This window comes from Macaca thibetana, chromosome 5 (assembly GCF_024542745.1).
Source record: "Macaca thibetana thibetana isolate TM-01 chromosome 5, ASM2454274v1, whole genome shotgun sequence".
NCBI classification, from domain to species: domain Eukaryota; kingdom Metazoa; phylum Chordata; class Mammalia; order Primates; family Cercopithecidae; genus Macaca; species Macaca thibetana.
Window position 1 is genome coordinate 162,025,080 of NC_065582.1, and position 144,179 is coordinate 162,169,258.

Sequence of the window (144,179 nt, forward strand, 5' to 3'; positions counted from 1 at the left end):
CTGGAGGGGAGCAGCTCGCGCTGATTGTTTGCCGCTGGGCAGGGAGGGCTTGGCAGGGGTGGCCGTGAGAGGACCTGGGAGCTCAGGGGTCTAAGACACACAGAGGATTCCCTGAGACAGGAACCCGGCCAGAATCCCCCATCTGCCCCTTTGGTGTCTGGCTGCTGGCCTCTGTAGGGAAATGATGGATGAGGTCCCTCCCAGAGAACCTCTAGGTAGGGGGAGGAGAGAGAGGCTTATCTTCTACAGAATTGAGGCCAGTGTTTCAGGGGCCCTCAGGTCTCAGGCCTCTGCAGGAGGCCTGGCTGTGGCACTCACCAGGACCTGCAGTCTCCTGACCCTGGTTAAAACCAAGAGGAAATGAAGTAGTTTAGCAGCCAGGCTATAGGGGCTCCTGGCAGGACCTGTCAAAATGGCCCGCCTGGCTCATATAGAGCTAATTAATGTATGTATGTACACACATACACACACACACCCCCACACCCCATTATAAAAAACAGTCATTATGAATTGTTTTCTGCCCAGATTGAGTTTCTTAACTGAGGCTGGAGAAAAGTCACTGGGGAAAAAAGTGGCCATGAATATTGCCCCAACTATACAGTTCAGAGAGAAGCCCGGCCAAAATCTCTACTGGAGATTTGCTTAGTTTCTTTTAATGAGAACTCCAACAGCCAGAATTTTGCTTGGGCAGCCAGAATTTGAACTGAAATACTGTCTGGAGAAGTCACATCAAAAGCTTTAGGGCTTTCCCGCGTGTCTGGAGCTGCTGAGACCTGGCCAGAGTCTTCGTGCAAGTCAGTATAGAACCCATAATGAAAGCTTAGGTTGCTAACAATAAGTTCAAATCATCCTTTCTTTCCCAATATTTCCAGAGATTTTTTTTTGTTGTTGTTTTCATCAGTCTGTGCTGGCTCAAGTGTTTAGATTAAGTTATTTTGGAGTTTCCACATCTAAAATCCTCTCAAACTTTTAAAAGTGAAAAGCATTACTCAAAGGCATCTAAGTACTTTCTTCTAACACTATAGGTGCACATAAATAAATCAATAAAACTGGTCCTGGGGCTATGAATTTATATGGAAAAATTAGGTCCCTAGAGATGAGTTTTCAGAAAGCTAAGGGGATGTGAAAATAGAGGCTAAAGCAAACGTTTCAATACTTTGTAACAGGGTGGCACATTTAAGACAAGGGCACCAGGTTTTAAAGTGGTCCCGTGCAAATGGACAGTCGGATGGGACATTTAATGTAATGCTTTTATCAGGGATAAAGATAGTTGGTGTATAGGTTTATTTTTTCTTTGAAAAAAGCTAACCACAATATAGTTAGCTCTCTTTTTTGTCAGTCTGGGCTGCTGTTGATGAGGTATCTAGAGGCCTTCTGGTATAGGTGCCTAAAACGTTAAACTGCATTTAATTATTATTACTCAATGTCAGGCTACATAAATGAAAAGAGATAAAAAAGAATCGCTTGCAGCTACATTGCCTTGGTTTGTGATTTCATCGCATCTCACAAGCGAAGCAGGTTTGAGCTGGCACTTGGGGCATGAAACCTCCAAGGAAAACCCAGGCAGCTAGAGATGCTGTTTCAACTGAGTTGAAATCTCTTCACATTCTGGGGAGGGTAGAGGCTTGTCACGCTTTGATTTTCCTCCCCAACTTTATTTTTAAGTACCGTAATAACTGTCTGACTTATTTCAGAGAAGGAAAGCAAATAGGGGAAATGGAGTCACAGGGACAGTGGTCTTAAAGGCACATAGTCTGGAATGCGAAGATTTCTTGGCTCCCAACGCTCATTGATTGTCTGTCTTGCTGCCTGAAATACCAGTGAGGGCGCCAAAGGAGCAGTGGTATATCATGAAGGGCTCAGCTAACTGTGGAAACTGGAATGGGCTTTCCCACCTGAATGCAGGCAGAGAGCAAAGTGCAGACAAGGAGGCTCAAAAGGCAGATGGACCAAGTTCTGCCCACTTTTCCTACAGTCTATTTCATCCACAGGTCAGGATGAAAACAGATGGTTTGCCAGAGGGCAATATATTGGCGAACAGTACCTTGCTTTTTAGGCATGAGACGTCAAGCTTAGGAACAAATGCTTGGCACTGAGTTAATTAACTCTAGACATTCAGCTCAAGGATGACCTTCTTTCTACCTCCTTAGATTAAAAAGATAATGAGTTAGGCAGCCCAGAATGGTCAGAAGACCAGAAGAAACTTTAGTTGCATTCTAGCTCCCACTTTTTTTCTGTTGTTCTCTAGCACATTAGTTTGCAAGCCCCCTAGGACAGGGACCATGGTGTGCAATGTTATTGAACTTCCCCAGGATGACTGCTGCAGTTGTATACAACAGGCAGAAAACCAATGTGCTGACTAATATGCCGGTTCCTTTTCTTAGCTCCTGGCCAGTCAGTCTGTTTAGATGATGCCAGCCAGTTCTTTAGATTATGATGCCAGAGACTGTTGCTTTTTGAAGGGCTGCCAGGGAGAGTTCGAGCCGTTCAGGCCCTTCATCAGTTGTGTCACAATCCATTTCAGTTACCTGTTGATACCTAGCAAATAGCCCTAAAACTTAGTGGCTTAAACTCAACTATTTATTTAGTATGTGATGCTGTGAGTCAGCTGGTTGAACAAGGCTCAGCTGGGTGATTCTTCTGCTGGTCTCAGCTGGGCTCACTCATGTGCTTGTCATCAGCTGGGGTGGCGGAGGGGAGGTAGTCAGTGGCCTCACTCACACATCTGGTGATGGTTGGCTGTTGGTTGGGAATCCTATCTTAACCAGCAAGCTATTCTGAGCTTATTTACAAGGTGGTGATCACAGGTTTCCAAGAGCAGAAGCAAGAGTAAGTCCCGATGCACAATTGATTTAAAAGCCTTTATTTATTTATTTTTTTGTTCCAGTAACACATGTACAAATGTTGCTTTGGCCAAAGCAAGTTACATGACTGAGCACAGAGTGAAAGTTAGAGACTGTGGCAGGGCAAGGGACAAAGAAGGGGAATGATTGCAGCCATTTTGCAATCTACCATGTGCAAAACAAGGCCAAGAACAAACTTTCAAGGTGATACTTCATTCCTAGATTTTCAAGATGCTGGAGCGAGAAGTCCTAGTTGAGTCCCTGTTTCTCTACGTTTCAGGCCTCAGTTTCCCCATCTGACAGATGGGGATAACATCCATTTCACAGGATTGATCCAGGATCAACAGGGGCTAAAAAATTATAAATAAATGTTGGCGATGATGCTTCCACAACTGTACAATGGGTTCACAACTTCTCAACCTACTTGCTCATCTCCACACACAGCGTTTCTGCGAGTACAGAGGGCTCACTATTGATGCTGGTCCAAGAGGGGATTTTAGGTGTCATAAGAACACCACACTGAATACAATTGACTTATGTGTGAGATACACCTTCCCTCTGTCATTCTGTTTCAGTCGTTCCTCTTAGGAGAAATCTCAGCTTCATGCCAATGTCTTCCCTTTTTGCTAATTATTTTATTGTTTTAAAGAGGGGGTGTCTCGCTTTGTTGCCCAGGTGGTCTTGAACTCCTGCCCTCAAGGGATCCTCCTGCCTCAACCTCCCAAGGTGCTGGGATTAAGGCACGAGCCATAGAATGCCACCAGTGCCAATTTGTCTTTGACTCCTCTCCCAACCCATGCTAACCATCTCCCTCAGAGTTTTTGGCCCTATTCACAATTGAACAATGCTTTATTTTCAATTTTTACATTTGCTTTCTATTTATGACAGCTGAACCGTTAAAAAAGTAAATATAAGCAAACATTAATAGTTTAAAAAACAATGCTAAGTATATAATAAAACGTGGTTCATTCATTCTCGCATTCAACAAACATTCGTTCAACAAATATTTGTAGAGCATCTCCTATGGGCCAGGATTGCCAAAGGCGCATCTACGAACCTAGAAAACCCCTGCCCTCGGGGAGCTTTCATTCTACGGGTGGGAGTCGTGATGGTGGTCGGAGGAGGACTGGATTTGGGGATTTGTTTCTTGCGGGGGACACAGGACTGCCCGTGGGGCCCGCCTTCCGCGCAGAGCGCTGACGGGTCCGATGTGACCTGTAGGCTGAGACCCCGGCTTCCCCTTGCCTAGAGGCCGGGCAGGGGGCGCGGAGCCCGGGGTCGCGGGGCTGAGGGAGCGGGGCTCGTGGGCGGAGGACGCAGGGCGGGCCCGGCGGGGCTCGGCTGCGGCCCGGGCTGTGTCTGCTGCCCCAGCGGCCGCGCCCCTCCTCCCTTTCCTCCCGCGGAGGCTGACGTGGAGTCAACAGCGCGGGCGGCCGCGGGAGGCGGCGGCGCAGCGGCTCAGAGGCGCCGGGCCCTCTCGGGGCCGCGCGGGGCCCGGGCAGCGGAGGCGGCGGCGGTGACGCCGCGAGGAGGCGGAGGAGGAGGAGAAGGAGGAGGAGGCGGGGGTCCAGGAGGCCGGCCCGCGCATGGAGGAGGAGACCATGAACGGCGACCGGACCGAGAGCGACTGGCAGGGGCTGGTGAGCGAGGTGAGGCCTCGGCGCCGGCCAGGCGGGATGGGCCGGGCCGAGCGGCCGCCGTTCCGGGCCAGCGCCCCGAGAGAGACAGAGAGGGGAGGGACTAGCGGGGGGCGCGCACCCCAAGCGGCCGCGGCTGCCGCCCCCGCGCGACCCCGCCAGGTGCGCCGCTCCTCCCGCACTTTCGGGTCTGCGCGGGCGCCACTTTCTTCCGCGCCATCTGGTGTCAGCCTTTGGGGAGGGGCCTTCCCCCCAGGCAGGGGTTGGCCCTGGATTGGAGGCTGAAGCCCTGGGATCCGGGAGGAGAAGGTGCCAAGCCCCACCTGCCTGCCTGCTCGCGACTGTTGTGGAGCCAAACCATTGGACGCCTGGGACTGAAACGGGAAGGTGGTGCCTTGGGGTAGAATCCGAGCCCTGGGGTGGCACCTGGGCCAGGTGGAATTCGGTGGTTCGAGTTGGGGGAGTTCGGGGGTCCGTCGCAGCCGTTCACTCATTCACTTGCTCAATTCAGTCAACACGTGTTTACTGCAGGCCTACCATGTGTAAGGTGGGGAGGGGCATTTATCAAAAAAGTGAAACACAGGTGCAGAAGTGATTCGATTTGTGGAAGCACAGAACAACGTGTCCCCCTGCCCTGAGACTCTTTTGTCATAAACATACCCTGGGGGTCCGCTTTCAGCCTCCTATGCTATGTGCTCTTCAGTCCCCGCTAAGAGAAGCTGCTGGCCTCTCCAGGTGAGAGGGAACGCGGATGTCTTCCTCTCGCAGGTAAGTTGCCCTGATTTGCCACCATTTGTGGGGGCAGTTCCTGGTGTTACTTACCCATGCCAGGGAATTTCTCCCTTCTGAAAACCAAGCTCCAGCCCAAGGCCAACTTGGGGCTTCCTTTTCTTTAATCCTGTGCACACAATGCGGAGTGTATCAGTTTGCTCTTATCTTTCCCTTGTAGGGTATGGGAAGGGAAACCCTCTACTGTCTCACTCCTTTCATCGTTTTCTGGGTCTCCAGGTCAGTCTGATAATAGTGCTTCATGCCCAGTGTGTGCAGAGCGTTGTGTTTCTGAAGAGGAATGACATGCGGTAGCTTCTGCCCTAGTTTAGTTTGCTCGGCGTTGGTCTAGTAGATGAAAGCTCTCCTGTCTGGTGTTATGATCCATTGTATTGCAGCCTGGCTCCATCTTCTCAAACTGACAGGCTTTATGTCAAGGGACAGATCCTCTGGGGACCTTGTTTCTGGTCCCATCAAGAATCATACTTAGTAGTCAAGGAGCTGGAGGTAGTTCTTCTTAGAAGTCCGGTGTTAGGCCCTTAAATAGCAGCAGAATCTTCACTACTGCAACAATTGCATATCAGGTGCCTGTTAGGAGTCAGGTACATTGTGAGGTGCTTGGGATTCAGTGGTGGATAAGACAACTCCCCTACCCTCAAAGAACTCCTGGGGATTTCATGATATAGTCTGTGAGGAAGGTCACACCATAGACAGTAAGAGTGAACTAAAGGATGGAATGACTTCAAGTGCTAAATGGCAGGGGTGCCCCTCAGTGGGTTGGGCTTACCTCCACCTTGCACTGACTGCATTATTGTAACAATAATGGGTTTCCTCACTAGACTGTGTGCTTTGTTTGGCTCTTTATTTCCAGGGCCTATACACTGAGCTCTGTATGCATCAGGTGCTCAAAAAATGCTTGTTGAATAAGTCAGTGAATCCTGAAGTAGGTCCTTCAGGAGTTTGCCTGCGCATCCCAGCAGAGTTTCTCCAGAGTAACGCCTCCTTAACTTCACAAACATGAGGTGAACACATAGCCAGGGGCCATGGGGGAGGTGAAAATGGGTCTTACTTCCCACCTTAATAATAACTAATGACTATTTCTTGAGTGCATCCTTCATATTAAGCATTTTACATGGCCTCATACTCATAATGACATAAGGTAGGAATTCTTTCTTATTTTACAGATAAGGAAACAGTGGCTCAGACAGGCTAAGGAACTTGCTCAGAGCCTCACCTCTGGTAAGTGGAAGAGGCAGGATTTGAATCCTGGTCTGTTGGACTCCTTGCTTGAGCCTTGGCTTGTCTGAGCCTCGCTAGGCCACACTTTCTATTTTAATCATTATTCATCTGTCTGTATCTTCTGCTAGATGGTAGGCTCCTCAAGGAAGGAGACCATGTCTGATTCAACTTTGAGTCCCCAGCAACTGGATCGCTGTTTCTTAGAGTATGGCCTACAGATCAGCTGCATCAGAGTCATTTTGGGTGCCTGTGAAAAATTCAAGTTTATGGGTCTCTCCCAAATTTATTGTAGTGAATTGAATTATGTACCCCGCCTGCCCCCCACCCCCTGCCTGCCATAGATGCATCTGGGAACTAACCCCAGTAGGTGCGAATGTGACTTTATTTGGAAATAGGGAAGATATGATCAAGTTAAGGATCTTTGGATGAGATCACCCTGGATTTAGGGTAGGTCCTAAATCTAATGACTGGTATGTTAGAAGAGAAAGGACAGAGATTTAAGCTGCAGACACACAAGGGAGCAGGCTATGGGAAGATGGAGATACATGAAAGGAAGACCATGTGAAGACAGAGGTAGAGATTGGAGTGATGCAGCCACATGGCAAGGCATGCCAAAGATCGCTGGCAGCCCCCAGAAGCTGGAAGAGGCAGATTATCCCTCAAAGTCCCCAGAAAAAGACAACAGCTGACACCTTGATTTTGGATTTCTGGTCTCTGTAACTGTGAGTGACTATGCTTCTGTTGTTTTAAGCCACCCCATTTGTGATCATTTGTTACAGCAATGTATTAGTCCGTTTTCATGCTGCTTATAAAGACATACCCGAGACTGGGTGATTTACAAAAGAAAGAGAGGTTTCATGGGCTTACCGTTCCAGATGGCTGGGGAGGCCCCAGAATCATGCTGGAAGGCAAGGAGGAGCAAGTCACATCTTACATGGATGGCAGCAGGCAAAGAGAGCGAGCTTGCGCAGGAGAACTCCTCTTTATAAAACCATCAGATCTCATGAGACTTATTCACTATCAGGAGAACATTATGGAGGAAACTAGCCCCATGATTCAATTATCTCCCACCAGGTCCCTCCCACAACACGTGGGAGTTATGGGAATACAATTCAAGATGAGATTTGGGTGGGGACACAGAGCCAAACCATATCAAGCAGCCACAGGAAACTAATACACCTACTGCTCAAAAGTGCCTGGGGGAAGAGCCCCCGATCTGCCTTTCTTACAAGCTGAGCTGCCCAGGTGATTCCCCTGCCCAGTCAGGTTTGGCTGGCGGGGGTTCCATGGGTGTGACTGGGTCTGGTACCAGCCAGGTGAGATTCAGGGAAGAGTGTGCTCAGCAGCTGTGGTGTTACAAAGTGATTTGGGGACCTGGCAGAAGGACCTAAGGAAGACATCACTGCACAACTAATCTACACTACATGGGATTTTCGTGGACTTGCATTTATTTCTGCAGAAGTCCTGGGTGCTGCCTCCCACCCTGGATCCTCTCTCCATCACCTCTGTTTCACCTCATCATCACCTGCCCAGAGCCCTGTCCTCTCTTTCAATCAGTTTGCTTCCTCCACTTGCCTCGAGGAAGCAGTTTTCATTTAAAACGATCCTACAGAGATCAGTTTTATTTTCATATATTTGGTATAATAAGCTGAAATTACAGCCTTTTCTCAGGCCCTGAAGTAAACACACCCATGCATGTGAAAGAAGCATGGCCGGGTTCTGTTTTGGAAATTAAATGTCTGGGGAGGGGCAGATATTCTTATTGCCACCTGAGGTAAGCTTTCAAAATTGGAGACATCTTGAAGTACAGCTGTGCAGGCAATCAATAACTTTTTATTTCCAAGATAAAAATCCTGGTCATTGCTCAGCCCACCACTCTATGATAAACTATACATAATTCCATTTCACTGTTTGAATTTTGGTTAGATAGCAATCAATCTCCTATTCCTTGAGCATGTTGTGTACAGGAGCCAGGAGGCAGAAGACAGTTAACCGTGGGCCTCCACCCAAAGTAGAGACTGATTTTTGGTTTTTGTTGTTGTTGCTTTAGAGATGAGGTCTCACTCTGTTGCCCAGGCTGGAGTGCAGTGGTGCGATCATGGCTCACTTCAGCTCCATCTCCTGGGCCCGAGGGATTCTCCTGCTTCAGCCTTCTGAGTAGCTGGGGTTACAGGCACGTGCCACCATGCCCAGCCAATTTTTTTTTTTTTTATAGAGATAGGGTCTCACTATGTTGCCCAGGCTGATCAGGAGCTCCTGGCTTCAAGGAATCCTCCTGCCTCAGCCTCCCAAAGTGCAGGGATTATAGGCATGAGCCACTGTGCCTGGCCTAGCCACTGATATTTGGAAAGGAGAGGTTGAATAGGTATAGAGACCAGCTCTGTGGTTAATTAAGGTAAAGATCCAGCTTTGGGTTTCAGTTGTTGACTTTGACTCTGAAGATAATAAGAGACCTGGGGGTAAGTCCTGGCCCTGCCTTTTTCTTGGTATGAAAGATCAAAAACCCAAACCAAAGTGGATAAGCTTAGAGGCAATTTATTGGCTGATATTGTAGGTTGTATTGTGTCCCCAAAAGAATGTGTTCAAGTCCTAACACCCTCCCCTCAACTGCCACTACACAAACACCTGTGAATATGACCTTATTTGGAAGTAGGGTCTTTGCAGATGTAATCAAGTTATGATGAGGTCATCTTGGGTGGGCTCTAATCCAATGACCTGGTGTTCTTATCAGAAGAGGCAAATTTGGCCACAGAGATGCACAAAGAGAAGAAAATGTGAAGACACAGACGGAAGAAGGCATGTGACAACAGAGGCAGAAACTGGAGTCATGCAGCTGCAAGCCAAGGAAAGCCAAAGATTGCTGGCGACCACCAGAAACTAGGACGAGGCAAGGAAGAATCCTCCCCGAGAGCCTCACTGGGGAACACGGTCCTGCCAACACCTTCATTTTGGACTCTAACCCCCAGGACTGTGCAACAGTTGAATTCTGTTGTTTTAAGTCCCCCGGTTTGTGATAATTTGTTATGGCAGCCCTTGGAAGTGAATATAACTAATATGACTAATAATTCCATGCTAGGGATGGCTTTCGGCTGATTCAACACTAAGACAGTTTCTCTCCATCTTTGAGTCTGCTTGCTGCCTGGCTTTAGTCTCAGCCTCCCTTCCTCTCAAGTTCAAGTCCAGAGGGGAAGACGAGACCCTTCTCCAGCAGATCCTGTGAAACCCTGGGATGCTCCATTTAAACCCACTTAGATCACTCACCTATCCTGCAAGAAATCGCTCAGGTGGTTAGTGATCTGATTGTTTTAGGCCCGGAATTGTGTTTGGAGCCCTGCCCCAGGATACATGGACTGTGAGTGGAGCTAGGGTAGATCCCCAAGTAAAATTGGGGGGCTTCTTTCCAGAAGAGGGAGAATGAGTGTTGAGGGAATGACTGCACCATGTAACTTCTCTGAGCCTCATTTTTCTTGTCTTTAAATAGGGTAAAAAAAGTACCTACCTCATAGGTGATCCTAATTGTGAGGATCAAATGAAATAATGCTTGTGAGTACATAGGCCTCTGCCAGGCAAGGCAGTGGTAGAATAGTGAGCGTGAACCTCACGACAGAAACTCTGGTTTGTGAAAACTATAATTTGCTATAATGCCTTAATTTTGATTACAAGTTTTTGTTGTTTGAGTAGTGAAAATGTAATCTGCATATGAAGCCACACCACTCCCTTTCCCTGAATTTGTATTTTAATTCTAGGGGACTTATGAAATACTAAGACTAAGGCTAAGTCATTGGCTGAGGTGCTGGGGTGGGCTGTTTTTATCTATCCACAGGCTCCTAATTTAGTCTAGTATCTTGCCCTTGGTCACTCTAGGTCACTGTCGTGTCATCTCTCATACCCCTTCAGATGTCCTCTGGTCTTCTGGCTGTCTGCACCACGTCCATGCTACTTTTGGGTGAATGAGGAACAATGATGAACTGCTTTTTAATGTTCTGGGCATGGTGAACTTTGCTGTCTTGCCCAAGGTGGGGCAAGTTTTATTCATTTTTAAAATTTGAATAAATTTTAAAATTTTATTTTAAATTGGGCACGGTGGCTCATGCCTGTAATCCCAGCACTTTGGGAGGTTGAGGCAGGCGTATCACCTGAGATCAGGAGTTCAAGACCAGCCCGGCCAAAACCCCCGTCTCTACTAAAAATGCAAAAATTAGCTGAGTGTAGTGGCACGTGCTTGTAATCCCAGATACTTGGGAGGGTGAGACAGGAGAATTGCTTGAACCCAGGAAGCAGAGGTTGCAGTAAGCCAAGATTGTGCCACTGCACTCCTGCCTGAGCGACAAGGGTGAAACTCTGTCATAAAATAAAATAAAATAAAATAAAAACTTTGTTCTGCTGCCCCTGAGTTACTATAGGGCTAAATTATTATGCTGCCCTCAAATCACCCTGGGGCTATGGGAAACTTTGGGAAACTGTTGTGCACACAGCATGTCACAACACCAAGGCTGAGTCCAGGGAATTGGGGATTAGTTTTCACTTCCTAAGAAATAAGGGTGTATTTGTTAGGGTAAAGTCTAAGCCACTGTAAGAAATATACCTGCCTCCAAAATAGAGTGGTTTAAATAAGGTAAGACAGTTGTGTCTCTTTCATGTGAGTGTGGTGGTTCAGGCATGGAGGGCGGCCCTGCTCCGTGAGTCATCTAAGAATTCAGATTTATCTTGTTGCTCCATGATTAGGATATGGTCCTCATCTGTGTGGCTGAAGCTTGTTGCTGCCACATTTGTGTCCCAGCCCATGGGAAAAGAGAGAAGGGGGAACTCCAGGGCAAGGGGCTTTTCTTTAATTAGGGATGAGTGGAGAATTGTACATATCACATCTGCTCACATCCCATTGGTCTGAGCATAGTCATACGGCCACTCCTAGCTGTAAGAGAGGCTATAAATGTAGTCTTTAGCAGAATGTGCCCATGTTAACTTTTGTGTCCTATTAAGAAATAAGAGTAGGCTAGGCACCGTGGCTCACACCTGTAATGCCAGCACTTTGGGAGGCCAAGGCAGGTGGATCACCTAAGGTCAGGAGCCTGGCCAACATGGCAAAACCCCGTCTCTACTAAAAATACAAAAATTAGCTGGCCGTGGTGGCGCGCGCCTATAGTCCCAGCTACCCAGGAGGCTGAGGCAGGAGAATCACTTGAACCCGGGAGGTGGAGGTTTCAATGAGCAGAGATTGTGCCACTGCGCTCCAGCCTGGGCAACAAAAGCAAAACTTTATCTCACAAAAGAAAGAAAAAAAAAAGAAACAAAGAAGAATATATAGGACATGGAAAAGATAAGTTATCAAAAAAAAAATGAGTAGGTTGACATATCAAAGTTAAAAAGTTATTCTCTTTGGAGGACTCTGTTAAAGCAATAAAGAGTCACAGACTGGGAGAAAATATGTGCAGAACACACATCTTGTATCCAGAATATAAAAGGAACTCTCACTAAATAAGAAGAAAGGCCGGGCACGGTGGCTCGCTCCTGTAATCCCAGCAGTTTGGGAGGCCGAGGCGGGTGGATCATGAGGTCAGGAGTTCGAGACCAGTCTGACCAACATGGTGAAACCCTGTCTCTACTAAAAATACAAAAATTAGCCAGGCGTGGTGGCATGCACCTGTAATCCCAGCTGTTCGGGAGACTGAGGCAGGAGAATCGCTTGAACCTCAGAGGCGGAGGTTGCAGTGAGCTGAGATCACACCAGTGCACTCCAGCCTGGGCAACAGAGTAAGACTCCATTTCAAAACAAACAAACAAACAAACAAACAAATGAACGGAAACAAAGAAACAATCTGAATTTTTTAATGAACAAAAGAATTAAGTAAACCCTGCACCGAAGAAGAGGGATGGCAAATAAGCAATGAGTAGAGGCTCAGCATCCTTAGTCATTAGGGAAATGTAAATGGAAACCACAGTGAGATACCACAACATACCTATTAGAATGGAAAAGCAACAAATTACAAAACTCATCATCTAAGGGCTGACAGGGGCGCAGAGCAACTAGAAGTCTCATATATTGCTGGAGGAAATGTAAAATAGTAAAGTCACTTCTGAAAAGGTTTGCAGTTTCTTTTAAAGTCAAACATACACTTAACCAAACAACCCAGCAATCCTTCTCCTAGGTAGGGTCGAAGAGAAATGAGGACACATGTCCACACCTGTCTGCACATCTATGTATGTAACTCAAACAGTATACAACCAAAAAACTTTGTTTTAAAAAATAATTATTTTAGCAGCAGAGGTACTGCTCCTTGTGGAGCAGGGCTACCCCATAGGCAGTGTGCCCAGAGCAGCCACAACCAAATAACTCATTTGGGGGAAGTGGGTTACAGGGTACATGGTACAGGGTAAAAGCTGATAGTTTTAACATCTGTGATGAGTGACTATTTTGTACTCATGAATTAATGCTGTCTTATATCTTTCTAAAAACACCTTTATTAAGGTATAATTAATATATTAAAATGTGCACATATTTTAGGTGTACAATTTGATGAGTTTGGATGTGTGCATACACTGGTGTAACCATCACCACAATCAAGGTATACATGAAATTTTTGAAAAGTAAAAATTAAGGCCAGGCATGGTGGCTCACACCTGTAATCCCACCACTTTGGGAGGCCAAGGCAGGGGGATCACCAGGGGTCAGAAGTTTGAGACCAGCCTGGCCAACGTGGTGAAACTCATCTCTACTAAAAATACAAAATTAGCCGGGTGTGGTGGCATGCGCCTGTAATCCCAGCTACCCAGGAGGCTGAGGCAGGAGAATCGCTTGAACCTAGGAGGCGGAGGTTGCAGTGAGCCCAGACCGTGCCACTGCACCCCAGCCTGGACAACAAGAGCGAAACTCCATCTCAAAAAAAAAAAAAAAAAAAAAAAAAAAAAAAACCAAAAACCAAAACAAACAAACAAAACTAAAAATTAAAAAGACAGAAAACTAATCGGTGATTGCCAGAGCCTGAAGGTACAGTGAGGAAATTGGCTGCAGAGAAACATGAGGGAATCTTTTGGATTTATGGATGTATTCTGTCTCAATTGTGATGACGGTTATATGACTGTGTAAGCTTGTTGAAGTTCATGGAACCTTACACCTAGAAGGGATGAAATTTTCTCCAAATTATACCTCAGTAAACTCAATATTTTTCGAAAGGAGGTGAATGGATATTTTAAACAGCCATTGCTACAGAGAGCTTTAGTCCTTATCTCTCCAATTCCAGAGCTCATCAGGTTTCCATCAAAACTAGCTGTGCCCCCCAAATTTCAGCCCCGAGTCCTTGCTCTGCCCTCTCGACCCCAGGCTGATTGGGCCAAGCCCAGTGTTCCTCCTTGGAGACTGATAACCAGGCTCTCCTTTGTACTCGGATTCTGCCCTTTTCTCGACTTGGAAGATCCTTTCTAGTCTTTTGAGGAGTTATGGTTGAGGGCACCACTGGAGAGACTCAACTGCACCCTCGTATCTTCAGGAGCAGGCCCTCAACATGGAAAAGCCAGTCAGTTGTTACCTGTGTTCTGCTGGGCTGTGCCTTTCTTAGATGTAAAGACGGAATGTCTGGCTTCTTAAAAAGGGAGAGAGAGATGTGGGGGAGAATTAGGGTAAGGGTTGCAGGAAATGGAAGCAAGGTGGGAAGATAGGCTGTCAGTTAATATTTTAAAATGCTCTTTTTTTTTTTTTTTTTTTTTTTTTTTTGAGATAGGGTCTCACTCTGTCGCCTAGGCTGGAGTGCAATGGCACAGTCTCGGCCCACTGCAACCTCTGCTTCCCAGGCTCAAGTGATTCTCCAGTCTCAGCCTCCTGAGTAGCTAAGACTACAGGCATGAGCCACCAATTCCTGGCTAATTTTTCTATTTTTTGGAGAGACAGGGCTTCACCTTGTCGTCCAGGCCAGGTCTCATATTCCTGAGCTCAAGGCAATCCATCGGTCTCAGCCTCCAACTGCTGGGATTACAGGTGTGAGCCACTGCGCCTGGCTTAAAATACTTGTTCTTATTAGCTGTTATTATTAGATAAAAACACCATGCACAATAGTGAGCAATAGATCTGAGACACTAATGTAGGCAGTTGGCGAGGCTTCATGGAGTGGGGAAAAGCTTCTTAGAAGTTGAGCTTTAACTGAGTCCCTTCCCTTTGGTTGAAGAGGGCAAGGGAGATCATGAGCAGGCATGAGCACTGGGCTGAGTTGGTGGCCTTTGCAGAGATGCTCCAGATAAAGGCAGAAATCTCTGGGTTGAGGTAGAGCAGAAAATGAGATTGGATAACCAGAGAGGACCAGATGGTGAATGACTTCAAAAGCCAGGCTGCAGGATGTGCCCTGATATAGCTGGTAATGGGGAGGCACTGAACGCTTTTGTTAACTGGAGTACAAATTGATGAAAATACTTGGGATAGGTTGGTTTCCACTGAATTCAGTTACTGAGGCTGTACTGTCTGCAAGGTACTATGTCAGGCTGTGATGATATAAAAACTAATTTGGTGACCCTGCCAGGAATCAGGGAAGGACAATTTAGGAAGAGATACCAGTAATCTAGCCTTTTCTGTCACCATCAACGTTCTCAATTATTTCCATTGCACCTAAGTCCTACCACTTATCATGTAGTTTTCAACCTAACCCTTGACTTATCTGTCTCTCCTCTGAACCCAAAAGATCTTGAAATCTTTGAGAGTAGGGACCATATGTAACTTTAGCACTTAGCACTGTACTTTGCCCATTGCAGGTACTCCATACACGTGGAATGTATGAATGCTTGGATGTTTGAATGAATGAGGTGTTAAGGGGTTACAGCATTGGTGGGGATAGAGAAAAAGGGATGGCTATGGGAAACATTCTAAAGGAAGACCCCTACAGCAAATCATGGCTAGCAGAATTGGAGAGATGGAATAGAATGAGTCCAAGATGGCCCTTGCTGCATGGCTGGAGGGTGGTGGTACTGGAAGTCACAGGAGGTTAGGGGATATGAGTCTGGTGAGAAGAGCATGGGTTCTCTTCAGAACTGTGCATCATTCAGAGTTTCCTGGGAGTACTTGAGCTCTTGAGAAGCAAGATTAGTGCTTACTGGGAACATTTTCGATGAGCAGCTATCTTCATAGTGGCAGGCTAATTTCAGAGTAAGTTTATTAAAATTAGTGTGTGGGGGAAAGTGAGCTCAACTGCTATTTTTAACTGATGGGATTCATGTTCTCTCCTGTGCAGGGAAATTCGCATATGTGCTCCTAAAATTGACAATTTCCACTCTCATTATGTTAAAAAAAATTAATATAGTGAGTTTCACATTGAATAAAATACATTGGCTGAAGATGAGAAGAGGACTTTGGCCAGTCCCTGAATGAAAATGACCAGAATGAATGACATTTATTACTCACTGCCTGGTTTTCCACCCATAAAACCATACTGGGGCTTTGGTACCTCCTGGCAGAAAAGTTGCTTAAGTTTGAGAGTCTGCACCTGTCTCTGGCCCATCAGGCAGAATGGTGCCAGTAGTAGGGGAGACCTGGTTCCCAGAGAACACAAACCTTTGGTTGATTTTTACTTTGAAGTCTTTCCACTTTCACCTCTATCTGGTCCACTCTCTTCATTATCTGAAGCTATTTTATTGCAACAAGCACCCTAATACTGTTCAGGGTATCAGATTTTCTTCAAGTCTGCTTATCCTCTGTACAGCTAGCCAATTAAACCACCTTTAAGAAAAAACATTTTTCGCAACGTCCTCTTACTCAGAAAGCTTCAGCGGTAGTTCCCCATCACCTGGTGTTCGAGGCTCTTCATGCTGGCCTTGACCTATCTTTCTGCCTCTGTCTCATTGCTCCCCACATAAGCTGGCTGCTTCAGTCAAAATAATCTGCCATGTATTCTGGCTCCCCCACCTTTGTCTCACACCCTGACCTCTTCCAGGTGGGCCTCCCACTTCTTCTCTGACCACAGCCTTCACCAGTTCTTTAAGGTGGGGTGGAAACCCACATCCCTCCTAAAATCCTCCATGATGCCAATCTTGAAGTGAGCTCTTCGTCCTGTTGCCTTATGTGGCTTGGCTTAAACTGATCCTTTCACACTCACTCGCTACCTAAGAAAGAGAGAAGCCTTGTCTCTGTGTAGATATTAACTCCTGTATAAGTTGACAAGCTCCTTAGAGGAAGGACTGTGGTCATCTATGTTGGGGCAGGAGACAGGAATTCTGGAATGATGTGTATCATGCAGTGGCTCAGGTGTGCAGGTCCTGAGGCAGGGCACTGATACAGAATACAGAACCAACCTGGTTCTGGCCCATTTGCAGAGCCTCTACTTTGATCTCACATCCTCATTTAGGGAAAGTAGCTCATGCATGTGCCTGCCCACCTATAGCTCTGTTAATGGCAGGCACAAAGGTAGAGGTCAGCGATGTCAGGAGAGAGCCACCATTGTAGTGAGTTGGCTGGTTGATGTGAAGGAGGAGTGAAGGACAGCCCTCATATGTCAGTGGGACAGGATGTCTAGCAGAGGAAAAGGTCAGCATTCAATGTGCTGGTTATATAGTGAGCATTACTATGGGCAGAGCCTTCTGCATATGACAGTTGCCTTCAAGGAGTTTACTGTCCAGTGGTGATAGAGAATGGGGATGAGGTCACTACGCTGTGATGTACATTGTGATAAGCATTCTTCAGGTTAAGGGGAGGCTAATTTAGATTGGAGGATTGAGGAGGGTTCTTAATGGAGGTGGCACCTTGGCCAGGAAGGTTGGGCAGAATTTCAGCAAATGGAGATGTAAAGGAAGGGTGTTCTAGACAGAAGGAATGGAGATGGCAATGGTGCAGATGTAGCAAAATGCAAGACTTATTGGGGGAAATCCCAGATCATCTGGTCTCTGGTGGGGACACATAGTGGGGCATCGGGTGTTTGTTAGGCAGGCCTCAAATGCCCTGTTAACTGTATAGAGGGCGCGAGGGTCCTGAGTATGGCATTCATTCTGGAGGTGAACAATGGCACAATAGTCTCCTTTGAGTAGAAGAAGTTGCCTGGATGCATTGGGGAGGGAACTGATCTGCCAGGAGTGTATGTGAGGGACTGGACAGGGATGGGGCTTGGGGAGAGCACAGGAGCCTGTGTCTGTCTGTCCCTTTGCCCTTATCCACTTTCAGCTCACTTAGGTCTCCCGTTCACAGCTTCATTGTCCCTGATAATGCTCTTGCCAGGGTTGCCTAAGACCAGCCTCCTAACTACCACACCCAGTGGTCTTTCTTTAGGACTCGATTGCTGGCTGTGCAGCCTCTGACTCCAGGCAGCCTCCTCTTCTTTTCTTACACGCTGGGCTTCTGCATCCCTCCATGTGGCTACTGGCCATGTCCCCAGGAACTAAACACCTTACTCAGTGTGCCCTCAGTGGAACTCCTGCTCCTTCTATATTACACCTTTCCTGTCTCTCTTTCCTCTTTCTATCCCGCCTCAATGGTATCGCTGTGAAGTCTACCTTGATTCTTCTTCCCAACTTACACCTCCCAACCCGATTCTAATTCTTATTCATTAAGATCCATCTTTCTGGCTTTTGAACAAGTCCTTAAATAGGGCATCCATGTCGCCATTCCCACTCTTTCACTGTGGCCAGATTCTCAACCCCTCTCCCTGGAATATCTTCTAGGACCATCTTTCCTCCATGCAGTTACTAGAGTCATCATCTAAGCATAGAAATGATTTTACCGCTCTACTGCTGAGAGCTCTCTGATGGCTTTCTAGGGACTACAGAGTGAAGGCCGTATCCCTCAGTTGGCCTCCAAGGGCCTTTCCCACTCCCCATCTCTGGTAACTCCTGTATCCCTTATTTCCACCACCTCCCCTACCCTTCATAGTACTCCTGACTCTGGCCAGATCATTCCATGCCCTATAGCATCTCTAAGGCTTGCTTATGTCCAAAGGTGACATCCTACTCATATATTAAAGCCCAGCTCAAATGTCACAGACTCCCTTTGGGTCTCCCACTTCCCTTAGGCCGCAAGAGGTTAGGCAATGAATGGTACATGACATGTGGGAAGATGGTATGGGGGATTGTTGGCAGAGTAACTGGGTTCCTGAGGATGGGGGCTCTCAGAGTGGTGGGTGGTCACCAATGTCTAGCACAATACTAGGCACAGGATAGACACTTAGCAGTAGCTTGTAGAAGGGAGGGAATAAGAAGGAAAGGCAGTTAACCTTGTCATTTCCAGGGTTCTCTTTGAAGCCAACCTTGCTGGTGTGCCCCACTTCCAGTCTCTCCCCCAGACCAGTCATGGCCCTAAGGGAGCTGGGAGTGTCTGAAGTGCCCCAGAGCATGCCCAATGTCCTGGCCAGCTTCCAGGCTCAAGTTGCAATGGGTTTTGTACGTCACCAAGCTCCACCAGTAAGTAGCTACCTGGTTTTGAGCAAATCTCCTGACTTCTCCAATAACTCGTTTTCTCTGGACTTCATACAGTGAGGATGTCTCTTGGTTAAGATGATGATAAAGTGAGATGATATATGTGAAAGTGTGTTTTAAAGCCCCCAGCCCTCTCCAGATGAGGCGATGCTCCTATCCTTGCCTGGGCTTTGGGAAAACCCTTCCCCAGGGCTTCAGAGATGCTCCTGCAGAGAGAGGTGATGTGTCAGCTGCTGGCTGTCAACATGATGCCGTGGAAAAATCATATTGATGGGGCGCAGATTGCTGTGCCTGCTTGCTCTGCCATCTGCAGACCCCATGACCAAGGCAGTATTGGAGATGGCAGGGATGGGACTCTCTCTCACTAGCCAGTTCCAATTTGCTTTTTAATTTGCTCCAACCTGGTGAGTGCTGCTGGGGTCAATCTGTAACCTCTTCTTCCTTCCCAAGAGTCTCTGGCTTTGCCAGACTTTGCAGCGTGCATGCAGGCTGCTCAGTCAAGCCTGGGCAGCTGCCATTTCCACGGCCTCTTCTGAGAACCTCCTAGTTACCTTCTGACTTCATATGCCTCTTATTGTGTCCAAGTCCAAACTCATGCCCAAATTGTTCTTCCCTCTTCATTCATACCCCTCTCTGGCCTTCAGAGCATCTGTTGGCCACTCTCCTTTGCTGATTTGCTGGAGTTTGAATAAGCCTTTTATTAAGCTGATTTCAGTGCTTAGGAAAGAAGACTGCAATTGCTCACAAAGAACTCATAGCAACCTCTCTCTGGGATTTTTGCGGGCCTCCCCAGCAGCCTCCCTACCTCCTGTGTCTCCTTGTACCTTTCCATTGCATTAATTACTGCCTGATCAAGTCCCTGGAAGCAAAACTCTAACCATGACCCTTCCTCACTCACAGACCTCCATAGCTCTCGTCAGCTCTCATGTTGGCCCAAACTCTGCTGTCATTTAAGGCCTTTCTTACTTTCGTCCAAACCAAACTTTCCAGCCTTATTTTTACTTTCTCCTTTCCACACATCCTGCACTCTTGGAAAACAACCACTTCCATTTCTGTCTGAAGCCCATGCTTCCACACACCCAGCCTTTGAGCAGGCCGTGCCCTCTGCCTGGAACTCTTGTTCTCTTCCTTTTTCTTACTTCTCTGTCAAGCTTCAGTCACAACTCTCTTGCCCCCAGACTGAAAGCCCTCCTCCCCTTCTGTGATCTTACAACATCTAGCCATGCCTCTCTGACCGCATGTCTCCCGGGCCGCCGTGGGTTGGAATTACATGTGTTTGTGCTTTGCCTCCAGCTTGGAGTTACTCCAGTGCAGGAACTGACCAATTCATCTTTGAATCTCCCACTGTGACCGGCACAATGTCCTGCATATAGTGGAAAAACCTAAAAGAGATGACAAACCTCACGGTTTCTCAGTTAATACTTAAATTGAAAAACTACTGAATTAACACAAGGATGTTCATTTTTTTTTTGTCCGAACAACATTATCATCTGTTTCTTTCCCCAAAGTCCTTTTGTATTCATTTTTATCCCACAGACATGACTTTCAAAATATAGATTGTGATCTTTTCAAGGTAGTAAGTCAAATCACCTTTTAATAAGCTCTAAGGGATTTATGAACTTATTATAAGTCAACTCCTTCCTCCCTCCTTTCTTTACCTTCCTTCCTTCCAAACTGGAATTTTATTATCTCAGATATATTGCTTGAAAAAAATCTAGGCAGAGGCTGTGGGTGGGAAATCATTTGTTGTAAAGAGCTACTTTCTATAATGGGATCTGACCTGTATTATAGCGTGTCTGAACGTCCACCAGGCTTTAACTCTCTCCTGCTCTAGTATTCAAGCTTGCTCCAACGGTTATTTACCACCTACGGTTGACTCTCATGCAAAGAAGTCACGTAATTTCTTTGGTCCCTATGGTTTTCTTATTAAGAAAAATAATGATAAAAATAATTCTTTACATTTGTCTTTCTTCGACTGGTATTTACAAGGATTTACTGTGTCTCAGGCACTCTGCCAAAAGTTGGGGTACACAGTCCACCAGGATGTCATCACCTTCCTCCCCATTTCCTTGTGGAACCCTCATAACAAGCTTGTGGGTTAGACTGAGCAGGTGGTAGTGACCTCATTATGTAAATAAAGACATGGTAATTCAGAGTGTTCGTGAAATGCTCAGAAATTCAGCGTCCTTCTTTGTGGTCACTCAGCAAGAAGCAAGCAAGAGGAGCTCAGTTTTAACTTCCTGTCAGATGTTTTCCCCGCCGAACCCCGGGTTTGTGCTGGGAACCCTGGATTCAGGCCCCCAGCACACTCACTTCCAGATGAGAGGCGGCAGCCCTTGCATGCTGCAAGACCACTTTCCTCATCTCTGCTTCTGCTCACCTGATCTAAACCCAATGTGAGCTGAAAAGGAGACTTTTGGGGTCTGGTTCTAGATTCCTGCCCAGACTTCAGTATAGGCTGGAAACTGAGCAACAGTGGGCTGAGGAGTCCGCAAGAGTGTGGTCAGGTCATCCTGAAGGGACGGTCTCGTAGCCCCTCTGCTGTGGGAGCCTGAAGGTGGGTGTACCAGGTGACCCAGTCCCGTCTGAGCAGAGGCTCCAAGAAAGTGAGATAATCTAGTAATACCTCGGACTCACCTCCCCAACCCCATGCCTGCTTCATCCCCATTATAGAGAATTTCCTCAGGTAGCCATGAGGGGCCTGCCGCAGACTGCCTGAACCTGTGAATGAGGACACGTTTGAGAAGAAAGTGAATGAGTGAAGGTGTTACCTAGAGATGAGAAATGCCTTAGGTAACTGGATTTTAACTTTAAACACCGAGCAATGTCAATTCACTGCACCCTCCAAATTTAGAAAATATAGATACATATAAAAGAAAAAAAAGCCACCTACAATTTGACTACCCAGAGCTGACTGCTGTAATATTCCATGTTTCCATGCCCTAATTTCTAAAAATGAGTTTATAGTATAGGCTGTTTTACGACTTCATTTGTATCGAGGCTAACATGTAGACAGCAGATGCGCACATTTTAAGTGGACAGCTCAGTGCATTTTTACATGTGCACACACCTGCGTTAACCACCACCCAGAGCAAGTTATAGAGCATTCCCAGCGCCCCAGAAGGCTTCCTATGCTCTTCTGAGCCAAGATGTTGCTCCTACCTCATCCAGAAGCAACCATTATTCAGACTTCCAGTGCCATATGCTGTTTTTATAACTTCTTATTCCTAATCAGCAATAAGTAGTGAATAGTTTCCATGTCATTAACTCACCATCATCACCATCATTGTCGTCGTCGTCATCATCATCATCATCATCATCATCATCGCCAGAGCGGCAGCTTGGGATTCCATGATATTGACAAACCATGCCTGCACTGGACTTTAAGCCTATGTTTTAGAAATGCCTACTCTATTTTTTCCCACTATCAGAAAGCCTAAATGACTGGCATGAGGGGTTCTATTTGGTTCTAGCACAGGCTGCAGGGGTGTCAGCGACTTTGACATTTTTTTTTTCTTCAAGGCCTACTTGTGCCTTCTGTGGCTTGCTTAGTTTTTTTGAATATACGTGTGTTATGCTAAACATTCTAATAACCATTGCTGTGTATGTTCGAAAGAGCATCTCACATCCTAACATGCGTTGTGAGATGCCCTTTCAAACATACATTTGCTCTGGTGTTTACAGGAGAACAAATACGAAGGTGCTTGTTTCTCCCATTCCTCAACTTCTTAAAGAAGAGAGAAAGTCACTGGACAATTTAAGCACCTGGGTTTAGAGAGAGGTTCTTTTAAGATGACATTGGTGAGGAAGGAAAATGACTATTTTGATTACTGGAATTTGTGAAGACACCAACAAGGAGGCGAAAAGCTCTACACATCTCCCAGAAATACCCTCCCACTCAGTGCTGAACAGCTGAGTCTTGATTATGTAGGCATTAACTGTGCACACTTGGAAACCTGCCTCTCTTCAACCTCTCTCAGTTTAGGTTTTGATTATTTTACTACCACTATCACTACAACCACTATGCTGATTGCTACCACTACTCTTATTATTATTACTAATGGCAATAAAATTATATTAAGTTTCCATTTGCGGTGTGCCAGGCACCACATGAAGATTTTTTAATGTAATTTTCAATTCAGGAACTTATATGAAGAAAAAAGGAAACATTCATTGAGCACTTTTTAATGCTTAAGTCCTGTGCTGGATGCTTGACATACGACTTTCAGTGCAGCTAAAAGATGATAAGTAAACATCAGGGAATATGCAAGGAAAGCCAGAGCTGGGATATGAACTCCAGGTTTCTCTGATTCTGAAGTCTGTATTGTTCCTACTCTAACACGGTGTCACCAAATGAATGAATGAAGGAATGAATGAGTGAATGAGTGGACCAACCAACCTGGTATTTTTAAGAAGTCTGTATTTTAGCGTTGGTGTGGTGGCTCACACCTGTAATCTCAGCCCTTTGGGAGGTTGAGGTGGGCAGAGCACCTGAGGTCAGCAGTTTGAGACCAGCCTGGCCAAATGTCTTTACTAAAAATACAAAAATTAGCTGGGCGTGGTGGTGGGTGCCTGTAATCCCAGCTACTAAGGGAGGCTGAGGCAGGGGAATCACTTGGACCCAGGAGGCAGAGGTTGCAGTGAGTTGAGATTGCCCCATTCCCCGCCAGCCTGATCGGCAGAGTGAGACTTCATCTCAAAAAAAAAAAAAAAAAAAAAAAAAGTCCGTATTTTAGATTGTGCTAGAAGGGAAACATTCTCTTATTTAAAACCTTGACTACATAATGCCCTGATGTAGTACTTACATACTTTTGTGTCTCATATAATCGGTGTCATCTGTCAGTGGTGACACAGAGTTCTGATTGTGAAGTGGATTACAAATCTTACAATATTGGGTGCCCAGTTTCCTCATACCAGTTATTTGGGTATGTTGGTATTTTATTTAGGATTAATTTTAATGAAATGCCAGAAATAATAATGGCTTAAATAATATTGAACTTAATTTTTTTCTGAAGTGCAGTAAATGTGGAGGTGGGCAGTTTAGGGCTGGCATGTAGGCTTACGATCTGTGAAGGACCCAGCCACCTTTCATTTTTCTGGTTCATCATTCCATGCGTGAAGCTTTCCACTTTGCAGACCACTATGTGGCAGGAAGGAGGAAGACATAGGCAAGAGTGAACCTGCTCTGGTTTGAATGTCCCCTTCACAACTTACACGGAAACTTAATTGCCATTGTGATCGTGTTACTAAATGGCACATTCAAGAGGTCATTAGGTCAGGAAGGCTCTGCCCTCATGAATGGATTTAATGTCATTATCATGGGAGTAGGTTTGTTATTGAGGGCGATTAGCCCTCTTTTATCTCTGTCTTGAGTTCTTGCTCACCATGGGATGCCTTCCCTCATTTGTGTTATGATGTAGCAAGAAAGTCATTGGCAGATGCTGGTGTCATGCTCCTGGACTTCCCAGTCTACAGAACTGCGAGAAATAAATTTATTTTCTTAATAAATTACCCAGTCTCTGGTATTCTGTAATAGCAATGAAAAAATGGACAAAGACAGTGCCCCTCCCTTAAAGGAAATGTTTCAGAAGTCTAAAACATTGGAAAGGAAATGTTTCAGACACTGTTGCTTCCATCTCACTGGACAGTATTTTATATAGGGGATCCTCATAGTACCTACCTCAGAGGGCCTCCTTGTGAGGATCAAATGGGCTAATGTGAAAAACTGCCCAGAACAGTACCTGCCATCAGTGTTTTGGCTGATGCTTCTATGGTCATACCTGGGATCTGAGCCCATCAGGCTTGGTAGGTCTTTCCCAAGGACTTGTTTTAACTACTATAGTCTTTGTACCCTTCCACGTGAGTGGTCAGCAAGCAGTGCTGATGTTAACCAGGAAGATGATGATTATGGATAATGATGATGAGTATAAGCTCTTAAGTAAATGGCAGCTGCGTGCCAGTTACTGGGCTAAAAGCCTTCTTTTCGTTGTCTCATTTACTCCTTTGGCAAACCCATAGTACCATGAAGTAGGTGCTATCATAGTCCTTATTTTGCAGATAAAAGATCTTAGGCTCAGCAAGCAATGGATTTCCTTGGCCAAGATCATTCAGCTAGAAGGGATAGGGCGGGAGTTGGAATCCAGCGGGAAGTCTGACTCACACCCCGGGTCTTACTTGGGAGTATCCACTGCCTTCTATCTTTTTAAGTCTCTCTGCCTCTGAATTTCATCTCCTTTTGGAATGGTCAGCCTGGACATATATTTAACAATCCATTTTGATGCTACTCTTTATGATGATCCTGATGACTACTGAATTTTCTTTTGACCTTTTTATCTTTTTTGAGACAGGTTCTCACTCTCTCCCCCAGGCTGGAATCCAGTGGCATGATCATGGCTCATTGCAACCTCAACTTCCTGGGCTCAAGGGATCCTCCTGCCTCAGCCTCCCAAGTAGCTGGGACTACAGGTGTGTGCCACCACACCCAGCTAATTAAAAAAAAAAAAAAAATTTCCTAGAGAAGGGGTTTCACTATGCTGCCCGAGCTGGTCTCAAACTCCTGGGCTCAAGCACTCCTCCCACCTTGGCCTCCGAAAGTGCTGGGATTATAGGCATAAGCCACTGTGCCTGGCAAATTTTCTGTATTGAAAGTGAGATTCCCAAACCTTGAGCTTATCTGAATTAGTGATGTCTACATGCACTTCTCCAAAGGAATTTTTTATTTAATATTAGATCTTGTAGATGCACATGCAAGGGAGTAAACGTTCAAACAACCCATTTTTGTTGTCATTTAAATGTCCTCTTGATCAATAGTGATGACAGAGGTGATGATGGTGGTGTTCAAATGGACTGTTAAGAAAAGCAGGTCAAATCATGCCCATCACTGGCTTGCAGTCCACTGGTGATCTGCAGCCAGTGAAGATTTCGCCATTTTCCCAGAAAGCCATAATTAATTTGGGTCACCCATGGGAGCCTTTTGCTAACATAATCAGCCCATCACAGTTATCAGCCAGAGAAACAGACCTGGATGGAGTCCCCACCTTGAGCAATGTTTCCAATTTAGTTTGTCCTCTGAAAACTTCAGTGATTTGAATCACCAGGATTGTACACCCATCCATGTCCCAGAATAAATTTCTGCCCGACTTTTTGCTGGGGGGCTGAGTTCTGAACTGACAGTTCTTGTTGAGGAGAGTTTCTCACTAATCAGTAGTGTCTGGAGTTGATGGAAAGAAAACAAAAATGATGAAGATGAAGTGCAGGAGCAAGTTAACGGCACTCAGGAAAATATGAGCAAGGTGCAGTGAGAGGGAGAAAACAGCTCCCAGCCACAGGGCTCGGCTGGGTAGGCCTGCGTGCTGCAGGCAGAAATTCAGGGCCCAAGTGGCCCTTTAGCGATGACTCTGAGGTTCTCATCCAGAAAGACTGTGTTGATCATGATTGGTTGAAATCTCAGCAGATGGTGGTAAGAGCTCTATTTACTTGGATAATTAAAGTAGTGATGGATTTGCACGGCTGATTTCAAGATCTCAAGTCTGCAGATGACTGCCTTTTGGGGCAGACTGGGATGGAACACCTCCTTGCTTTAGAGTATGTGCACCTGACTCGAGTATCAGCGAGCTGGGAGTGAGGGACTGTTCTCAGACATGGTCCATCTTGGGTTGAAGCTTCATCTTGAACACACTGGCCCTCTTATGGGACTGTTCATCCCAGCAGGGGACTCATATTTTTCAGAAGACAAGATATGTCGACACATTTAGGAATGGAGATTGTTTTCCGTCTTCAAATGGGACAGACTCAGTTCTTTTGATTACTGTGATAATAAGATTGGTGTCTTTAGAGTTTATTGAGTGCTTTTTCTCATGTGAGTAATTTTATAGAATCCTTCCAACTCTCCTGTGAGTGAATGGGGTGCTGTGGCAGAAAGGGCATGGGACAGTCCTGGGTTCAAATCCCGCCTTTGCCTCTTACAAGCTTCATAATTTTTTTTCCCCTAAAAAACTCTTAGAGCCTTAGTTTCCTCACCTGTAAAGGGGGGTAATGGTGTTTACATTTTGGGGTGGCGATGAGGATTAGTGATTAATGTATATGAAATGCTGAATCATCTGTTAGGACTGAGTAGGCTTCCAAATGCTGCTGGCTGTTTGTATCATTATAGAAAAGAAAACTGAAGCACAGAGTGGGGGAGCGGCTTCTTGTGGTCCTCGTGGTAGGAGATAGTGGCAAAACCCACATCATTTCATTGTAAAGTCCAGGTGCCACATTGCTTCTATTAATGATGCCTTCCTGTCTGTATCTCCTAAGTTTCCCTTTTGTTAAAGGACAGTCAAGGAATCAGTTTAGTTCTGCAGATGCCATCCTGTAACCCTCTCAGTACCTCATCTATAAAGTGGAAGCACGATTACAGGTCCCCTTGGCCTGCCAGGGTTCGGGAACAGGTCTAAGAAGTTAAGAGCTGATAATAAGCAAAAGTGCACTGGGCTTCATCAGTAGTAGGGGTGTTAGGGTTTTTTTTTAGAATTTCTCTTGAGATAGATAAAAGGAACCACAGCAGTTTTACAGCTTTTAAAGTCAGTCGGACCAAAATATTGTACCTGCTTTGCTGACTTTCTACTGCTACAAAGCCCACAAGGAAAGCCCTCTGCAACTGAATTGAATTACTATTCTATAATGAAGTAACCAGTGAATCTATCGTTACATTCCATATGTGACAGTTATATGTCATAATGTGTAATTGCAGTATGTGAGGGCGGGTGATGCAAGCCGCCTGTCACCCGTATCCAGCAGATCTCAGGCCCCTGGCAACCTGGATGGCAAAGAGAGGGTTTCAGATGCATGGATAATTTTAGTGCTTCATCCTGAATACATACATGATCTCTGAAACAAACCAGAGCTGCAAGGTGCACTGGCAGCATCTCGGCCTGAGGCAAGGTCGGATCAGCCTAGCACTGGGGACAGAGCAAATTCACTCTAGGCAAGCAGTGATTTTTAGAAACAGATGCTATCTTCAGCAAGTGAGTTTCCTAGTCCGTTTATGGCCAACGAGAAAAAAGCCAATCTTTTTTCCATGTGTTTCCTTCTCATCTTTATAGGCTTGCCAAGGACAGGTGTATAGTCAGTGGAGAATGCAGAGACTGAGAAGATGGTGAGAGGGAGGAAAGGAGAAGTAAGAGAAGTGAAAGAATTGAAATAGATATTCAGGCAAACCTTCGTTATTCAAAACTTCGGTTAGCCAAGACTGTCAGTGAATTTCACATACCCCCCAGCTACCATAGTTCACATCATAAACTCTTTCAATTACCTGAAATCTCACTTAAATTTCAGCACATCCCCTGGGGCATTCAAATAATCAAAGTTTGCCTGTCAAAAGTAATACCGGAGAGGCGAATGGTGAGTCTGAGAAAGATAGATCATAAAAAAAAAAAGAAGTCTTCCTTCTTAGAGAATGGCATTAGAATCATTAAGCTATGGACTTGAAATTGCTGAAATGTTATCTAAAAATTACAGAGGTGAATACAGATTTAGAAAAGGCTGTGGAAATGCCCAGGGAGTCTTACAATTGGAGGACAGAGTATCGGCGTGGGCAGGAAAGGCTCACACCCAAGATGTGAGCGTGTTAATGTTGCAGGGCTTAGGGATTGCCGCAGGCTGGAGGACTTCAGCAAAATGAACATCAGCATGTGACTAGCCCCACAGAGCATTGTACTCCATAGATACCCAAATCCGTGTCTGGAGAGGTTAAATGTACGTGTATCTCCGAGTGGCGGTTCTGAATGCCTATCTGGGGTTGGTGAATCTGCAGGACTTTTAAGAACGAAGGTGCTGAATGGAGTGTATACCCCTGTAATGGCAGGGAAGTGGTCCTTTTAAGCAATAAAAACGAGGTCAACATACAAATGTCGTTTTGATGATTCTATAGGAACTGTCCTGCATCCTCTCCATACACACTCAGTTTGTGTAACTGGATATTCTTTTTTCCCCAAAGCATGATGCTAAATGAGATTTAGACATTTAGGCATCATAATAAATTGATGGCTATCTGACTAAAATATGTAAAATCTATCTATCTTTATATGTATGTATATATTCAGCTTGGTGGGAACTGAAATTTATTTCTCAAATATGTATTCAGCACACATTGCGGGCCAGGAGCTGTACCTGGCTCTGGAGGTGCAAAGATGAATAAGATGGGCCCTGGCTGCAAAGAGGCCTCAGTCAGACAAGTGGTGGGCAGGTGCTGCGATACAGGGTGTGTGAGTGCTACTCTAAGCATACTCACAATGCCGCATGGCTCTCACTCTGCCTGGGGGCATGGCAGAAGCTTCCCAGACAGGGACTCGGGAACAGGGTGCAGGACAGCGTAGAAAAAGAGAGAGGTGAAGAAGCTTGAGCGTGGGGGCAGCCGTAGGTGGGCTGAACAGGAACGTGGAGGGCAGGAATAGAAGAGCTGATGATGAAGTCGGAGAGGTGCGTTGCAGCCAGACACTGAAAGGCTCCTGTTTGCGAATCTCCTTAACATCAGAGTTTTTTTTGTTTTTTTTGTTTTTTAAAGAAGAGTGGCAAGCCCTAATTTACATCCTCCAAAGGACTGGTACCCGGACTAGACAAGTAGGGAAACCAGAAGGCTGTTGTGATGATCCCTGCCAGAGATCACAGGGCAGAGCAAATCAGAGGTTCCAGGCTGGAGGGGTGGCTTGTCGGAGGCTGGGAAAGGAGGTTGATTGTCGAATGCTGTTCACCTGGAGCTGTTTGTTGGGTGGGAAGTGAGGTATTGCTGGATGGGGGATGGAGAAGAGGGGAAGGCGAGTGCAGTTATGAGTAGAGGGTGATCGGGGTGGAGGTACCTCTGCAGAAAGAATGAGTCTGCAGTTGAGAAGTTTCTAAATTATTCCTGAACATGAACCCTTTGGCCGTTGTCTGTTTATCATCTGCTGAGAAGCCTGTCTGGATTCGCAGGCATGCCCTTGCAGTGGCTAATGAGAGCTAGCCTGATCCCATTAGTAAAAATCTCAAAGGAACAGGAGTCTTTGTTTGGTGAGAGGTGACTCCACCCCATCCCCACCTCCTACCCTCCCCCGCCCCCCCGCACTACACCCCAGCTACCTTCATCTCTCATTTTTCTGACTATAAAGCACCCAAATAGTAATGTAGTATGTCAGATAGCCATTTAATTATTATGATCTTTTGATCTTTGTTGTAGCAATTATGATTTGCTTTAATGCAGATAACAGTAAACGGGTAGATAAAAGCCCCTCAATGGCCAATGGTTTGGGCTCTTAGGATGATGAGCACAGGATGATGAGCTTCATGGTGTTTGTGTGTGGGCGTGAATTAACATCGACAAATGAGTTGTGAGCTCTGCTTTAAAAATGTAATGGAAATGCAATTCCAGAGAAATTTATTTTTGAGAGAATAATAAAAATATTTTATGATATCTAGTATTCACACTCAAAACTGGGCATATTTTACTGAGCTTATTCCATTCGCGTGTCACTGATTACCTAGTATATTTGGCGTTAGTATATACCAGGTGGTTTCTTCCTTACTCCAGCTGGTAGGTGTGTACCCAAGGGCAGCCACATGAGCCTCGCCCTGAGTGTTCCTGCAGCTCCTATGCACTCCTGTGTTTCTGTGTATGATTAATAGAGACTTAGAGGTTAATTAAAGTAAAAGGATTATTATTACATGATCACCATTTCTTTTTCAATCTTTATTCAAAAACCACAAGAAGGGGAGCCTTAGCAAGGTTGAGAAGTAAACTCAGTAGCATGGATTCTCCCCAGGTTGGTGTGGTGCACATTTGTTGTTTTCTCACTTCCCAGAATTCATTGCTTTTTCTCAATAGCACTTCCATGTGGAGGGTATTACCATTGGATACAGTCTGTGTACATTAACAACTGTGGACAGGTGCCTAGGCAAAGGCTCCCCATAATCTGCTTTAGGCTATTGGAGACATCCTTGAACAGAGAGACAGAGAGATTGAAATGTAACAGAGTCCAGTTCATCCCATTTGGCAACCTCTGATTCAACCTTTCCTGCAACAAGACCTGGTGGTTGGTGGTTCCTGGTTCCCGTCTCCATTGCCCAGATTTGCCTTGCTGCCCACCTGTGTCTAAGTGTAGTTCTGCATTCTCTTGCCAAGTCTATAAGGGCCAGTATCCTTCCAATATATTCCTTTGTTAGAGTGTCAGTTACTGTTGCTTACACCAAAGAATCCTAATTGATATACCCAGGTAACAGTCTGGCTCTTCCACTTACTACCTTTGTGATGAAGGATAAATTTACCTGTTTGAGGTTCTGTGTCCTTCTCTGTAAAATGGGACTAATCTTACAACCTATTTCATAGTGGCCATGTAGATTAAATACGATGTTTCAAGTAGAACATTTAGCAGTTTGGAAAACAGTAATGCTCACTGGGTAGTGGCTGCTACTGTTACTGTTATAATCAAATGAAGGTCTTCTTCTTACTCCTAAGAGTGCATGGCACATAGTAGATATTCAAAAAAATACTAATTTCATTTCTCTGTCCCCTCTTCTGAAAACAAACTGAAACCTTCCTGAGCTGGGAAGGAGAGAGAATGTCGGTGGTCCCTACTCTACACATGAACTTGACCAGCAGAGTTTCGTCTTGACTGAAGAGGGAAAGTGGAGGCATTAGGAGAATAAAGTGTGTGTCTCTTGGCCCCTCCTAGTGACCAGAAAGTGGGGTATTTCCCTGTTTTTCCCTGCTCAAGTTGGCCCTTTGGAGTGTGTTTGGGCAACCATGTGACCCACTCACCCACTGATGTGATTCTGGCACCAGCTGTCACAGCGGAGGCTGAAACCATGCATGAGTCTGGTTGCCTGGGTAGCACCCTGTGTAACAATACTGCATTAGACACCATGATCACAGACTGCATTAAGAAACAGCAAAGCCAGTGTGTTCTCTGTAGGACTGACAGCTCAGATCAAACTGCAGGATCCAAAGGTGTATCTGTAGAGTGGGTCCTGACCCACAATCACTTTCTCTTCTCTTCTCAAGCTTGGCAACACATTCCACCCACACTGTACTGTCCAGTATAATTAAAGTTTCTTCCTGAGATGATTCTTAATGACACTCCCCCATTCAGAGCCCCTCGGGGCTCCTGATTGCTGGAAGAATACAATCTGAACTCCTCAGCACCACATCCAGGCCCTTTCTGACCTGGCCACCCATCTGTCTTTCTGACTTTATCTCTCACACTTCTACTCCCACCCTCCACCGCAGCCAGCCCAGGGTGTGGCTCACTGTTCTGACCACACATCTTCTGGCCTCTCACCTTTGTGCTTTGCTGTGGCTGTTTCCCAGCCAGGAGTAACATTTTCCCTGTCACTGCCACTTGTCACAACTCCATCTATCCCCAGCCAAGATGTATCCCTCTACCTCTCCCTCCTGATCCATTTCAAATACCACGTTGTCCTCCAACTCCTTGAGCACCTTCTTTGCTAAGCTATGATCACTCTCTCCTCCGTGATAACAATAGTAGTAATGATCATTAACACGCATACAACACACTGTTTTAAATGTTTGACATATACTAACTCTTAATTCTCATACCAACCCTCTGAAGATGCTATAAATATCTTCATTTAAAAATGGAGAAACTGGCCGGGCACGGTGGCTCAAGCCTGTAATCCCAGCACTTTGGGAGGCCGAGACGGGCGGATCACGAGGTCAGGAGATCGAGACCATCCTGGCTAACACAGTGAAACCCCGTTTCTACTAAAAAAAAAATACAAAAAAATAGCCGGGCGAGGTGGCGGGCACCTGTAGTCCCAGCTACTCGGGAGGCTGAGGCAGGAGAATGGCGCAAACCCGGGAGGCGGAGCTTGCAGTGAGCTGAGATCCAGCCACTGCACTCCAGCCTGGGCGACGGAGCCAGACTCCGTCTCAAAAAAAAAAAAAAAAAAAAGGAGAAACCAAGGCACAGAGAGGCTAGGTAATTGGTCATGTCGCTAGTAAGTGACAAAAACCAAGATTTGAACTCAGGCATTTTCGGCTCCTTCTGCCATGTTCCCAACCATTAGTCTAAACTACTTTTCTCTCTTTTCTGGGAGTTTTGTGTCTCTTTTATAGCGTTTAGTGTACTGTAGTTAGCCACTATTAGTGAATGATAATCAGCTACTTATTACCATCTATTATTATCTGTGCCCATGCATTGCTTAATGATAGGGATATGTCCCGAGAAATGCTTTGTTATGCCGTTTCATCATTGTGTGACCATCCTAGAGTGTACTGACACAAACCTAGATGGTATAGTCTGCTACACCCCCAGGCTACATGGTATGGCTTGTTACTTCTGGGCTACAAACCTGTACAGCATGTGCCTGTACTGAATACTCTAGGCAGTTGTAACACAGTGGTAAGTGTTTGTGTGTTTAAAGATATCTAAATATAGAAAAGGTGCAGTAAAAATATGGCCGCATAATCTTACGGGACCACTGTTGTACATGCAGTTTGTTGTTGACACTGTTAAATCTATAGGTGGCCTCTTGGACCTCAGCCATTCCCTGTGGAATTCGACTTAGGGCCCCAGGAGAGCTGCCTCTCGCCCAAACAGGACCTGGAAATGAGTTACAATGTATTCCTCTGAGCTATGCAGTTACCTCTATGGAGTGACTTGTTTAAAATACTGTTTTGCTCAACACAGGTAATATGTTGAACCACTTATAACTAATCTGGTGCCAATACAGAATAGTAAAAAGAACCTGGAATGTGTAATGGAAAGTTCTGGTTTGAGCTGACAGTTGTTAGTTACTTGTCTCTAGGAAAGACGCTAACCTCTCTGAATCTCAGCTATTTTGCCCATAAATTGGGGAAAGCAGTTCTTGTCCCACCTGTCATGGAGTGTTGACTGACAAATGGGAGCGTGTCTGCGAAAGTGTTCTGAATGCTTTATATGCTCTAAAAGTCATGTGTTCAATCTTTTTTGAGTTTACAAAGCCTTTAGCATAGCACATTTCCTTTCAAGCTCACAATAACCTCAACGTAGGGGGCAGCAGGTGGTGGGCAGAGCAGGGATTAAATCCTCAGAGCTGTGACTCAATCCCAGAGAATAAGTGAATGATTTCCATGACAGAATGGTCTCTATTGAGGTGCCTTTTACACCTACTCACCTCTCAAAATTCACATCGAACATCATCTCTCAAGCTTTCCTCCCTGCCCCACCCCCACCCACCTGTGCCTCTCTTCGTTCCTTTCACCAGTTATTTGTTGAGTGAATGGATAAGTGTCCAGAGTGGCTTATTAGAGAACAGTGGTTTTCAGACTTTTAAAATGTCAGCTCATAAGAAATATGTGAAAATAGGCATATGTGTATGTTTATTCCTATAGACTTTTCAAATAGAAAAGCTTCAGGAAACAATAATTGCCCTTACTACAGGGCATACACCCTGATATTTTCTGCTCTGTTCTGTATCTTTTTTTTTTTTTTTTTTTTAAGAAAACAAGGATTGCAACTAATGTATCATGACCCACAATTTGGAAAACACTGTCATGGAATATGCTGGAAGTTAGGAGCCTTGTTCTTTACAACTGGGCAAGTCACTTGGGTTATCCGTGAGGTTTATCCCAGCTCCAGCATTCAGTGCTGACTCTAAAGGATAAGGAAGTTAGGAGGCTGGGGGAACAGGCATGTAAGCATATGGAAGCTTGAAGATTTACTGCATTTAATGCACTTACAGTTTTTCTTGGCCTATGTGAGGAAGTAGAAATCTAATGAATACTTAGCTATTTGGGCAATTACTGTTGGAGAAAGATTTGATTTTATTCACACATTCATCATCGAGACTGTAGAGATTTGTAAGGGTGACTTTCCAATAAAAGATTCCATATCTGAAGTCCCTGGAGCCCAGATGTGTTTCTCATGCAGGAGTTTTGGGAATCTGAAACGAAATGCAGTACACATACTGTGTATTATATGTCATCCCCAGCAGAGTCTCAGGCAGCAGCCAGGGATCAAACACATTGATTTTTCTTCAGCAAATACATGAATATTCACACTCCGTGGGATAAAGGCCACAGACACCCTCACGTCAGCTTAGGTCACTAACAAGATAGAAACACATTTTCAGTTTTCAGAACCTTCAGGATTCCAGATAGCAGGAAATAATGTTTTGTTATCCAGGTATCATGCCTTCCCTCATCAAAATCCAATGATATCATTTATCTCATGAGGGTCCCAATACTTAGCTCAGTGCCCAGCACATAGAAGGCACCCAGAAAATATTTGACTGAATAATGAGGCCAGCTATAGCTTACAGAAAACTCCTGTTGCAATCAAACTGCTTTTAAGAAGAGAACCTTCTAGTTCCTTTCTGAGGCCCTTTAGTTTGTCCCATTTCTTAGAAGTGAATGGAAACCTTACTGTTTCCACTTGGCTCCCTCATGAAAAGGAGAGAATAGTGAGGCTTGTGGATTTTTAAACATTTTTTTTTTCCATCTTCCTTCAGGCTTTGCATATGAGGAAATAAGTGGCAGACCCACTAGTTTTAGAAAAAGTTGTTTGAATCAATAAAACCTTTATTACTATTTGTTCTAGGTCCAGAAAAGTAGCCAAATTCAAAATGTCTCTTTCTTTGTTTCCTTGTACTAGGAATACCAACTAGATGTGGTAACCAACTCCATGAATATTCTGATTTTTGGGGGTGGGACACAGAATGTCTAGTGTGTCAGGAGCTGGGGTTCCACAGGCTTAGCTCTATAACGAGCTGGGTTCCAATTCTGGCTTCGCAATCCCTTGGCACATTATGCAAACACTTTCATTTAAGCCTCACTTCCTCATTTATAAAATGCAGATGTTAGCACAGTAACTTCATTGCATTGTCCTGAGGATTAAAGGAGATTATGCAGGTAAAGCGTGTGTTACAAAACCTTGCTTTTTGTCATCAATAGCACTACTAATAGTGATCACATGAACCCTCGTCCTCAGTGTGGCGACTCAGTGGACACACAGCCCAGGGGCAAGTATAACCTCTCTCCACCCCAGACAGTCCCGTCCTTTGATATAGACACTGTTAGTCAGGATGAGTTAAGTTATGCTTCAGTAACAAACCCTCAAATCTCAGTACTTTGACACATCAATCATTTTTTTCTGGATCACACAAAGTTCCCTGTGGACCCAAATGGCTCTCCAGGCAGTTGTCTGCTGTGCTTGCCCCTCCAAGCTCTGTTATCCTGTGGCAGCCCCATAGCGACCTGTGCTTCCACCATTGTTGCTGCAGGGGAGGAGAAAACCCAGCAATTCTCACCTCCTCTCTCAAGTGCCTTCCTCCTGAAGCAACTCACATCCCTTCCAATCCCATTTTATCAGGCAAAGCAGGTTCTGTGTTTCTGCTTTACCCAAAAGCAGTGGGGATGGACAGTCCTGCCACATGCCTGGAAGGAAAGGAGAACTAGAAATAATAGCAAGAGCCATGAATATTGACTCAATAGATGTTTGGCGTTTTCTCACTCGATTATAAATTGCTGCTGCAAATGCAGTTTCAGTCCCAGCACCCTGTCCCACCAAGTGACTGTCCAGAGATTCTGGAAATACTCTGGCCGCAGATGGTCTTTGGAAATCATTGAGCCAGCTCTGTCTTAGACAAGGCAGAGAAAGCAAGTTCTGGGTGCTTAAAGTGAGTTGTACCTTCTGGACTGGAGCCCTTACCCTGTGCTTTCCCCTGCACTCTTCACATCCAGTGATATTCAACAGTGGTGTTGAAATCGTGGGTTCCTCAAGGTGGAGAGTGCCCTGGGAACCCCCTCATCTTTCAAGTGTGGAAATGAGGCCCGGGGAGTGTGCGTTCTTTTGGTCCTTGTGTTTTATGTCTTTCCCAAGGTACCTGCAGTTCATGATGAGCCCATTGCTGGATCTGCTATCTATAGTTACTGATCCTCCTCTGGGAGCCTAAACAACCCAAGCACAGTGACTTAGCTTGTCTGGTTTTCCATTCTAATTTGGGTTCCTTCTAATGCCCCAGCCTTATATTTGGTGGTTGTTCAAAGCTGCCCACTAAGAAGGATCTTCATGACCTTTTTCTCTCCAGTTTTTTTGGTGTTTGTTTCCAATCACAGGGATAAGAAATGGGACATTTTAACAGCTGTCATTACAGGGAATACGCTTTTACTTTTTTAGAATGAGGCCAAGAAATTTCATCTCATTCTCCAACACTCCCTTATCCCCACTTCCCAGAGTTTTCATGACATATACAATCATGCGTCTCTTAATGACAGGGATGCCTTCTGAGAAGTGTGCCGCTAGGCGATTTCATCATTGTGTGAGCATCATAGAGTGTGCTTACACAAACCTAGATGGCACAGCCGACTACACGCCTAGCCTGTGTGGTACAGCCTGTTGCTCCCAGCCTGCAAACGTATACAGCACGTTCCTGTACTGAATACAAGGCACTTGTAACACAATGATATGTATTTGTGTATCTAAATGTATCTAAACATAGAAAAGGTACTGCCACCTTTCTATGGTAGGACCACTATCATATATGCAGTGTGCCATTGACTAAAGTGTTGTTATGTGCTACATGACTGCATAAGATTTTTGGCTAGAGGCAGTAAAATGCAGTCCATGTTTGTACTTGTCTAGAATCCCAAAAGCTACAAAAGGTGGCACAGAGTCTCATCGGAATGGCTCTGAGAGTGTTCCTCACCCCTGAACTCATGGGCTAACTGTGGCCCCTCAGTCCCTCCAGACCGTTTTAACAAGCATCCCAGGTGATAGAGAGCAGTGTTTTCTTTTTCTTTTTCTTTTTTTTTTTTTTTTTTTTTTCTTTTTTTTTTTTTTTTTTTTTTTTGAGATGGAGTCTCATGCTATCACCCAGGCTGCAGTGCAGTGGCATGATCTTGGCTCACTGCAACCTCCATCTCCCGAGTTCAAGTGATTATCCTGCTTCAGCCTCCCAAGTAGCCAGGATTACAGGCACCTGCCACCATGCCCAGCTAATTTTTTTTTTTTTTTTTTTTTTTTTTTTGAGACAGAGTTTCACTCTTTTTGCCCAGCTGGAGTGCAATGGTGTGATCTCGGCTCACTGCGACCTCTGTCTCCCGGGTTCAGGTGATTCTCCTGCCTCAGCCTCCTGAGTAGCCTGGGACTACAGGCACCCGCCACCACACTCAGCTAATTTTGTATTTTCAGTAGAGAGGGGGTTTCGCCGTCTTGGCCAGGCTGGTCTTGAGCTCCTGCCCTCAGGTATTCTGTCCACCTCGGCCTCCTAAAGTGCTGAGATTACAGGTGTGAGCCACCGTGCCTGGCAAGGAGTCTAGGGTTCCTTATAGATGCCAAAGACTGTCGTGCCAGGGTGCGGCAGAACTACAGGGGAGGTGTCTCACCTTCAGCCGGAGCTCTGCTTCGAGCTACTTTACAAATGAGGCTTCAGCCTCAGGTTTGTCCTGCTGATAAAAATAAATAACATGGAGTAAAATTGTTGGGACCTACAGAACTTTTGCTCTTCAAATCCCAGGCCAGTGGGTCTCAGCAGAGGCCTCTGTGCCTGTTTTCTACCAGGCACTTCAGACCCAGAAGCAAGGGAGGCATTTTACTGCCCTTCTCGGCTTTCATGGCCTTATCTGGACCGTGCTTTGTGAGTGAAATAGCTTTTCTCTTAGACCCCAACAGAGACTGTTCAAGGTCAAGGAACTTGAATTTCCACTTTGACAGTCAGCAGTGGCCCTTACCTGTTACCCTTCAATAGGCGGGGTGTTCCCGCAGAGCTTACCTACTGCAGCTTCCAGTGTCTCCGTGCGTGAGGATTTTTGTCCCCTAAATTGGAAGGCAAGAGTGTCTCTGGGGCCTCAGGTTTGAATCTGATAAATTGAAGGGATAAAGGTGACTGTCTCTGGGTCACCGATACTCGCAGTGCTGACAACCAAGGGTGCTGATTACGGGAAAAGAACTGGAGGAACAAGGGCAGATGTGTTACATTGTGTGTAAATGGTGTTTTTCCTGTGAAATCTCAATACATCCCTGAGGACACTGCAGTTTGGGTTTCTGAGCCACTCTCCTCTGATATTTACTCATTGGGGATTTTACTCTTGAGAAATCACTGTGACAACAGAACCATTTTGCCTCCATGAAGACGATGTCAACGTCTCAAAATCCAGGACATTTTAAGGCAGGATTCCAACCTCATTACTGCCAGAAATAAAATTCATCCAAGGTGGAAGTGTCCTTTTTTAGAACTCAAATCCGTCTCAGAATTGCCTTTTCTTTCCCCTTTGTTTTTGAAGCTAAGCAATTACTCTTTTTTTTTTTTAAGGAAAAAAAAATTGTGCAAATGTACAAAACTCTCTTTTTCCCTCTTTCATTTATTTGAAATTGAACTTAACAAAGTCAGTTCCGAGCAAGCACTATATATGAGTAATGCTTTTTGTCCATAAAAGAGCATTGACTCTAGTGGAATGGGAGTGCTGATTCTCGCTCCGCTTTGTGTGAGCGTCCATAATGACAAAGTACTCATGTCAGAGTGTATAATGAAACTATAAATTGTTTTCATGAATGCTCTGAATTTGGTCTTTTACGGGGCAAATTCAAAAGGTATTCAGTGCCACATTTCACATATGTGAATAATACCAGACGGTGCAATATATCCAATAAAAAGTGAAGTGTCCTATTCGGGCCCACACTGGCCAGTATGGTGGGTCAGACTTAGGTGAGGGTGGCTTGCGGTGCAGGAGAGTGAGCAGAAGGAAGGATGCCACATCACTCTGAGGCAAGAGTTCCAACCAGGTGTACTCAACTGTTTTGGGGGAATTCAAAATGTAGCTAAAATGCTTAGCTCCTAAGATTGGTCTCTGGATGGGGAGTGCCTGCATTTGAATCACAGGAAAAGTTAAACACATCAGGGCCACGTTAGTGGACAAATTTGCAAGTGAGAAAATAGCTGATGGGTTTGGTGGGCAGTTGCAATCTATTGCAATGATTTATGGTTCAATTCAATTATTTTTACTAACTTTTTTGGCTTTTTTTTTTTTTTTACAAGAAAAACTATATGGATGAGGCGTGGTGGCTCACGCCTGTAATCCCAGTATTTTGTAAGGCCAAGGTGGGCAGATCATCTGAGGTTAGGAATTCAAGACCAGCCTGGCCAACAGAGCCTGGCTGTCTCTACTAAAAATACAAAAATTAGCCGGGCATGGTGGGTACGCATCTGTGGTCCCAGCTACTTGGGAGGCTGAGGTGGGAGAATTGCTTGAACCCAGGAGGTGGAGGTTGCAGTGAGCCGAGATCATGTCACTGCACTCCAGCCTGGATGACAGAGCAAGACTCCCATCTCAAAAAACAAACAAACAAACAAACAACAAACAAAAAACCATATAGGTTTACTCTGGAAACTTAGAAAACACAGAAAAGCATCAAGAAAAGTTTTAAAACCTGGGTAAATAATTTGACTACCAAGACATTATCGTTAGTAACATTTTAATAAAAGTTGTATTAAATATCTTAATAAAATTGTACATAATCTTACCTGGATATATAAATCCTTTATAAACAAAATTGGGGTCCAGTTGTCTACCTGTTTACCCGTTTATGCAACTTTTTGAAACGTTCTGGTTTTTGACTTACTGTCCAAGGTTTAGGTTCTGTCGTGAGGGCACTGTATGTTAGCACTGTCGAAGCCTTTACGTACATGTCATTTGCTGAAAAATATCTCTCTGGGCACATGAGCTCTAAAAATGAGAATGGCAAAAATTCTCCACAGGGTGTGTGAGGTACGTTGTGTGTTAAATGGAGGCCCATGGATGTTTTTAACCTGTTGCCTGGATTTTTTGCTTTGTAGTACCTGGTGTGTAAGAGGAAGCTGGAGAGCAAGAAGGAAGCCCTGCTGATCCTCTCCAAGGAGCTGGACACCTGTCAACAGGAAAGAGACCAGTACAAACTCATGGCCAATCAGCTCCGGGAGCGCCACCAGTCACTGAAGAAGAAGTACCGAGAGATGATCGTAAGTGTTAGGCTGCCCTGTTCAGCCACTTTCCTATTCCCTGAATTAAGATATAAAGAGATTTTCACATGCTGTTGCTTTAGAAATGGTTAAATGTAAACAGTTCAAAGTGGAAGAATTTAGAAGTAAAAGTCACCACCTCTATTTCCTCCACAACCCAGTCCCACTCACAAGTTAATCTCTCTCTCTCTCTGTGTGTGTGTGTGTGTGTGTATGTGTGTATGTATATGCTTCTTGCTCTGGCATCTGTGAACATATACGTGTGTGTTTGCAGTAGGCTCCCCAACTTATCCAAGGGAGGCATGTTTCAAGACCCTCAGTGGATGCCTGAAACCACAGATAGTATGAAACCCTATATATGCTGTTGTTTTTTTAATCTGATAGCCAAATCAGCTCCTAAGTGACTAGCGAGTGGGCCACATAGACATCGTGGATACCCTGGATGAAGGGGTGATTCACATCCTAGGTGGGATGGAGGGGAATGGTGCAAGATTTCACCACACGACTCAGAACAGCATGCAATTTAAAATTTATAAATTATTTATTTTTGAAATTTTCCATTTAACATGTTTGGACCATGGTTGACCTCAGGTACCTGAAACTGAGGAGAAGTGGGGACTACTGTATGTGTGGCTGTTTATTTGTTAATTTGATTATATAGAGTTCTTCAAAAAGAGGATTCATAAGTCTACAGTAATACAGAGGCCACTAGCTACAGGTGGCTACTTAGTTTTAAATTAATTAGAATTAAATAAAATAAGAGACTCCATTCCTCAGTTTCAATGTCACATTTCATGGGCTCAGGAGACTGATGGCTGCTGTATTGGGCAGTGTATATAGAGAGCATTGCCATCCTTCCAGAGAGTTATATTAGGCCAGATGCAGTGACACACCTGTAATCCCAACTACTTTGAGAGGCTGAGATGAGAGGATTGCTTGAGCCCAGGAGTTTGAGGCCAAGCTGAGCAACATAGTGAGAACTGTTCTCAAAAAAAAAAAAAAAAAAAAAAAAAAAAAAAAAAAAAAAAAATTCATGGAGAAATAAATTCCAAATTTATTTTTAAAAATAATAAAACATGCTGTTTTCCCTCAGCACTTTATTTTGGACATCTTTCTAGGCCTACAGATCTAACTCATCCAGATTTGAATCATCCAGATTTCTAGGCATACAGATTTAACTCAGTCTTTTTTTTTTTTGAGACGGAATCTCGCTCTGTCACCCAGGCTGGAGTGGAGTGGTGCGATGTCCGCTCACTGCAAGCTCCGCCTTCCGGGTTCATGCTGTTCTTTTGTCTCAGCCTCCCGAGTAGCTGGGACTACAGGCGCCTGCCACCACGCTCGGCTAATTTTTTGTATTTTTAGTAGAGACAGGGTTTCACCGTGTTAGCCAGGATGGTCTGGATCTCCTGACCTCGTGATCTGCCCGCCTCACCCTCCCAAAGTGCTGGGATTACAGGCGGGAGCCACTGCGCCTGGCCTTTAACTCAGTCTTTTAAACAGTTGCATGGTAATACACAGTATGGACATAGCCATACTTTTTGTAACTTTTCTCGTATCCTGGGCTTTTTTATTTTCTCTAGGTTTTTATATGGCAAAACTTTTAAGGTGCAAATGATACTGAAATGGAGAATGCCAGCTGCATAATACTAGTTTTCATTCTTGCTGCTTTTGAGGCAATCTCTTTTTTAAGTGGGACACTATTACTGACATTTAACTATCTGCGCTGGCATTATTAAACAGCCCTGGAGTAGAAATAGAATAGAATAGATTCCTCAGGTTAAAATCATGTTGACTTATATGTGGACAGCATCAGATATTAGAGTGCTCATTTAAGGAGCATTCGCTTATTCACCTGAGATATTCGTCTTCCCTGATAAGGCATAAAAGGGAGAGGAATTGAATCCTTTTTTTTTTTTTTTTTTTTTTTTTTCAGAGACAGAGTCTCACTCTGTTGCCCAGGCTAGAGTGCAGTGGTGTAATCTCTGCTCGCTGCAACCTCTGCCTCCTGGGTTCAAGCAATTCTCCTGCCTCAACCTCCCTAGTAGCTGGGATTACAGGCACCCGCCACCATGTCTGGCTAATTTTTGTATTTATTTTTTAGTAGAGACATGTTTCAGCATGTTAGCCCAGCTGGTCTCGAACTCCTGACCTCAGGTGATCTGCCCACCTTGGCCCCCCAAAGTGCTGAGATTACAGGTGTGAGCCACCACACCTGGCCTGAATCCTTTTAAGGCAAAAAAAAAAAAAAAAAAAAAAAAAAAAAATTTAATAGGACTAGAAGTTCTCAATGTCTTCTTAACTTTGAGCAAGTACTGTCCCTCCCAACATTGATTGTTCTGCCCATAGAGAAAACTCTCTCTCTCTCTTTCTCTCTCTTTTCCTCTCTCTCTATGTGTGTATGTGCGTCCCCATCACTGTTCTTTGGTTCTAACTATTTAAAAGAGGAACTCAAACTAAATGAAATATTATTTCAGTTTAGGCTGTGATCAAAAATAATTTTGACAAATCCAGTTTTTTTATTCAAATAATTTTAGAAAATATATAGATTTGGTCCTAATGGGATTGATTCTCTAGAGGTTTTTCCAAAATAACTCTGGTTCAGTTTGTAGTTATTTTTTTAAAGTATATTTGAGCTTGCTTCAGCACATTACTGGCTGCAGGGTGGGGAGGGTGGGGAGAATCTACATTTAGGTTCATAATTTAGTTCAACTTCTTGTTTCTAAGTACATCTATATTTTTTTACAGAGTAAAATGTAGCATGTGTTTCTTTGTAGGATGGAGATCCATCACTTCCTCCTGAAAAAAGGAAACAGGTAAGACTTATTTCTGATCTCAGATTGTTTTACTGATAACTTGCAGCAATTGGGAGGATCAGGGAATGTCATAATGTAAAGAACTTCCTTTAATTTCCTGGAATTCTTTCTGTTATTGGGAGGAGTGGGTAGAGATTCCAACTGCAAAGAGAAATTGGGAGTGGAGTGAAGGAAACCCAGTGAAGTCTGGATGGGGGAGGTACACCAGTTGACTGCATTCCCCTTCTTGTTGGGAATCCTGATGGGAAATAGAGTTGAGGGCACATGGTTACAGGACTTGAGCTACCTACTGTTCAGTGGGTACATGCTGCGGGCATATACCATTTGGTGGGTGCATACTGTTCAGTGGATACACACTGTTCAGTGGGTGCATACCATTCAGTGGACACGTACCACTTGGTAGGTACATATCATTGTGTGGCTGTATACTCTTCTATGGGTACATACCATTTGCTGGGTGCATACTGTTCAGTGGGTACATACTGTTCAGTGGATACATACTGTTCAGTGGGTGCATACCATTCAGTGGACACATACAACTTGGTAGGTACATATCATTGTGTGGCTGTATACTCTTCTATGGGTGCATACCATTTGGTGGGTGCATAGTGTTCTGTGGCTGCATACCATTCTGTGGGTACAGACCGTTCTGTGGATGTATACTGTTCAATGGGCACATACCATTCGGTGGGTACATCCCATTCTGTGGGTGTAAGCTGTTCTGTGGGTGCAGACAATTTGGTGGGTGCATGCTGTTCTGTGGGTGATTACCATTTGGTGGGTGCCTGCTGTTCAGTGGGTGCATACCATTTGGTGGACACATACCACTTGGTAGGTGCATATCATTCTGTGGCTATATACTCTTCTATGGGTACATACCATTTGGTGAGTGCATACTGTTGTGTGGGTGCATACCATTCTGTGGGTGCATACCATTCTGTGGGTTCCTGCTGTTCTGTGGGTACATACCATTTGGTGGGTATGTGCTGTTTTGTGGGTACATACCATTTTGTGGGTGTGTGCTATTTTGTGGGTACATACCATTTGGTGGATGCATACTGTTCAGTGGGTGCATACCATTCTGAGGGTGCATACCATTCAGTGGGTGCATACTGTTCAGTGGGTACATACCATTCTGCAGGTGCATACCATTCAGTGGGTGCATACCATTCTGTGGATGCATACTGTTCTGTGGGTCTATACTGTTCAGTAGATGCATATGGTCCAGTAGGTGCATACCATTCAGTGGGTGCATACCATTCTGCAGGTGCATACCGTTCAGTGGGTGCATATCATTCTGTGGGTGCATACTGTTCAGTGGATGCATATGGTCCAGTAGGTGCATACCATTCAGTGGGTGCATGTCATTCTGTGGGTACGTGCTCTTCTGTGGGTGCATACCATTTGGTAGTTGCATACCGTTCTGTGGGTGCATAACATTCAGTGGGTGATACCATTTGGTGGGTAAATGCCATTCTGTGGGCACATAATGTTTAGCGGGTGTATACCATTTGGTAGATACATAATATTTGGTGGGTGCATGCCATGCTGTGGGTGCATACTGTTCTGTTTAGGTTCTGCCACTTCACACTCTTAAAAGCCGTCTTCCATTAAAATTCACATGCCTTTACTTTCTTTTCTCCTGCACCGTGGCCAACACTGTTTATTGACCAAACCAATGGTTTTAGATGCACATTTTTATCATCAAATCCTTATATATATGTGGATCTTCTTCTTAACTCTATGTTCTGTTCCTTTGATCTCCCTGAAAAGTCCTGTGGTTCTACCACATTATTCTTATTGTTTTGCTTTATAATACTTCTAATACCTTTTTGGGCTAACCTTCTTCGCTTTGCTCTTCCTTTTTAAAGGTTTCTTATTTGTTACTTTTCTCAGATAAAACCTAGAAACATTTTATCAAGTTCTCCTCTGATCCTTCCCACACAAATCCTACTGGTATTTTGATAGGGGTTTTGTTAAATTTATAAATTAACTTGGTCTCTCTCTCTCATAGATAGATATGTTCTGTGGCTTTATAATTCAAAAATTTACATTGACTAAGGAGAATCTGATGAATTCCAGTAAGTCTGTTAAGCTGCATTCTTACAACTCTAAAAACGCAAGTTCAATGACCTACACATTGGCTTTGTAGCATTTCAAATTGCATTAAGTTTCTATCCCTTTAGGATTGAGAGTGTGGTGGTGGGAGCTTGGCCTCTGCAGGCTTTCTGCCTGGGTTGGAACCACTGAGTCACTCTTTCTTATACATGTATTTATGAGAAAGAGAGAGAGAGAATGAGAGAGCAAGCTATTTTCATATATACTTTTGTTAGAACTTTCCTTAACTTTATAGTTGTTCTGTACCGACATGCCCTAAATGGCAACTTTTTATGGACTTGAAGGGAGTCCAGATCATGGTGATGTTAATGCTGTGTGTTTCCCATTATAGGGAAGCCTCTGTGCCTGAGCAGGACTTTGAAATGGGTGGATGCGGATAGCAACCCAGGAATGATTTGCTCTCTTCCCAGCTGTCACGACTAACCCAGCATCCTGCTTCTGCTCATTGATGGTGTACCAGCACCACATGTATATTCCTTAATTCTGTGGAGTCATTACCTTGAAACTTTTTTGTGCTGGTGAACAGTATGTCCAACACACACACATTTAGCCTCGGAGATCAGCTCAGTCCTACGGTTACCCATTCATTCGTTCATTCATTCGTTCATTCAGTGTGTTTACTTATACACTCCCTCTCTATCTTATGGATTATTTTATAATGCTCCAGGTTTGATCTAAAGTCACATTTTTCTGTGATGCTCATTGACTTTTTTTTCTAAACAAAATGTAGAAATTTATCTTTAATGTTTAAAAATTGGAGTTCTTAATCCTGAATTGCCAGGTGTTTTGGGTTTTAAGGTTTCGGTGGTTATAAGCAGCACCTTTGCTGCTATTTTAGAGTTTGTTAGTATTCATGAAGGAGTTTTATAGTTTTAGGGGAATTCATATTCCATAACTTTATAATAAAAAATTTATATCAACTGAAGAGAATCTGATGAATCCCAGTAAGTCTGTTAAGCTGCATTCTTACAGCTCTAAAAATATAAGTTCAACATCCTAAACGTTGGCTTTGTAGCTTTTCATATGGCATTAAGTTTCTGTCCCTTTAGGACTGAGTGTGGTGGTGGGAGCTTGGGCTCTACCACCTTCCTGCGTGGGTTGGAACCAGTGACTGCTGCATGAGATAGGATGCTTTGGGGTGCAAGTGACAGAAATTCTAAACTGCTTGAACAATAAACGAATTAATTACCTTACCTAGCCAGAAGTTCAGCGGTAGTGTGGGCTTTAAGTACTTGATGGTTTATGGCTTCATGAAGTTGTCATGTACTCATTCTCTCCACTGTGCCAAATTTAGCAAGTAAAAATACAGGGCACCCGGTACATTTGAATTTCGGATAGGAATGTAGAAAATTGTACTCTTTTTAAGTACAAAAGTGTGTTCTATGTGATTTTGGGGATAGGCTTAAATTATTATTCATTGTTTATCTAAAATTCAAATTTAGCTGGACATTCTGTATTTTAACTGACAACTCTACCATTTTGCCGATTTTAACTCGTCAGCTTCCTCTTACATTTAGTATCAGCTTCCTTCTGTGTCTGGTTCCCCTCAGGAGAAGCAGAAAATGCAGCCATGGAAAATAAGTCCTCCTCTGCAGTCTGGCTGGGCCAGTGTAGGACTTGCTCCCATTCCTGGTCTAGTAACACGCACCAGGGGGCTGCTGTACACTCATCAGCTTTGATTCGTCACTTGGGATGGAAGGGCTATTAGAAGTTAGCAATGATGCCCACTAAACTAATTGTGAGACTTTGGGAAGGCTCCTTTGAGTGTCTTGAGTCTCAACTTTCTCATCCATAAAATGGGGATAAATATGGTACCCAATGCATAGTGTGGCTGTCAGGATCAAATGAGACAGTGCAAGTAGAGGCCTCAACACAGTGCCTGGCACGAGGTCAGCATCCATCAATGTTTCTCACCTGCTGCTCCTCCTCATCATCTCTTTTTTAAACAATTGTATGTTAGCAGGTTGATTCTGTCCAGCACAGCTCTTGGCTGTCAACAGGACACACTGCCCTTGTTGGGACTCTTTTGGTTGCAGTTGCCGCTCAAAGTAGCTTGCTCCAAAGACAGGTTCCGGCTCATAGATTATGGGAAGAGTTGGTTAAGCATTCCCCGTGGGAGACAGAAGTGCCACTGGGCCCCAGGAATAGCCACAGCAGGGCCCAGGAGCCCAGGCCTCTCGTCAGCTCTCATCTCCTTTTCTGCTTCCTCCTCAGAAGCGGAGATGAGATAGAAAACAATATCACATTCTTAGTCTTTGAAACACTTCGTATTTTTCAGAGACCATGTATATACGCATGCCTGCATGCAGTCTCCCAGCATTCTTCTGAGGTCACACTGGGAGGTATGTCTTTCGTAAAGGCACAGGGCAGCATCACAGTTAGCAATAAATAAAAAGAGTTTAGATTCTGGCATTTAATTGCATGGATTCAAGTTTAACCTTTCCACTTGCTGACTGGGCAAACTATGTCACCTTTCAAAGACTCAGTTTCCTCCTGTTCATAATGGACATGATATTGAGATGTGTTTGTAAAGCTCTTATGAGGAATGGATGTGACAGTGTTTGTGCTGTGCATTGCCTGTTAGTTGGAGAGTGCTCAATGAGTATTGGATATTTTAAATTTTTCCTGTGACTTATCCAAGGGCACATAGCAGGTTAATGGAGAAGGCCTAGAATCCAGACCCCTCTAGCTTGTAGTTTGGTGGTCTAGTTCAGGCTTTTTCTTCTATATTCGATTCCTAGACTGTTTGAGCTGGGGAAAACCGTAGTCAACATTCAGTCCAGCCCATTTTGGAAGTCTAAAGATTAAGTGTCTTGTTCAAAGCCTTCTGCCTAGGAGTGGTAGAGAACCAGAAATTGAGCTAGAAATTTTTACCTGCTAAGCCAGGCTTCTTTCCCGTAGCAACCAATATATATGTGTATGTGTGTGTGTGTGTGTGTGTGTGTGTGTGTGTGTGTGTGTGTGTGTGTGTGTATATATATTTGTTTTTTGCTTTTTGGGTCTTCACATTAAAGGATAGATGAGAACTTTTACATTTGTAGTTCTAGAAATATAGTTGTTGAGGCTTTCTTTTGGAACTCAGAATCCTTTTTAAAACAACCAATTTCCAATGGCAAATCATCCGTTAAAGAAGCTGTGGAGAAATTGAGACAACAGTGATTGCACTAATAGCTTCTCGTGGGATATTGAAATGAAAATTTCTTCTTGTGACTTCAGGCAGAAGTGTACACAGAGTGCCCCTTTGCACTGCAGTGAGAGATCACCAAAAGATCTCCAACGACCCTTTAAATATTTTTCTTTTGCTAAACAAGCAGTTCCTGCAAAGCAGACAAAGGGGAATTTAAATTATCTTGGGTTAATTTTCTTATAAGATGGGATTCTTCGGGGTTACAGAGGTACATTTTCCCCACGAAAACTCCTTGAATAAACAGTCAAACACATCTTTAAGATCTTTGTCTTTTCCTTTTTTGATTTCAAACAGACATACCACGAAAGGTATCTCTCTTGGTCCAGGAGGGAGCTGTTGCTTTCTCGCCTCTAAAACGTGATGGCTTGTTTAGACAGTGACATGTGCCAAGGTGACAACCCTGGAAAAATCAGAGCATAGAGTGGTCCTTTGTGGGATGGGAAGGAGCCTTTCATTTCCGTAGAAAAGTCTCCTTGGTCAAGCTTATTTTAGTCTCCTGTGACTGCAAATCACAGTGACTTTGTATATACGTCCTGGTTTGTTGCTCAGAACCTAAAACTTCCTTCAAAGATCTCAAGTGCTTTGAGATGTTTCTTTTTATATCACTTTGAATGGTATGACTTTTTCATTACACCAGAGAAACTAGGAAGAAATCCCAGGTCCTGTCCTTAGGAGCACTCCCAAATCATAACAACAGCAACTTTATTGTGAGGACTAATGCACCTTGCCATAAGCCCTCTCAATCCTTGAAACCATTTTGTAAGGAAGGTGGAAGCACCCCCCCAATTTATAGATGAGGAAATTTAGGCTCAGTGAGTCTAAAGAACTTGGGAGCTATTAATGGAGCCACTAAGTGGCAGATGCAGAATCATAATGGCCAAGATTAAAGCAAACATTTATTTAAATAGCAACCTCCCAAGCCTATTCAAAAGCATTTGCCTGTGGGGCCTGGAAATGCATTCATTCACAAGTGTGTGTTTTGAGATTACGAGGTGGCAGTAGGCTGCTAAGGTCTCCTTGCATAGCCAAAAAATATGTACGAATAAGCTCTCGGCTGGTCGTTCTTTTTGTAAATAAGACAGCTGTCGCTGTAGCAAAGGTCATCACTTGGCAGTTGCGGTGAACAGGGGCCCCTTGCTAAGCAAAGCAAGTTTCACTCTATTACTATTAACACAGGAGTCACCATCAGACTAAAGCAGCAGAGTAGAAATTGCAATTAAGTTTGCCATCAATCACATCTCTCAAGAATGCTTGATGTGTCATCAGACTTTTTTTTAAATGTATTCTTGCTTAATCTAGTACTTTCCCGTATTGAAGGGATGGACGAGGGTCCTAGAGTATCAAACTTTTTAATACCATGCAAAAATCTGGTCTCTTTTTCTCATTCTCTTTTTCCTTACTTTTCTTGAGAAAGTGCCTAGGTCAAGGGCTTGCTTGTCTGTCTCTCTCTCTTATTTTCCTCTCATTTTTGAGTTCCACTTCTGATGTATGTCTTTCAGATTGAGAGGTATGTTACCCAGACTTTCTGGAATACCTCATTTTTATATTATCGTATAGAATAACTTTTCCATGGCTAGGTTACATGTACAGTCATTCCTCAGTATACAAAGGAGATTGGTTCCAGGACCCCCGTGTATACCAAAATTCTCACATACTCGAGTTCCCCAGTCAGCCCTGCAGAACCTGTGGATACAAGAAGTTGGCCCTCCATATCCATGGGTTTTACATCCTGTGAATACTATATTTTTGATCTGCATTGGGTTGAAAAAAATTCACATATAAATGGATCTGTGTGGTTCAAGCCTGTGTTGTTCAAGGATCAACTATATTTAATAAATTCTGAAGAATTTAGGATGATTTTGTGGCTGCCCGATAGGTTCATTTTGCCCACTGCCTAGATAGAGCCAATTTATCAAGACAAGGAAATTGCAATAGAGAAAGAGTTTAATTCAAGCAGGGCCAGCTGAATGGGAGACTAGAGTTTTTTTTTTTTTAATCACTCAAATCAGTCTCCTTGAAAATTTGAAGACTAGGGGTTTTCAAGGATAATTTGGCAGGTAGGGGGCCAGGGAATAGGGAGTGCTGTCACATCTGAGATGAAATCACAGGGAGTTGAAGCTGTCTTCTTGGGCCGAGTTGGTTCCTGGGTGAGTGTCACGGAACCGGTTGGCTAGTCCCAGTAAGGTTATCCAGTTGTCAGAAATGCAAAAACCTAAAAAGACATCTCAAAAGGCCAATCTTAGGTTCTACAATAGTGGCACTGTTAGCAGGAATAATTAGGGAAACTGCAAATGTTGTGATCTCTGGAATAATGGCTGGTGATTATTTGATGATACCTACCTTTCAGTAGAATTCAGGCCTTCTAACTTGCTGGCTTTTCATTAGTTTTACAAGAGCAGTTTAGTTTTTGAGAAGGGCTATTATTTAAACTATAAACTAAATTTCTCGCAAAGTTAGCCTGGCCCATGCCAGGTGTTAGAAATACCAAAATTGTTAGAAATAGATAATCGGCCCCATGAAGAAAAGTCAGCATGGAGACAAAAGATCTCTCAGCAAGGCAATCTTTACTTTCTGCAGAAAGGGTGCTCAATAGCAGATGGAACAATGGCGAGAGCACACCTGAACAAAGAAAAAGCAGACATATTTATCCCTTACGATTTAGGTCATCCTTACTGCTGTGTCCTGCATCCATTGGCTGGAGCTGAACCTCACAATCTTAAACTGATACCTGATTTGCTAATAGCCTAAAACTTTCTTAAATAGGTAAGTGCAGGGAAGAAGAAAGAAGGAGAAGAAGTTGCTTATGAAAGGTATAAGGAAGCAATAACATTTCTAAATAAGGAAGGGGCATAAGCTATGAGCTAAGACTAGCCTGGGCCTGTCCAGACATGCCTGGGCTAAAGTGTAAGAACTAATAGTTGATAGGAGGCTTTAGAGTAAGGAACTATTATTCCTAGTGTCTACTATTTTATTTTTAAACCAAGACGAGCTTTGAAGAGGAACTTTTCTACTTTCTACACTGGAGAATAAGTGAAGACAGCCAGCCTGTGAGGTTAGAAGCCATGTCAGATTTCTCTTACTGTCGTAATTTTGCAAAGGCACTTTCAACTTGCCGTACTGTTCCTGGAATATTGGTCTTTTCCTCTCTTGGCTACTGGTCTGAAATATTTAAGGACCAGGTAAAAACATGTGGCCTACCCCTTTGGTTCCTATTTCCAGTGTCTGGAATAACACAAGGTTAAAAGTTTTTTCTTAAGGTTTTTTGTTTTTGTTTTGTTTTGTTTTGTTTTTTGAGATAAAGTGTCGCTCTGTCACCCAGGCTGGAGTGCAGTGGTGTGATCTTGGCTCACGCAACCTCCACCTCTGGGTTCATGCAATTCTCCTGCCTCAGCCTCCCGAGTAGCTGGGACTACTGGGACTACAGTTGCGTATTACCACGCCTCGCTAATTTTTGTATTTTTAATAGAGATGGGATTTTGCCCTTTTGGTCAGGCTGGTCTCGAACTTCTGACCTCAGGCGATCCTCCTGCCTCAGCCTCCCAAAGTGCTGGGATTACAGGCCTGAGTCACTGCCCCCAGCCTCTCTTAAACTTTTATCACTTTGTTTTTTGTTTTGTCTGTGGGAGAAATAAAAGTTTTCCTTTCTCCTCTTAGGTTCAGTGACTGGGGCCTGCAAACTTAAATGACAGAAGACAAATTAACAGGAGAAAAACAGCATACAATTTTATTAACATTTTACATGCAATGGAAATTCACAGAAAAAAATAAAACTCAGGAAGCAGTTAGGCTCTGGGGCTTATGTGCCGTTTTAACAAAGGAAAGGGAATTTGGGCTTTGAGTGATGACGAATTGTGGGAAAGCAACCAGGAAATATATGGGAGAAATTAATGGAAGATAAGGGTTATTTTAGTAAGATTTGTTTATGAAGAATATTGTATCAGGTTTGAATCAGCCTAGTTATGTTAACTCCAGCAGGGGCCAAGAGGTTTCACGATGAATCAGTGGCCAACTAAATGTTTTCAAATTCACGATTTGTGTTGTGAGGCTTTCACACACTAGCAATCACGTAAGTATATTCAGTGCATAGGCAGTGATGAGAGAGAGGGGGACAAACCACAGCGAGTAGCTGGGGAGAACCGCACATCCACAGACAAACTAGAGAGGGCTGGAATCTTCTAAAATTGCTGACCAGCAGGGGGTGACTGCTCTTTTTGGGCAGAACTTCTGGTGGCCACTCCTGGTGTCCAGAGGCGGCCTCAGAGTTATCACAGACAGAAGTTCTACAGATGCTTCTCCATGGTCAGTTGCTTTGCTGTTTTCACGGCCCTCCGCAGAGTGTACACACTCACTATCTCAGCTGCCACGTGACTTCAGTTTCTCGTCAGGTCTCAGGGTGCCTAGCCGCAGCAGGAATCATCACCTCAGTCCATTATACATATGTTTATCACTTTGAGGGGTCAACAGTTTCACTGTCACTTGTCATCAGTGACTTCATTTTGAGACAATTAGCATCACAAAACACTATTATCTATCAAGATTCATCTTGGTTCTGACTGTCTCTGGTGACAGTCTCTCTTTTCTTCCTGGTACTGGAGTGGGGAACACCTTCTCAAAGGGAAATGTATGCCTGCTTTTAGGCAGAAAAGGGAGTGTAGAGAACTCTTCCTGCATTTGTTGATTCTCAGTTGCCTTTAGCTCAAAAGACTTATGCCAAAGTGGCATCATTCAGGGTGGTGTATCGTGATTCCCTTCATGTCCATCTTCTCATTTCTGATAGCAGGGAGAGAAATGGTACAGAATGGAAGCTTTTCTCCCAAATCTGAAAGATTTAGGGCTGTCAAATTTGACCACTGTCAAATATTTGATCATTGAAAATAGGTTCCCTTAACATCATGGTCATTGCCAAATGTGATCCATGATTACACAGATGCTCCTCAGCTTACAAGGGGGTTACTTTTTTTTTTTTTTTTTTAATTTCAGTATTTTGGGGGGAACAAGTTGTGTTTGGTTACGTGAGTAAGTTCTTCAGTGGTGATTTCTGAGAGTTTGGTGCACCCATCACCTGAGCAGTGTGCACTGTACTCAATATGTAGTCTTTTATTCTTCTCCCCTATCCTGCCCTTCCCTTCGAGTCCTCAGAGTCCATTGTATCATTCGTATGCCTTTGTTTCCTCATAGCTTAACTCCTACGTATCAGTGAGAACTTAAAATATTTGGTTTTTCATTCCTGAGTTACTTCACTTAGAATAATGGTCTCCAGCTCCATCCAGATTGCTGAAATTGCCATTATTTTGTTCCTTTTTATGGCTGAGTAGTATTCATAAAAAAATAAAAACAACAAAGCAACTGACCATGGAGAGAAGCATCTGTAGAACTTCTGTCTGTGATAACTTTGAGGATGCCTCTGGCTTAGAGAGTTTTCCCTCTCTAGTTTGTGGGTGTGAGTGTGTGTGTGTGTGTATACACCACATTTTCTTTATTTGCTCGTTGATTGATGGGCATTTGGGTTAGTTCCATATTTTTGCAATTGTGAATTGTGCTGCTACAAACATGCATGTGCAAGTGTGTTTTTCATATAATGACTTTCTTTTCCTCTAAGTAGATACCCAGTAGTGGGATTGCTGGATCAAATGTTAGATGTACTTTTAGACCTTTAAGGAATCTCCGTACTGTTTTTCCATAGTGGTTGTACTAGTTTACATTCCCACTAGCAGTGTAAAAGTGTTCCCTTTTTACCACATCCATGCCAACATCTATTATTTTTTGATTTAAGTTATTATCGCATTGTGATTTTGATTTGCATTTTCCTGATAATTAGTGATGTTGAGCATTTTTTCATATGTTTGTTGGCCATTTGTATATCTTCTTTTGAGAATTGTCTATTCATGTCCTTAGCTCACTCTTTGATGGGAATATTTGTTTTTTTCTTGCAGATTTGTTTGAGTTCCTTGTAGATTCTGGATATTAGTCCTTTGTCAGATGCATAGTTTGCACAGATTTTTCTCCCACTCTGTGGGTTGTCTGTTTACTCTGCTGATAATTTCTTTTGCTATGCAGAAGCTTTTTAGTTTAATTAAGTCCCATCTATTTATCTTTGTTTTTGTCACATATGCTTTTGTATTCCTGGTCATGATGTCTTCGCCTAAGCCAGTGTCTAGAAGGGTTTTTCTGATATCTTCTAGAATTTTTTATGGTTTCAGGTCTTAGATTTAAGTCCTTCATCCATCTTGAGTTGATTTTTGTATAAGGTGAGAGATGAGGATCCAATTTCATTCCTCTGCATGTGCCTTTCCAATTATCACAGCATCATTTGTTGAATAGGGTGTCCTTTCCCTACCTTATGTTTTTGTTTGCTTTGTCGAAGGTCAGTTAGCTCTAAGTATTTGACTTTATTTCTGGCTTCTCTATTCTTCTCCATTGATCTATGTGCCTATTTTTATATCAGTACCATGTAGTTTTGGTGACTATGGCCTAATGGTATAGTTTGAAGTCGGGTAGTGTGATGCCTCCAGAGTTGTTCTTTTTGCTTAGTTTTGCTTAGGCTATGCGGGCTCTTTTTTTTTTTTGGTTCCATATGAATGTTAGGATTGTCTTTTCTAGTTCGGTGAAGAATGATGAGGGTACTTGATGGGAATTGTGTTGAATTTATAGATTGCTTTTGGCAGTATCTTCATTTTCACAAGATTGATTCTACCTGTCTAAAAGCATGGGATGTGTTTCTATTTGGTTGTGTTGTCTTTGATTTCTTCCAGTGGTACTTTGTAGTTTTCCTTGTAGAGGTCTTTCATCTCCTTGGTTAGGCATATTTCAAAGTACTTTATTTTTTTGCAGCTTTTGTAAAACGATTGAGTTCTTGATTTGATTCTCAGCTTGACCTCTGTTGGTGTATAGCTGTGCTACTGATTTGTGTACATTGATTTTGTATCGATCTGGGAGCTTTTTGGAGGAGTCGTCAGGGCTTTCTAGGTATATGATCATGTCATCGGCAAACAGCAACAGTTTGACTTCCTCCTTACCGATTTGGATGCCCTGTATTTCTTTCTCTTGTCTGATTGCTCTGGCTAGGACTTCCAGTACTATGTTAAACAGAAGTGGTGAAAGTGAGCATCTTTGTCTTGTTTCAATTCTCAGGGGAAATGCTTTCAACTTTTCCCTGTTCAGCATAATGTTGGCTGTAGGTTTGTCATAGATAGCTTTTATTACCTTAAGGTATATCCTTTCTATGCAGATTTTGCTGAGGGTTTTAATCGTAAAGGGATGCTCAAGGGGGTTACATTCTGATAAACCCATTGTAAATTGAAAACATTAGAAGTTGAAAATGCGTTTAATACACCCAACCTACTGAACATCATAGCTTAGCTCAGCCTAGCCTACCTCAAACATGCTCAGAACACTTACATTAGTGTACAGTTGGGCAAAATCATCTAACATAAGACCTATTTTATAAAGTATAATTTATTCCGTACTATACTGAAACTGAAAAACAGAATGGCTATATGGATACTCAAACTACAGTTTCTACTGTATGCATAGCTCTTTCACACCATTGTAAAGTTGTCAGAGCTTCATTAAATCAGGGACTGTCTGTATTTTAAAATCTCCCATTAGTTCTTGTAAGTTTAGAAAACATGTTGCATCTGTAGTGTAAACCCTTCTGACATACTTTGCGGCATTTATAGGGGAATTGGAATGGTGATAGAGGCAAGAGCTAGAGTTCAGGGTGCAGTAGGGCTTAAAGAAAGGCTGCAAGATAGCTCCCCTCTCCCACGTGGCTAACCTCCCTCCGTAAGGATTCCTGCAAACAGTTGGGAAGAGGTTGGGGTGAGGTTCGACGGCTCTGTCAATTCCCTGGTCTTTGCCTTCACAACAACTGTCAGTATTTGTAGTCATCATCCCTGTCCAGAGAGAATTTCCAGGGCCTCCCAATTCCCACACCAGGGGCCGACTTTGGTGAATTGTTTCTGCAGGCATCATTTGTAATTGGGGATTGAGTTGTTCCTTGACAAAGGAAGGTATTTCAGAATGGAGAGCTGTCATATCCTTTTGGCCTTGAATCTCACAGCTATGTTTTCATCAAATCTCTTTTCCCTCCCTTTCCCATCACAATTTTAATGAACTCCTATCTAGAAAGAGTGACTTAAATATATGGATTCTACCACATATCCCACTATATTCAACATTCCACTATTATCAGAGCAAAAATGTCAACCTTTAATGTCGGCTCTCGCTTGATCTGAATATTTAAAAGAGGCTTCTTTTTAAACCTCTTTATGTTTTGCTATTTATGCTGCCTCCTGCCCCCAAAAATTTAGAGAAAAGAATCTCTTGGTTTTGTTTTCCTTCCCTGTGAAACCCAGTCTTAGGCAGGCTGCCACTTTTCCCTGACATTTCCTTTACATAGTGCTGTTATTCTAAACTGATGGTCACAGAGTCCTTCTCAGTAACAGGGAGACAAAGCACTCTGCATAGCTGATAAATTATAAGCAGGCACCGTGTGTTAGCTTGATGGATTGTTATAGTGAATGTGTGTGAGTCATGGGTGTTATTTTTGGTCAAAAGAATCGTGTGAACTTTTCTCCTCTATTTTGAGCACTTTGAAATGTACTCCTTTCTCTTTTTTTGTTGTTCTTTAAGGTGTATGTCAAGGAATTAGGCACCATTATCAGAATAGTCATTTTCTAGTTTTCAAAGTTATTGTTTTGGAGTTGAGGAGGTGGAGGGACTGAATACAAAAGATTGTGTGTTGACAAGGAATCTAGCCTGTTAAATGTAAAAGAAAATTACAGTCACCTGCTTTGAAGCAGCGGCGCCGCCCCCACCCCACCGTACTCCAGGGGTCAAGTTTGAAGCTGGGGTACATTTACAGTGAACTCACTTGGAGGCATGGCGATTTTAATAAACCATTGTTTTGCAGCTAATGTAGAAACGCCTGGCTCTTCGTAGATTTCTTTTCAGCCAGGCTGCAGAGTAAATCATGTTCAATAATCACATCACTGGGTCTCTAAATAACTGTTTCCTAAAGCAGCCCTGCCCTCTGTCCTGGTCATCGCTGGAATTATCGACTGATTTTTATACCAAGTGTCTTCCTAGTTTCCACATCCCTGGGAAAACCATGTGAGCTCAATGCTTTTTAAAGTGAGGCCCAAGGACCAGGGCCAGGCTGCAACCTAATTGTTTCTGATCCATGACAAGATACATACAGAAATTGAGAGTAAGTGTTCAGAAACTTTCATAGCAATTTGACAGCATGGTTTTATGTCTGTTGAATCTAATGATACACATTTGGGGTTTTATCTTCTTGTCTTCTTATTTGCCTAGTAATTCATTTTTATTAGATTTTACAAAAGTATTGATCTGTTGTGGATTGGAAAAAGAGAACTGGTCTTTCCCCACCAATAGATTGAGTTGTACTGGTCTACCAATACAGTAGCTACCAATGTAGCCACTGCAGTTACATTGGTCAGTGAATGTCAGGATCTTCCCACCCACCGGAGACTAAGGAAATATTGATTTAAAAAGGGAAGGTTAGGGAGGTTGGAGATTTTTTTTCCCTTGACTTTTGTTACATTTTCATTGTTGCCCTTACAGACATTTCTTTGGGCCTCTCTTCTGCTAAATGAAGGTTTAGGTGGATTTTGCTGCATTTCCTCCAGATGGGGATGCTGAGATTCACCTGAATGTGCAGTTGGCAGCCAGCTCCCAGACCGAGCAAGCGCTGGGCTGCTCCTCCTGCCTCTCCCCAGGGATAGTCACTGCTGCCCAGTGGCCTGGCCCTCCATCTGGTAGAGAGGGATTATGTTTGCTGCCAGGGGAAAGGATCAATGAGCTAATGTCTGGGGAATGTTCTGGAGTTCTGTGGAGGAAAGGCAGAGTCCACCCACATGTGACACCTTGAGCTAAGGAAGGAGAGCTGTGGATGGAGAGGGGGAACCAGGAAAAGAAAATCAGGAATTGAGTCATCTCTTGACTTCACTGCAGTCCCTGTGGTCAACCTGCTCTTGTGGCCTTGAGCTGTGCTTCCAAATGGAAGTTTTGAGATGTGATGGGGAGAGGGAGAGAGGGAAGCCTGTTTGCCTTTTCCTCTGTCTGGGACTTTTTCTCCAAGATATCTACAAGGCTCTCTCTCTCCTTTTTCAAGTCTTGACTTAAATGTGACCTTCTCAGTGAAACCTTCTGTGGCCCTTTCTTCCAGCACATTCTGTTCCCTTTGCCTGCTTTATTTTTCTCTGCAGCATGTTATCCTCTAACACATGGATTCATTGTATATTCTATTGTAATATAATGCAGTTAATGTAATGTCACCCATTCAATGTCAGTTTCCAAGGGTAAGGGTTTTGTCTGTATTGTTTGCTGCTGTATCTCCAGGTCTAAAACAGTGCCAAGCAGATGCCAGGTGTCCAATAAATATTTGTCAGATGAATGAATGAATGAACAATCAACAGTGAAGGGGCAGGATTGCAAAGGAGTCAGCTGTGTCCAAGGAAGCCTTCACTGCATCTACACAGCTCTGTTCACTGAGTGTTAGAGTAGGAGTCACGGGGTGGGCACAGGAGGTATCCCACCTTTAATGAGTGCACACTGGATGCTGGGCACTGTGGTAGGCATTCTGTGTTCATTATTTAAAGATCAAATCACTATGTGTTGCTAGCTCCACCTTACAGATGAGAGACCCAAGAGATTAAGAAACTCCTGCCAGGTCATCGAGCCCAGGAAGTGGCATGATCAGAATGCAGCCTCGTCTCTCTGATTCCTCCCATTCAGGGAAATTTCCAAAGGCAGTCATTTGTTCACAATGTCTCTTGTTTCTTTGCTTTCCTACCTACAAAACAGGTTTTGATTTTCCACATCCATCACTAAATTTTTGTCTTGGGAGAACAGAAATCTGGGAAAATTAGAACTCAAATATTACAAGATGGGAGCTTTGCAAATAGGGGGCTGAAAAATTGGATGGAGTTACTGAGTAATATTCTCAAATAAGTGAGTGGAGATCAGGGCTTGATTACATCCAGCCAATGGGAATGAATGTCTTTCTTTCTTTTCTTTTGTTTTCTTTTCTTTTTTCTCTTTTCTCTCTTTTCTTGTCTTGTCTTGTCTTTTCCTTTCCTTTCCTTTTCTTTTCTTTCTTTCTTTCTTTTTCTTTCCTGCCTTCCTTCTCTTCCTTCTCCCTTCCTTCCTTCCTTCCTTCCTTCCTTCCTTCCTTCCTTCCTTCCTTCCTTCCTTCCTTCCTTCCTTCCTTCCTTCCTTCCTTCCTTCCTTCCTTCCTTCCTTCCTTCCTTCCTTCCTTCTTTCTTTCTTCTTTCTTTCTTTCTTTCTTTCTTTCTTTCTTTCTTTCTTTCTTTCTTTCTTTCTTTCTTTCTCTCTCTCTCTCTCTGTCTCTCTCTCTCTCTCCCCTTCCTTCCTTCCTTCCTCCTTCTCTCTCTCTCTGTCTCTTTCTCTTTCTTTCTTTTTCTTTCTTTCTCTTTCTTTCTTTGACAGAGTCTCTCTCTGTTGCCCAGGCTGGAGTTCAGTGGCATGATCTCAGCTCACTGCAACCTCCACCATCCGGATTGAAGGGATTCTCCCGCCTCAGCCTCCACTGTAGGTGGGACTACTGGCATGTGCCACTATGCCTGGCTAATTTTTGTATTTTTTAGTAGAGACAGGGTTTCACCATGTTGGCTAGGCTGGTCTTGAAATACTGACCTCAGGTGATCCACCCGCTTCGGCGTCCCGAAGGGCTGAGATTACAGGCATGAGCCCCCGCAGCCAGCCAGGAATGAATGATTTTCTATGCAAGTCTCCATGCCAGGCACTGGTTTCAGTCTTGGTGCCCGCTCTTATTATTCCTGATCTCTCCTGGTGAGAGCGCAACCTCCACACGCAGCTTATTGCCTCTTATTTTAAAAATAGTTATGGAGCATCTACTACGTGCTTGGGAGAGGTCAGTAAAGACAACGAAGTTCCTTGCCCTTCATGGAACTTACGTTTTAGTAAGGAGAGGGAGACAAGGAGGCAACAGTAAGCAATGAACCATGAAGTAAATGATATGGTATATTAACAGATGGCAAGTGCTCCAGAAAAAAAGATAAGGTAGCACAGGGGAAGGTTTCAGTATTAAATCAACCGGTCAAGATGGACCCTGTTGAGATGGTGACCTTTGAGCAAAGACTGAAGGAGGTGAGGAAGTGAACCAAGAGGCTCTCTGGAGGGAGAGCATTCCAAGCAGAGAGAGCAGGGCCCTGGCACTGAAATAGGATCATGCCTGGTCTGTGTGGGGGACCACAGGGAGGTGAGCATGAGTTGGGGAGACCTGGTAGGTAAGACAACAGGATAAATGGGATAAGGCAGGTCAGCCAATATGTAATCGTTATCTTTTCCCTTTAATTCTCTTTTTAGTACCCACCATAGGTGCATATTCCCCAAAGTATTAGCATTGAAGTATTTGGAAATGTCACCATTCCAGTCTGGCTAGTTCCCTAACCTCTCCGGATTTGGGTTTCTTCAGCTGTAGCAGGAAAGGATTCTTTCATATTAAGATCATCTCTAATATCCCTTGTTTGACTCTCCTTGAATGATTTCCCCTTCCAAGGGGACTGTTTGGATTGCTTACTGCTTCCTTCCCTCCTTTCTTTCTTCATTTATTCATCATGAGCTTTTAAAACACTTGTCGGTACCTGAGCACTGTCTGGAACAACACACATGGAAGGGGAGGAAGCAGAAAGCAGAATCTCTGCCTTTCAGTAGCTTGCAGTCTCTCCCTGCTAAGTTTCAATGAGAATGTGGTAAGTCAGGTGAGAATTAGGGCAAGTCCATTAGCTAAATAAGAATAGTACAGGAGAACAAGAAGCCATGTGCGCAAGGAGGAATATGAGTAAAAGGCTGGAGTAGGTAGTTAGATGGGCAGCCAGGAATCCCAGGTTCAGGAAATGTGGGAAAGGGGTGAGGATATGGCAAAAGGTGTCTGCATGCTCTGGGAAAAGGAATGATGAGGCTGTGAGATGGAGCCACACCGAAAGGGGAGGCTGGCTGATGGACTGGCCGTGGAGATTGGAGGGACCTGGATCCCAACAGGAGGCAAATCTTAAGGAAAGGATGATGTCATGAAGATGGGAATGAAAGGCGACTATCCTGGCTATTTAGTACTTCTCCCGGATGTGAGGTAAAATAAGGAAATAAAGAGGGGGAAAACCAGCCCAGGAAACTGTTGCATTTCTTCTGGATCCTGATTTCAGAAATTGTTGCTCGTCACTGACCTCTTTTCTGGCCGCCCACTGGAATTGTAATCAAAATTCTAGGCATTGAGGTCACACACAAAAACTCATGAGACAAAACACATATATTTGAAGAAAAACAAAAGCTATCTAAACAAGAAAATGAAGCTTTTTCTATATTGTTGGCCTGGCCCAAATTTTACAATTGAACGCTATGTCCATTTTCAAGATTTTTAGTGATAAACTCTCTCTCTCTTTTTTTTTTTTTTTTTTTTGAGATGGAGTCTTGCTCTGTCTGGAGTGCAGTGGCACAATCTCAGCTCACTGCAACCTCTGCCTCCCAAGTTCAAGCAAGTCTCCTGCCTCAGCCTCACAGTTTTGTTTTGTTTTTTTTTAACTCAAATAAGACTGACTCTTCCATTGCTTGTCCTAGTGCCCTCTGTGAGCCATTCTGGAAACAAAAGAATATCCCCAAATTGAGGTTCATGGCCAACTTCATTTTCCTGCGTGCCATTGTAGTGGCGTGATTCACACACTGGCTGCATTCATATATGTGTTTACTATAACAGGCTTTGTGGGGTTCAGCTGGGGTTGGACGCCAGCATCCACAAGCCCGATAGAGCCCTGCATTTATCTACTCCTCCGTTTCTCATTCTGTTTCATAATGTGTTGATATTTGTAGGCGAATCTTGCACAACTATTGAGAGATTCTCAGGACCGAAATAAACATCTCGGAGAAGAAATTAAAGAACTTCAGCAAAGGCTTGGAGAAGTCCAGGGTGACAACAAGGTACTGTGAGTATTTACAGGGAGAAAGCTCTGCTGCAAAACTGTGCATTTGAGGTTTATATATTGCACATTGGAAAAATGTAATGCAGCATTTGTTGAAAAGTTTGTTATAGATTTTTAAATTTATAATGAAAATTCGCAGTTTAGCGTATCTTGCCTTTTTACATTCCCTTTATGTGTGTGCATGCATGTATATGTGTGTTTCTCAGTGGCTCTAAAATATTTCCACAACCCATTGTGGAAGTTTCATTCTGTTCAGCTTGGTGGTGAATAACACTGTGGTTGAGGGCAAAATAAAACCCAAATGTTATACTTTCCCCCTTATATACACATAATGGATTTGTGGCTCAGATGATTTGGAATTATTCACATTCGGTTTTGAATTTTAAATAGTCATCCTACTAATTATGTTCGCATAACCAATTTATTTTATTGCTAAATTTGGCAATTTGTATGGAACATTGCTCAAAATCCACTGCTTGGCATTAATCAAACTCCCCTGTTGGCAACGTTAATTATAAAATATGAACTCATAAACTCCCAACTAAACGTGTGCACTCTCTCTCCCAGCTGAAGCTACGAACAAAAGTACAATTGAGAAAGGAAAGAAAAACTACCCAAGTTTAATTCTGTCCCCCAAAATCATTTCCCGTTTTGCCAAGATTGATTCATTTCCAACTCCTTGCCCGAGGCGGCTTTTGCAACAGAGATGGCTTTGAAAGTGGACTCAAGAAAACTATAGTGTGTGTGTGTGTGTGTGTGTGTGTGTGTGTGTGTGTGTGTGCGCGCGCGCGCGCAGTGTGTTGGAGGGGAGCAGTTCTTAGGGAACTGTTTTTAGATGTTACCAAATTGCTTGACAAATGATGGTGACTTTCATCATTGCTGGGAGTTGTTGGTTATTAGAAGGAGCCATTTTGAAAAATGCCCACTCTTTAAAAAATGCATAGAATTGCCTGGGTCATCCAGAGAGCTCTTCCATAACAAGACATCAGAGAGGGTGCTGCATACTGCTGGCTTGAGAGTCCTGACTTGAGGGCATATATACATCTAGTAACCCTTCTTTACACAGCTTCTTCTCCACTTAACTGGCCTTACATTTTTTTAACCTCTTGGATTTAACATAAATTTGAAAACTTAGGCTTTACTATTCCTGGTCATGAAATAAAGGGTGGGAAAGAATGTGCAGGAAAGGCTCTAATTAACACTGGACAAGCTAATCCGGCCCCTTGTGTGGTTTTATGCATCATTAAAAGGATTTAAGCTCTGTAACCTAGGTGTTTGGTCAATAATTAAAGGACAGACCTTCTTACTCACTTCCTCAAGTGATAGCAGCAGGGCAAGATTTGCTGGAGAATAAAACAAAATGTATGCAATAGTTTTCTTTAAGCCCATGAGAATACTAGAGGAGTTTATAAACCCGTGAAATACTGAAACATATTTAAGATGTGACTTCTGGAGCCGTGACTCTTCTTGACTGACTGATAACATATTTTTTCTATTTCATTTTTTTTTTCCTGAGCTGCTCCTCCCCTCAGCTTTCCTAAATGTGCTCCTGTCTCATCTATTGATCACTTTCAATTCTTTTGCCTTTTAGGTATGAGAATTTTAGGAATTGACGTTTGCAACTGACAGTTCACGGAAACAGAGAGCAGCCAGGCGTGGTGGCGCACTTGTAGCCACAGATAGTCAGGAGGCTGAGGCCGGAGGATTGTTTGAGCCCAGGAGGTTGAGGCTGCAGAGAACCATGATCATGCCAATGACCTCTAGCATGGATGACACAATGAGACCCTATCTCTTTCAAAAAGAAAGAAAAGAAAGGGAGGGCATGTGTGTGAGTGTGTTAGTGTGTTAGTGTGTGTGAGAGAGCATGTTTGTGTGTTTAACACTGAGCACAGGTTGTCACAGTCTGAACTTTGTGATCTGCATGCTCTCTGGGTCTTTATTCCTGTACCTGGGCACATTTATCAAACTTTGTCTTCTCACCTTAGGTTTAGAATTTAGTGACTCCTATTCATGGCCTGTGAAGAAGTTTGCCTGCCAAAAGGGGCATGAGAAGATGTTCTATTGTTCAGCAAACCTCCCCATTTCAGTATCTGGCCTCTCTCCCTCAAAAAAAAAAAAAAAAAAAAAAAAAAGTCTAACTGCAGTGAGCCCTAGAGATTCCATTTATTCTCATTTGCCTCTAAAGTTACAGGGCTGGTTTATTTTCAGGCTCGTGTGAGTCACGATCATCCTTCCCCCATCCCCCACCTAGAGGCCAGATTGCTCCTTCCATAATGACACCAGACTTTCTTGAGAACCTTGGAAGCCCCTGTTCCCAGGTTCGTGTGGCTGTGTGGTACAGAATGAGTTAAACCTTCAGTGTTTTTTTTTTTTTTTTTTTTAATTAATTAAGGCACTTTCTACTCCAACTTTTCCATCACTTTCTGCATTCAGTTCTACCTCCTGGTGCGCTAGGCCTCCATGACCATGGTGTGCTAGGCCCCCATGGTCTGACCCCTACTGATTTCTACGGCCACATCCTTGCTCCTGGTCACTTCATACTTGAGCCCTAGAGCACTACTTTCAGCCCCTTTGCTGTGCTGCACTGCCTGTGGCCACAGGACCTTTGCACCTGCTGTTTGCTCAATCTGGAATACTCTTCCCCTTTACTTCCCCTGCAAGCTTCTGTTCCTCTCCCAGGTCGTAGATCAAATGCAGCCTTCTCCAGCTCTTAGGCGTCAGTCCCGTGCAGCCTGAAATGTCTTGCTCTGCCCCTCTGCTCACACTTGCGTGGCACCGCCAGCCCCAAAGGGAAGCTCTTTGAAGGCCGAATTTCCATCTGTATCCTATAAATTAGCATTCTTAGTTCCTGATAGGGAGGTATTTTATAATCTCTATTGAAGGAGTGGAATGGAATAAACGAATGAATGAATGAAGAGGAGAAAAGAAGAACGAAAAGAAGAGCAAAAGGATTCAAGGAAGAGGAAGAGAAAAAGAAAAAAAGCATGCAAGAAATAAACAGACCAACTGCCATCTGGTTGTCATCAGTACTTTGTGGAGTAAGAAGTAGTTTAGAAATTTGGAGAAAGGAACCTTCCTTGAAAATGACAGTTCTTAAAGATTAACAAGGTTAGAGGAGCCCTCCGGGAAAAGGAGGGCTCACGAAGCCACACATTACCCTGGAAAAGCTTTGCAGAAAAGCAAACTGTCCCAACAGAGGGGGAACTAACCCCAGATACGTGTCTTTGAGGAGCTTCTGTGGAGAGAGCAGAGGGTCAGTTGCTGAGCCTTGGGGGACAAAGGATAAGTGTCCTGCTCATTGGCTGGTTCAAGTCTGTTAAATCAAGAATACTTAATAATTGTTGTTTTTGGACTCCTAACTCTGAGGCCAAACAGCAGGGCTGATGGCGTCATTTTATGAGTGACTGTTAAAGTGGAAGATTTTTCTCTCTGAGTTGCCATTTTAACTGATGACCCTTATCCATATTTTGAGAAGCCGAGATTCTAGATGTTAAGTACATTTGAAAAACAAGGTGATAGGAAATTACTTGCCTTGGATATTTTAGGGTAGACTAATTTTTCCATTTGTTCAGCTAGAGCCTTGTAACCCTGTGGGGCATAAAGCATTTCCAAACAGCCTCCCGAAAGATTTGTTGCCACCCTGGCTCCCAAGCAGCTTAGCTCTCCCATGGGGCAAGGGGCAGCGTTCTTGTGCCAACATGGGCATCCTGTGATGGGGGACCTGTGTGATCGATTACCTCCTGCGATCTCTGTCCAGTGCCCAAGAATTTCTCAGGCTCCCAAACTAACCCAAACTTCCAAGCCAAACCAGATGAGAGATGTGAAAAGGGAAACCTACTGGATACCCTCCCCTTCCTTAAAAATTACAGTTCTTAAAGATTAACAAGGTTAGAGGAGACCTCTGGGAAAAGGAGGGCTCATGAAGCCACGCATTACCCTGGAAGAGCTTTGCACGTTGCCCAGGGCTCTCAGTGTATCAGTCTATAAGGAACGGGGAAAGACTCAGGCAGTGCTGGGGCCACAGAGACAGCTGCAGCTCCCCTTGGCCTGCCCCAGAGGTTGGCCTGTTCCTCTTCTGGGCATTAAGAAAAGAATAGATTTAGGGAAAGGGGATCAGGAGGAAGAAAGGGGTCTCAGAGAATTGAAGGATTAGTAGGTCAAACAGCAGAACTAGCAGAGGACATTGGAATCACAAAGACGGCAGTCCTTCCTTATCTGGGGGAGACTTCCCAAGACCCCCAGTGGATGCTGAAACCTGGGTTAGTGCAGAACTTGGTTGCCATCAATCAGAGCCCGTTTGTCTTCATGTCTTCTACCTACAAATGTAATGCCATTTCCATCTTCACCGATCATTTATGCACGGTGGCCGTAGCTTTTGTAGTTTTGAGGTGCAGCAGCGAAACTAGCACAGATTTCTTTTTCCTTCTTTACAATTTCATGGATAGAAGATTGGTTCTTATTGCAGATCTTAGCAACCTCAGCATATGAATTTTTTTTTTCCTTAAGTTGAGAACTTTCACCTTTTCACTTAAAAGAAGCAGTATGTGGCTTCTCTTTGGCATGGCCAAGTTGCCAGCATCACTGCTCTTGTGTTTGGGGTCATTATATTTTTATTGTATGTATGTCTGTATTTATTTATCTATGATGGAGTCTCGCTCTGTTGCCAGGCTGGAGTGCAGTGGTGCAATCTGTGTTTGGTGTCATTCTTTTTTATTTTATTTATTTATTTTTTGAGATAGAGTCTCACTCTGTCGCCAGGCTGGAGTGCAGTGGTACAATCTCAGCTCACTGCAACTTCTACGTCCTGGGTTCAAGTGATTCTCCTGCCTCAGCCTCCTGAGTAGCTGGGACTACAGGCACGTGCCACCATGCCCAGCTAATTTTTGTATTTTTAGTAGAGACAGGGTTTCATCATGTTAGCCAGGATGGTCTCAATCTCTTAACCTCATGATCCACCCACCTCAGCCTCCCAAAGTGCTGGGATTACAGGCATGAGCCACCATGCCTGGCCAGGGCATTATTAAGTAAAATAAGGGTTCCTTACACACAGGCACTGCAATACCATGACAGTTGATCTGATACCTGAGATGGCTACTCAGTGACTAAGGGGTGGGTAGTGTAGACAGCGTGGACCCTGGACAAAGGAAGGATTTGCATTTCTCCAGCGGGGCCAGGTGGGATGGACCAGGACACGAGATTGCATCATGCTACTCAGAACGGCATACGATATAAATCGTATGAATTTTTTATTTCTGGGATTTTCCATTGAATATTTCCAGACCACGGTTGACCGCAGGTAGCTGATACCAAGAATTAGGGGGACTACCACTCCCTGAAGTGTGCTCCTGAACCAGTTCTCTGAAAGAAGAAGCCTGACTTGTAACATTTTGCCTTTGCCACTGTCTGTGTGATAGATACTGGTGCCATGACAAATGTCAGGTTACCAGAGTGAAGTCACTGAACTTGGAAATATTTGGACTCCAGGAAAAGATAGCTCCAGCCTGCCTCTGTGAAGTGGAGCAGTGTAGTGCAGTGCAAGAGGTCCACCTTTTAAAATTGTCAGACCCAGGTTTATGTTCTCGTTCTGCCAATTATTGTCTGTGGCCTTCGGCAAGTCAGTTTTCTCTCCAGGCCTCAGTTTCCTCATCTGTAAAGTGGCAATAATAATACTTCTCATAGAATTGTTTAATCATTTATTCACATCATTTATTCCCCACGTAATTGTGGACTTCCTACATGCTAATTAACATTCTAGCAGCTGAGGACACATCAAAGAATAAGAAAGACAAGGTACTAGCTCCCATGGCGCTGATATTCTAGTTGGGGAGTAGATAATAAGAAAATAAAATACATAAGTAATTTCATCAGACAGTGCTTAGTCTGAGAAGAAAAGAGAACGGACAATGAGATTTAATGATTTAGGGATGGACTTGCATGCAATATCGTTTGTAGAGGGTGTTGCGTGGTTCATAACACCTAGCAAGCACTTACCAGAGGGTAAATGTTGCTGTTATCTTTAGCACAACACGCACCCATATTGACTTAGAATCCACTTGTGCAAGAATTCCACCAGAAATCTTAAGATCTTCCTCTCTATTTCTAAGCTATTTCCAGTGAACTAGATATGTCCCCCCGCCCCAGTAGAGACAATGATCCTGGTGAGACACCTGGCATGTGGCAGATGGATCCCCAAAAGTCAGCCCTCCTAATCACCAGCCTCGACTTCGCCGGCATCAAGCATTATTGCTTTGGTGCCGAGCTCCTGGGAACTTTCTTGCATTTTGTGTGCCCCTTGTGGAATAAGCATCTAATAGGATACGTCAGAAGCAGCAACTCATGTTCCCATTGGGACAGATGGCAGTTGGTCTTCTTGTCTGTTTGCTTTAAAGATTATGGCACTTTCGTGCAGAAGGCCAATAATACAGTGCGATGTGTTCAAAGGCAAGGAAGTTTTCGGTAGGTGAATGCTCCTACCAATGTCATACATTTATACTTCCTGGGCCCCTGCTGGCAAATTTAAATTTAGCTGTTGTGATATTGCATAAACACAAGGTTTTGCCCTTAATATAATGAGTTTTATGTTACGCCAGCTGAAGGTCTTTAGGTACCTCTGTTTTATCTGGCGTTGGTGCCATAAAATGATAGAGACCTTCTGTGAACATACCTCTATTGACATGGGACTTTTGGATGAATTTGGTGAGCAAACCAATTAAGATACAGCTACAAGCCAATAAAGACAGAGCAATGAGTGTGCAGGTGACTAATTAAAGTACACTTCACTGAAAAGGAGTGCTCAGCTGTGGATGTTTGTAATGGTCCAGGATGAGGGATCAGAGAGCTCTTCGGAAGCTGTTTCACTTTATGCTTCAAAGGGAGCAGAGAGATGTCCTAACCTGCAAGAAACCGAAGTAAAGATGGCACTCTAATGAAAAGCTCGGGCCTTGGGGCACTATAGAAGTTAATTATGAAGAATTACAATGAGTGAGAAGGGGCCTTCACCGCACCCCGCCTCCCCACCCTATCATGTCTTGTTCTACGTGGGATCTTGATTATGAACTATAGGCAATGCTCAGTGAGTCCAGCAAGCAGCCAATCTAGTTCAGCAGTCTCTCATGTTTTATTTGTAAGTGAATTGGATACACTTGGTCTTCAGATACCTTATTTGAGCCTGCCATGGCTTACATGAGCTCATAGTCTGGGTAGACCATGTGACCAAAACAGCATGATTTTCAGATATTCATCCCATAGACTGTGAACATAATTACACTTCCTAGTGGAGAACTGAAAGATATCTCTGCCCAAGACTTGTTTTATCATACACCATGTCCAAATTACATACTAAAATAAAAGTAAATCAGAGCTTCTTTAAAACTGCTTGATGCAACACTAAAGATTTTGGCTCTGGGAGCAACATGTGCTGAACTATCTGACAGTAATTCAGGGGCTTCTTAGCTGTGTGATCTTCGGACAATTCCTTGACTTCTTTGTGCCTTAGTTGTTCTCATCTGTACAATGGGGATAGCAGTAGTACTTGCCTCATGGAGGTTGGTTCAGTGCAATTCGTTTCAACACGTATTTGTTGAGGATGGACTGTCTGGTCTAGGGCTAACAGCAAACAATATCAGTGAGTCCCTGCTCCCACGGGGGCTTCGTTCTAGTGGGGGCAGATGGACAGTAAGCAAATAAATCATATTTCACAGATTCCGAGATGCACAGTTTTTCCCATTTGGACATCTCTGATGCAGTCGGTGTATTGTGTAGTTATGATTGGCATAACTACCTCTTTTTAGAGGTGCACAGTGGTGGCTCTTAAAGTTGATGGAGTCTTATATTTGATGAACTGTGGTATAATATGTCAGGAGGTGATAAGTGCTAAGTAAAAAACTAAAGCAGGATAAGGGGCTAGAGAATACAGCTCAGGTGGGGCAGGGATGCCGTTTATATCAGGTGGTCGGGGAAGGCCCTCTGCTCATGTGGGTGACACAGAACACTGAAGGAAGTATGGTGGGAGGGGTCAGATATAGGGACGAGGGGTGTGAAATCCAAAGACCCTGTGAGGGGAGCGAGCTTAGGGAGTCAGGGGCTTGGTACGGAAGGCATGCAGTTTGCCTTTTGTGAGGATTAAATAAAAAAAGTTCTATAAAGCACTTGACATAGAGCACGTTCTCCAGGGGAGCTGCTGTGTATGAATTGTTGCCACAGTTGTGAAGAGAGGCAGCACAGCATAGACTTCAGAGCCCTGAACTGCCAGGGCTCAATTCCTGACTGCCATTTATAAGATGTGTGACATAGGCGAGTTCCTCCACCTCTCTCTGTCTCAGCTTCTCGTGCAAATAAGGATAGCAACAATACCTGCCAGGGTGCTTGGTGGACTTAAATGGGTGAATGGGGATCAGCACCTAGGACAGTGCATGGCATGGCACATTAGTGCTAAGTGTTACCTGGCCAAAAGCTTCAGGCCCAGGCACTGTGGCCCACTGATTTTTATTTTTATTTTTATTTGAGATGGAGTCTCGCTCTGTCACCCAGGCTGGAGTGCAGTGCGTGATCTCGGCTCACTGCAACCTCCGCCTGCAGGTTCAAGCAATTCAACTGCCTCAGCCTCCTGAGTAGCTGGGACTACAGGTGCGCACCACCCATGCCCAGCTAGTTTTTGTATTTTTAGTTGAGATGGAGTTTCACCATGTTGGCCAGGCTGTCCTCAAACTCCTGACCTCAAGTGATACGCCTGCCTCAACCCCACAAAGTGCTGGGATTACAGGTGTTAGCCACCACACCTGGCCTGGCCCACTGATTTGTACATGGTTCCCAGTGCGTCACAGTGCCCTCGCCCTGAAGCTTTTGGCCAGTTAACACTGGCCTCAGAGCCCTGTGCCAGCTTCTCAGGGGGTTCTCTCCACTGTAAAGAGGAGATGACAGTGTCTGCCTCTGAGAGTTGTGGGGAGCACAGAATGCGGACTTCCTATTTAATAGATCTAAGAAGCATTTGAGGACAGGCTATGGTTAGCCAGACACGGTTGTGGAGGCCAAGGTGTTTCAGTGCATTTGACAAGCAAGGTTCATGCTGTGATGGAGCTGAAAGTGGGGTGGACACAAGCAGATGAATGTGATTGTTTCTGGTAAGTATGATGAAGACAGGGAGGCAGGGCAGTGTGGGTTGAGAGTGGCTTAGGGTGAATGCCTCTGGCGATAATGTGCAGAGAAGACTTCTCAGACAGTAGAGATCTGATCTGACCTGCATGAGACAAAAGAAGTGGGTTCTGGACAGACCTGTGAGTGGGCTCTTCCAAAGGCAGAGGAAGTGCAAAGGCCTGGGACAGACATGAGAGTGGCATGTTTAGGACAAGGGAGGGAAGCCGGCATGGCTGGAGCATAGACATAGGGGGATGGTTAGAAATGGGGTCAGGAGGCAGGTGGGAGCAGGTAATGTTGTGCCTCTTCAGCCCTAGTAGAGGCTCTGTGCGGATCTCAGTGCTGTGAAGAGCCACTTGGGGTATCTATCAGTGGTGTAAGAAAAGCTGCTAGCACATTGCTTGCTTGGACTACACTGGGAGCTTGTTAACTGGGCGACATCCGTATACACACTAATGAGTGCGTGCGTGATGATCTCCAGGGTAGGAGACAGAGGATGAAAACTACTGTTTTGATTTGTTTTAAGTGACAAATTATTTTGTTTGAAACTAAAACTGGAATGTCATATAAATCTAGGAATTTGGACTCTGGTGTACACAATAGGTGGCCCACTTGGAGCCTTTTTAATCTCTCACGTCCAGTTTTATTGAAGGTATTTCCAAAAGGTAAGGGGGCATTTGGAGAGGATGTGGAGGAAACTAACAGGTAAAGTAAAGAAATAATAGGCAGGGTCTTGTTTTTGAGTTGCCCAGCGCAGTGCCACTCCAAATGAGTGTTTAATAAATGCCTTTTGGTGCTGACCTCTCCCCAGGTGAGCTATCTACAGCAGCACATGAGGACTGGGGGCAACGAAGGGCTAGCCTCCACTTCCTGTTAATGATTCTTTCATTTGACCCTCTCAATAGCTCTGGCAAATTGACAGCCACTGTATAAGAACTGTACCTATACCAACTGTAACTGGGGATGGCAGTTTGAAAGCTCATGAAGTTACATGGACAGTGATCATTGCATTGTATCTTCCCATTGTGGTAATGTGATCTCCACAGATGGAGTTGTGCAGTGCACAGCCTGGGCAGCCATACATGGCTGTCCTGCCTACAAGATAGATTTTATCCTTTTTTTTAAAAAAAAAAAAACAAAAACAAGTCACATGTAGCCCCCCAGCGTTAGAGAGCTTGCCAAGGGCACATAGCTAGGATTAGTAGAAGCTGGATCTGAATGTAGATAATACCCAAAGAATAGCTGCTCCTGCACCTGGCTGCCTCTCACTTTTGGGTAAAACAGATTCAGGTAAATGAAAATAGGATGAGGTGGAGAATGTTGAGGACTGTGGGAGACGAAGGCTGAGAAGAGATCGAGGAAGGAGCAAGTCATTCCGACTTGGAAGGCCTGGGCAGGCTTCATGGAGGACGGATTGAGCAGGCTCTTGGCAGAGTTGGGGGCAGGGCACCCAGAAGCCATTTTACCACATTGTTTTGCGGCCATGTCCCTCAGCCACTTCCCAGCTGCAGCTGCGCCTCATCCGCAAGCTGACGACTCACACCCATAATTCATTCATAAACATTTATTTCTATCTAAATCAGCAACTGAATGCGTCTATTGGCGGCGGCGCGGGTGCTGTGCAAGGCACTGATCCACTTTGTGGCTTGGCACAGGGAGGCTGGCTGTGCAGCTTTGATGGCGCTGTTTGAGGAAATTAAGTGCCCTGAGCAGTTGCTTCATAGCCATTTTCCAAGGTGGAAAATCAACATCATTTGCCTGCACTACACAGATAAGGTTGGCTCGGGAGCTCTGCTTTCTCCAGCTTAGAGGAAAGGTCGGACTTCCCTAGTGGGCTTCTGTGTGGGGAAACATACATGGAGGAGGATGATGATGATAATTACAATAATCATAAGAGCCCCTAACATTTATTATTTATTAAACACAGTATATACTCCAGGGCCTGTGCTAAGTATTGAAGAGAAGTCCCGTCTTTTCTTACTTAGGGTTAGGTTCTGAAGTCAGCACGTAAGAGGCAGAAACTTGTATGTAGCCAAAATTCCCCCGATTGTCCTTTGAAATTGTCCAAAACTTTCCTGGTGTATGTATGCTTCGGAATAGTGGTATTATGTAAAAATAGAACAGTGTGACTTTGCATAAATATATTATCAGTCACCCTCTCCCCCTCACTCTCCAGCAGGGATATTGAGCATAGGAATTGAGAGAATCACCCAATGTTTTGGTTTATTTCTCTCTCATCCTCTCTTCCCTCTTCTATTTAATCCCCAAACTCGTATATATGAGTGTTTGAACTTCCCTGAGTTCAGTGTTCATTTAACTCAACCCTGCTCTCTCACTTCATGCCTACAGCACTTCTCTGGGGCTACACTTTTATTGCTGTGTTTTTACAGAGGAGGATACTGACACTCGAAGAAATTCAGACAAGGTCCTGAGGTTGCACAGCTCACAGACTGTGGGACCAGGATGCAGGCCCTAGGTGGGCCAACTCCAGCGCACACCAGCTGTCAGCTGGGAAGGCAGGAGCCTTCTCCCTGGGGCTCTGCTGTCTCCCCTGCAGTGACTTCTTAGACCCCCTCGGCTGACTGCACTTGAGCTTCAGACCCAACTAATGATCCAGCTATTACGAACTTGGGCCTCACTTTTAAAAATAAGTGTTTCAACCAGTCCAGCCCTGAGATTTAACAGCCGATATTGTATGCACATTAAACACCAAATGATTGTTAACGTATTTATTGAAGCTTAACAGGCATCCAATATATAAACGATGACTCTCTTATATGGCTGTCAGACCTCAATAAACATGTTTAATAATTAATTGGCATTAAGCAAACATAATTGTGCAATTCTAAATTAAGTGCTCAGTGAAGCATATTGGGAATAGAAAACCACAGTGTTTTATTACTTAAAGTTCAGGCTGTCAGTATGGCTTCATAGACCAAGAAAAATACCCTGCTTTCAAAGACACGACCTGAGCCTCCTGTTGGCCTTGTACTGAAAGCCAGGAGTTGTCTTGTTTCTAGACCCTCAGATCTGATAGACTTTTTTTTAATTTGTCTTGCTGTTTGCCTTCCTGTGTATCCACTTTTGGGATTCTGATGTCCCAAGCCAAGAGTTGTGTGATGTAATAGAGTTTTTGTATATCAGCTTTCAGTGGAATTACCAGTTTTGCTACAAATTTGTTCTGTGAAGTCACTGCCAACTACTGGATTAGTGAATACCGAACCACTGCTCCTAGGAGAAATGCAAGGTTAGGTTCCTGTAAGCCTCCGGTCACAACATTTTTGTCAACTGATCAGTCATAACCTTGTTTTATGTGTGTCTGTGTTTAACATCACCTTATTTGACATATACAGTTAATTCATGAACACTGAACTGAGTTCAACAGCACTGTCACTCATACCTGGAGGAAGCTTCTGTAACACACATATTGTCTCCATCAGGCGCTTCACAGCCTTCTTGCACTGATAACACTTAAGGGCAAGCACGTCCAGCCCTTCAGCACTATGCGTGGGGGCCACTTGAAACAGCAAAGTCACCAATGAAAAGCACAAAAATATGACAAATGTGGTGGCACTCACTAGATCATGAAAAGGACGTTTGTCTACAGTCCAAGGGCTGAAACAAGAAGGCAGAATGTGGCCTTGTTTGACCTCCATGGAAACGTGTGTGTCGGGCAACTGTAATTTTTTGCCACTCTCTGCGTGTCTGACAGTGACCATGAAAGCACTGCAAATATCGATTTTGGGGTTAAAAATAAATTTCAGCAAGTAGGCAGATTCACAAATACAGAATCCATGGATAATGAGGATCGCTTGCAACCAGATTCCAGGAAGTGCAGCCATCTGCACATCTAAGCGTCCTGCATCTTCTGCCTGCCTTTGCACGGTCTGTTCCACCTGCCTGGGACACTGTCCACCCGGTCCCAATGGTGCTTTTGCTCTTGGTAGGGACACAGCAAATATTTGTTGAGTTCAACTGAGGAGTTTTCAAATAGGGACCCAAAGTAAGTGTCATTTGAAAATGTACTTTACTTTTCTTTAGTCATCATTTCTTTCAAAGTTCCTTGCTATTATTTATTATTTCAATTTAGTTAATATTCTTCCTTGGCTTAAATTAACTTCCTCTCTCTCACCTGCCCATAAATCCTTCAGAGACTCTGAAAATTAAGCCATTTTCTCGACTGGCAATGAATCCCTTAAGATTCATGCAGGAACAAGGAAAAGCATGCCCCCCGCGGGCACTCCTGCCTGGGTCGGATCGGTGTGACAGTGAAAAACTGTCCTCAGGCTCCTGTTCATATATGAAACCCATCCACATCTGCCCTATGGGGAGGCGTGGAATCAGATTAAAACCTCCATAAAAGAAACATTGGAAAGCGCTGCCATAACTTTTGAAAGTCACTCTTTAGTGGCGATCCTTGGAGTTGTGATGGGCAGGTAGGGGATGCTCTGAGACCATTGGGGTCTTCTTGGGCCTCTCACACAGTTTCCATTGCAGCCCCACCTAGAAGGTTTGGAGCTGCAGGTGGATCTTGGCTCTGGAGTCCAGGAAAGCTATGGGTTCTGCAGGGATCTTTTGGAAAATTATGTTTTGGAAGACTGCAATTTTATTCCTGAGGATTTTAAAACATAAATAAAGGCATATTATGAAATTCATGCAGTGAATGAATATTTTAAAAGTTAGAAAGTAAAAAGCAGATAGCAGCAGTCTCATCATCACCAAAATATATACTTTCTTTTTTTTTTTTTTGAGACGGAGTCTCACTCTGTTGCCCAGGCTGGAGTGCAGTGGCCGGATCTCAGCTCACTGCAAGCTCTGCCTCCCGGGTTTACACCATTCTCCTGCCTCAGCCTCCCGAGTAGCTGGGACTACAGGCGCCTGCCACCTCGCCTGGCTAGTTTTTTGTATTTTTTAGTAGAGACGGGATTTCACCGGGTTAGCCAGGATGGTCTCAATCTCCTGACCTCCTGATCCGCCCGTCTCGGCCTCTGAAAGTGCTGGGATTACAGGCTTGAGCCACCGCGCCCGGCCAAATATATACATTTTTAATATTTGGGTGCATTTGGTCATTCTCTCTGTGTGTGTGTGTGTGTGTGTGTGTGTGTGTGTGTGTGTGTGTGTGAGAGAGAGAGAGAGAGAGAGAGAGAGAGAGAGAGAGAGAGTTCTTAGTATAATTTTAGTCATACTGCATAGAAGCATTAGTATTCTTTTTTTCCCCCACTTAACGTGGCATCATAGACATGTTCTCTGGTGTTACCTAGTTCACATAAGCCTCATTTCAGACAGCTGCAAATTAGCCACTTGGTTGGTTGCACTGTAGTTTGCTAAACATTCCACTATTGTTAGACATTGTTTCTAGTTTTTTTGTGTTTTTTTTTAACTCTTTAAATAACAGTGCAATCTACTTTTTCATTTTTTCCTAAAGTTAGCAGCCTGGAATTATTCTTGGTCCAGATTTTCAAAAGTAGAGTTACTGGATCATTGGGTAGGGACACTTTTAAGGCTCTTGATAATGTCACCTCATTGTGATGAGTGTGGGAGTGTGCCCATCTCAGCAGAATCTTCCAGCATTGGGTTATCATTTTTGAATCTTTGCTAAATTTTAATGGGAACCAGAATTTGTTTCCTCCCAGTGGCAGTGCTCCACCAGACATCCAGCTTAGCGTGTCCAGGCCTTAAACAGTGTATACATGTGTACACTACAATCTATATTTTTAATTTTTAAACACATTGGTGATACTGGCAAGTAATTTCTTTGTTTTGTGCTTTCTCCAGTATTTCTTGAAAGTATCTTATCTTCCAAAAGTTTCTTAGTGTCCTTTGGTTTTTATTTGGATCTGTTTACTCTCCGTCCCTTTTTCTTTTCTACCAATGGAAAATGCAGCTGTTGAGGATGACGATTGCCAAACAACGGCTCGGAGACGAAGAAATCGGCGTGCGACACTTTGCAGCCCATGAACGTGAAGACTTGGTGCAGCAGCTGGAGAGAGCGAAGGAACAGGTTCTCACTAACATTATTCAGAGTCGGGGATGCGTTTACACGGCTGGACACAACACAAACAAGAGTGGGCCGTGTCCCCCATTTCTCAGAGGGTGGGGTGGCTGGGATGCACGTTGAATGCTTTTACTTCCTTGGCACTGCACTAGGGTCCCAAGCTGACTCTTGGGTTTCTGGCCTCCAGCAGGCAGGTCTGCTCCCTGCCATTGAGTACCATTGTTCTCAACACAACAAGAAACTTTCCTCCTACCCAGGACAGACAGGGAGAGAACAACACATGACAAACTTGGCCTTACTTTGCAAGTTTCTGCTAAAATGCTGAGCAATGCCTCTTAGGCAAAATCTCAACAAGTGCAAAATCTCAACCCTAGTTAGGTAACATCTAAGAGAACCTAAAATTCATTTTCTTCCTCTTACTAACTGAAGAGCAGAACAAGATTTCTGGGTCTAGAGTGGATTTGAAAAAGTATGGATTTGTAAGACACTGGCAGCTGCAGGGCATCCTGAAGTAGTCGAGGGTTCAGTTCTGGTTTTCCAAGCTGCTGCACCTCTCCTATCTTAGATATAATAAGTGTCTGGCAGGAAGTCATCCCTCACTTTTAGCTGTGACTGTATTTCAGTGTGTGGCGCTTATGGTTTTAGGGCAAGCGGGTAGTGTTAATAAACTCTCTAAAAATCAGTCAACCAAGTGGAAGGCTCCATCTCTGGCCATAAATCCGGTGCCTGAGGAACATCTTGGGTAAGGGTTCTCCCTGTGGTTTTAGATTGAGTCTCTGGAGCATGACCTGCAGGCTTCTGTGGACGAGCTTCAGGACGTTAAAGAAGAACGGTCTTCCTACCAGGACAAAGTGGAGAGGCTCAACCAGGAGCTGAACCATATCCTGAGCGGGCATGAGAACCGCATCATTGACGTGGACGCCCTGTGTATGGAGAACAGGCAAGTGGCCAGGCCCAGGCCTGTGTGTGGGAGGAAGGCTGGCTCTGTACAGGCCTGCAGGCTGGGAGTTATTTGCAGCCCTATTTACTTTGGAAAAAATTGCCTTGCAAGTGAAAAGAAACTTACTCCCCCAAAATGATGACATCAATGCCACGTATTAGTTGGAAAAGTGAAAAAGGAAAACAGCCCACACCTGCACAGCTGCACACGTCTCCCTTCTCTTTCCCTACACCTTCCTTGGTAGGTCAAGAAGGGCGAGGAACCCATGAGAGTTGCTTGTTATTGCCATCAAGGAGAAAGAAAAGAATAAGAAAATAAATTGAGAAATTCCCTTAGCTGTTTCTTTTCCCTGAGGCAAATTTCAGTATGTGTGTGTCTAACTTAATGTTATGTCTGGTGTCGCCTCTTCCTGCCTCTCTTCCCAGTGGAATCGTCTTAATGAGAATTATGTGAAAACTGTGTTGATATCCCTTAGGGGATCTCTGTGAGGGCTGTTTTAAAGTGGGGTGTGTGTGATTTGGGCATGTTTGACCTTGATTGCATTCATTTAAGAAAAGGTCACAAACATGCACGTGTTTCTCCTTTCTGGTGAGCAGGCAAGGTGTTATGTGTAAAAGATAGCTCTTCTGGCAAGTGATTTTTGTTTTTTCCTCTTATACTTCAGTGTGTGTTTTTTATTTAGCCCTTAAACACTTCCTAGTTTTATATATTCTTTTCCAGGTACCTTCAAGAGAGATTAAAGCAACTCCATGAAGAGGTCAACCTCTTGAAATCAAACATTGCCAAATACAAGGTAGCAAAATCATGATGACAATGATGGTGATTCACTATTGTGCATCTAAATGTCATTCTATTTTAATTCCCTTTTATGTGCCAAAGATATTTTAGTACTTGCCTGCCATCCCAGATAGAGTCTAATAAGAGCTTTAACTGGGTAACCAGTAAAAACTAAGAATCCAAAACAAAAACCCAAAGCAGCTTTTCACAAGAGCTCTTTCTGCGGCTGTTATCTGAGCAAGGCATGCCCACCCAGGATGTGTTTTAGTGCCTGGTGTAGCCTCTCCACTAGAATCTGGACTTGTGTATTACACAGCCTTGGTCTATTTGCAATTAGGTTTCTTACCCGTTTTCTCTATAACATGTTCACTCATCAGATGCCATTTCTCTCATAATCACCCATAAGAAAATGGTTTCCGAGTGATGAAGAAACAAAGATTGGGAAGGCACAGTCTAAACCATAATGTTCACGTCACACTGCAAGGACAGAATGTTTAAATTCTCCCCACTGTTGTTTAGTCTAATTCCAGCACCATTAGTTTGATAATATCTATTTCTGCAGATGTTAGTTGTAAGTGTTATAATTAGAAAAATCTCCTGGGTTTCTCTGCTTGGAAAATAGATTGATTTCTCTTCCTGAGGGTGAAGTTTTACAGCATCTAGATACTTGGAAGAACCTTATTTTCCTGGCTTTTGACATTAGCATTTGTTCTCACAAGTCTCCATGCTGTTCTTCCTTTCCATTTTGTGGGGGCCACACATTATACCAGTCTATCTATATGCATTCAGCCAAAGAAGGATATAACTTTTAAAGTTGTATAATTAATCCATAATTTTTAAAAATGTGTGGATGCATTCATTTAACAACATTTATTCAGTTCTATGTGCCAAGCACTGACTAGATGCTACATATCAATTTTAATGTAAGTCTGTTCTAGGAATGACATGTAGGTGGCACATATGTACTTCCTTAATCTGTATCCACGGCAGACATCACTAATTGATCATGGCTCTCTTTCCTTCCAGAAATCACCATTGGTGCATGAAAATAAACCTAGTCACCATCTCATGTCTATTCAGAAGGAATTTTCATTACTAGTGACTTCACATGTTAGGCTGCATTCTTACTTCAGATTTGATTTAATTTAACATGTATTAAGTGCTTTTTGTATACAGGGGACTGTAATTGCTATCATTCTGCCATGCACCACCTTTGTTGGGAAAAAAAAAGTCTTCTTACCAGGCTGTAAAAATTATAACTCTTGGGCATAGACTTGGAATTCTAAATATTAGGCTAGCACTTGGAGTTTGCAAGGGGTTCTTGTGTGCCGATGAGAGGAGACATCTGCTAGGTACTTTTCCATTGTTGACTTTTCTGACGGGTTTTTATTCTCTCCCAATCCTGTTTTAGAATGCTCTGGAGAGACGGAAAAACTCGAAGGGCCAGGGTAAATCCAGCAGCAGTGCTCTGACAGGAGTCCTGTCTGCAAAGCAAGGTAGGATATCATGCTCCAGGAAAGACCACTCATGAGCGTAAAATACTACAACTGCAAGGCCACATCCCATCCAGGATGCTGCTTTTGTGGTCTGGGAACCAAGGCGATCCATAGAACAGTGGCTCCCTGACTTCCACGTGCATCAGAGTTGCCGGGAGGGACTGTTAAAACACAGATTACTGGTTCCACCCCAGAGTTTCTGATTCAATAGGTCTGGGGTGTGACCTGAGAATTATGTATTTCTAAAAAGTTCCCAGGTGATGCTGATGCTGGTTCAGGGACCCCACTTTGGGAACCACTGCATTCGAGGTTTTTCTAATGACTAGACCCCATTTGGGCATATTCCCCTAGATTGTGTTCGCCTTTCCAGAATGTTCTCTCTTTCCTAGTCACCAATTCAGCATCTCCAAGGATGCATTTCGACCTCCTTGAATTTCCCCTTTTCCTGGCCTCTAGGATCAGAAAAGTCTCCTAGCTGCTGAAATCATTTTCTCACATGACATGTGCCTTTTTCGAAGAAGCTTTTATTGATTGCAATTTTGTTCCTCCTTCTTGTCGATTCCAATGAAAAATAATGATCTTCCAGGAACAGTCCAGGGGAATAAATAGCAGCACACTGGCTTCTGACACTTAATATTCAGAATTCAATGCTAAACATAAGTCTCAAGTTGAACATGCTCAGCTGGCCCACTTTTTGGTTGTTGATAGTGCAGACCAGCAACTATCATATGGCAGTCTTAATCAGCACTACAGTGGCTTAAAAAAAAAGTGCTGAGTCTCCAGCCTACATAACAACCAAGGCTCTTTTCCAAGCAACTTCTTTTTTCCACTCAACCAGAAAAGAACACCCTAGAATTGTTTTTCAAAAGAAAACTACAATACTCTATAAAAATGTGAAGTAGCCCATCTAAGTTTAGCTCTGGATACCATATATAGCAAGCCATCTTTGAATGTTGATACCCAGTCTTATCATTGATGTGGAGAATGCCAGCCACACTCAAACACTGTGGCAGAACCATCAATCTGGCACAGCCTTTCTAGAAAACCTATGATGAAAAGCATTCTATCAAGAATCTATTGGTATTGGTAAACGAAATCTATGACTCTATGGCAGCGTGCTATGGAAAGCCTTAAACCGGCCCCCTTTGAACCAACAAAAAACAATTACCGATAAATGCAGACATTTTGCTACAAGACAGTTCTTCATACATTGCTTATAATAAAAAATATTGAAAACACAATAAATGTCCAGCAGTAGTTAAATAACTCTGTATCTTTTTTTTTGAGACAGCCTCCCTCTGTTGCCCAGGCTGGAGTGCAATGGCGCGATCTTGGTTCACTGCAACCCCTGCCTCCCAGGTTCAAGTGATTCTTCTGCCTCAGCTTCCTGAGTAGCTGGGACTACAGGCGTGTGCTACCACACCCAGCTAATTTTTGTGCTGTTAGTAGAGATAGGGTTCCACTATGTTGGCCAGGCTGATCTTGAACTCCTGACCTCAAGTAATCTGCCTGCCTCGACCTCCCAGAGTGCTAGGATTATAGGCGTGAGCCACCACACCCGGCCAAATAATTCTGTATCTATACACGGACTACAAAGCAGCCATCCAATTTTATGTTTTAAGGGAAATTAATAATGAATAATATTGTTAAGAGAAAAAAGCAGGGTTTTTTTTTTCATTTTTGAAAATAAAATTTGTGAGATTTTTATTATTATTATTTTTTAATGTCTGGTAGGAATATCAGTGGTTGTTGTCCTTTTGTTTAACTCTTAGTTTGTCTCCCTTTGAAGAGTGCTTTTGAAATACCCAAAGCAGACTTGAAGAACAGCCATTCAGAGTCAGGAAGGACACATACGCAGGAGCACCTGAGTGACCATAGGGTAGAAAAGAACGGTGGGAGAAGAAGCAGAAGTTGCAGATGTAGATTGGGGCCATGCTATGGATGGGGCTGGTGGTTTCTGAGAGCAATTTAAGCCATTTCAAGCCCAGCCAAGCATAAATGGGGAAACATAGTTGTAACAGCATCACGTGTGAAAGAGTCACAGATGTTTTAGTAGATAGTATTGTCATATTATTCATTAATAGTGTTTTATTGCCAAAGAAGCTAAGGAAATCTTACGTTCTATTCACAGAAGTAGGAAATTTGGGATAAAGGAGGTGACAGTCCTATTATGTGCTAAACTAGTATACCACACTGTAATATCCCTTTATGTATTTGTAAGTGGCATGCAAACAAATTAGGAATTTTTTTAAAGTATACACTTTAGAAACTAGACAAAAAAATAATTTTCTATCGGAGCCATCCCTAGATGACTGGAGACTTGTTAGCAGACTCATCCAGGGCAGGATATGCACAAGGGGTGGGTCTCTCTCATGTGGGTCTCAATCCTTCAATTACATGGAACTGTGTATGTTGTTTGGCTTTCATTTTGAACTTGGCCGTGAATGGGATTTGGCAGTTTGTGGAGTAACAAACATCCAAGAACAGCTAGATTTTGCATAATGTACTCTTTCCCAATATTTAGATATTTGCTATTTGCAGTCTGTTATATATCTTTTTGCCATATCTTTGTGCCACCTTGCTATTGTTTGCTTAATGTTTTTCTTTAAGTCGATTTTAAAGTGACTCATTTTACTTGGCCTTATCCTAAGTAGTAGCACCTGTGAAATCACTGGTTTATTATGCCATATATAACCTTTTCTATAATACCTTCAAACAAATGCATAGCTACTAAAATACAAAACATATTTTGAACTTTAAATAATCTCCTAAATTATCTTATCACCTGCCAGGGGTATCACATGGTGGGAAACTGACAAAAAGCAAGGTGCTTGGAGCTAGGAGTCATTGTCATTTGCATGGCTGTGTGACCTTCAGCCAATGTTCTTAACCCATCTGCACCTTGTTTTTTTCATGAAATGGAAAAAATCAATATTCCGTAAGGTATCTTTTCCCCAAATTTTAAGACTTTATGTGTTAGTCATTATGAAAGTGTTTAAAATACTAGACAAATGCAAATATTATTATCCTCTTAAAAATTGCTGATAAAAGTCCTGAGAACTTTCTCCTTTCTGTTTAGTCCTCACACTGGATTTTACTTTGTTGTGTTGACACTTGAGGTGGACTCTCAATACAACACAGTCGCATTTTGAAGCTGGGGACATATCATTATCCAGGAAGGATTGACATTGGTTTGCATTCCAGTGTTTCAGAAGAATGACAACTGAGTTATATATTTTGTATCCTATCTAGTTCAGGATCTGCTATCTGAGGATCATGGATGCAGCCTCCCAGCTACTCCGCAGTCCATTTCTGACCTGAAATCTCTGGCAACAGCCCTGTTGGAAACAATCCACGAGAAAAACATGGTCATTCAGCACCAGAGGCAAACCAACAAGTAGGTGGCCTAACTCTTGGGTTGGGGTGTGGGCGCGAAGGAAGTGGGACGAGGCTACCAGAAGTGAATGTCAACCAGGTGGAACCACGGACCTGTAGGGAAGGTGAGATCCCTCAAATCAAGAAGGAAACTCACTAAACTAGAATGGTGCTTCTGCTTTATATCAGCATCTTGGCTCTCAGCTGGAGCCAAGCAAGGAAAGAGTACCAGCCACATTGAATGCTTACCCTGAATAGTATGTATTTCCTGGGTGAGTTCCATAAAATAATTGCCTGGGTGACTTGACCCACCTCTCCTCCAGCTCTTCTTTTAGGGGAGAAACTGTCTCAGTGCCATTTGAAACTCCCAGCATGACTTTGAGGGTCTTTGAATGGCAGAAACCGCCCAAGCATCAACTTCCGTAGGCTGCTGGACCTAGAAAAGAATCTCATGTCACTCTTCCAGATCAGCAAAAAAGATGGTGAAAAGGCAGGGTAATTAAAATGGAATGTCTTATTTGGTTTTTATAGCATGTTGACTATATTATGTAAAACCAGGCAGGTTAAAGTAGCCATTAGAGATGACAGAGGCAATATCGAGAGTGTTCAGAGAATGGTGAATAAACAATAAATTAAAGTAGCAAATACTACACATGGTGTTGGCTTCGTGGGCATGCAACCTGTGCTCAGAAGGACCCCACGTTAGGTCTCATCCTCCACTGTCACCATCTTGGAATTCTTAGTCATTTTTTTTAAACAAGAGGGCCCCACATTTTTATTTTGCACTGGACCCTGCAAATTATGTAGCTGGTCCTGCTTGCAAGACAGACGTACACCCGGAACCAAAATGCAAGTGTGAGAGAACTGAGTGGGTCCTGGAAGGCTAGGCTTCAAGCTTCAAGTGACAAAGGGAGGGACCAGAGAATCCGGGGCCTGACAAACGCAGGGGCATGGGAGAGAGGCAAGTGGAAAATGATTGAACGTATTATAAAAACAAAATAGAAAAAGAGAAGCTGGAGTGAAGGGAAGATCGCACCAGAGATGAAGATGTATGTGGAAGAAAGCAGAGAGCAGCAAACGGAAGCAGGGCAATCTCGAAGGGATGACAAGGGTAATTTATTGACAGGAGAAGGTTTAAATGTTCTTGAAAAATGAAATCTTAACCAAGGAATGAAAAGCCAGATGCTGAAATGCAGATGCTTCTCAGGGGAGGAAGAAGGAATGGGCATCCCCCGCAGCACGAAATGTCCTCCGTGAGCTGGCTTCGTCGTTCCCTCTCTACAGAATACCTCATCTTTCAAGCCTTCTCAGGTCTTCTAAACCCTGGTCCATTCTCAGCAGGTGACCTCAGTTCCTTATTCACTGAGAAAACAGGGCTTCTCACCCTGAGCCCCTCAGCTTGCAGCTGCCCCAAAACCAGTGTCTCCCCATGTTCTGCTCACTCCTGTCTCCAGGAAGTACACCAGCCGCCATCTTGTTGGTCCCTGGGATCGTTTCTCTTCTGGGCCTCTGCTCCTCTGGGACCTCCTCTCTCACCCTCTTCAACCTCTTCCCTTCCTCTGGCTTTTGCCTCTTTGCCCCGAGCCCCCAAAGCCTTTCGTCAACCCTGCTGCCTTCTCAAAAATACCACCAGCCTGGAATGTTTGTGAAGAAGGCCTCCTCTCCTTCCTCAACAGCCACCCTGTCTAAATGTGTTCTGGGAGGTCACTTATGTTGGAATTGCTAGGGTGCAGCAGCTGGGGGGTGGGGACACTTTTTTATAAATGCAGAATTGAGGATTTGTGGGAGGGAAGGTTAGAATTCTGGATTTTAGTAAGTCCCAAGTGAGTCCATGCACAGGAAAGAAAGATAACCTTGGCTTTAATGCCTCCCAAGACCTCTTCCTACATTTCCCACGGCATTCTTTCTTTGCAGGTCACCAGTATCCCCAAACTCCACCTTTGAGTCTCTTTCTTCTTTAATTTCTTCACATTGAGATTTTCATCTTGAAATCCAAGTAAGATGGATTTCAATGGGGAAACTCCAGCCTTCTCCATTGTCCCATTTCCTTTTCCCACCTCTTCCCCTGACCCCTCACCCCAGACCCACTCCATCTTTTTTCTTTGTCTTCGGTGCTTTTTCCCCCACCTGGGAGACCTCATTCCCTGTCTCTGTCTTTGCCTCTCATTCTCTGCAGACTCTTCTCAAATCTCTTATCCCCACCACCCCGTCAAGAGCAAGACCAAGACCCACATTTCCAACTTCTGGTTGATGGTTTCTCCGGATATTCTTTCAGCTCCTCAAATTCCATCAGTCAACATCCATCCTAGTATGTTTCACAAATGGTTATGCCCTTTGACCATCACTTCTTCCTTGGGGAGACCCTCCCACAGCTCCATCCTCAGACCCCAGCCCTATCTCCCCCCGCCTAACCCACCTTCCTGCTACGGTTCTGAGCATGCCACTAGCCTTCCCTGCAAAGCAGGCTGAGTCCCCATTACCTGCCAAAGGTAGCATCCACAGCTGTCGGCCTGACATGCCTCTGCAGAGGATTCCAGCCTCCTCTGACAGATTGGTTCCCTAATGTGTTCCTAACCATACCCACTGCAAACATGCCCATTCCCCAGGTTCATAGCACTCTCTCGCTCCATTGAGAAAGACTGACATTTTCATTTGACCATGTTTATTTTTGTTTCCATGTACTTTTTCATGTTTATTTTAAAAATAATTTTTGAACCCTCCTCTGGGTTGGTTGGTTGGTTTGTTTATTTATGACAGGGTCTTGCTCTATTGCCCAGGCTGGAGTGCAGTGGCACAATCTTGGCTCACTGCAACCTCCACCTGCTGGGTTCAAGCGATTCTTGTGCCTCAGCCACGCCTGACTAATTTTTTGTATTTTTTTAGTAGAGATAGGGTTTCACCGTGTTGCCCAGGCTAGTCTCAAACTCTTGACCTGAAGAGGTCCGCCCGCCTCAGCCTCCCAAAGTGCTAGGATTACAGGCATGAGCCAGCATGCCTTGCCTCTGTGGTTTTAATTTAATATTAATTTAAGGTTAAACAACAATGTATTTCCAAACTACTCCCAGCTACCTTAATCCCCTTCCTGGAAGAAACGTCCATTCCTCATTTGTTATGTATCCTTCCAAAGGATGCATAGACAGTATAAGCAAATGCACAATACATTTATGTATATACACATACTCATATATTTACATAGATATACTGTCTTTTTTTTTTTTTTTTTTTTTTTTACAAATGGTAACTGGTATTCATTTTTTAAAAAGCTTTCTTTTCTCATTGTTCTGCACCTTGATTTTTTTTTTCCCCTGTAATAATGGATCTTGGAGATTGCTTTATATCAGTACATAAGTTGCCTAATGTGCCATCTTTAATACTTAGAAGGTCCTCTGTTTCATACTTTTAATAAATGTTTTATTTGGGGGCGTGTAAAGAAACTAATTATACTACACATGGAATGAGGGCTGAGAATAGAATGTGACTTTGGTCTCTGTGTGTTCTCCCGCTTGATTTAGCCTTGTGTAACTGAAATAATAAAATAGCTTTTGGAATACACTGGAAACTACCTTGGTCTCTGTGTGCATGCCCCAATTGCAGTCTTAGAAAAAAATAATTAATTAATTTTAAAAAGAAAAGAAATGGCTTTATTTTGCTGGAGCATTCTACATAGCAGTAAAGGTGTTCCTTCCTGGCAGCGTGTGCTCCCCTGCTGGTTTTCCACTGCCCGACAGTTACCACCCTCGAGAGGCTCCAACCAGAGCCATCTCGAAGAATTGATGAAGAAACCTAGGACTTTACATCTTGAGCGACGTTCAATTAATAGGCAATTTGCTTGAGCTACTTCTTGCCAGCAAGTTGGCAGTTACCTGGTGATCGAGAAAGAACGGATGTGAGGTTCATTTGTCTTTCAAACCGGGTGGCAAAGCATTTGTGGACGAGGCGGTTGTTCAAGGGCTGTTTCACTGTGCACCACATTTAGTTCTCCAGGGTGGGGAGGTGGTGGTGAATATATGAGGACATATTGGCCTTTTGCTATCCTTCCTGCTATGCCTGAAACCGTTTCCTCTTCTCTTTCCCTGGCCAATGGTGAATGAGCTTGGAAGTTCAGCATCTTGGGGAGCAGCAGCAAGAGGGTGTCATGAATCAGAGCAGAGACGCCAAAGGAGGCCACTTGGGGTGGGAGGAGGCAGGGGCATTTCCAGGTGTGTAGAGACACAGTTACCCGCCTCCTGTTTAGAGCCAGTCTTTCCTTAAAGACCCTCACTCAGGTATTCCTGCTGTCTGTGTTGTCCAGAGAGCAAGCACAGTAGTGCAGTTCCTATGTGAGTTCTGTCTTCGCAGACTCCTCGTCCCACCTTCAATGATGTCATTACTATCTAAAACCACTGCAGGGAAGCCATCTGGAGTCCTGGCGTCCTGAGAGATGTCCCTAGACTACTAGATAGATATATGCTGAAATCTACCCCAAACAACCCATAACTAAATAAAAACTTTAAAATCTCCCTCATCCTGCAAGAAAAACGAAAAACAAAAAAACCCCAAACCTCTCTCAAGTTTGAGTTTGCCTCGAGCTACTGCCGTTTATCTCCTGCTTTTCCCCGCTAAGCTACTTGAAGAGTCGGCTATATTCACTTTTCCCAGAGTCTGCTTCTGTCTCAGCCCAGTCCCTTGGACTGTGGATTTCATCCCCTCTACTGTCCTGAAACATTCCTCCTTCAAGTGTCAGGTACATCTTCTAAGCCACCTCTTCTCAACTCCCATCCGGTGTGACCACTTTCTAGAATAAGACAATATTGACCACGCTTCTCATCTGCACCCCTCTCAACTTGGCTTCCAAGGTGGCACATTGTCCTGGCTCTCCTCTGCCCCCTCCACTGTTCTTTCTGACTTCACACCCTCTGGTGGTGAGCTACTGACTCCACTCCCTCAGCCTGCACTCTCAGATCTTTGCCTTTCTTCCTGTATCCAGTGTGTCTGCACAGATCTCCCACAAGCATCTCAAGCTCATCTACCTCCTCATTATTGCCCCATTCCTGTAGCACCCCGGCATCCCCACTGGCTTGATTTGGACCATATCAATCCCAACTGGACAATGCCCTTCTAACTGATCTTTCTGCTTCTACTCACACTCGTTCCACTCCATTCTCAACTAGGCATCAAGAATACTTTGCCTAAACTTCCTCATGCTGCTTCCTTGCTTAAAACTCTTCACTGAGCTGGGCACAGTGGCTCACACCTGTAATCCTAGCATTTTGGGATGCCGAGGCAGGCAGATTGCCTGAGCTCAGGAATTAGAAACCAGCCTGGGCAACATGGTGAAACCCCGTCTCTACTAAAATACAAAAAAAATTAGCCGTGCGTGGCAGCGTACACCTGTAGTCCCAGCTACTTGGGAGGCTGAGGCAGCAGAATTGCTTGAACTCAGGAGGCAGAGGTTGCAGTCAGCTGATATCACGCCACTGCACTCCAGCTTGGGCAACAGAGTGAGACTCCGTATCTTAAAAAACAAAACAAAACGAAACAAAACAACAACAAAAAACCTCTTCACTCTCTCCCCATTGCCAATATAGAAAAGTCTGAATGCTGTCAATATGGCAGGTAGGTCATTCGTGGTCTGGGTTCCTACTGGTCTCTCTCGATTCATCTTCCACGTAGCTCTTCATTTCTGCTCTACAGTTTTAATAAGCATGTGTGTATTTTCAAGCCCATATTTTTGCCTGGCCCCTCTGCTCACTAGCTGTGTAAGCCTGGGTGAATTAAGTGACCTTTCTGAATCTCAGTTTTCCTATCTACAAAATAAGGCTAACAAGAGCTGACACATCAGTTGTTGCAGGACACCAAGGGAGTGTGTGTGCATACCTGGTATACAGCAAGTGATTAACAAATACCAGCTGTTATTAAAGCCTTCCACTGCACCGTCCATGTATGTTTTTGTGTGTATGCATCAGTCAGTCTCCCACGAGACACTTAGTCTCTCAAATGCAGGGACAGGGTCTCCTTCTCCTCATTATCCCCTACAGCCTGTAGCACAGTGCTTTACAGAGCTGGATCTCAGGAAATGTTTGTTGAATTGGTCAAACTGAATTTAATGGACTCGGCTCCTGCTGTTCTCTCCACCTATCCATGCTGCCGGCTACTAAGACGTAAATAGCCCCTCTTCTCTCCCTGGGCTGCGTCACACCAGGTTCAGTGGGCTCCCTGCCACATTCTTTCAGTGTGAAGCTAACAGAGATCCTGTTTGCCATTTGAAGCATTGTGGCTTGTATTTTGCAAGGCAGCTGCGGCCACATCCATGTTTCAACATGAACCGTTTTTAAGGAGCACTTCATGCAGACATGAGAAAGAATGTGTCAAGGTTGGTTTTAAAGTGCCATTATGGGGCATTGGTTAAGAGCATGTGCTTCAGAGGCAAGTCCAGGCTTACATTCCAATATAGTCTCGCCACCAGCTGAGTCTTGCTTACGGTTTTGGTCAAGTTAACTAACTTCTGTTCCTCACCTTCCTAGTGGGAAGAGGGGAGTATGGTGGATGAGATTGCTGGGGGCTGGGGAAAGACAAAACTTTGAGATAAACTGTGCATCCTTGGGCAAGTTGCCTAACCTCTGTGTTCCTTTGGGTCCACGTGTAAAAGGAGTACAACAATACCATGCATACCACCCATGCATACCACAGGGTTTTTGTCAGGTTAGATGAGCTAACACAGATGAGGTGAGTGTTCAGCATGGCCTCTGATGTGTCTTAAGGACTCAGGAAAGATTAGTTGTGTTAACAGTAACGCAGTTGCTATTGTTGTCGATGGTACTATTGTTATTATTTCTACTGTCGTAACTTCTACTGAGTCCATTTTACTACCTCCAGCCCTGCGTCAGATGCTGATAAGACTCAGGTCAGAGAAGAAAGCACTGACAAACTTAGGCAGGGGCCCTGAAAGTAGATTGCTGGGGACACCAGGAAATTCACTTCGTTCCATTTCTGAGAGAAACGGCTGTGTTATCCCGAAACATCAGAAAAAATATAACCCAGTATCTCATCACCACACCTTCAAATTCCGCTCAGACGGCATCCCTCCACCTCCACGGAAGAGTTAAGCCTTATCTTTTGTTTCCAAGAAGCAGCCACCTACAGATGATCTGATCTCGTTAAGAAACAGGCATCAACTTGAACACTGTTGTGATTGCATCTCAAACTCATCAGCTGGTAAAAAGGGAGCTTGGATCAGAAGGTCTGAGCAAAATATGGAAAGCGAGATTACAAAAGGATAGCGCCTGTTGAAGGGTCAGGGACATGAAAGCAAAAGAGACCCAACAAATGGAATGAAAGTGGAAAGTAATTGATAAAGACTATGCATAATTTTAAGACTTAGGGAAAAGAAGAAAAGCTCTAAGTACCTAGATGGAAGAAAACCACGTAGAGTAATTCCTGAGTTTTCTGTGAACTCAAAGGGAATATTAATTAAGATGATACAAGTCAATTCAGGTAAAACAAGGATGAATCCACAGCCATATGTATGTGCAGATATATACATATTCATGCCTCTGTGTGTATGTGGGTGTGTGTAGCTATCTCTGGAATATAAAGAGAGATAGGAGAATAATTCTAGTGTTCTGATTTATCTTGCTGAAAGGATTTGAAACTTTGCTATTAAGGTGATTTCCACATTATTTTAGCACAGCAGTGCCAAGAAAATCCCCCAAATAAAATAAAGGCTGGTTTTTCAATTTCCAGCCCAATGGGAAGTGATTCAAGTTTTAGAGGACTATTAAATCATTTCCCAACTATATTTAATTTTTTATAGAGTGATGTGGGAGTCTGTATGCCCACATGTCTGTCCATGCATGTAGTGAGAGTTTGGCTTCCAAGTAAACATTATGGTCTTTTCAAATACACACATTCTAGAATTTATATATCTTAGTGACTCAGAATGGTCACCTTGGAAAACAATGTAATTATTCTAATGATTCTGCAATTACTGAAAACTCTTTTGAAATATCTCTTTTCATTCTTCCCATAGCTAATTATGAGTCATGAAAAAAGAAAGGCATTTATTTAATCAAATATATTTATCAAATACTTCCCATGTATCAGGCATTGTGCTAAATATCAAGAATGTGGACATCAGTAAGACATGAGTCTAAGAAGGCTGATGGTATTATTTATTGACTCAAAACAACATTACCAAGCGTGTCCATCCATCTTATTTTTCAGACCTGATTGTTTCCAAAAATCAGATTCACCCTCAAAGAATCAAGGTGTGATACTATTAAGGGTATTCAAAATTTATTGTCTTCTCTGCAATGAGCATTTCTTAAATAGAGATTCCATCAAATGATTTGGGCAGCGGTGGAGTCATCGTTTAGCTTCCCAGGAAAACTACCTTTTGGGAGAGGGCTCACTTTCACAGTATTTTAGTATTGTTTTTAATCATTCATGTACTTTCTATTTGCATATGCACTTGCAATAGAGCACATATTATTTACACACACATACATACAAATGCTCCATTTTTAGCGTATATCATAAATCTCAAAACTTTTCTACTAGGGCACCAGTGGGATTTCCAGGGCTGCGGGCTGACAGGAGGCTCAATAATCGACTGTCATCTTCTCCCCTTTTTTCAGAATCCTAGGGAATCGGGTGGCTGAGCTGGAAAAAAAGTTAAGAACTCTGGAAGTTTCTGGTTTGTGGAGTCTTCCAGGTAAACAGAACTTCATGAAAACTATTTTCCTTTTTTAAGAAATGAAGCTCCCACATAATTTACAAGAATCTTCTACCTTTTTAAAGTCCTTTTATTCTACCTTATTTAAAGTAGATCATTGCTGAAAAAATCTACAAGTGTTCTAAATTTAGAAACTACGTGGCAGGCTGGGGGTAGAATCAGAAAAATGCAATAAATATTCAGGGTCTCATCTGTGGAACTATGAAGTTTAGCAAGCCTGAATTCTGAAATTGTCACTGTGTCTATATTTTTTTTTTAACTTTTGTGAATGTAGTGAATTGTTTCTTTTCTTTTAATCTGTAGATATCCTATAAAGATTTATTCAATTTGTTTAATTTAATTATCAGCCCTAAAAGTTAATACCAGAACTTAATAAAGATTTGTGTGATTTAATCACCAGTCCTAAAATTGAATCTAAGAACATACAAAGATTTGTCCAATTTAATCACCAGTACTAAAAATGAATATAAAAACCGACAATTTTTCTAACCCAAAATGTACTCCACCACCTCCTTCTCTTCCCTTCCTCCATCCCGTTTTTACTTAGTCTGAAAATCTGAATTTCCTGTGTTTTTTTTTCCAGTTGTACACTGTATTTGGAAGCTCTGGTGTTCTACTTTAATTAGCTGTATTTATCCCACTTGTCTTGGTAAAATACTCCTTTTGTGAGACCCCAGTCAGCCATTCCCCATTGACTTTTTACTCTTCAGAAACTTGTATTTACCATTTCCACCATCTCCCCTTTCCCTGGAAACCATGTTGTACCTATAGTTTTAGTTAGTTCACCTTCCGCACAAACCAGTCTCCTTCATCCTTGAATCATATGGGTGCTTCCCTGGAATGGACGATAAGTAAAAGTCAGCACAGGGAAGCAGGTGGCCAACAACACATTTTCTGAAATGTAAACCTGAATTGCTGCTTTAGGTTGCCTGGATGTGTGTTTCAAGAATTGGAATTTTTAGCCGTGATTCCTTAAATTTGATGTCAAAAGACCTAACAGAACTAATTACTGCCGGGTACAGTCCTGGGGATTTGAATGATCCATTTCTGCACAAGAATCTTTTGACGCTGTTAAAGCCTCATCTTCTAGGAAGGCCTTTCTTTTATTGCATTGAATTTCAACACAGTTGGGCAAATTGATCATGTATTTGTACATTGAGATTGCCATGTCTGTGCGTGTATGGGGGGTTTGATTTTTTTTTCTCAAAATGACTTGGTGAAATTTCTCACTGTTTCGCTTCTACAATTTATATTAAAAGATGGAAGTTACTTGAGTGAACAAATGCCGAGAATTTTCTGTGGTTTTGTTTGGTCTGGGTACAACTTCAAATGGCTATTATGCAATAACAACTATTTCCTTTTTTCCTTTTGCTGCCTGAAGGCCTGAGCTACAATGTTTCAGTAGGATTTGGGAGTATGTTCTGTTTAAAATATCTTGTTTTTGTGGCTAACGTCAGCAGTGCATTATGTCATCCCTGCATGTAAATAAGTAGAAATGCGTTATCTACCTTTCCTTGAACTTTTCTGATTAGAATAGTCAATTGAAATAGAGAATTCAATTAGTACAAAACAAATATTAAAGGATGAAATTAGCTTTGGGGACTTGGCTGAATGAATTTTATGCTGTGGCCCTGTTTGTTCTAATCTCTGGTCTCCACATAGATACAAAATGGGAGGACAGGAAAGAGTGGCAGCTCCCCAGATCTGATACAGTTTATGTCATGGCAATAGCATTGACCTTCTGCAGTGGTGAAGGGTGTTATGATGAAGAAACATGTTATGATATTTTCAAACCATGTTGAAAGTAAAGGGAAAAAGAGCCTCTTCTAGTATAAATAAGATCAGTCTGTTCTGTCTGCTCATTGTTTTTTTGTGTCTCCATTTAAACTACTGAATGGTGGAATAAGACACAATACAATTTTTTTCTCCTCCTCCTCTTCCTCTTCCTCTTCCTCTTCTTTCTTTCCCAAAGTAGGAGTCAAATCATAGTGTTTAGCCAACTGGAGAGCAGAGTTCCAATGACATCAAAAAATTGCCAACTCTCTCTCATTTACCAACACCTGGGAAGAATCAGTGTCTCTTCCAGTAATAGCCCACCAATGTGTTGTTACCCTTTTGAGCATTGACTTTGTGAATTCAGTTCTGTACCAGGCATTCTAGACATGCTTATTGCCCCCTTCAAGAACCTGTGGTCCACTTAGGGAAGCAAGATGAATATACATCAAGCAGTGAGAGGAAAGTAAGAAATGGCCTATAATTCAATACTAAATTAATGATAAGGATTGTGTGTGTGTGTATGTGTGTGCAAGGGCTAGGGCTAGGATGGTGCAATAGTGTAAAGAAGTATGGAGGATGTCAGCAGTCGTAGCAGGCTTCCCTTCAATGGTAGTGTCTGTGGGCAGCCAGCCCTGAGCCAGTTAAGTGTGTGGGCCTAAATGTAACCCAGCTCCACTGATGATATAAGACATCCATTTTCCCCTTTTCCGCAACAGGGGGAAAGGACACCATACTGTTCAGCGACCCCACTCTTCCTAGTGGACAGAGGTCGAGATCCCCACTGCTGAAGTTTGTCGAGCAGCCCACTGAGAACAAAGCAGATCCCAAGGATGGTAAGTGCACCTCAATTTCTCCATCTTTACCTGGACTGTGCCTGCCACAGAGGAGTGGCTCAATGAACATCGGTCTCTTCCGCTTCCCTTTCCTGCTGCTGCTTTGGCATCATTGGGACATTCCTCAGATTTCCTCTTGTTGCTTCTGTGGGTTCATGTTGTTGGGAGGTTTCAACTGCAGCATGCAGGCCCCTGCTCTCTAGGCATGTTGGCAGAGAGGTTAAGAATGAGGACCCTGCGCCAGGTGCAGTGGCTCACACCTGTAATTCCAGCACTTTGGGAGTGGAGGTGGGTGTTTCACCTGAGCTCAGGAGTTCAGGACCAGCCTGGCCAACATGGTGAAACCCCGTCTCTACTAAAAATACAAAAATTAGCCGGGTGTGGTGGGGCATGCCTGTAGTCCCAGCTACTCAGGAGACTGAGACAGGAGAATCACTTGAACCCAGGAGGCAGAGGTTGCTGTGAGCCAAGATTGTGCCACAGCACTCCAGCCTGGGAAATAGAGCAAGACTCCATCTCAAAAAATAAATAGTGAGGACCCTGGAGCTGAACAACCTGGGTTCATGGCCAGTTCCATATCACATTGGCTATGAGAACTTGGGCTGGAGACTTCAGCCTCAGTTTTCTTCCCTTTAAAACAGTGACACGATCATGTCAACCTCAGGGAAATCTTGGCACGTTGCCTGGTACATGGGAAGTCTGCAAAGCAGTAGAATAGAGAGAAAAGCTCCTCCTCTACCAGATAGACTGTTCTGGAGGCAGGGTGTTCTGGAAGGGATCAAAGACCTATATAGAGACCCGGATGAGCCAACAGGTTTGAGAGTCTGATCTCTACTCGTGTGGGAGTCTTGTCTTCCCAACAAACTTCATATCTGTTGAAGTTTTGCTTGTCTTGTTCTGCCACCCCAGTGTGGCAGCCAGCTTCCAAGAATGCACCAAATGTTCCCTATCCCTTGGTATTCATGCCCCTGTGTAACCGTCTTCCGTGTCGTATCAGGATCAGTCTGTCTGATTAATAGAATACAGAAGTGAGGGTATGTGACTTCTACATCCAGGTCATAAAAGACATGAGACTTGTCCCTTACGCTCTCTCTTGGGTCATTTACTCTGGAGGAGGCTGGCAGCCATGTCATGAGAACACTCAAGCAGCTGTCCACACAGTTCACGTGGTGTGGAGCTGAGGCCTCCAGCCATCAGCCACTTGGGTGAGACATCCTGGAAGGAGATTCTCCCGCCCTAGTCAAGCCTTCAGATGCCAACGGCCCTGGTCAGCATTTCATGGGTGCCTCGTGAGAGACCATTAGCCAGAACCACCCAGCTCAACTGTTTTCAGACTTCTGAGTCTTAAGCTGCTAGGTTTGATGTAATTCATTACACAGCAATAGATAAACAATAGACATCCACATTTCCATCTTCTCTTGCTCAGACTCATGCCTTTAATCATTACCTCCATAAAATACTCTCAAAGTATTTTCCCCTGCAGGGTTCCATCTGCAGAGTTACACCCCACATTTCCCAGAGCCCCAGCTTCCCTTGCCGTGAATACTCTGTGGACTTCTCAAGCATGGCATTGCCAACTCTTCCTGCTTTCTTCCTTCTTTTTTTGTCACCCTCTCAGCTTTTCAGGCTTAAAACCTTGGAGCTGTCAACCACTGTCAACCTTCTGTCTCCATCTACATGTGGTCTTTCACTCAACTCTTTCTGCAGAGTTTTTACACCTCGGGAGCTACCGCCTCTGGCATGGTTCAGGCCCTCATTTTCTTGTCAGGAGGGCTCCTCTCCTGGTTTTCCATCCTCCCTGACTGTCTTTCCTTTATTCTCATCTTCATCCTGCTACTATAGAATAAAGCTTTTGGAGTACTGTTTCATCACATTTGTGCCGTGCTCAAAAATCCCAAGTGGCTCTCCACTGTCTTCCACTTAACATCTCTGCAGCCTGGCCTAGCCTGCCTTTCCAACCTCATGATTGTCTGCCCTAAAAACTGTGCTTTCAGCTAAATGGACTAACCAGCTGTGTCAGTTAGCTATTATTGGGTAACAAACCAACTCAAAATGTGGAACTTAAAGCAACAACTATGTATTGTTTTTCATGAGTCTTTGGGTCAGATGGGTAGTTCTGCTAATCTAAGCTAGGCTCTTCAAGCTTTCTCTTGCGTAGGGATGAGGGAGCCTTGCCGAGCTGAGCTTAGATTAGCAGAACCGGAACCACCCATCTGACCCAAAGGCTCGTGGAAAATAATGCATAGTCATTGCTTTAAATCACTCATAATAGCACATGGAGTGGTAAGAAGACCACTTCTTATCGCTGAGTAAGAAGACCCAGATAAGCCAACAGGGTTGAGAGCCTGATCATAAGACCATAATAGTTCATGGAGTGGTAGAAGCCAGGACATATCTGGGATTTGAGCAGAAAGGTTACCCCTCAAGTACATGTGGGGAGAATTTCTAGAGCGAGACCCTGACTTTAATTGGTTCCACACTGGCCAGAAAGCCTCATATGGCTGCTTATAAGGCTGGCCTGGATCACCGCGGCCCCCTGTGTGATTTGGAGCATGTCTTGGATGGTGGTTATGCCATGCCGGCATCCAACGTCCACGTGGAGATCCAAAGCTTTCTGTCTGTTCTGGGCTTGCTGAGCCTCAGGGTGGACCTGGGCCTGCTAACCTGAAATGGAGCATGAGCCTGGCTTGATTTTCACAAGGGCGGTGTAAGTCACGGACTGATTCAAAATGATAACTTCCAGAGTTGCATCATTAGCTCTCATTGTTCCTATCCCATCCTCCGACAGCGCTGGGTGGGAACAAGGAAGCATTTACGCCGTGGCTGTCAGCGTCCGGGATGGCCTCATCACTGTCGCATCTGTGATCAATTCCAACTGAAAGCAGCGCACACTTGGGAGGACAAAGCCTATCAGAGAGCAGCTAACAAAGGAAGATGAATCGCCCCTTCGGGCCAGTGGCAGTGGGGAGTGGGGGACACACTTTTGGGTGATTAGCAGTCTTTTAAGCAAAGAGATACTGTTGCTTTATCTTTTAGAGGAAATATTTTTTCTTTCCACATTATTTGTGTCATAATGCGTTTGTAGCCGTTCACTGCCTCCTCATCATTGATATGTGTATCATTATTAATAATAAGTGTTAATGATTCTGTTTGCTAAAACACCAAATAATTACGATTATTTGTAATATTTTCCTATTCTTGGCTGGTTCAGAAATATTTTATAGAAATAGCAATGCTATGTGTCTGTCCTTACAAATAAAACGCCCACAGCTTAAGAGTTAAGATTCTAGAATCTTCAAAGGAGGATTTTGCTCCCACAGCAAGTAACCAGAGGTCCCAGTGATAGCTCAACGCTCGTGACATTTTTAATAACTTTTTTTGGTCTCCGGATAATGACTTGAGTATAATTTTAGGTATCTTTTGGATTAAAAAAAAGATAGTCTAAGGGTGGTTCATACTTGTCATCCCAGCACTGTGGGAGGCTGAGGTGAGAGGATCACTTGAGGCCAGGAATTTGAGACCAGCCTGGGCAACATAGTGAGACTCCATTTCTAAAAAAGAAAATGAAAACATTAGCTGCAAGTGGTGGCACATGCCTGTAGTCCCAGGTACTCGGGAGGCTGAAGCAGAAGGATCCCTTGAGCCCAGGAGGTTGTGCCTGCAGTGAGCTGTGATTGTGGCATGGTACTCCAGCCTGGAACAATGTGAGATCCTGTCTCAAAGAAAAAAAAAATTAAATTAAAAATTAAAATTTAGATTTAAAAAGAATGGGGGAGTGGGTTGGTAAATCCTGCTGTTGACTTACAATCCAGTCCTAGATCCTGGCTCCTGTAGCTCTGTGGTCCTAAGGCTCTGAAAATCTAGCCTTTCTCAGAAAAAGTAAACAGAGTAGGATTACAGCCTGAGTACATTCCTCTTATTGTGGCTGTGTTTTAACCCCTAATGAGGACAGCGGTGTTGGCGCCACACACAACCCCCCGCACCCGCTGCTTAAAAAGTTCTCCCTGCTAATCTCAGAGGTTTACCATACTAAAAGAGACTCATACCTTTGGACATGAGCAGAATGTCATCTAACGAAATGGCACAAGGCAAAATACCAGCAACTGAAAGTCCCCTGTGTAATTTAGACCACCCTCACTTAGATGTAAATTAAGGTAGAGAAGATTAAGCTGACCTCCAGTAAAAACACACCACAGATGGTTTAGGGGTTAGGTTGTTACGAGTAAGGTTAATTAATTTTTCAGGGGCACTAGAATATACTATTAAGTGTCCTGGAAGAAGTAATTTCATAAGAGTAATTTCCAGAAGGAGTTTATTCGTCTCACGTTGGTGGAAAATTTAGCTGCTGCAAGTACCGTAATTTACTCCTTTTAAATAAAGCCTCCCCACCACGCTGGAAACCTGCTCATTTTGACCCGCTGTTTCTCATGTCCCCTGTATGACCACTATAAAAATTTTCATCTGTGAGTATGAAAATTATGTGATTGCTTCCCTGAGCTACCTTAGATGTAGATAAATGTTTGTGCAAGTCAGAAATCTTTGTCTTTCTTTTTCAAAAGTACCATTTTAAGAACTTTTGGAGTAGCAACCTGAATACAACCTTAAATGAATACCGTAAATTCAAGGATTGCTTTCATATATTAACGAGTGCTATTTAAAGAGATGTACTCATATATTCATGGATTCACGCATTCATGTATATTGTTCATATATTCAAACATTTAATAAGCTATTTATTATTGAGTCCCCACTATGGAACAAGGTTAAAAAATTAATCAGGCAAGTTTCTATATTTAAGGTAGGAGTATTACTTCTGGCCAGATTTAATCAAATAGGCATCATGGAAGATGTGGAGGTGGAGGTGACTCTTGAAGTTCATCCCTGGGACATACAAGAGAGAATGATAGTCATGGAGGAATCAACTTTCTAAGTTATAGGTGCTGGGGACAGGGGTGGGCGACATGAAGGGCCAGTGTGGCTGGAGTAGAGGGAAAAAGAAGAGTTGGTTTGCCAGGTAGAAATGTAGATGGATGTTAGTCGTGGAAGGCCTTGAATGTCAGGTTATGAGCTTAGGCTTTGTTCCTGAGACACTGGCAGCCTTTAAATGATGTATAGCTGGGCAAAGACATGGTGAGATTTGTGCTTCAAGCTTGCAGTGCTGCTCAAACTGAAGTGCGCACCCACATGACCCAGGATCTTATTAAAGTGAAGGTTCAGAACCAGTCATTCTGGAGCAGAGCCTGAGACCCTGCATGTTTAATAAGCCCCCGGGTGATGCTGCCACTACTGGTCCATGAACCACACTTTAGGTAGCAAAGCTTTAGGGAAGGTTCCTGTCTCGCAACAGGTTGGATTAGTGCAGGAGGAGACTAGAATCAAACGAACCTGTTAGAAACCAACATACCTCATCCTTGCTAAACAGATCTGAATAGTTGTTTTTTCAAAATCCAGGCTTGATTTATTCACACATCTATACATCTATACATTGCGCATCAGGAATAACATACCTTATCCTGGCTGAACAGATCTGAATAGCTATTTAAAAAAAAAAAAATCAAGGCTTGCTTTATTACATTCATGTATTTCATTGTAAGTACAAGTAATGGTCTCCTTTGCAGATATAATGCTTACTGAGGTCAGTGAATTCTTAGGAGAGTGAACATAGTTGTCTGTGACTAAATGCAGCCTTCAGAAAGCATAAAGTAGATTTGGTCAAAATTCTGTCCCTGGGATTTGTCTGTGGTCATCACAAAGGCTAAAGGAAATGGAAACTTATTTTGAATATGAAAAGCAAATGTATATCAGGAGAATTAGAGCTATAGGGTGTGGTGACAGCAGCCAAGATCCACCTTACTTAGCTGAAACCCACAGTCCCTTTCTCTGTTGATACTGATGTTTGTTATCACATTGCTGCTTCTGTCTGTGATCATTTTCTCTTCCTTGTGCTGCACCCTTCATCTTGGTAGTTTCATTTTAGTCCTAAAGTCCCTCTGATTTCACTCTTTCATTTCTTCTAGAGCTTCTCAGAATTTTTACCAAGGTTCAGTCTTTAAAAACTTTTAAACATTTGATTAAATAAATAAATGCTCGAAAGTGTATTCAATTATGTAATTAAGAAATGCTCACCACATACCATGCATATCAATAAATACTTTTATGTCATATCAATACTTTTATGTTGTATTAAAATTAGAGTGGATCACAGATGTAATAACATTATTACATGTTGCAGAAATTCTAAGCTCCATTTTAATTCAAACTTGTTAGATTATATTTCTTTTTTAGGTTTTATTTATTTATTTATTTATTTTGAGACGAAGTCTAGCTCTGTCACCAAGGCTGGTGTACAGTGGCTCGATCTTGGCTCACTGCAACCTCCACCTCCTGGGTTCAAGCGATTCTTCTGCCTCAGCCTCCTGAGTAGCTGGGACTACAGGCACACGCCACCAAACCCAGCTAATTTTTTATATTTTTTTAATAGAGACAGGGTTTCACCATGTGAACCAGGCTGGTCTTGAACTCCTGACCTCGTGATCTGCCTCTTTAGCCTCCCAAAGTGCTGGGATTATACGCGTGAACCACCGTGCCCAGCCCTTTTTAGGTTATATTTAACCTAAAGTATCTAACCACATGCTTAGTCTCATGTGTTTTTAAATATACATTTTTTCTAAATTATGAAATAATCTTTGTAAATTCATCTTATAAATTGTCACCACATACCTGTCACCTGCCAGGGTCTGAGTTCCGGAAATATTGGGCATTGTTTGCACTTGCCTTCTGAATGCTTACCTGTTCATTGGCTGGGGGGATGGTCTAAAAGTCACATCCAGCTGAACCATGGGGAAATATGCCTCAGCAATTTATCTAGAAACCTTAGAAATCCAAGCAATGTTTGGTGTTGGGCAAAGAGAAGAGTGGGCAGATGCAAGGAACATTTCTGAGTGTCTTAGTCAGTTCAGGCTGCTATAACAGACTACCATAGACAGAGTGTTTTCAACAATAAGCAGACATTTGTTTCTCATAGTTCCAGAGGCTGGGAAGTTCAAGATCAAGGTGCTAAGAGATTCTGTGACTCAGGAGGGCCTTCTTCCTGTTTTGCAGATGGCAGCCTTCTTGCTGTATCCTCAAACAGCAGAGAGAGAGGGGGTTCTGGCCCCTTCCTCTTCATATAAGGGTACAAATCCCATTATGAGGGACCTGTTTCATGACTCTTCTCACCCTGAGTACCTCCCAAAGGCCTCACCTCCAAATACCATCACACTGGGGATTAGGGCCTTAATATGAATGTTGGGAGGACACAAGAATACAGTCTCTAGCACTGAGGCTGATATGGTTTGTCTGTGTCCTCACCCACCTCTCACCTTGAATGGTAATCATCTCCACATGTCAAGGGTGGGGCCAGGTGGAGATAATTGAATCATGGGGGTGGTTTCCCCCATACTGTTCTCTTGGTAGCAAATAAGTCTCATAAGATCTGATGGTTTCATTAAATGAGAGTTCCTCTGCACACGTTCTCTTGCCTGCCGCCATGTAAGATGTCCCTTTGCTCTTTTTTCATCTTCCGCCATGATTGTGAGACCTCCCCACCCATGTGGAACTGAGTCCATTTAACCTCTTTCCTTTATAAATTACCCAGTCTTGGGTGTGTCTTTATTAGCAGCATGAAAACAGACTATACAGAGGGACAAAGACAGGACTTAGCGTTGACTGGTCTTCAAGGTCTTAAGCCCATGTGACTATGAAGCATTACTGAAACTGCAAACAAGAGGTTACTCTATGGGGGAAAACTATCTTCTGGAAAGTGCCAGCAGATTTTCCAGGTAGAGGATCCTATTTGCAGCCAGAAACGTGGGTCTGTCTCTTCTACAAGAAGCTAGCAGAGCCATCAATATAGATCTGGGAGCTGTACTCAGAGGCAGGAATTAAGGTCATATGATAGCCAAAGAGTGAGAATGAATGAAGAGAAACAGATGGCAGATCACTGGGGAAAGTGCCCTCAGAGGGGCCAGAAGAAAATATCAGAATCAACAAAGGAAACTGGGAAGGCATGTGTAGGAGGTTGAATACTGACCCTCAAAGAGTTCAGGTCCAATTCCCTGAAACCTGTAAGTGTTACCTTATATGGCGAAATGACTTTGCTGATATGATTGATTTATGGATCTTGAGATTAGGAGATTATCCTGGATTATTTGGGTGGGCCAAAAATGCAATATCATGTATCCTTTCAAGAGGGAGGCAAGAGAGAGATTGTGCACACACAGATGAAAAGGCAGTGTGACCATGGCAGCAGAGATAGCAAGGATGCAGCCACAAGCCAAGGAATCCTGGCAGCTGTCAGAAAGTCGGAGAGGCAGGAAATGGATTCTGCCCCAGAGCTGCCAAGGGAGCACAACCTTGGTTTTGGCCCAGTGAAATTTTTTTTTTTTTTTTTTTTGAGTCAGAGTCTCGCTCCGTCACCCAGGCTGGAGTGCTTTGACACAATGTCGGCTCACTGCAACCTCTGCCTCCCGGGTTCAATTGATTCTCCTGCCTCAGCTTCCTGAGTAGCTGGCATTACAGGCAGGCGCCACCACACTTGGCTAATTTTTGTATTTTCAGTAGAGACAGGTTTCTCCGTGTTGGCCAGGATGGTCTTGAACTCCTGACCTCAGGTGATCCGCCCGCCTCAGCCTCCCAAAGTGCTGGGATTACAGGCGTGAACCACTGTGCCCAGCCCCAGTGAAATTTTTTTGGACTTCTGATTCCAGAGTTATAAGGGAATAAATGTGTTTTAAGCCACTACATCTGTGGTTATTTGTTGCAGCAGCTATAGGGAACTAATACATCATGCTCACAGAACTAGATTGAAGGAGAGATTACAGGGAGAAACAGCTTGTGAGGAGCATGTGGCCAATGGGAAAGTATGCTACAGGGTGGGGAGGGAGATGTAGGAGGCCTCACAGGCAGGGGGGACGCAGGATAGACTGAAGGATTGAAGGTGTGAATCAGCACTGGGAAGTGGAAGCAGTGGATATGGGTTCCTAGCTTTACAGATCAGTGTAGCAAAGGAAAGATGAAGTGATAATGGATGGTAGAATCTTGGAGGTTGCATATCTTGTTTTATAAAATAGGAATACAGCACATGTTAAAAAATATAAATAGCACAGAAAGATGGAAAATTAAACTTAAAGTCTTCCTCCACCCTTGCTTCTTGCTGTGGTCCTCAGTCTGCTTTCCAAAGACAACCTACAATTTTTAGTGCATATTATCAGAAAGAATCTCGCAACTTGGCAAGTAAATCTGTATACATAATCCCCTGTTGATGAGCACTTGGATTTTTCCAGACTTCTGTTTTTAAAAACAGTGTTGTAGTGAGTATCTAAGAACAATATGTCTTGAAATATCTGGCCTATAAAAGAGTCTTACTAAGTTTTATTTTCTTCATTAACATATGATTGTACCTGTTTCCCTGCATCCTTCGCCACACTGAGCTTTGTCAAACCTTTTCATTTTTGCCATTCTGGTAGAGGAAAAACTACATTTTGCTAGGACTTAGATTTCTGCAATTTTGAGTGATGGTGTGAATCGTTTAATATGTCTGCTCTCCATTTCTATATCTTTTTCTGTTTCCGGCTTACCCATTTTCATTCAACATTTACATACCTGTTGGAGATTGTGGTACATTCAAATGAACAAATTCTGTACTCATAAACATGGGTAAATCTCACAAACATCATGTGAAGTGAAAGGACCCAGCACAATAAGATTCCTGAATATAAAGTTCCAGGACCAGGCAGTTCTCATTTCGGAATTTTAAATAGGCTAATGGTTATCCTTGGCAGAAGAAGAGGGACTGGAAAGGGGGTCCAGGAGTCCTGGACTCTAAAGTGTTTGCAGGGGTTGGTAATATTTTGTTTCTCATCCTGGTTATATGGGTGAGTTTGCTTTGCGAAAATTCATTGAGCTGGATACGTGAGTTCTGTGCACTTCTCTTCATGTGTATTATACTTCCATTTATAAAAGAAAGGGAACTATTTTTTAAATATTGTTTAATGCTTAGAATGTGTCAGACACTGGATGAGTCAGGTGAGGCTCCTGCTCTCATGGACTTAAATTTAGAATGAGATAAACACGTCAAATGTTTAGCGCAGTGCATAGCGTGGAAAAGCACCCAATAAGCATTAGCTGGGAGGATTTATTTAAGACAGGGGGGAAACTGATCAGTGTGTGTGGAGACCTAATGGGCGCATGGCATGGCTGGGAGGACATGTGTGATGGAATTGTGGGAAATGAAGCTGCAGAGTGAAACAAGAGCGCATCAGCAGGACAGGGCCTAAGTGAAAAGAAATTTATTCTGAAAGTGACAAGGCTCCAGTAGAAGGTTTTAAGCAGGAAAATGGCATGGCCAGATGATGCTCAACATCCTTTCTAACCTGCTGCAGTTCTCCAGCTCCCCAAATTCCAACTTACAGCCTGAAAACATACCTGCACATATCTGATAGCAAGCCCCACTGCAGTAGGGTTCTGCTGTGGTTCCATTCAGGGGTACTAGGAAGTGTTCCTGGGGTCCCCTTATTCCTAGTCTAGGACCTGCACCCAGGCTAAACCCAGTCCCACTGTGGCTCTATCATACCTTTCTTCACTGTTTAGCCTGAGGGCTGAGAAGAGATTGGCTTCTGGGGAAACTCAGTGTCTGTTGTTGAATGCACATGCCCGGGTACTAAGAGCTGGCTCCACCATGCTGCTCCCCAGTCATGCAGAGCAACCATTGCTGGTTAGGTTCAGAAGGAGCATCAGAGTCCTGTCCTGATCACAAAGCAAGTGAGTAGGAAAATGAGGGCTGGATGTCAGCACTTCAGGGCTCACCCTTCTCTCCCATGTCCTTCCTGTTGCAGTGCTAGAATTTCCATCTTATGGCAAAGGGGTTTAGGGACAACAACTCAACAGGGGAGGAAGCTTGAAGCTGTATTTGCATATGATTTATTTTATATTGAGGAACACCAGGTGTCTGCATTAAGGAATGAGATGCTGATGGAGAATTGTGGAGAAGGGGTGGCACTAAATCCTTCCCGAACTATCCTTCTGCTTCCCACCCTCAATGCAGCCGGAACCTTTTTTCATTACTCACAAGACCCAGTTCTGAGCTGCAGAACCAACAAAACCTTTGTCCTCAATATAAATATTTAATGGGCACAAGAAGCGGCCATTAGAGAATGGAACAGAAGCTAACCAGGTGCCTGGAAAGGATGGATTATGACATGGCCCAAGTGCTCTCTTGCCCTCTGTTAATAATGCAGGAATCACTAGAATGCATGTTCACTGGTTTCACCTGGGTCCTGTGTTCCCCTTTGTCTCCAGTTCCCTGCACAGGGAGCCAAAAAAAGTCTTGATCCTTTTTCAGAGGCCCTGTGCTGGTAGGCTGGGCGGGAGGTTGGCAGAAGAGGGGCGGTGAGGGTTGACTTGCTGCCAGAGGTTTAATGCTGTCCTCGTTCTGTTTTCAGGGGAGGCTCAGAAGCAAGAAGGAGATGAAAGTTGTGCCGCTGCTGAGGCGTTGACAGCGCCTGAGGATGCTGGGAGGCCCGCTGTCAACTCCCCAGCAAATCAGAGCCACGGGAACCAATGCAAGCTCTTTCATCCTTCATTACCCCAGTTACCTTCTGAGGAAGAAGTAAACAGCCTTGGAAGGGAAATAATTAAACTGACAAAGGAACAGGCAGCTGCAGAACTGGAAGAGGTCAGAAGAGAGAGTCCCATGGAGGGTCAGAGGAGTGAGACGGGGCCAGCCCCACCGGGCCTGGCCATCCAGGGGGAGCTCCCCAGATCTCACCTGGACTCCATCGAGGCCAGCCAGCCAGCAGCCGAAGCTTCCACACCGGAAGACGGCAAAGGGATCCCAGAGGGCAGAGGCACGAGGAGCACCGTGAAAACCTGAAGGGGAGAGGGATCTGACACAATGACACATTGAAAGCCCAGAGAGGGTCAAGAATGAAGCATCAGAACGGCGCGCCCACGTCGCCTTCTCCTGAAACACCTCCGAGTCTGCAAGTGAGAAAATGCTCTGATCCTGTTGCAAACTGTGAATATTCTGATGATGCCAGTTCAGTTTGATTTATTAAACGTAGGTCCTCAAGCTTCTCAGTGTCATCTCTTTCTGCCAGAGAGTGCTACTGTGAACAGGGCCAGGCCCAGGAATTGTGTCCACCATATGGCTGGTTGTCAGCATCCGTCTTTCTGTCAGCTTTTGTTTTATCAGAGATAAGATGTTTTCGTATTAGCATTTAATGTTGTCAATCAAAATTACGGGAAGAGCTAGAAACTGATGGGGTTTTTAATCAGGCCCCCATCTTGGTCAAGGTTAGGCAGCTGGAGAGGAAGGTGTAATTGAGCAGAACATGTCCAGAGGGCCCATGGCTGCACCCCATCAAGTCAGGACCCGCCCGGTAGGACTGCCTGGCATAGGTGTGCTTGGCATGGAGCCCACAGCACTGCTGTTGTGCAGACTGGCAGGTGGAAGGAGCCCTCAGCAGGCTGAGAAGCTTGGGCTTCTGGGTTGAAATCCATAGCCCCTGTTGAGGCCTGTGTGCTGAGTGCCAGAGCTGAGTTTTCTGGCTCGTAAATCTGAAGAATTAACTGATCTGAAGTGATTGGGAGGGGTGAGCTTTTGTAAAAGCCGGGGAACAGGACTCCCAGTGGTGGTCTGGTTTTTTGTGAGATGAGATGAGAGCTACAGCCTGGAAATGCTCCTTCTCTGCATTCAACCTGTCTCACATACAGGATCGTATGGCCATTTCAGGTTTGGGAAAGATCTACCTGCTGGGAGCCAGTCTAGTTCCCCGCACCACCTGGAACTTCCAAACCCTTCACTCCTTCAACAGAATGTGGAGGCTGCCTCATTTGTGCCATCAAGTATTAGAATTTCAAAGACCAGACACAGAGCTCATAACCTTATATGGGAAAGAGAGAGGAAAACAAAAAAGTTTCACCACAGCATGGCGAGGGGGGATGTGGAACCAAGAACATGATCCAGGGGTGGGAAAGGGGGGCGTGCTCAATCCCAGCTGGTGCTTTCCTTGTAGATAAAGATTAGCTTTTCTAGGTGGCATCCGGCACCGCAGAAAATTAAAAGGTCATCCAGCCATAGCTTTTTCCTTCCCTGGAAAGCCTGAGACTAGATCCCAAAGCTCAGAATGCCTCTGAGAACCAGTCACTCCTTTGAGAGGCGCTCCTTGCAGGAAAAAGAGGCTCCCAGAGTGGTAGGCTCTCTTAGTGAAAATGCATCCTAAAAATTCAGTGTGTGTCCCAGGCTCATGACACTAAGATGTGACATCTGGACACGAGGGGCCAGCCAAACAGATACATCCCTCCCAGATTGCATCTCCAGGAATCAGTCTGCTAGCAGAATGGGCTCCCCATCCCTTCCTGTGCTGCTCCTCTGAAGTAGGCCAAAGTGCAGCCCAGAAGCACCCATTCCTTTGTCTGACGCACACTGGGTGGGCCTCCTGTTACTGGAGTTGAAATGGGAGCATGCTGGAGTCAGCGTTCTCTTGCTCCTGGTGAGAAGGACATCCCATTGACTCCTGGCCACTGGGTCCAATGTTCCATCCTTCCTTCTGTCCCAGCCTATCCGTCTCCCCACCAGGCCCACCCCACAACCTCTCCTCAAGGGCGGTTGCTCCCACAGCTGGAGGGCTTGCACAGACCAGCAGTCAGTCACGGAAATCATTCTTCCTGCTGGAGTGGGCCTTAACTGCCTGCAAATGTCCAGCACTACTGCGTAGGATGCCAGAGCCACCGAAGGAAAACACAGCCACGTTTAATATAATAATAATAAAAGGAAAAAGCTCAGCCTGCAGAACTCTGGTTTTGACCCACCGTCGGCCAGATGCACATCTTCAGGGCCTGTTCAGCACCTTCGGAAAAGCAGGGCTCGTAATAGACTCCAGCACATTCCATCAGAGTGAGGAAAACTGCGGTGAGTCCCAGAGAATCTAGGGTGCAGGGCAGGGAGCAGGAGTCATAGGGAGTGATAACCTGAACTGTGTATAGTCAGCTGGGAGGGTCTTATGTTATTAAGTGAAATGAGAGCCAGTTAGTTGATCTTGTCACAGATGTAACCATGATAACACCCCATAGATATGTGACACGTGTGTCCTGCCCCTGCTTTCCCCATCCAACATGGTTCTTCTGTTCCACAGGCATTAAAGGGAGTTTCTGCAATTACTTACAGCTGTCTTTTGTCTTTTTTAGGATCATTGTTTAAGGGTGTGGCATTCTCTCCCCTACTTCACTAGATAACCCTGCATCAGGCATGGTCCTCTCAGCTTCAAGCCACACTTAACAGAAACTTAAACAGTAGGGATGTGAATTCTGTTCTATAACAAGAACTTTGGAAGTAGGGCATTCCAGGGCTATACATTCAGGAAAGTCATCAAGGTGTTCTAGGTTTCCATCTTCCTTCTCTTCCTGCTGTGTCAGCTGCTTCCTCATAACAAGGTGACTGCAATAGCTCCAGATAACATCTGTTCAAAGGCAGAAGGAAGTTTCTTTCTCCCCACAGACATGTGTGTGTGTTTCAAGAGCGAGAAACCCAGTTCCTATCACATTTTATTGGTCAGAATGATCACCTGGGGCTTGTGGTCGCATGCGACGTTGTCACATAATGATGTCACATGACAATGTCTTAACCATTCCTTAGCAAGGGAGATGGTATTACCATGATCCGTTTAGGTTCACCAAGATTCACCCTTAAGAACCGAAGAAGGGCCCTGTCCCTAGACATTCAGACTCTAAAACACCAAAACAGGATCATATCTTGGGATGTGTAAGAGAGTTGGGAATAGACAACCAATAGCGTTGTCTCTGAACACCGAGTCTTTTTGTTGCTGCATAAAAAGCCAGAAAATCATGTTTCTGATGACTTTGGAGTTAGGGGGAGGGGCTATGGTGGTTTGCTCAGAAAAATGCCATCTCATCCCCCTTCCCTGGCATCTTTCTGATCTGTCCTGTTTTGTAGGTGGAATGTTCCCACCTTCGTTTGCCTGTTCAGACGTGTTTGTCCTTCCATTATTTTTCCAGCTGGGTTGCCAGCAGAATGCAGAGCAGTCTAGAGAAATGAAACAGAGCTGACAGGTCTCTTAATGAAAGCTTGTTTGCACACCTTGCCTTTCCTGTGATCGCTCTGTGCCTGAGAGCCTCTGGGTGTGGATTTTTACATGAGCGTTTGTCTTTCTTTTAATTAAGGCCTGTAGAAATGGATTGGTTTTTATAAACCAGGCATTTCTCATCCCCTCACTCTTGCTCTTCCTCTTTCCACACCTTCTCTGCCCATCTTCCTCTCCCCTCCCCCTTCCTTCTCTTGCTCCCGCAGCTATTCCCAAAGCCTCTCTAGCTGGGAGGCTCCTGATGGCCTCAGCTCAATGCCAGCTGGACCCTCCCCGTTTTTGGCAATCTGAAGCAAGCTAAATTAGTTTGCCCATTGTTGCCCTCTTCTGTGACCTCCCTCCCAAACATGCACCACCATCACGACGCAAAGTTCTAGAAAAGGGCTCTGCTATCAGTTATTCACATGTTGGAGTAAATATTTTGGTGTATTATTCCTACTGGGAGCCTTTGCATCCCAGTTCACCACATGACATGAAAAGTTCCGTCTCTTCTTTAAGAAATGGCAAAGACCAGCTACTTACTTACAGAAGTGATCTTCCCTGTCTCTTTAAAATTACAACATGCCTTTGCCCCTATTGGTCTTCACTCCAAAAAAATGGGGTGGCCTCCTGGCTTTGTTGGTTTCCCACAGCCCTATGGATGACTTGGTACCCTACTTTTTTTTTTTTTTTTTTTTTTTTGAGAGTCCCACTCTGTCGGCCAGGCTGGAGTACAGTGGCATGATCTCGGCTCACTGCAACCTCTACTTCCCGAGTTCAAGTGATTCTCTTCCCTCAGCCTCCCGAGTAACTGGGACTATAGGCATGCACCACCATGCCTGGCTAATTTTTGTATTTTTAGTAGAGACAGGGTTTCAGTATGTTGGCCAGGCTGGTCTCAAACTCCCGACCTCATGATATGCCTTCTTTGGCCTCCCAAAGTGCTAGGATTACAGGCGTGAGCCACTGCCCCGGCCTGTACCCTACTTCTTTTTGAAAAAGCACCTTCTTCCTCTACTTTCGTTCTGAAACCTCCATTTAAAACACTTCTCCTCCTTAGCAATAGTGAGAATCCCTTCAGACTAGATAGGGTGTCAAAAGGCCAAAGCATTGCCCCCAACACAGTCCTTTAATGTATTCCCTTCTTTCCAGGTGTCTTCCTGAACAGAGAAAAATGTATAGATCAGAGAGATGCAATTGGGAGCTCCGTAGTGAATCTAGTTAGAAATGAGAAGCAGAAAAAATAGGAAAGACCCGTCTCTCAATATTATGGTTGCTTCCCAAAACAAAACAAAACAAGTTGATACGGCATGAAGGCAATTTAAAATGATAGATACGGACATGCTGCCTTACATTTCATATCACCTCTTTTCTAAATTGAGAGTTTTTTTTGGATGCAGAGAGAAAGTTTGCATACTATTGAAAAGTTTGACTTTCTGGAATCTATGTGAGCTCAGGAATAGATTTGGGGATCTTAGCAGAGGCCGGTGGTAGCCTATTAAATGTAAAACAATTGGCTTTGTTTTTAAAACCAGCTGCCATTTTGTAGTTTCATTTAAAGAAAAAGTACCTTCTATTCATTTGCAGAACTTGCTTTATTGGATTCTATGGTCACTGTGTATCATAACTCTTATCTTTTTTGTTACCTGAAATAAAAATGTGGCAATTTTCCTGATAGAGATGATTAATTATCTTTATTGTTTACTTCCTATTCCACCCTCACCACAGGGCAAGTGGAGGCTGAGCATGACTTGTGGCATACTACAGCAACTTATCAGTTGCAATCTGTCACCTAAAACTATTTGATCATATGGTAGTCATGAAAAATATGGAGAATGTAAAGATTTTATGCATTCAGTCAAAAAAAAAAGGCAGATCTAAAATCAGTTGGTTTATTTCCTGCAGTCTTTCAAGTTGACCAAAGCGCTCACTGATTTGCTCTATTTTCTTACATTTTTAGTATTTCTGTATATATGCACTAAAAAGCCCCACTCGGAAAAAAAAAAATCAGTGCAATTCTGAGAAAAAGCTTATCCTAAACATCTAAAGATAGCATTTCTAATTATTGTCTACATTGTGTTTAAACTGTGCAAACTTGAGCATTATTCTCACTTTACCAGCTGTGTCTAGGTAGAGTCATTACATCAAACGCTTCTAATTTTACAAAAAGAAATCAAAACAAGCGTGTGTTTCAGTCCCAGTGACAAATGCAAACCCTGTGAGTCAAACAGGCAAACTGATTAGCAAGCTGGCTGGGAAGTCAAAACAGCAAATATAAGGAGATTAACAAAATAGATCTGTAAGATGAGAGGAGTAAAAATAGACTCCAGGGGCCAAGTGGGGTCCGGTGGGTGGCTTTGGTGGCACACATATGGTTCTGTGCCAGGAACCAGATGTCTGCCTTTATGGCCCACAATCTTCCCTTCATCCTAGGCCCCCTCCCCGCAAGACATGGGATCGCAGAGTTCATGTCATCTAGTCTCTCAATGGATGCAGAAATCCTTCTCGGGAACCTCAGAGGTAGCAACTGTCCTTCATTTGAATCCTGGTTGCATGATGCTCGCTGCCTTACAAGGCAGTCCCATCTATTTATTAGTAGGTAGCTATTTTTTGGATCTTAGCCGTTGTTATTAATTAGATACTTATTAGGTCCTTATTTGTTGTGCATGCAATGCTATGCACCTCTCATGAATAACCCTTGATTTAATCTTCAAAACAATCTGGTATGATGATCTTATTTTACCCATGCTCAGAGAGGTTAAGTGACTTGTTCAGGTCACACAGTTTGTGAGTGTGGCAGAGCTGAGGTTCAAATGGGCCTTTCTACCTGAGTCTGACCTGTTAACCATCATGCTAGACGCATATCTTTGCCCTGACAATGAACTGTAATTTGTCCTCCTATTATTTCCTCTGTGTGTGTGTGTGTGTGTGTGTGTGTGTGTGTGTGTTCTTGTTTGTTTTTTGCTTTTTTTTTGTTTTGGGGATTTTTGTTTTGTTTCGTTTTGGTTTTTTGGCTCTGGAGGCCCACAGGATAATTTATCCATCCCATTCCTGGAACAGAAATGGAGTGAGTCTGCTAGGGTGCCTCTTCAGACTCCATCTACAGGGTCAAGGGTTGTGAAGAGAGAAACTAAGAACAGAATGCAATTGACAAGAAGTGTCAGCCTCCTTCTGGAAAAAAAAAAAAAAAAAAGGTCCACACCTCCCTTGATGGTCGTGAATTTACCATAATCGAGACAGCAGAGTAGATGATGGGTGTTTGACATTTTAATCCTCTCCATCCTCTGTCCCCATGTAATAGCTGCCTCGTCGCAACTTGTAATTGGGGGGATATTTGAGATCAGGATTGGGAGGTTTAGAGACACTGTTTGCTCATCCCCTTTCAGTGCTGATGAGTACAGTTCAAGTTAGTATTCAAACCAGTAGGAACCAGTTGGTGGAAAAAAGTCACCAGGCAATAGCCTTTCGCTCCAGTTATCACTTGGGTTCAAGGAAAGATTTTAAAATAACAAGTTAGTGCTAGTTAGAGGTAAAAATAACCCCTGGGGACGGGTTTCTGGCTGTGGTTCAGTTGGTCGCACTGCCTTAGGAGTCTGGGAGAAATGGAAGCTGCCTCCCAGTAACCAGGATGGAAAAGTCACAGCTAGGAAGTGAGGCTACCCTGAGAGGCTAAAAAGTTATTGCAAGTAAGTTTATTCTGTGAATGAAGGTGTATGCACAAGACTGTTCTAGCATGGGTATAGATTGTAAGTTTCAAAAGAAAGCTAAACTCCCAACAAGCCTTCATCAAAATCAACCCCCTTTCCATCCCAGTGCCTCTGTTTTCCTCTGGTTTTGGTCCTGCCAAATGCTAACAATGTCACATTCCAACCCTACTCTTCTGTGCTTAGGCAAGATGCAGTCACCTGGTTTCCCTGGCACTGTCTCTGATATCTGGGAAAATGGACCTAAGGCTGTACTCAGAGGCAGATGTGACAAGCTACCAGCCCAGGTGAGATTGAAGGTTTCTTCCCCTCTCAGGCCAGAGGTTCCAGTGTCAGAATCATCCTGAGGCTTGTTGCAAATAAACTTTCTCTTCTCCCTTTGGATTCCACAGCTCTGGGATGTAGCCCAGGAAGCTGTATTTTTTTTTTTTAACTGCCCTGAGTGATTCTGGTGATGTTCCTCTTGGAGCCACACGGAAGGGCAAGACAAGCAGTGGCTGAACGTTGTTGCCAGCAGGGTTAGTGGGGTGGGGGCAGAGGATAAGGAGAAGTCCTGCAGGGATTTGGGAAGTATGTTTGCCACTTCCAAAAAAAAAAAAAAAAAAGGAAAAACAAAACAAAAAGCTCAGCTTGGGAGAGAAGCCTAAAACAAATAAAGAAAAAAAGTAACCAAGGCCCCGACGCAGTACTGAATTGCTGAATTTTTAATGTGCAACACAAAGATTGCCAAACTTTCCCCCCAAAGGAGCAGGTCTCAGTGGGGCGGCGGTGGATGAGAAACAGCTGAAGACGCGGGGCATTTGGCCTGGCTTCCGCTGCACGGGCTGGCTGGCCGCGAGAGCGGTGGTGGGTGGGGAGGGGTGGGGGTAGGGGGACTCGAAACAACCCTCTAGAGCGGCCTCTGAGCTCCTAGGAGGAACCTGAAGGCGGGAAGGAGGAAGATCGTCAGGTCAAAGGCGGTAGTCTCAGGGCTTATGGGGTGGAGAAGGAGGGTCCGGATGGAAAGGTACCTCAGGGAGCCTAGGAGGCCGTCAGCGTGGGTGGGGTGTTTCGGTACAAATGGAGGCCTTCAGACCTACTGAGTGGGGGGCTCCCAGGGTTGGGGCGGTCCTCAGGATGGAAGGTTGGTGGGTCTCGGTATAGGGGAGACCTCTGGGTGGAGAGGGCTGCGGGGAGACTTCAACAAAGGCGAAGGTGAGACCTCAGGGTGGAGGGTGTCTGTTGGAGCAGAGGAGAAGCTCAAAGGCAGACGGGGACCTCGGGAGTCCCTGGCCGCCGCCGGGTGGGGGCTCCGCTCAGGCGGCCTTGCACTCGCTTTCGCGCCGCCGCTTCTTGCGCTCTGAGTGCTCCCGCGCCTGGCGCTCCCAGAGCCCGGGCCCGCACACGCCCACCACGCAGCAGGCCAGCCGCCGGCCCGCGTTCCCGTTCTCCACGCTGGCCTGGTTGCCGCCGCGGCCCAGGTCGTCCACGCCAGCGTGGACGACCACGGCCCGGCCCACGATTGAGTGCGGGCCCGCGAGTGAGGCGGCCAGGCCGGCGCGGTACTTCCAGAGGCTGCCGTCGCGCACCGCGAAGTTGCCGAAGTCGCCCGGGTGCCGCGGGTGCGGCACGGCCAGCGGGTTGTAGTGGGGCCCGGTGGACTCGCAGCCCTGGCTCAGGTCCCCGAACTGGTGCACGTGGATGGCGCGGCTGGAGGAGTTCGGCTCGGTCGGGAAGCCCTCCAGGGCGAAGAAGGCCTCGAGCTTGGCGCGGGGCGCGAGCTGCCGGAAGAGGACGACTCCGGTCACCCGGGGCTGCGCGGCGTCCAGCGTGGCCGACGGCTGCACCTGGCAGGCGGCGTGGAGTGCGCCGTCGCCGTCCCGCCGCTGCGTGAGCTCCTGCCAGATCTCCGTGATCTTGGCGTGCATGTCTCGGATCGACTCTGCCAAGTCAGAGTTGGGCTCCGCTGAGTCCTCGCCCGTCCAGGCGTCCGAGGCACCGGCTGCCAGGAGCAGGCAGGAACACAGCAGCGCCAGCATGGCTGGAGTCGCGCACCTGCGGGACGCCCCCGCGGAGATGGGGGCAGAGTGAGGCTTAGTTACTTGAAACATGGACTCTCAGGGACCCCACTGTCGCAGACCCAACCGCCCAGTCCCCAGTGGGCTTCCTGGCCCAGTGGGCATTCCTTCGTGTGGCAAACGTTTGTCCACGGTCTGCTGTGTGCCGGGCACTGTGTTAGGTGTTGTGGCTGTAACGATGGCTGCGACCCAATCTGAAGAAACCCACAGGGATCTGAGTCGCAAATGATCATGGTCCTCTCCAGTCCCATCTCCATAGCGTGGAGGGGGTCTCAGGGAGCATGAGGGGTGTCTCATGGCCTTCTCTCATCTCCCCACCTGGTCTCCTGTTACCCTCTTCCTCCATCCTCCCCCACAGACAACCCTGTCCCTGCCTTCCGTGGCTTTGCATGTGCTATGCCTTCTCCCTGAAGCGCCTTCTCCATGTTCTCTGCTACACTCAGTAGACTTGGAGCTTCTTGAAGACAGAAACTCAGTTTTATTCATCGGTATCCCCAGCACCTGGGCCCACACCTGGCCATAGGAAACATATAATATGTGATTTTGCATAAGGAGTTAAGTGAGGGACAGACTTGGCATCCAATCATTCCAGCACAATCCTACGGTTGAAGACGGGCCTGTGCTGGAGGACTGAGGAGGCAGTACCCATCTCCCTAGGAGCCTCCGGGAAGGCTTCTCAGAGGTGGTGACTTTTGAACTGGGTTCCACAAGATGGGTAGGAGTTTTCCAGCCAAGTTGAGTAAGAAGGCCATCTCAGCAGGTAGTGCAGTGGAAGTTTTTAAGAAGAAAAGTGGGTGATGAGGTGGTCTTTCATTCCTTAAGTCCTACAGGTAAAAGGATATGTATGGGTTGGACTTTGGGATGAAGAGGAAAGGGGAGAAAGAATGGGAGTAGCCTAGGAAGAGACAGAGAAGCAGAAATAGAGACAGTGAGATGAGTTAGGGGGCATTGTAGTAACCCAAGCAGGAAATGAAGGCTTTTACCAAAGTGGAGGCAGTGCACACAGAGGAGGCATGGGTTTAAGAGACACACCAGGCAGCACTGGCAGGCTGGTAGATGAAGGCACAGTGCAAATGACCAAGGTTCCCAGCAGGAGAGACTGGGTGGAGGGAGGGTGGGGCCTGTTCTGGAGAAGCAGGGAGAGAGGATGAGTTCAGCTGGAGTCTCCTGAGGGTGAGATGCTGGCGGGTGCCCAGGTGGGGAGACAGGTGGGCAGACAGTTGGAAACTTGGGTTTGGCACTTGGAAGAGGAGATGAAGCTGGCAGGGGTTCTCAGTGTTGACTGCACATCAGATTCTGATTTTTAAAAATCAGATGCCCAGGCGCCACCCCAGGAGATTCTGATTCTGTGAGAAAGAAAGGAGAAAGAAAGAAAGAGAAGGAAGGAAGGAAGGAAGGAAGGAAGGAAGGAAGGAAGGAAGGAAGGAAGGAAGGAAGGAAGGAGGGAGGGAGGGAGGGAGGGAGGGAGGGGGAGGGAGGGAGGGAGGGAGGGAGGGGGGGAGGGAAAGAAAGAAAGAAAGAAAAGAAAGAAAAGAAAAGAAAAGAAAGAAGAAACCTCCATCAAAGATTCTGGAGCCCAGCCAGGAATTATAAAGTCAGGTACATATTTGAATCCCAATTCCAACCTATACTAACTGTAACTGTGACTTCATGGGATTACTGATGCTTAGCTTCAGGTTCCTTACCTGTAGCATAAGGCCAGCCATACCACCAAGATATGTCCAGAGGGATCGGTGCTGCCTCCAAAGAACTGCTTTAAAGGTCAACTGCATTTCCAACACCAAACTAGCTGCCATTTAAGAAACTCCAAGATTGAGTAGATATGCTTTGTATAACCATTTCAGAAAGCCAATTTAGTGTGGTGATTAAAGGGATGGATTCTAGAGCTACCTCATGAATCTAAAGCCTGACTCTGCCACTTACTCTAAGGGTTAGCAGTTATTATTTTTATTGCTGAGTAGCAGAGTAAATGCTGGACTGCAGACTGTGCACTGCCTCATCCCCTGTGAACCTCAGTTTTCTCATCTGCAAATAGGGGTACTAATACAGACTTACCTTAGAGGCTTGCTGCGAGGCTTAAAAGATTATTAGAATTGCTAAAACTTATTGAACAGAGGTGCCAGACGCTATTATAAGTACTGTGCGTGGGTTAATTCCCTGCATCCTCACAAGAACATTATTCAGTAACTGTTATCCCCATTCTAAAGTGTGGGAAACTGAGGCACAGAGAGGCATGTGTCCTGCCCAAGGTGACATGTTCAATAAGGAGCCGAAGGCAGGATTTGAAAGTGTGTGTCTGCTCCAAGCCCAAGGTTTAGGCACCACACTGCACATCTCTCATCTAAGGCACTTAGCACAGAGCCCAATACCTAGAAAGTTCTCAGGAAATGGCAGCTCTTAGCTATCAGAGAGAAGCTGCTGGTAGAGATTTTAGGACCATTAGCTAAGAGACGCTGTGGACACTGTGAGAGGAGGTGCCCTTGAAAGGCTCCAGGAAGAAGTATCCAGAAAGAGGGAGAAGCAGAGAAAGTGATGTTCAAGGACTCACCTAAATGACATGGCCCAATGTGGTACTACTACCCCAAAGCCCCAGGGAGTAGGCAGGAAAGTGGGGTAACTCTCCTGCCAGACCTGGACATGAAGTTCCCCATCATCAAAGACATCTTCCTCCTAAGACAGCCCTGCCACTCAGAAGGGCTCTGCTGCTTAGAAAGTTCTCCATAAAAACACAGAGCAAAACCAGATTGTTTTGGGTGTGTCAGTGAGCTTTCTTTTTCAAGAATCCTTGGGAAATAAATATTTTAAGGAGATGTTTTTCTCTCAAACCAAAAGAAGAGCCGGGCATGGTGGCTTCTGCTGTAATCCCACCCCTTTGGGAGGCGGAGACAGGAGTATCATTTGAGTCCAGGAGTGTGAGACCAACCTGGGCAACATAGAGAGAACCCCATCTCTAGCAAAAATAAAAAAATAGCTGGGTGTGGTGGCATGTGCCTATAGTCCCAGTTACTCAGGAGGCTGAGGTAGGAGGATCGCTTGAGCCCAGGAGGTGGAGGCTGCAATGAGCCATGATGGTGATCATGCCACTACATTCCAGCCTGGGTGCTAGGCGACAGAATGGGTGACAGAATGAGACCGTGTCTCAAAAAAAAAAAAAAAAAAAAAAAAAAGAAAAGAAAAAGAAGAGGAAGAGGAGGAGGAAGGGGGGAAAGAAAATTCTCCCTTAAACCCAGGTAAACTCTGACTTCTTGTTTCTTAAGCCTTTGACACCTCTTCCCCTTGGGACCAACTTCATTTTTCTCCCACAGCCTCCTGCTCAGTTTGAGCTGTGAAATGACCAAGTGCCTTTTTAAGGGCCTCCTTTGTACATGGATCTGGAGGGGAGGACAGTGTTATCAAAGAAAGAGGACAGGGGCCTGTATCCTGAACCAAATGGAGGCACCAAGCCTTTATCTCCTTCCTGGGTCTATATCTGGGAAGAACCTGCCCCTCTTGAGCCTTGGGTATATTTCATCCCTCAGCTCGCTCCTAGAAGGAGCTCTTTTTCCTAACACTAAGGTCCTCTTGGACTGGTCTTTGCAGATCCACAGGAGGAACGGTTTCTTCCTCCCCTCATTGCCTTCCTCTCCCTTCACTCCACCTCCCTACTAACCTCTCAGAGCAGCCAGAGAAAGTCCATTTCCCTCCCAAGAAGATGCAATTTGTTCCCAAGAAGAGGCCTGTTGCCCCAACCCAACTTCAAACTCAATAAACACACTCCAAGAAGAACAAAATGAACCTCAACTTAGCACCCACCTTTCCAGCTCCTCCAAGAGAGCTTTCTCTCCTGAAAAGAGTGCTGCACCCAGCCGGCCCAGGAATGCTGGCTGTCCCTGGAGCCTGGGCTGTTAGCCCAGCAGGAGGCCAGCCCAGAGGAGTGGTCAGCGTGAGGGAGGCAGGCCATTGGGCTGGTTTACGGAGGAAAAGCAGGCCAGACAGCCCCGGCTTGTAGAATTGGTTCGCCTCCACCTCCTCCCGCTCTGTCCCCACCTCCCCTGCCCCTCCCATTTCTGGGGTTTTGGGCCAAAGATTTCCATTCCGTGACTTCACCGGCTTGTAGCCAGTGACCTTCAGTACACAGCAGGGGAATAAAAATGAGAAAGAAAATCGCCTGTTTGGAGAGATGTACAATGACCTCTTTATTGAGAGGCCCTTTGCTTTTCTCTAAGTCAGTAACTTATTGACTTATTTTTGCTGCATGGAAATGGGCACCTCGCAAATGTGCACGGTGTTTGCTGCGGAGCTGTGCTGTCATACCTGAGAGCAGAGCAGCGGGTGGGTCGTGATGACACAGGCTGCAGAGTCCCAGCCTTGTCACTTCCTATCTGTGTACACCTGGAGCAGCTGCACCGCTCCCTGTGCCTCCTTTTCATCATCTGTAAAATGGGGATGTGATGCTGTCCACCCCACACGCCCACCGTGAAGATCCAATGAGATCATCACTCGCCCAGTGAGAACACAGTGGCTGGCACTAGCCGCACTCATAAATAATCATCATTGTCATTGTCGTTACTGTTATTATTAAAGAGATGAAGGAGTCTTTTTAAAAAATGTGTTGTCTGGGAGAACTCGGAGTGTTTCCCTCCTGATGTCCGTCCTTTTTTTGCTACCATGAACTTTTCTCAATCATAGCAGCCCTTTCCAAAAATAGAAGCTCTTCTTTCCCAGAAAAGCCCATGTGGGAACAACCAGGCAGCCTGCTTGCTGGCCTGCCCCTCCTCCCGCATTCCTTCAACAAATGTTTATTGGGTGCTCATCCATTCCAGGCACTATGCTGTGTGCCGGGCACCCAAAGCTGCATGAGTCACCTTGGAGGTTCATACTCTGGGGACAGAGACAGCAGCATCAATAGATGCATCCAGTACAGAGTGGGGAGCGCAGCAACAGAGGAATGAACAGGGCCTCGTGAGGTCCCAAACACCCGTTTTGGTGGCAGGAAAGCTTATAAAAAATCTAAGTCTCTGAACTCCACCCCAGGCTGGGTGAATTAGTTACCAGCAGGAGCTTCCTAGAATCATCTTGGAAAAACTCAAACTAATGATCTTTATCCAAGGGCAGGCATTCTGTGAGATAAGAGGGAGACTTTCCCAGAACTCAGAGACTCCAGCCCTTCCACCCTACCGTCCTTCCTTCCGGCCCGCTGAGAACCCAGGCACCAGTAGCTCAATCTTGCAGCTCTGCGTTCTGTAGGTAGGTGTAGTTGTCCTCGACTAATGAGTTTTCAGAGTTCCACATGCCACCCACCACCCCACCCCCACCCTGCAACAGTCTAGTTGCTTATTGTCAATCGTTCATCCCATTTTAAAAACATTTATATTTTCATTCAGTTCTTGAAATCATAATTATATACATTCATAGCTACTATTTTTATTATTTTTTAGTTTATTTTATGTTATATTAAAATGAAAGCCAGTTTATTAAGAAAGTAAAGGAATAAAAGTGTGGCTACTGCATAGGCAGAGCTGAACATTCCTGAAAGCAAGAGGAAGAATGCATCCAACTTAGGTACAATATTTCTTTATTTATAAGATAACAAAACAAAAAATCATAGGGGAGATGTGTTCTACTACAAGGGCTTGTAACAAAGGATTGTTAATCTTTGTGTAACTACCGTCTTCCACAAGAATCTATATTATGATTTTTAAAGTGAAGCTTTAAGAATGCTTTCGTTCTTAAGATAGCTACTATTTTAAATGACACTTTCTTCACTTGACCGAATTTTATTTCTTTTCGGGTCCAAGAAAGCATGTGTCCATTCTGGTATTCTAGGACTGGTGCTAAAGCCTAGACTTACTTTCATTTTGATGGCATTCTAAAGGAAGTCTGCCTTTTTCTCGTCCCCTACCATGGCAACATTCATTTCCTCTTCCTTTGGTAACAGCATCCCAATTTCCTTTCTGAGAAGCCACTATACTTTCAGTCCAGCAGGTGGTGTTGACTTCATCTCCTGCTCCGGAGGTAGCTTGTGGCTTCGATATGATAAATCATACTGTTGCATTGGTTCAGGGATGATCCACCTTCACAGCCAATGAGACGCAATGCCACTTTCACTGGTACTGTTGAAAGAGATGCATTCTCTCTTTCTTGCTGGACTTGAAACTGGAGAAAAAAGGCTGGAGTTATTACAGCCATCATGCTCCACTAAGGGAGAAGCTGTCTGAGGATAAAGCCAATGCAGAAGGCAGAGAAATAAAAGTAGAGTGAGAGCTCGGTGCAGTGATAGGTGCATGTGTAGTCCCAGCTACTAGGGAGGCTGAGGCAGGAAGGTTGCTTGAGCCCAGGAATTCAAGGCTATAGTGTGCTATGATCACTTCTGTGAACAGCCACTGCACACCAGCCTGGGCAATGTAGCAAGACCCTGCCTCTAAAAATAAATAAATACATAAATAAAGGGTAGAGTGAAATCTGAACCCACTGGCATGGGTTCAGATGCTCTATTTTCATTATATGAGTCGATACATTCTTATTTTGCTTAAGGTGTTTGGGTTGAGTTTTCTGAAGTTGCAACTGAACACTTTATGAAGCACTTTCTCATATAGTATCATATTTCATGCTTCCAATACTTTTTGTGGGGTGGATATTAATTTGGCAACTTTATTTATAAGAAAATAAGGTCCAGTTAAGAAAAGGTAATGGACCCCAGGTTGGAGAGGTAGAAAACGGCAAAGTCAAGATTCAACCCTAGGACTTTGATTCCTAAGCTTGGATTCTTAATCATATGCTTTACTGCCACCTAACCTAATGAGAAGATGAAAGCAAAGTTAGAAACAAGTAACAGAGGAGTCAGAGGAGTTCACATTTCACAGTGATCTCTGTAACATCAGTGACTGCCACGCAAGCGAGACACTAAACCATTGACCTCTTATCCTTTTCACATTTGTTAATGTATAATACACTGGAAAGTCAAATGAGCATTGTCGAGCACCAGTTTTAGGAAATGCATTGAAAAGCACTCTTCCTACCCACGTGGAAGAGCTCTCTGCTACAGAACTTTGTACATTTTGTACAGGAATGCCAGTTGTAAATAGTTTCCTCTTCATGTGTTCAGAAAACTGATAGACTTAAATTCCGCCAGGAAATAGAGTGGTTAGCCTGAAGAGAAAATTTCTGAAAACAATTAAGGTTTCAGGTTAAGCTCCCTAGAAAGCCAGGTTTTGTGTGATCACTGTTTACCCAACCAGATTACTTCAAACATGCCTGAAAAAACTTACAGCATGTTTTGCCTGCCCGGGGTTCTCCCAGAAGCCCCCTGGGGAGTTAAAGTAAAACCAGGGAACTGCACAGTACAATCTTGAATCTTATCATTTTATCTAGAAACATCTGGGTAACAAGAAAAAGTGGATCCTCACTCGGAGTGTGAGCAGGAAGACAAGAAACATCATTCTTATTATGAATAGAACTAAAATAATGGGCCAGACACAGTGACTCACACCTGCAATTGCAGCAATTTGGGAGGCTGAGGATTACTTGAGACAAGACCAGCCTCGACACCACACGAGATCCCCATCTCTACAAAACATTTTTAAAAATTAGCTGGGTGTGGTGGCACATGCCTGTGGTCCAAACTACTTAGGAGGCTGAGGTGGGAAGATAGCTTGATCTCAGGAGATTGAGGCTGCCGTAAGCTATGATTATGCCACTGCACTCCAGCCTGGGTGATAGAGCAAGACCTATCTCAAATAAAGGAAAGAAAACAATCACGTCTAACATTTATTAAGTGCCTCTTCTGTGCCAGGAACATGCACCCTTCATGTGCACCTCTTCTTTTGTATTATTAGTGCTGTTCCTCAGTGAAGAGGAGAAATTGCATGCTGTCCTGTGCCCCATTCTGGCACGTTTGCTTTCACTGTCAACATGTCAACCCTGCCCTTTAAATGTTGGAACAACGTGTATGAAGGAGAAGGTAATGAAAACCTGTCAGAACCAGTAATTTCTCAACTAATTACACATGAGGCCACATGAAGAGAATGACCAATGGCAGAATACAGAAGAAATGCCTTTTCTGATCCAAAGGTGAGTGTGTGTAAAATATTCCCTTAGGAAAACATCAGAGTTAAATCCCTCCACACTGAGTTCTTCATGAACTCTGACTCTCCCTCCAGTTCTACTCCCTGCCCCATGCCTATGAGAAGACTTGGGCGAATTCTGGTTTGCCATAGGGAAACAAGATAGCATGGCTCGGGAATGTCAATAATAATAATAAAAGAGTTGTGTCACATCTTAAAAGCAAATCCAATTTAGTGCTTATTTCCTCAAAATAACGTCATAGTACACTCTACTTGGGGAAAAAAATAAGACTTTTCCAGCTTATTTTCTAATTATATTTATTTAGCAAACATTCAGTGGGCTCAACAACCATATTTGCCCCAATTCTTACTCTCTCCTTCCCAAGAAGCTGAAAAGTTAGACATTTGCTTTCCCAGAATCCCTTTCATCTGACATTGGTCATGTGACTCAGCACATAGTCCATGAGACATAACCTGATGTGCATTTGGAAAAGCTTTTTCTTTCTTTATAAAAGGCAGAAACGGCTGGTGTTTTCCCCCTTCCTTCTGCCTAAAATGTGGGTGTGATGCCTGGTAACATGGTAGCTACTTTGGGTCCATGCGATGACAAGAATGAGAACATAAGGCCAACATGTCCAGGATGGTAAAAGGGAAAGACGGAAAGAACCTCGGTCCTCAAAGACCTCACTGAACACCTTAACCAACACCTGCACAGCTCTAATCTTCTTGTAATAGAAGAAAATCAGCCTCAACACATTCTACTATTGTGGGTTTCTGTTACTAGCAGCCAAATGTATGACCAGCTGATGCAATCATGTGTCAGACCCTATACTGGGCACCATGACTATGAAGATGTGGAAATCACAACCTCAATTCAAGGGACTCATAGTCTATTTGGAGAGACATATGTGCAAGGGACCATAGAATCCTCCCAGTGTCATACTCTTATTTTACAGGTGGAAACCAAAATCTAATTGATTATTCCAGTGTCATCCCCATTAGATGCAGAGGAGGCACTTGAAGCCTTCAGGCTGCTGACCTTCAATCTCACCAGTTCCAAGGCTCCATTGACCATATTGACCATCTCTTCACCTGTCTCCCTGCTCATCCCATCACACACACCCCCCGCAATTTCACCATGAGGAAGAAGTACTCTCCCCACTCTGAAAGCCAGCTTGGCCCAGGCCCTTTCCTCCACACTCCTAGAATGAATGAAGTAATAGAAAAGATGGGCAGAAGATCTCCAAGGAGCTGTGTAAAATGCACAAACATTGCCAAATGTAGAAAATAGAATCTGAGGACAGAGGTGAGACAAACTACTCTTGGAATTTTATAAAATTGATGTTAGAAGCAAATGTAGAGGATAGAGAGATCCTCTTGACTCAGAGTTTATTTTAGAGAAATAATTAGGAATTCTAAATGCTGACAGGATTCAAAACGAAGCCTCAGATCCAAGGCCTAGGGAAGAAAATAGGGCAGCAGCCATGTGTCTCACTCAGAAATGAATCCAGGATGGTTCTGGCCAATCTTCAGGGATGATTTTAAATGAAGTGGGTCATAGCTTCCATCACAGTCCCCAAATCACCCTCACCCACCAGGGTTACCTAAAGAGGAGCAGCTACAGCAGAACTAGCATCTGGAAGATTAGAAGATTCTGTGTTATAGCTAGCTCTGGTAGTATATATGGAATTTCACTTCACAGAATATTGGAGCAAATCATACAAAGCAGCCCACCTCCTCATAGTGTTCCTGGGCCATGGTCCAGCTGTGCAGACTCCATCATGCCCTTCTAGAGAAAACAGAGGGAATGTGGTTGAGTTATAAGACATCCTCTGCACACTGGGGATATACTGCAGGTTTAGCATCCTTCATCCTAAAAGCTCCTAAATCTAAAATTTTTTGAGCACCAACATGAGACAATGACACCTTTGTTTCTGGTGGTTGAATGTATATGAACTTTGTTTCATGCACAAAATTATTTTTTAAATTGTATAAAATTAGCTTCATGCTATGTGTTTTAGGTATACATAAAACACAAATAAATTTCACATTTAGACTTGTGTTCCATTCCCAAGATGTCTCATTATGCATGTGCAAATATCCCCAAATCTGAAAAAATCCAAAATCTGAAACAATTCTGGGCCCAAGCATTTTGAGTAAGGGATACACCACCTGTACGAGCTGTTGGCAGCCTTAGCCTGGGACAAAGGCATGAACTTTTAGAATATCTCTCCCAACTTCTGTCCACTTTAGCAGAAGAAACTTATCATACTGGCCATTCTCCCCCAAACTGTTACACCAAAGCAGGAATTTATCACTCATTGGCCAAGCCATTGCAGAAAAGATGGACTCTAACTAATGGCTCAACTAGTTGATTTCACTTAGGAAGATGAGATTTAATAGATCAAAACATTCCTCTGGTTGGGCACTAGTGACCAAAATGAAGTTATCTTTTCACTCATGAATATATTCATTATTTAAACACAAGTATAGATTTGCAACCTCTTTAAAAATGTATTTTCAGAGAGAGAACAACTACTTCTATAAGAAAATGCCAATGCATAGGCTGAAACTATCATCTCCTTTTTATATTATTTCCCTCAAAGCTAGAAAATCTCAAATTTACTACTACAGGAATTTAAAACTCAGTGCCTTTGGGGGCCATACAGGTCACATAATGAGTAAAGTTGGCTGGATATAGACCTCTTATTTGTTGATGTGATTTGGATATTTGTTCCCTCCAAATTTCATGTTGCAATCTCATCCCCGGTGTTGGAGGTGGGTCTGGTGGGAGGTGTTTGGATAATGAGGTTGAATCCCTCACGAATGGCTTAGCACAATTCCCTGGGTGATGAGTGAGCTCATGCAAGATCTGGTTATTTAAAAGTGTGTGACTCCTCACCTATCTCTTCCTCTTGTCATGTGACATGTTGCTCCTACTTTCACTTCTGCCATAAGTTCCCTGAGACCTCACCAGAAGTCAAGCAGATGCCAGCACCATGCTTCCTGTACAGCCTGCAAAAAGATGAACCAATTAAACCTATTTTCTTTATTAATTACCCAGCCTCAAGTATTTCTTTATAGCAATGCAAAAATGGCCTAATACATTTGCCCTTACACTCACAAACTGTATATCTACATTTTGTCTTTCTATCTTAGTGGAGATACTAACCTAAAAAATATTTCTCCTCCATGAGAAGAAGAACAGCAGCTCATTGAAAAATGGCAATTCAGCCATTCTCAGATTGGATAAAAAAACAAAACCCAACTATTTGCTGCCTCTATGAGATGCATGTCAAATATAAAGACACAGACAGACTGGCAGTAAACGCATGAAAAGAGGATTTACCATGGAAACAGTAAGCAGAAGGACATAGTTACATTAACATCATTCAAAAATTGACATCAAAACAAAAGCTACTGCTGTAGATAGTCATAGCAACTGGACAGTTCACAATGATAAAAGGCACATTTATCAAGAAAACATAATAATCCTAAATTTTATATATCCAACAACAAAACTTCAGAATAAATGAAACAAAAATTTTAAAAACTAAAGACAGAAATAAACAAATTCACAGTCATAACTGGACACTTTTAACATGCCTTCTCATTAATTGGTAGAAGAAATAGACAAGACAATCAGTGATTATTTGAACAACATTATCAACTGACATGACTGAACTTGTGTTTTCCCAGTAGTTCCATAATAAATATTCTTTTCAAATTTACATGGAATGTTTACCAAGATAGATAATCTCTTAGGCCAAAAATAAGTTTTTATTAAATTTAAAGAGGTTAAAACTTTTCATCAGAGTATGTTATATGAGTACAATGAAGCTAAAATACAAATCCAGGAGATATGCAGAAAATCCTCAAATATTTAAAAATTAAATAATGCACTTCTCAATAACTTATAAGCCAAAGAATAAACCACAGGGAGATCAGAAAATATTTCACATGAATTATAATGAAAACAACATATCAAGCCATAGAGGATGGAGCCAAAGCAGTTCTCAGAGGAAAACACGTAACTTTCAATGCATATATTAGAAAAGTAAAAAGGTTTAAACACTAAGAAGCTAAAGAAAGGAGCAAATTAACCCAATGTAAGTAAAAGGAAATAAGTAATAAAGAACATAAAATAATAAAACAGCAAACAGATAAACAATAGAGAAAAAATTTAAAAACAAAAAGTGGATTATTTTTAAAGATTAATAAAATTGATAAATTTCTAGCAAGACTAATAAAAAAGAAAGAAATCAAAATTACTAATATGATAAATAAAAGAGGGCACATTATTTCATATCCTATAGCTATCAAAAAGATAAATAAGTCTTGTGAACACATTTATGCTAATAAGGTCAATAACTGAGATGCAATGGGAAAATCTTTGAAAAACGCAACTTACGGAATTTACACAAGAAAAACAGTGTGCATTGCCCTGTGTATATTTAAAAATTTTATTTTGTTATTTAAAACATCCTTCTCACAAAGGAAAGTCTAGGCCAGATGAGTTTGCTGGTGAATTCTATAAAATGCTTATGAAATGTTTAAGAAATAAGTAATACCAAATTTACACAAACTCTTTCAGAAAATAGGGAGGAGTAACGTAGTAACGTTCTTCTCAATTTCTCTTCTGAGACTAACATAACCATGAAATTAAAAGCCTGACAGATAAGTATATCTAATGAACATAAATAAAAATTCCTGAACAAAATTTTAACAAAACAAATTCAGAAAATACACAATATGGAAAATATATTGTGACTGATTACAGTTTACCCCAGAAATGCAAGCTTGGTTTAACATTTGAAAGTTAGTTTATATAATTAACCACATTAACAGAATGCAGTGAAAAAAATCACATGATCATCTGGATTGATGAAGGAAGAGTAGTTCACAAAATCTAACCTCATTCATGATAAAAAGAAAAAAATTCTTATCAAACTAATAATAAAAGACAACTTCCTCAGTTTGATTAAAGGCAGTTATGAAAAACCTACAAGTAGCAGCCGACTTAATTGAGAAATATTGAATGTTTTCCATCTAAGATTGAGAGCGAGGAAATATCTGCTCTCCCCATCTCTAGTCAATATTGTACTGGAATTCCTAGACAGTGCAATAGGACAAGAAAAAATAACAATAAAAAGCCTGGAGGCCAGGCACGGTGGCTCACACCTGTAATCCCAGCACTTTGGGAGGCTGAGGTGGGTGAATCACCTGAGGCAGGAGTTTGAGACTAGCCTGGCCAACATGGTGAAACCCCATCTTTACTAAAAATACCAAAAAAATTAGTCAAGCGTGGTGGCGCATGCCTGTAATCCCAGCTACTTGGGAGGCCGAGACAAGATAATTGCTTAAACTCAAGAAGCAGAGGTTGCAGTGAGCCAAGATCAAGCCACTGCACTCCAGCCTTAGCAACACAGCAGGACTCCATCTCCAAATAAATAAATAAATAAATAGCATGGATATTGAGGGGCATATTTAAACTTTATGCAAACATGAATACCTACACAGAAAAGTCTAGGCCAAGTGCAATGGTTCACGCCTATAATCTCAACACTTTGGGAGGCTGAGGTGGGCAGATCGCTTGAGCTCAGGAGTTTGAGAACAGCCTGGGGAACAATGGCAAAACACTGTCACTACAAAAAATTAAAAAATTAGCCAGGCATGATGTGCACCTGTAGTCTCAGGTATTCTGGAGGCTGAGGTGGGTGGATCGCTTGAGCCTGAGGGGAGTCAAGGCTGTGGTAAGCTGTGATCGTGTCACTGCATTCCAGCCTGGGTGACAGAGTGAAACCCCAAGAAAGAAAGAAAGGGGGGAGAGAGAGAGAGAGAGAGAGAAACAGAGAAACAGAGAGAGAGACGAAGAAAGAGAAAGAAAGAAAGAAAGAAAGAAAGAAAGAAAGAAAGAAAGAAAGAAAGAAAGAAAGAAAGAAAGAGAGAGAGAAAGAAAGAAAGAAAGAAAGAAAGAAAGAGAAAGAAAGAAAGAAAGAGACAAAGAAAGAAAAAGAGAGAGACATAAAAAGAAAGAAAGGGAAAGAAAGAAAGAAAACAGAAAGAAAAGAAAAGAAAGAGAGAGAAAGAAAGAAAGAAAAAAAAAGAGAAAAGAAAATTCTAAGGATATTTTTTAAACACTACTGAAAATAATCAGGGAATTTACCAGAGTCACAATATACAAAGTCAGTAAATAAAACTAAATTGGGTTTCTAGATACTAGCAACAAACAATTTGAAAATGAAATAATTACCATTCATAAGAAGACCAAAAGGAATGAAATATTTAGTAATAAATTCAGAAAAAAGTTTTAAAACTCTACACTTAAAATGTGCAAGATATACAAAAACATGAAATGTTTCTGAGAGATATTAAAGTAGATCTAAACAATTCGAAAGATGTGTCATATTTGTGGATTAGAAGATTCAGTATTAAGATGTCAGCTATCTCAAATTTAATACAATGCCAATCATAATCCCAGTAGGCTTATGTGTAGAAATTGAAAAGATTATTCTGCAGTGTATGTGGAAAAGTAAAGGACTTAGAATTGCTAAAACAATTTTGAAATACATACACACAGTTGGAAGACTGCCACTAACTGACTTTAAGACCTATTATAAAAATTTAATAATCAAGTCAGTGTGGTATTGATATGAGGACAGACATATCGATCAACGGAACAAAATAGAAAATTCAAAAATAGACCTATACATATATGGTCAATTGACTTTTGCCAACAGTGCCAAGGTAATTTAATGGGGCAAAGGGTAGACTGTTCAACAAATGGTACTGGAACAACTATATATCAATATGGAAGTAAAACAAACTTCTGCCTTTATCTTAAACACATAAAAAAGCTTTTTCAAAATGGAGCACAGACCTAAGTGTAAAAGTGAAGCTGTAAAACTTCTGGGATGTAAATATTGCTTACTAGAACACCAAAAGCATAAACCATACAACAAAAAATTGACAAAGTGGACTTCATCACATGTAACAATGTTTGCTCTTGGGCCTATCATGGGGAGGGGGGAGGGGGGAGGGATTGCATTGGGAGTTATACCTGATGTAAATGACGAGTTGATGGGTGCTGACGAGTTGATGGGTGCAGCACACCAGCATGGCACAAGTATACATATGTAACAAACCTGCACGTTATGCACATGTACCCTAGAACTTAAAGTATAATAATAATATAAAAAATTTAAAAATAAGATTTATCAAGTATTTTACTTCCCCATATACAATACTTTAGAGAAATTTTGATGGATAAAATTACCCTTTTTATAAAACACAATGAGTGATGGGATTATAGGTGATTAAAAAAAATCTTTATTATACATTCCTGTAATGGAACAATAAAAAACATGTGTTCCACATTAAAAAAAAAAAAAAAGAAACCTTTAAGAAACTGAAAAGACAAATCACAGATTGGGAGAAAATATTCTTAATACACGTATCTTTAAAAGGACTTGTATCTACACTAGAATTCTTATAACTCAATAAGAAGAAAGACAATCCAATTGAAAAACTGGAGGAACGTATTTAACCAATGCTTCACAGAAGAAGATCTACAAACAACCAATAAGCATATTCATTGATTGTCAGGAAAATGCAAAACACAATCACAGTTTAACATCACTCTATGTCAATTTGTTTGACTGAAAATAAAAACACTGACAATGGCAATGTTAGCAAGGATATGGAGTAACTAGAACTTTCATACATTAATAGTGGGAGTGTGAAATGCTACAACTACTTGGAAAAACTCTGTAGAAGTTTTTTATAGGTTTAAACATGCCTTTAACATATGATTCAATATTTTCTTTCCTAGAAAAATGAAAATGCAAGTCCACAGATTTATACATAAAAATACACAAGAGCATTATTCATAATGGGTCCACTGGGAACATCGCAAATATCCATCAGCAGGTGAACAGATATATTATTTGCGTTATATTTCCACAATGGAACACTATTCAGAAAAAAGATGGAATAAACTACTGGTACATAGAGTAACATGAAGGAATCTCAGAAATATTAGTCTAAGTGAAAGCAGCAAGATGCAGATTGGTATATGCTGTGTGATTCCATTCATATGAAGTGCTAGAATAGGTAACCTAATCCTATTGTCGTGGAAATTGGAACAATGGCTTCCTGGGATGGAGGCAGAGGAACATTGAGAGAGGCAGAGAAAGAGAAAAAGAGAGAGAGTGTGTGTGTGTGTGTGTTTGTGTGTGTGTGCGTGTGTGTGCCTGCGTGTGTATGTTGAAATTAGCTGCAAAGGGGCATGAGAAATTTCTCTGGAGCGATGAAAGTGTCCTATATCTTGAATGTGGGATGCTTACATGAGTGTTTACATGTCAAAGAGCATGCATTTTATTGCTTATAAATTATCTCTTAATAAATTTGAAAAGCACAGGCATCTTGTAAGCATTAGCAAAGTAAGAAGGTTGGCAACTCTTGGGCTGACCTATTGGCATGAGGATGACCTCAAGTTCAAATCCTTTCAAGGCAAGGTCATCCAAATAAAATGTTGTATTATGTTGTTGGTCCTTCAGATTTACTCTTGCAAAGTTTGAAGTCAGAACTCTAATGAGTAAGCCCTGGAGAGTAAAAAGAGAAAGCTTTCTTATTCATTGGTGGGACAGTTGTCCTGTTGAGACCCTCCTCTGAGGTCTCCTGGGAGAGCATGCTCCTGACCTCAGGCTAACTAAATTGACAGTTCCCACACAGCACTGATCCACTCCAAGCCTCACTGTCCCCACCTGTAAAAACAAGGTAGGATTTTGTGAGGATTTTTTTTGAGGATTAAATGAGATAATTATGTAAGGAAACCAACTAAGTGCTTGGCATGTAGCAATCATTGAATTCTGTAATTTTATTACCTGTTTTTTGAGGATTAAACCTTTTGAAGTTTTTTTGAGGTTCTTCATTTTATAAATTGAACTGGAGAACACAAAGGTATCAGGGTGGAAGTAGAAAGACTTGTGAATGTAGAATCAATTTCTTTATATTGTCATGGATTTCTGTTTCTTCTTTTTAGGACTCAAGACACTGGTTCCTTTTGTTTCTGTGTTAGCTAGATTTCCTTAAGCTGCAAGTGACAGAAATGCAATTCATGCCAATTTCAGTGAGAAGGAATTTTACTGGCTCATATAAACTGAAAAATCCAGGATCTTCTATTTTCATAGCTCTAAAACTTCTAATAGTTCCAACAAAATTGCCCGATGAGTCCTGTTTCCATATCTGAACCAATCACTGTGTTGCTGAGGATGGAATACAGTATTTCATCATAGGCTTACTCTGTTAGCCAGAAGTAGGATCAGCACCACCGGAACCGCATGGGGAGAAAGGAAAAGACACTGTTTCACAAAGAAAAATACAGGTGCTGCTCTGTTTTGTCCTAGTTTTGTATGTCTGACAAGTGGTTTCTCTGGCACTACAGATTGTGCTTCCTGTGCCTGTGTTTGCAATACAATGGTGGATTACGCACAAGCAGCTTAGTGTTCTGGGGGGGAGATTCACTCCTGCGAAGCTGCCTACGCATTGCATGATCCTGCTACGCAGTTTTCACATCTGTTCCCAGTGAGGCACCGGTTCTAAAGAAAGAACATTAGCTCCATCCACAAAGGCGGGGAAAGAAACTATTCCTACTAAGAATCTATGACTTGGTCTTGTTGTTAAACAGACTTTGGAATCTCTTTTTTTCCATTTATACAGAGTTTGAGTTCATTTTGGCACCGCCCTTTTGTATACTGAAGGTGCCTTAGTTGGGAGGGCGAGAAGGATGAAATTGTTTGTTTTTTCAAGTATTCAGTTTTTACAAGCAGGCTAGTTGGTCACTTGGAACACTTTAATTGCTTCCTGTTATGAAACCAGTCAAATTGGATGAATGAATTAGACCATTCATTTAGAAGCTATAAATGCCAACTGAATGGAAAGAAACTAAACTCCCCTTTTCCAAATGGCAGCCAGAAAGTGTCCAAACCAATGCTGATGGTAGGCTGGCATCATCCTCACCATCATTTTGTGTTTTGGGACTTCGCACATTTTGCAAAGTATTTATATAACATGTGGGTAGTAGACACTGATGGTTTCCTGTGACTGTTGATCCCTGCTTTTCTTTTCTATCAGGGATCTGTTTTGTTCAGGTATAGAAATCTGCAAAAAATGCAGGGGGTCGCCAAGAAAGTTCCTGATTAATCTTGTTCAATCAGCACAAGATGCTGAGGATGGCCAAGCAGTGAGATGGAATGATCTGGGTCCTTGAGGCCCTGATGGCTCTGCATCTGCCTCTTTTTTAACCTCTGGACTTCCCACTCTGGGAGTCTGTTGTGTAAGTTAGTGTAAGCCAAGACTTTCTTTTCTTACAGCCCAAACTAATACAGTGTGCCCATCATCATCATCCATCCATTCATTTATTCATTCAATCTAACATTTCTAAATCCAGTTGAAGAACAGTCTTGTCAACAATACTTCTGGCACTTTAGCTTTGCTAGTGCCAAGACTACAGAGCAGGTCTATGTAAATGTTCCTGTAAATACTCTGTGAGAAACTGGCCTTTAGTCAGGTAATGTGCAATAAAGAAGGCATATTCCTTCCACCTTCCAGACACTGGAACCAAAACAGTAGTTCTCAATTGGATCAACCCAAGAGTATCTGCCAGGAATGCTTTTGGCTACAAATAAGGAAAGTATGACGAAAACTTGCTGGAACACTTAGGCATTTGTGGCACGGAACAAAAAGTCCAGAGCTGGTAGGGTGGCTCCATGATACCTACAGGGCTTGCAATTTTCCCATCTTTGCTTCCCATCATTGTCAGTGTGCGGGCTTCTGACCCATGAATGTTGCCTGAAGGCTGCAAGGTGGCTTATACACCTCCAGATATGGCACCTTCCTTCAGGCGGGAAGAAGGAAAAGGGAAGTAGCAACACCCTATTTCCCAGACAATTTCAATTTATGTCTCACAGTCAGAAATGTGGCACAGGGCATCCTTAGGGGCACAGGAGTCTGGCAGAGTAAATGGTCTTTCATTGAACATATTGCTACCCTAGCAAAATCAAATTTTCCTTACTATGAAGGAAGAAAGGATTTTATTGGCTAGGCAACCAGCAATACTCGCCACACTGGTTCAGATATTTACCTTTAGTTCTTAAGGAACTACAGACATTCTTTAATTTGAGATTTTATAAAGAAAGCAAGAAAATTAGTTGGAAAGGACCAAACTCATTTCATGGAATTAACTGCTTACAGTTAACTTGAGCATGAATAAAGAGGCTCCAAACTACAAGCAATGACAACAATAAGGTCTCATATAATCCTTACCTGGAGGGAGTGATGTAACTCTTAACTGGGTTCAGCACAGGGAAATTTTTCTGCCTGGATATTCATCTCTCATCATCTTGGTTCTGAGCCATTCACAGGTCTTCAGGTCCCACAGTGATACCCAGTGGTTTCCCTCTAGCAGAGCTGGTGGATAAATTATACTCTCTCTGCCCATCATCATCATCCATCCATCCTTTTATTGATTCAATCCAACATTTCTAAATTCAGTCAAAGTACAGTCTTGTCAACAATACTTCTAGCACTTTAACTTTGCTGTGCCAAGGCTATAGAGCAGGTCTATGTAAACGTTCCTTCAATGTGGTCTCAAAAATGCTTTGTTTTTCTTTCTCTCCTTCAGGGCTGCACAGATACTTTATGTCACTCTCTGTTATGAGCAAGCTGTGACCTTCACTACAAAAGTTGAAGTAGTTTTGTTATCTACCCCGATTTTTGACAGAAATGCAAAGCTTTTTGCTTGAAAAAGAAATCCCCTTTTCAGAGCCATCACTGACTCTCTAAAACTTAGGGAGATGCTCAGTGCAGCATAATCAAGCAATGTCTCTCGTCCTTCCCCCAACCAGCACCACTAGCCCACAAGCACAGGGTTTTGCTGTTTAACTCCATGGTGGAGAATAGGTGGAGTTCCTATTTTTATACAGAGAGAAAACAAGAGCAAGAGAGTAATGGAAAAATTTAATATTTTTCTTTTGGCTTGCACAGGGAAGTCAGGAGTCTCATCTCTAAGCATCATAGTGAATATGAAATTTTTCTAAGAAACAGAGGGAGACTTTCTTCCATGAATACACATGAACACACATGGATGATTTTCCTAAGGGTGCTGGGAGATATCTTGGAAATACACAGATAGATGGTTTCTTAGTCAGCTTGGGCTGCTGTAACAAAATGCCACCGGGTGACGTAGACCAGAGACATTTGATTCTCACAATTCTGGAGGAAATCCAAGATCAAGGTGTCCACAGATTTGGTTCCTGGTGAGGGCTCTCTTCCTGGCTTGCAGACAGCTGCCTTCTTGCTATGTTCATATATGGTGAAGAGAGCGAGCTCTGGTTTCTCTTCCTCTTCTTGTAAGGACATTTGTCCCATCATGGGGGCCCTCACCTTCATGACCTCATCTAAACCTAATTACCTTCCAAAGGCCCCAACCCAAAATACCATGCACTGGGGTTTAGAGCTTCAACATATGAATTTTGGGGAGACACAAACCTTCAGTTCATAACCAGTGGTCAAGGGTGAGTGAAAGGGGCATCCTAACAGGGATAATGCAAAGAGGCATTTTGGTTATTTATTGTTTTGCAACATCCACCCCAAATTTAGTGGCTTAAAACAACAATCATTTTATCATATCTCATGATTCTGTGGGTTATCTAGGGATGGGATGGCAGTTCCTCTACAGGCCTCGCTTAAGTTCTTTCTTGCAGTTGTAGCCATTTGGCAGCTGGGGCTGCCACCAGGCTGAATGTCTAGGCCTCAGGTGCTTAGAGGCCGTGTGGCCTGTCTCCAGGCCATGGCTCATCCTCCAAGGCCTCTCCCTGTGGCCTGGCTCTACAGCAGGGGAAATTGGACTTCCTCCATGGTGGCTCCAGGCATGGCCAAAGATTTCAGGTCTTTGCAATGCCTGGGCTCAGAAACCCAGAAACATCACTTTCTCCAAATTCTATGGGTCAAAGTAGTCACAGGTCAAACCCAGATGAGGCAGCAGTGAATGTATAAACATGTCAGAGGAGTTTTAATGTTTACAGTGCGAAAAAGAAGAGAAGAAAAGGCACCAGACCAAACTTGGCTATTTCGCAGCTTGATGTGTAGCCAGCACCAATGCCCCACAGCACATCATTTGTGAGACAATCCTGATGTTGAGTGTCTGGATTGAGAAATGGGGTTGTGTGAGATTTTGGAGTCAGGCTCAGAGCCAGAGAGACTCTAACTAATACGCTCATTTCCTCTCTGCAGCTCCCCATATGTTTTTAATAATCCTTTCCTTGGAATGAAGATAAGACCTACTTTAAAGCATCTGAAAAAAATGTGGAAAAATGGCCTCATTCTGCTATGAAGGAAGCCTTCGTGACCACCTGTAACAGCGCCTTATTTAAACAAAATGTGTGGATTATTTTTAGCATAATTTAAGCCCCAGGAGACTAATGAGGTGTTAACAGTGTGTGTTAATTATGTGGTTTTTGTTGTCTTCATTAAAGTTAAGATTCTCAATCCTATTTGCCACCTGAAGTCCCAGTGGAGCCACATTTTACTCTTCTGACCCTGGCATCTTTTAGTTTCCTGCAGTTCACACAATCACGTAAACATATTCTGCTTCCCCTGCAGAGAACCAGATGAGCACGACTCACACACTTAGAGGACCTTGGATTCCCCCTTTTTAGTTCTTATCCATTTTTAATCTCCATTATTAGTTGTTAGATCTTACCGTAAGTTCATGGTGTGGGAAGCTAGCAACATGAGCTCATATTTCATCATTTAGACCTGACTGTCCTTCACTCAACAGAAAACTGCCAGAGAAGCTGAAAACCAGGAAGAAGAAACACAAAAATCAGCTTTCATTGCTTTTTGCAAGCATTTTAATTAACCAAGGAATTGTGTTGCATACACACGACTCTGATTATTTTAAACTTCTGCAATATATGCTGTACTTACATATTGTCCCGAGTGACAATACATCCCACCCAGCATAACCTTTCCTTAGAAAGAGATAATCACCTATCCCACACTCATTTGAAGTTGCAATCAACATCCCTCTCATGACTTTGTCTGCATCGCTGATGTTCTGGAGTAACTTTATTTGGCAATGGTGTTAGGGGCCTTATTGCAAGTCCAGGAGGTAATGGAGTTCAGGATTTCAGCCAAGGATGTCTTAATAATGGCCTCATCAGGGTGTATGAAGTTGTAATGAAAATAGCAGGTGAATCTGACTGGCAAATAGCACATTATGAGTCTTTCTAGTAATTAGAGTTGTCTAAAAATGGAATGGGCTGTCACATGAGGTGATGAGCTTTCCATCAAAGAGTCAGGATGTTGAAGTAGAGCTTTCTTATGAGGTGAGGGTTAGACTCAATAATTTTTTGGGCCCCTTCTACCTTTCATCTAGATTCTACGATTGTTTTAGGTCCACACAGTCCACTAGTCTTGACTTTGGCAATTTGCAAGCCGGGTTCCATGATGGAATATGATAGAGTGGAAAGCCAGGCAGTCCTGGGTTCAATTCGCTGCTCTAGCACAAAGTAATGGTGAGCAGGTTCCTTAAGCTCTCTCTGTCCCTATAAATGATGATTGAAATATATTGCTTCTAGGGTTGTTCTAAGTGTTAGAAATAATGCATTTAAAATATGAGGCCCAAGGTAAGCACTCAATAAATCACAGCTCTAATTACCCTTAAGAATCTAATTCTCTTACTTTTTTATTGACTCTCCACTTCAATGATACAGTCTTGGTTTATAAAACAGAAGAAATGAAGGGCTTGTAAAGACACAGGAACAAGGTTATGCTGATGCTGGGCCAGTTGAACAAAGCAGGCTGAGGAAATCTTCAGGAGTCATCAGGGAGAATCTCCTGAGCAGGCAGAATCCCCCTTCCCAGGAAAGGATATCAGCATTGCTCAGTGCCTACAGTGTGTTGGGCACACGCATGTGTTATCTTAATTCTCCATACCATTGTCATACCATTTCGGAGAGGTGGACCTGATCATCTCCGTTTTACAGAGGAGAAAACTCGTGTTCAGACAGGTTATGTGCCTAACCCAAGGCCATATGGCTGTTCCCAGATCCACCTCACCCACTCTACGACTAAGTACCCCCAGCATTACTCTGCATCCTGCATTCGCAGGGCAGAGTAAATACAGGTGTCCAAGTGCTGCCTGGGAGAGATACTCCCACCTGATGGGATATGGTGATGGAAAACCAACCAATGAGAGTCTCTGGAAAGCTAGTGCTTTCAGTTTGTAAATTCTAAATTAATTGTGATTTGCCATTAATTCATTTTTTATCCATTTACCTTGGGCTTTACAGAGGGGATGTACACCTTCCTATCCCCTCTTGTCCATATGGTTCAAACAATAAGGCATACAATGAAATTACTCCCACACCCTGTCTCCCAGCTACCCAGTTCTCCTCTTTAGAGACAGCTTACCAGTTTCTATGTACAGCCTGCCAGAGATTTATATTTTTGTTTTCTTTCTTTCTTTCTTTCTGTTTTCTTTTCTTTCTTTCTTTCTTTCTTTTTTTTTTTTTTTTTTTTTTTTTTTTTTTTTTTTTTTTTTTTTGAGATGGTGTCTCGGTTAGAGTGTGGTGGTACAGTCTCAGCTCACTGCAACCTCCACCTTCCAAGCTTAAGCGATCCTCCCACCTTAGCATCCCGAGTAGCTGGGAACGCAGGTGCACACCACCATGTCCAGCTAATTTTTTGTATTTTTGGTAGAGATGGGGTTTCACCATGTTGCCCAGGCTGGTCTCGAACTCCTGTGCTCAAGCGATCTGCCTTCCTGTCCTTCCAAAGTTTGGGATTGTAGGCGTGAGCCACCACACCTGGCCTGTTTTTGTTTTCTTAATTGAAGCAAAATTTATACAACACACAATTAGCCATTTTAAAGTGTACAATTCAGTGGCGTGTAATGTATGCATAATGGTGTGCAACCACCACCACTCTTTAGTTTCAAAACTTTTTCGTCACTCCAGAAACACACACACAAAAATTACCCATTAAATAATCATTCCTCATTCCCTTTCCTCCATCTCCTGTTAACCACTAATCTGTTTCTGTCTCTATGTATTTGACTATTCTGCCTATATCATTTAAAAGGAATCATACAATATGTGACCTTTTGTGTCTGGCTGCTTTCACTTAGCATAATGTTTTTGAGGTTCATCCAAATTGTAGCATTCATCAATACTTCGTTGCTTTTCATGGCTGAATATTATTCTAGTGTATGTCCATACCACCGTGAATGTATTCATTCATCCGCTGATGGACAGTTAGGTTGTTTTTACCTATTGGTTCATATAAATAATGCTGCTACAAACATTTGTTTTCATGTTTCTGTGTGGACATATGTTTCCACTTCTCTTGGGAATACATACAGTAATTCTATGTTTAAGTTTTAAAGAATCTAGAGGTTTTTTAACGCACAATAATTTCCCCTATTTTTACCCAGTTGCTCACATACTATACAGATTGCGCAACACCTTGCTTTATTCACGTTAAAGTGGGTCTTAGAGATCTTTTCAGTGGCGTGCTAGTAAATATTTAACAACTGGCTCTTATGGGGTGAGCTATGCTCTGATTCATACCATTTATAGATTTTCATAGTGTAACTCCCACCATGGCAAATTTCAAGTTGTCGCTGACTGCAAAATTAAGAAGAGACGCTAACAACCTGCCCTCGTGAACTGGTCCAAACTGGCTGTAGCACTGTACCGGATCATCCTATATCAGAGCATGAAGAACTGCCTCATTCTCCTTTATGTGTGCATAGCACACCATTTTTGGAAGTGCTATAATTTTTTAACTTGTCCCTGATGGCAGACACTTAGGTTGTTTCCAGTCTTTTACTTCCACAAACCAGGCTTTAATGGATAACCTTGTGTGCATGTCACTTTGCTCATGTGCAAATATAGAAGTAGGCATGGTTCCATGACTTCATAAGAATCACCATGGGAGGAAGATCTTAAAAGGCAATTTATTACTTCATTGGACAGTTATGACTGATAGGAAGAATTCCATGCAAAGAAATAATCATTTTTGCCCCAGCTTCCTTGCAAATAAAATGGATGCAAACTAACTAGCCACTTGCCAACGTCAAAACGTTGTCATAAAACTTTGAAATGAAATTGAAAAGCATGCTTTTCTTTGAAAGATAGGAATTTCTGTAAATACAAAGTAGCATGGTTCACAGTTAGTAATCTAAAGAACTTTCATAAGTAGGTTGGTGGGGGAAAAGTACCTGTTCCTAGGACTTTGTGATTCTGCTCTAGAGTCTCATAAAGGTAAGATTCACAGCAAAGGAATTCAACAACTGATTGGGAAATAGGATAGTTGAAGAGCTTTAGCTCAGTTCTTATTTAGATTTTTTTAAACCAAGGAACTCTAAGACAATGTTTCTCAACTGTGCTTTTACAGATGCTCCTCAACTTATGAGGGGTTATGTCCCAGTAAACACAATATAAATTGAAAATATAGTAGGTCAAAATGCATCAGGTTACATTCTTATAAACCCATGGTAAAGTCAAAATACTGTAAGTTGAACCATTGTAACTCAGATGGTCCTCAATTTACAATGGAATGACAGCTCAATAAACCCATCATAAAATCAAAAAACTGTAAGTCAAAACAACATAAGTTTGAGGTCATCTGTACTTTAGAATCATCTGGGAAGCTTTTAAAATCTTAGTACCTAGGCCACAGTCCAGATTAATCAAACTGGACTGTCTGAAGATGGAGACTCAGGCATCTGGGGTTTTTTTGGTCTTTTTTTGTTTGTTAGTTTTCTGAGATGGAGTTTTGCTCTTGTTGCCCAGGCTGGAGGGCAATGGCACAATCTCGGCTCACCGCAACCTCCACTTCCCAGGTTCAAGAGATTCTCCTGCCTCAGCCTCCCAAGTAGCTGGGATTACAGGCATGCACCACCATGCTCAGCTAATTTTGTATTTTTAGTAGAGACATGGTTTCTCCATATTGGTCAACCTGGTCTCAAACTCCCGACCTCAGGTGATCTGCCTGCCTCAGCCTCCCAAAGTGCTGGGATTACAGGTGTGAGCCACTGTGCCCAGCTGTATCTGTATTTTTTAAAGCTACCCAGGTGATTCCACTGTTCAACCAAGGTTGGGAAGAGAATGTAAGAAAGGAATCAAATTAGGGAAGTACGGAAACACATTTGTCAGGATTCTCTGGAGAAATAGAACCAGTAGAATGTGTGTGTGTGTGTGTGTGTGTGTGTATATATATACACACACATAAACAATTGTATACACACATATACAATTTACATGTGTATATATATGTACATACATATATTACAATTTACATACACACATACATATGTAAATTGTATATGGTACATATAATTGTAATTGGCTTACATGATTATGGAGGCTGGAAAGTCCAAACTCTGCAGGGTGGGCTAGGAGGCAGGAGACCTGGAGGCAGGAAGAATTAATACTACAGTTCAAGTCCTGAGGCCATCAGGTGGGGACCCAGGGAAGAGCTGATATTGCACTTCCATCTTAAAGACTGCTGCTGCTGAATTCTCTCTTGTTCAGGGAAGTCAGTTCTATTTGGACCTTCAACTGATTAGATAAAGCCCACCTATTTTATGGACGGAAACCTGCTTTACTCAAAGTCTCCTGATTTCAATGTTAATCTCATAGAAAAACACTCTCACAGAAATACCCAGAATAATGTTTTGTTTCTTTGTGTGTTTGTTTTAAAAAGACATTTATTCGGCATCATGATCAGACTGTTACATTTAGGAACTAACAGCATGCATGCAAGAAAAAAGTCTACATTTAATGCTTTTTGTGGGAATGCTTTATGCTTTCCACAGAACAGAAACTAAAATAACCTATTATGCAATTAATTACAAATACAGTCCTTGAGTTTTTTGCCCATACACATGAGTATTGTCTAACACATGTCTTCTTTGTGGCAGCTAGGCCCTGCCACCACTGTGCTTGGCTGAGTTCACAAATCTGTTGCAGCCTGTAGCTTCCCTGTCACTTCTCTGGCTCGCTCTCCTGCCGAGCTTTGTTTCCTGGCAGTAATTAAAATCTTCCCCCACTGCCATAGCTACTGCTGCTACTGAAACCTTGGTTTCATGGTTTGGCAAAGTATTGGCCTCCACCACCACAGGGGCCAGAGCTTCTGCCTCCAAAGTTTCCTCCCTTCATGGATTCAAAATGTGAAGACCGATTGTTTTAATTGCCAAAATCATTGTAGTTTCCACTGCCTCCAAAATTACTTTCATCATT

General features: G+C 43.5%; 2 protein-coding genes and 1 pseudogene across 9 annotated transcripts in view; 1 reads left to right on the top strand and 2 right to left on the bottom strand.

The window, feature by feature from the left end:
• The first annotated feature begins 3,921 nt into the window (after nt 1-3,921).
• On the top strand, nt 3,922-110,146 carry CCDC149 (coiled-coil domain containing 149). Of its 2 annotated transcripts, XM_050790697.1 has the most exons (13): nt 3,922-4,492; nt 40,649-40,810; nt 43,585-43,623; nt 62,801-62,908; nt 77,927-78,043; nt 78,805-78,977; nt 79,698-79,770; nt 81,166-81,250; nt 84,503-84,647; nt 93,241-93,317; nt 94,720-94,752; nt 95,831-95,947; nt 107,428-110,146. In XM_050790697.1, the coding sequence occupies exons 1-13, from the start codon at nt 4,430-4,432 to the stop codon at nt 107,856-107,858; spliced, it is 1,623 nt and encodes a 540-aa protein (XP_050646654.1). In that variant the 5' UTR covers nt 3,922-4,429; the 3' UTR covers nt 107,859-110,146. The 2 variants fall into 2 exon arrangements, with proteins under 2 accessions (XP_050646654.1, XP_050646655.1); XM_050790698.1 differs by lacking the exon at nt 94,720-94,752.
• Nucleotides 110,147-115,459: 5,313 nt separating this feature from the next.
• The window catches only part of SOD3 (superoxide dismutase 3), a 948,116-nt gene continuing 919,396 nt past the window's right edge, over nt 115,460-144,179 (bottom strand). For 4 of the 7 annotated variants that reach the window (XM_050790712.1, XM_050790711.1, XM_050790714.1 and 1 more), the window contains exons 2-3: nt 120,620-120,698; nt 115,460-116,804 (exon numbers count right to left, since the gene is read on the bottom strand). In XM_050790712.1, coding sequence (XP_050646669.1) covers nt 116,066-116,788 — 723 coding nt within the window. In that variant the 5' untranslated portion in view covers nt 116,789-116,804; nt 120,620-120,698 and the 3' untranslated portion in view covers nt 115,460-116,065. The remainder of the gene's footprint in view (nt 116,805-120,619; nt 120,699-144,179) is intronic. The other 3 variants (XM_050790718.1, XM_050790715.1, XM_050790716.1) reach the window with 3 other exon arrangements.
• Nucleotides 143,973-144,179, bottom strand: part of LOC126954462 (heterogeneous nuclear ribonucleoprotein A1-like) — a 4,356-nt pseudogene continuing 4,149 nt past the window's right edge.

What these genes read in the sequence shown, in the direction of transcription:
- CCDC149 (XM_050790697.1), top strand. Translation starts at nt 4,430, where the DNA reads ATGGAGGAGGAGACCATGAACGGCGACCGGACCGAGAGCGACTGGCAG. An exon ending in AGAAGTACCGAGAGATGATC is followed by an intron (nt 40,811 to 43,584) that starts GTAAGTGTTAGG and finishes GTTTCTTTGTAG; the next exon opens with GATGGAGATCCATCACTTCC. An exon ending in TGGAGAGAGCGAAGGAACAG is followed by an intron (nt 78,044 to 78,804) that starts GTTCTCACTAAC and finishes CTGTGGTTTTAG; the next exon opens with ATTGAGTCTCTGGAGCATGA.